Source organism: Ammospiza caudacuta, chromosome 2, assembly GCF_027887145.1.
Source record: "Ammospiza caudacuta isolate bAmmCau1 chromosome 2, bAmmCau1.pri, whole genome shotgun sequence".
Taxonomy (NCBI): Eukaryota; Metazoa; Chordata; class Aves; order Passeriformes; family Passerellidae; genus Ammospiza; species Ammospiza caudacuta.
The window spans coordinates 27,042,157-27,186,335 of record NC_080594.1 but is presented as its reverse complement, the minus strand read 5'-3'; the positions used below and the strand labels follow the sequence as shown (position 1 = coordinate 27,186,335).

The following is a 144,179-nucleotide window of genomic DNA, read 5'->3' as shown; positions in this document are numbered from 1 at the left end:
ATATTTTCAAAAATGGACTATAAGTCATTTAAGAACTGTGTTGAACAGGATATTTTTCTGTCCCTTAGCATCATAGGTCTAGCAAAATGCATTGTATGTCTAAATAAAGTATTTTCAAAAGTTCATTATATGTTTTTAGTAATAGTTAGCTCAGAAATTCCATCAGCATTTTTAAAGTTTGAAGAAGATTCAGAGTGCAAATATGCAAGATTTCCCGGAAGAAAATGCCTGTTGCCTTTGTTGTTCCCTCCCAAACTGGCATGGTTAAAGGATTAGTTACTCAGCAATGTTCTGGGTAAAAGATCAGGCTGGTTTGCATTTTTTTTGTAAGGCAGTTCACCCTTCCCCATGACAGAAAAGGACAGTTGTATTTATATGAACAAGAGCTGTAAATCAGAATTGGAATAGTTGCTGGCACTGGCTTTTAATCATTCCTTGGAGTTGGGATCAGGTATGGCTTGCATTTGTACCGTAACTCTGAAAGGCCCCAGAGCATTTTCCAAAAACTGAACAATGCCCATGTCCATTTTCTGTGGGTTCAGCTACAGCAGGCTGCAGCCCACTGCTCAAACATCTGTTGAAGGAATAGGCCCATTAAAAGAACACAGTGTTGCTGTAGTGTGGTGGTGCGTTTTAATTGTCTCCTACTGCACTTTTTCATGCTTTTTCAGCCCTGTGGAAAACCAAGTTCTCCTCCAACTGGTCAGAAGTGTTCACACAAACTTACTTGCCATGGGACTCACTATGGGTCACCCCGATTTCAGAGAAAACTGCCCAAGTGTTCTTGTTTCTTAGCAGTTTGTTTTAAACAGGTCTTGCATAATCTCGGTTTTCTCTAGGGTGCAGGAATGTGGGGAGTTTGGAGTTTGGCAGGTTCTTGGAGGGTGGAGGGCTTAAAAGACTCAGCACTGACCTATCAGGCTAGTGGTGTCAGGTAGCTGGGGCAAGCTAACAGCTCTGGAGTAGCCATTGATAACAGGACTGGTGAAATTTTGTGGTAATTCTGCAAGGCTTCACCAGTCCCTGGACCATCCTTCCTTCTCTACTTCCTTTTAAGGAGATGGTTGTAAGTAAAGGCTTGCACATTCTATTGCAAGCCATCATGTTTTCAGAAGCATTTACAGATTTGAGTCACAGCTTTCCCATATCTGGCAGTAAATACCGATATGAGAAAGGCAAAGATATCACTCCCTTGATCAGATCTTATTTTTTTTTCTATTTTTACATTACCCCAGCTGGAAATTACTCATTTTCCTAACACAGCCTTGGTTTTCTACCTAGAAAGACACTTCTACACATGCAGAAAAGGTGAGGGAGCTGTAGTTTTGGTTTATTATTATTATTTCATTTATTTAAAAATTGACAATTTATTTTTCTTCCTAAATTTGGAAGATCTGAATATGCATTATGCTTTCCATATCATTATGATAAGATGCTGAGCACTCACAACTTTCTTGGAAGCTGGTAAATACCAAAAGCATTAGGACCTTCTAAAATCAGTCATCTAAGACCTTTTAAACAAAAGTCATTCTCTACTCACACAACATAGAAAATTTCATACAACTATACAACTGGAAGTGTAAACGAAGATGTATTTCAGTCTCTTGTCTTGCTGATATTTTGTTGCATAATGTAGGTCAAATGTCCATCTTCTTTTGCTATTGAACAAATCCCAGAGGCGCTTAATCTGAAGCACAGTGTTTATAGGTTAGGGAAGTAAATAAGGAAGTTTAGGTAAGGGAAGTTTCCTGCTGTGGAAGACCATGAGAATATGTTGATTTAGCATGGATATTTTCTTTCACTGCCACTTGCCTTAGGGGTTCCCAGTCGGTTTTAAAGGTTTGGTCATCATCCCTTTGTGGATGATGATGAAGGCATATCACAGGGTCATTAAGGTTGGGAAAGACCTCCAAGATCATCAATTCCAACCATAATATCATTTGGTAATTCCTAGGTTAAAGCTATGGGCACAAAGCAATACTGAAACTCCGATTAGACTTTCCTCAGTCTGAGCTGGCGGCCACTTACTGTTGGGACCTTCCAAGAAACTCTTGATCCAGCCTTTTCTTTTGGGAAAATGAGACTGAAACCACTATGTCCTTTGCATGCACTTGGCAGCAAGTGGCAGTGGTTCTGTGCCATTGGGAAAGAAAGGCTCCCTGGAACCCAGATCTTCAGTGCCTCACATGAAGGGACCTCAATCCAAACCAGGAATCTAAAGAAGAGTACTGCATGTGCCTGTATAAACAGTCTGCAAATCCCATTGTAGTGAGACATTCCTGAGGTGATTTCTGAGCTCCTTTGTCCCAGTCAGGTGAATTCTCCCTAGGTCTCACCCATGCTCTTCACAGAAGGCAGTGGAGTAGAGAATGCGCCACTGATAGTGTGTTTCTTAGGCCTTGTGGTTGCAGAAGCGTGACGAGAAGAAACATCTGTGGATGTCTGGTTGTAGAGGAGTTAATAGAGAGAGTGATTTAGACCACCAAATGTGGATATTTTATTGTGGCCCTATTGTAACATCATATATTTTATATCTTCTAGTGACTGCACAATCCTGGGACTTGCCTTCTGGCTATGATTTATTTTTCCTGTTAAGTCATTGTTCATCATTATGAGCTGAGATTATTTTTCTGTGTAAATTTAACATAGAAGCATTCTTGAACTTGAACACATTTTTAATTTTTAAAAAGCAGCAGAACTCCCTTTGCTCTCCTATGATTATGATACTAAGCAATTATAACTCTTTACCCTTTGGTCTTCGCAGCATTCTTGTCAGATTAGTACAGAGAGAGGCTAAAATCAGGACACTGCCCCTGAACCCCTCATGAGCTGTGAGCTTTGAAGGGGTTTTTAAGCCCGGATCCAGACACAATCTTGTCTGAACACCGGAAAGCAAGCGCAGAAACGTGCCAGGGAAGCAAGGCTGTGCCGTCATCGATGCAGATGTAATTTTGTTGTTATTGCTAACGCTGAAATCTGAAAGGAACAAAACTTAGTTGGGGAATCTGTTGAAGGGGAAAGAAAGATGCCTGCTAGTAGTTGACCTTGGCAGATGTCAGGTGAAGGAATGCAGACGACCCCCAGGAAGACTTGGAAGGTCACTTGGGCAGTCCGAGAGAGGGTAAGCAGGCCTTCCTGGCCACCCAGAATTTGGCATGAACAGAGAGGCAGGTGCACCTCTGAGTAGATCAGAGGGTATTCACTTGGCCTTTGGAGAATTTCAAATGGACAGGTCCAAGGCAGGTCTCACATCTCGATTCTTCACAAAGTGAAGGTCACAGAAGATGTGTAAGTGTTGTTGCATGAGGTTGGAGTATCAGGATAGTTTTGCCTTTTCAGTTGCTACACAAGAGGCTGAGTAATGCTTTCTCTTACTATTTATATTTTCTTATACTTGCCTAGAAGAATACAATGATAGCCTCTTCATTAAAGCAAAACCTGGTATTTCTTAGGTAAAAAGAACTATCCAAAAGATGGATTAGATATACAAGTATTTAATTGTCATTTACATTTTTCTGTTCATGTTACTTAACAGTGTTTTGCTTACCACTCAGTTCATTTCTGTCCTGGTTTACAGTCTACATTTTTCTGCCAACCCCAAAAGCTCCCTAACCTTTGTTACTTCTTGTTTGACCTCTTTGTGGATTTGTATTTTACTTTTCATTCACTCATCTCTTTCCCTTTTCTCTCCCTTTGCTATCTACATGTAAGTTCATAATTTTTATTATGGGTGAGGAAGCTTGTTTGTATTTGTCCAAAATGTTGCGATCTACTGAAAGGGGGCAGGGAGGGAAACTAAATTGGAGTGAGTCAGCATTCTTGGCTCCTTGGAAGCTGGAACCAGCTTCAAAGGGAGCCTCAACCTGGGGGCAGTTGCACAGATGAATCCCAAACCTTTTTACGTCCTTCTCTTTCTTTCCTCCTCCTCTCTCCTCATGTAGTCCGAACAGATTTGGCAATTTCAGTTGAGCACGTCTGTGCAGATTTTAAAAATCCATTACATAAGTTTGTTAGTTTAAGACTCTCTTCTTCGACATATGAGCCTAAAATGGCTTTGATTTAAAAATGGAACTTGGCAGGGAATTTGTTCATATGGTAAGATATGTTTTTTTCTTAGTTTGGTTTCATTTATAATATGTTTTAATCATTTTTGGTGTTTTCAAAACAAATGGTGAAATATGGGGCTTTTTTCTATTTCTGGCTACCCTCCTCTGAAAGGCCTTACTTCTCTCTCTGTGTTTAATTTGGTGCTTGAAAAAGCCTTTTTAGACAGAGGCTGCAAAATGTAGACTTAGCATGCCTGTGAGGAGGGAAAATTCAGACATGGATCATACTGACCAGAACTGTGAATCTCACAGATCTTCTCTAATAGCAAGCAGAAGGGTCACTAAGTGGGTCTCAGAGTATGTACACATACAGACATATTTGTAAGAAAATAAGTGGAATACAAGGAAATCTAAGTAGGGAAACCAGGTGGGACAACACCGTTTCTACATTTATGATCAGTGCATCATGATTATCTGAGCAATTATAATTTTAAGGAATTTTTTTTTCACAGTCTGAGGTGCAGCAAAGCAGATTGCCACCATGCAAAATTCTTTCTTCTAGTTCCTAGAACAGGGGGGATTTGCATTTCCTGGATGGCCCAAATATCCTGGATTTTATGTATTTTCTTACAGAAGTTTTTCTTTGTGATCTTCTTAGTACATACAGTAACCCATAGAAGAGACTTATGCCCTTTAAGCAAGGTGGTTCAGACCATGCATCCTGTTAAAATCTGCACAATAGAATTGGGTCCTAATTTTTCAAGTGATCTTGTCTTTGTGTGCACAGATCTCAACTTTACTAGGGTTGGGAAAGCAGGTTACAAGGTAAAGTTGTGTTCAGTCTTGGAACTTCAGCGCTAGTGGTTTTGAAAGAAATGCAAGGCTGACCACCTGGTCTGCCTGTTGCACCTAGCTATGTAGGAAACCCCAGCTTGTCTTTATGCCCAGACTGGCTGAAACAAAATACATGTTGCTTTTGCAAAGGACAGCAGCAGAGAACAGCATCATCAACCCAAAGAGCAGCCCCTTTCTTGAAAACAGAGGGGCCCTAGGAAAAAAAAAAACTCCTCTACTCATCCTCTGTGGGAAACCCAGCTGCCATTGCTGACAATTTAGGATGAGAAAGAGGTAAACTCTGCATGACCAAAGCAAAGGGTGGGAGGATCCACTACAGAAAACTGTGGTAACGGGCAAAACTTTGCAACTACACTTCATCCTAGTTAAGACTGATGTATGAGGTAGAGGGAAGAATCTTTCAGGCTCGGAGATGGGCTTTAGAAGACCAGCCAGAAAAAAGCACACACAAAAATAAGAAAGCAGAAGGCGTGGGTGGTTATGGGGATTAGTACTGACATATGGAGCCTATCAGCTTGAAGTTACATGTTTAAATCTGACCTAGGTCAATCATGCCCCAAAGTCATTACTGTCGAGCAGCTGTTGGGTGGCCTCTGTGAAATGACTTAGGGGTTTGAGCCCAGTTTCTAGTGGCAGGTGTCCACATTACACAAACCCATCTGTATTAATTGCCTCCCTATATCTGGGAATCTCACCAGAAAGACTAAGTACTGAGGGTTCATCATAGAGACTGAGCTGTCCTGTTTTGTCTTGGGTGGCCCTTCAAGGAAGGGGTTGAAGAACTTTGGAAAAGTATCACAGGAGATTCCTTTCTCTGTTGTTTGAGTCAGACCACCAATTTTCAAACGCCCAGGACCTGCAGATTTCACTGGTGCTGCATTTACTCTTGAAGTCAGCAGAAAGTATTTCATAACTGGCTGCTTGCACGATGTTGAATATACATCATTTGGTTTCTACTTTCAGATCATAATAATATAAACAGGAAAACTACATTTTGAATTCATTAAGTTCTTCCTCCGCTGTTTATAAAAGATAAAAACTTCTCGCTCCTTTTTTTTTCCTAAGGATTGATTGGTGTCATGTACGTATTCGTTCACTTCTGTTTATGCAAGATAATAAGAGTATTAACATGGAGGTGGAATAATGGTGTTTATAGTTCCATCACCACTGTTTATATAAGATAAAAACAGTTTAAAAACCAAAAAAAGGAAAAGTAGTGAGAGAACATTTTCTGTTACATACATATATTATTTTTTCCCACTTCTATTTCTAAAGAATTTAAAAGAAAAAAAAAAAAGTGCTGCAAGTTGAAGAGGAGTTGCTTCTGTTTATAATATTTCTGTGCTGTTTATCTAAGATAAATTAATTTAGAGTTGATGTAATGAGTAGCTTGGAAGAAGAGAATTGGGGTGAAAGAGGACCTGGTGGGGTTAAGTCTGATACACTTAGTACCTTGTAATCCTTTCCTTTATTAAGAAACATGAAGGATGCATACTGAGTCTCTCTGGTGGGAATATGATACCACCGGTGAGGCTGGGGACACACGGCGCTGTCACGGCAGCCTGTGCAGCGCTGCCAGAGGGCTCGTAGGCTTCCTCTGACAGGAGAGCTCTCAGAACAGAAAGGACACTACAATAGCCTGAAAAGATCTCATGGACGTTAAACCCCTTGGTATCATTGTCCATGGACTTAGTCCAGTAATTGTGTGCCTGTATGACTCTGTTTTGTTCTGCAGCTTTGAAGTCTAATCCTAATTCCTTCAGGGAGAAAGGCTTGTAAAATGTCTGCATTTCAGAGAGACAGGGAAATTCTACCTTTGATGCAAGCCCTATTGTCAGTCCTGCTCAGTCCTTCTGAGTCACCCCTGCTCCTACCCTGTGCACGGGCATATTGACAGACGAGGGAAGCTGGCGCATGTGCTAGATATTTCCTTGGGATGAGACTGATGCTCTGGTTCACAGTGTCAACCAGAAAGGCCTCTTATACCTAATAAAAGAACAACTGTGTGGACATTAATGCATATACAGGCAAAAAGTCCAGGAGTATTCGCTTACTTTTCCAAATTAGTTTGCTCCAGATCCAGTCACACTCTTTGTGTGTTTGCTTTGGCAAACATTCAAGTGGGCAGGCTTGAAAAATCAGGTTTTCCTACACTTTCAGGTAGGGAACTATCAGCAGCTCAGTTTCACCCTCTAAGTGGTAAGTGCTGTGAGAGATGGCTTTTTGCACATGCTTCTCACCCCCCTTGTGCAGGTAAAGGAATCAGCCCAGGAGTTGGCTTGACCTTCTCCAAGTGGTGATGCATTAGCTTAAAGAAAAATAGCGAGAGAAAATCTAACTGCATCCTTAACCAGGAAGCTATAGAGTATCAGTAAATCTAGACTTGCAACAAAAAAGCTTTTTGTCTTTTAAAAGGAGTCACCACCTTCTATAATTTCATAGTAGCATTTTTTTCCCTCTACTCCTGCTACTCCTGTGTGTACCTAACTTACAATGATGTCTTCATCTCTTCTTCCCAATTCTTACTTCAGCCCAATAAATGTCTTTACAAGGCAGACCATTTAAACACATGCATAAGTCCAATTCTGTTAAAAGGATTCTGAAGTAAAGGTTGAATTTTAATTATATCCCTGAATCCCATTTCATTCACACATTTGAATTTAAGCATAAGCTTGGGTACATGGTTTGAAGGTTTAACATTAATGCTGTCAGGATACAAAACAGTGCTGTACATCAGTTGTGTCATGTGGTCCATTGCACTGCTTGATGCCACCTATGCACTCCTGCTCCAAATGTCAAGTACTTGAAGCAGATTGGGTGTGCTTAGTGAGCAGCATTGCCCCAGGTAGATAAAAAATAGGTTTTATTGGAAAAAAATTGAAATCTACAGGTGTATCTTCCAAAGGCATATAGGGGTATGAACTTGCCAGGTAAATGAATCCTTGAAAATTTCTCTCTTCTTATTGCCAGCCCTTACTTCCCTTAGTGCTGACATAGATGCAAAGAGAAAGGATAGATCTGTCAGCAAGCTGAGAAGGAATTTAAAGGAACTCCAATCAGAAAGTTTTGTTTTTCAGATGAATATATATTGTCATGGGTACAAAATGACATTTCCTGAAGTGAAGGCCATTCTCATCCCTATCCAGAGCATTCCAACATACAGTAATGTGTGTCTTAATTATGGTGTTCCTGTGTCTAAAAGCGGCTCAGAAATTTCACTTTTCAGAGTTGTATAATCAAGTTGCTCCACCTTGCTATTAGGCATGAATGGCAGTCAGTGCTCCAGGGAAGCCTGAAATTGAAAGAGCAGCAGGTGGGGAGCAGTGGGTCAGGATGGGTATGCATTTAGGAGAGCTGTGTGGGGAGTCCAGAAGTAGAATAGCGGGAAGTGCTGTAAATTGGATTGAACACGTTGCTAGTGGACAGGGTGAAAGATTATACAGCATTTGTCTGTGTGACCGTAATGAGCTTTTTTCCCATAAAAGATTTGGGGAGAAAGTACTGTGTATGAATAGGGTCCCTTTAAGAAGCACTTTTAAACGAGCTCATTTTCGATTCCAATCATGTATATGCCCCAGCAAGACTGTAGCCAGATGCTTGTAGATCTGAGGAAAACAGCCCAACCCTTTTCTTATCATCTACCAGAGATGACAGACTTTAAAAACTCAATGGCACTTTCGATAACTTCTAACAAGAACTGGGACTTGCCTGGCTCCATTTGTCTGGTCAAGGCTCTATTTCTGCAATTTATCCCATGGAGATTTTCAGCAGAACCTTACAGTTAGTGTCTAAATTAATGATATTCCTTCCTTTTTGCCATGACAAAAACCACTCTGCACTATATACATTATGCTAAAGTTTTTGTCATGGACACAATCTGTAAAAGCTTTTTCAGCTTCATCATTTTGACAAGCTGATTCCATTAAGCCCTTCCCAGTGATCACGTTTGTGTGGTGCACATGGGAGAGATTGCTTGCTCACATGGTTTTCCCTTCTTTGAAGCTAGGAAACAGTGATCATCTCTCAGGTTACATATAATGTCCTTTTCCTGTCCCCAGGAAAACATATTTTGAGGGAACACAGTGTAGCTCTCTTAGTAAATGAATCTGCTCTGTGGTGTAGTCCTTGACTTTTCTTTAGGGCTCTTTTAGGACAGAGACATGGTCTTAGCTCTTTAAGTGTGTAGGTTGGTCTGTTGATAGGTTTGCACTAAAAAGCTCTGAACACAAGACATTTCTCAGTATTTTTTGCCATTCTACTTGCACTGAAATGGAAATAGTTGAGTGCTTTGAATAACAAAACTCTCTAGTTTTTCTCAAATACATGGTTTACTCAGAATCCTCCAGCGAAGGTCACCACAGTCTGGTGATACCTCTGCTGGATACCTTGCACTACTGGAGGTTTTAAAGGAGTCTGGAGAAACACAGGTAGTTCTGATCCTGCCATAATGGCAAGTTCTAGATGCTGGTGATCAAAACTGGAGCTGATAAATGATAGAGCTGAAAATGAAAGAAAAGGATGCTTTATTTTAAAATGCATTCTCTCACAGCTTACTTTCTAAGTGGGTTATTTTAATATCAGTTTTTGGCAATAAGGAAACTTAACATTTTGTGGCTAAAGCAGATAGGAGACTAGAGGGGAATAAGATCCCACAAAACCTGTGTTTGTCTTCAAGGAATGTTTTTTTATCTACCTTGGATAAAAATGAACATGGTCTAGAGCTACTTCTTTATTTCACACTCAGTAAAGCCAGTAGGATGTTTTATGCCAGCCTCAGTGATGGGCACAACCACCAAACTTTCTGGGATAATTGTCAGTGCAGAATAGCATTGCCTACAGCCTGCTTTAGCATAAACCCAAAATCTATCTCAGTAAGTTTCCAAGGGCATTGAAGCTTCTTAAATGCATTAATTCATAATTTTAAGTGCTGTTTGTTTGTTTCTTCTTTTGTTTGTTTGTTTGTTTGTTTTCCAACTGCTAATAATTTCACCTTCCTACCTTGTCTGGTGCATTTCCACAGATACTCATATTTCTCAGGCTGACAGATTTCTGATCCCCCAGACTGAATAGCTGTGTATCTCAGCTTCCCATCTTACATGAACTTTATCTCCCTCATTTAAAATAGCAAAAGCACTGTCTACATGAACAGACCATTATCCTGGTTAGGTTGTTAAAGTTACTGTAATGCTGACTTTATTTTCTTGTAACAGTTCTGAACAAAATGTTTCCTTTGAAAGGTCTCAGACCTCTATCCTCCCAACTCCTAATCACAGTAATATCCAACCTCAAGGAGTCATTAGTGAAGACTCAAACAATATCCTGTAACAAGTCAGCTACGAAGAAATTGGCATCGTTTATCTCTCTGATTCATGTTCATATGAAAATAATGGGTTGCAAAACAAAGGTAGCATTGCTCTCATGCTCTACAGTGTCCATTGGATCCCAGACTTTCCTCCCCCACCGACACATCTCCCAAACTAACTCTGAGTACAACTCTGCAGTCACTTATGAGACAGGGTCCATCTATAGAAGTGACATGTTCTTAAACTGCAAAGCCATTTCATTGTGCTCCTTCTCAAACTGGCTCACCTATAAACCTCTGTGTGGTCATGGTAAGCTGTTGCATTTTTGGATAACTGGGAAAATGGTATAATGATTCTATTTAAATACAACTCTCAAAGAGGGCTTTACTTTCTGGACCAAATGGATGCAGTGAACTGTGTAAACTGAGTGTAGATGAGTTCTTGGAGTTGTTTGGTTTTGGTTTCATCCTTGTGAAATGGACACTTAGCTTTGCAGAAAAGCTGATAAGTAGTGCAAACTATGTCTCACCCCTAAGAGACTTGGTAAAATCTTGGTGTCTGCTGTTTGATTTGGGCTTCAGCAATCAAAGGGATTTTCTTCACAGAAAGGAGCATGCATGTGGATTTTCAGGTTTCTGTGAGGATTTTTCTTCTCATTTGATGTGGTGCGGGTTCTAAACTGGGCACCAAAAGATGTGAGTTCATTTCATACTTCTGCCTTAGTATCGATCAGCTTCAAGATCAGTTTAGCTTTTCTTCTTCCCTTTTTTCATTCCATAAATTGGAATAAGGAGAATTACCCCCATAAAGCAAAAGGTGATGTTCAGCTCGTAGGGAGGATTTTTAGGTTTTTTTACAAATAAAGCTCCTGAAATTATCTATATTGAACTCCACAACTTTAGGTCACATTGGTTGCTCTCTGGATGAGCTGTATATATATGGATAAACTGTGCTGTGTTAGGGAAAACTAGGAAGCTTGGAAAATCTGAGAAAAAATTCAGTCTTTCATGAAACATATCCCACAATTCGTTATAAATATTGTTTCTATTTGTTGACTGGGTCAGCAAAGGAAATTACCAGGCTGAGATAGCCCAAGATGTTCAGGAGAGGAAGTTCAGGAATGGAAAAAGAGTGTCACTCCTAAGCTAATTCCTACTAGAGAAGGTGCTAGGTACTTGCAGTGTGGTTTCTTTTATATTACGTCTGACTTTTCCCTTCAATTATATCTTGCAATAATTTGATTAAATCGACAGCCCTGTCTCGTCATCTATCTATATTATCAAATGAATACTCCCGTTAAGATAGAAGAATTGGTGAAAAATTCCATCTAAGCTTCTCTGCTGTTGCACTACTTAAAACTCCCTGCAGCATCACCTTGGTGGTGAGGGTCAGGGAGGGAGGCAAATCAAGGTTAAACTGATATAACTGGGATTCAGGAGGGGAGGTGGTTTGAATATATTGGCAGTAAAACTTAGAATTAGGAACTGGTTCCTATAAAACAACATCATGTTTGATGATAAGAGGGATCAGATTCTGTGGTAAGAGACTGCATTCTTGACACTTCAGCCACTCATCCCCATATAAAACAGCAATGAAAAGTTTGGTTGCTCTGAAACTCAGTTTTCAGGGCATGCATCACAGAAGTAAGTGCATGCTACAGAATACACTCTTCTCATACCAAATATGAAATGGAGAGTATTTTTCCCAGAAGCCATTTTAGTAGAGCTTTATAAGGGAGTTTTGATTTATTTTAACAGGTATAAAGTGAGAAGAAACAGGTGAAAGAAATTCCAAAGTATTGATAATGGCCTTGTAGGAGAAAACAGTTGGTTCTCCTGGAAAACTCAGAAGAAACACATACTTAACCTGTCTTTGTAGATGCTGAGGGCTTAACACTGCTCACAGAGGTACAGCTGCATGACCCTGGTGACTTCAGTGTGTCTGCAGGTGTTTAAAGGCAAGTGAAATCTTTCTGTAATGCTTTTAGTCTTGTTCCAAGTGTTGTGTACTCTCCCAAGAACACAGGTCATGTTCTAAGCAGTAAAAATTTTTAAACATTGAGTACAAGTCACATGCTCTCTTATCTTTCAAGAATTTGCTGCTCTTGTCTATGGTTAGATATTCCATATATCTTGTCAGGTTAAGATATTCCTATAGGTCTTCATAGAGTCAGGTTGGGATTTCTTTAGGGATAGGCAGTCAAGAAAACATCCTGAGAATTTCTTTAAATTATCGTGGCAATGGATCTGACCTGCTCACACTTTTCCACAGTGATATTGCTGCCACTTTGCTTCTGATTTAACAAACACCCTCACAGTCAAGTCCTAAACCATGCAGCTCTCAGCAAAGAGAGCAAGCCGGATTTTTGAAGTCCAATGTAACTCCAGCCTAGGGCTTGCCAGAACTCTGCTGATACCCTTTGTGGCCCACCAGCCATGGGTGATGCAGAGCCCCAAATCCCTGCAGAGCCCTCCAGTCAGGCTTTGCAGCGTTCCCAATCCAACTTAGCACTCAAGCCCAGCCTGTTCTCCAGATTCTGCAGTACTCACACACTCAGCCAGTGCCCTTTAGTTCTGCTCTGCAGTGCCATCAGGGGAAAATTATATATCAGAGTACTTATGTCCCAAATTGAATGTTAGTCAGATGTTAAAATGAAAGAAATATTATGGAGAGTCAGCACGTCTCACTGTGGAAATAAATTACATACAGTGGAGTGTCATGCCTCTTGGGACCACATATGATCCAAAGACACCATTTAGACTAGTGATCACAACACCACTGGATTTATCAATTCATGATAAAGGAACATTAATATCCAGAAAGCAAATAATAATTAGCAGTAGAAAGCTCCCAACCAGTAACTTAAACTCATTTTTCAGGGTCACTTCCTCACATTAGTAGCCTATTTGTATGTATCACTAGATTTTATAGCAATTATCTCCTTATTAATAGCAACTTCACTAATTGCTATTATTAATAAAGATGCATTTAGTTCCTAGAACCTTGCTTTCTCAGTTTAACATTTTGGTTACTCAAGTGTCATATGTCTAAATAATTTAGTATTATTTGATTGTATTTTCTCATACTGTGCAGTCCAGTTTTGGAACTGCAGAATGCAGGACAGGTACTTGAGAGGGTGTAGGGAACAGGGACCATGCGCTAGGACTGCAAACCTCCAAGCAGGGAAGCAAAGATGCTTCATTGCTTATCCACCTTGCAGTAAGGAGAGCATGAATTGATGTGGCTGTGGTGTAACACAACAGATCCAACTTGTGAGCTGCCACTTCAACCACACTCCATCAGAATAGAAAATTCACCTACAGCTGTGATCAGAGCCAAGATATAATTTTGAAGGTCTGATCCTGAAAGGCAGACAGAACTTTTAGGTTTGTATCCTTGTATAGTTTGGTAGATTTTTCTATTTTCTTGTGTTTAGGGTTTCAAAGCTGAATTCTAAGTGCCAAGAGAAACCAACACAAACTATTTTATGAAATGAAAATGCCCAAATTGCTTCTGGACCACAAAGAGAACTCATCTGGTCAACAGCAGACTTATGACTTATCTTTTCTCTCTTTTGCAAGAGTGAACAGGGAGCTGGCTGTATGCTGGGTGGGAACAACCCAGTCTCAATGCAACCATTATTTTTCCAGTGCCGTCTTTGCTCCTTCATGGTCTCTTGATGGGAGCACACACAGGCACACGGTGATGGAGAAGGGGCTCAGGAGCCTGGGAAGGATTACAGACAGGAGCAGGCAGCAGCTGCCACCAGAGCTGTGAAGCTGGCTGACAGCACAGCCCCCTCAGGCAGTCAGAAAGGGGCACTGGGAGTGATGTTGGCAGTGGCCATCCCTTCCCAGGTATTCTGTTCCCAGAATTAGTCCCCAGCAGTGCCCTCCTTGTCCAGGGTGGTGGTGGGCAGCAGGAGCAGGGCATGCTGTGGCTCTGGGAGGTGGTGCGGGGCAGCCTCCTCCTGCCAGCCCTGGCCAAGCACCTGCCAACAAAATGCCCTGGTTTCACTCATTGCAACACATCCCTCAAAGAGGTAGTCAGTCCTTAGAGTTACAGAAAGATAAAAGAAGTACTATTCCAGGCCATCTTTTAAGTCAAGATGCATGCTCAAAATGCTACATTTACATTATAAAACAAGAATATATTTAACCTTCCTTCTTCCTCACCTTTTTGCTGGCTTTGCCCTCACCCTGAGCCCCTTAAAGCAACTGCTGCTGAAGCTGTAATGTGCTGTTGCTTCCAGAGAACTCTCCTGCTCTTCTTTTAAAGATGTTTTCCTCTGAGGTGCTTTGTATAGAGGGTTTTCTTGACTGAAGTTCTTCTTAGGGAGCAAGAGACCTCCAATGGATGTTAATTAGAGTTCAGTTTGCAGATGCAAGAGATTACTGTTCTTATTTCATCTGTCTCATTGTTTTCACTGAGAACAGCTGTTAGGACTTATTTTGGGCTGAGTTACCTGTGGAATGAGTCAGCTTGATGTCTTTTGTAATTAGGTTACATATACATGAAAGTCCAAATTTGGGTTGGATTAATTTCTTTTGTCTTATCAAAACATATTATCCAGCCTTCCTGGCAGGCAGAGTGTGCTGAAAAATCTATTCTATAAAGATTTTTCGTTTGTGTTATCTAGTTGTGCGTCTGTGGAGTTTTCTGGTTTATAAAAGCATTTTTGTGTGTGTGCATTTGTAATGCTCATTTGAAGTCTGTTTTTCCAAGTACATATTGGTAATGTGAAAAAGACAAGGCTAAAATTATAGGCATTCTTAATTATAAAGGAAAATTTTAAAGTCTCCTTTTACTACCCTTAACAGCCCAAATTTAACAATTATTTAAAATACACTACTGACATTAAATACACTAGTGAAAGAAAATGTAAGCTTGAGCTGTGTCATAGTTGCTTTACAACATTCTGTCTTCAAATTTGGGAGAGGAAACAGGAGAAGAAACCTTTTCTATTATCTTTGGTGGACTATAGCTTCTAACAAACTATGTCTTTGGAAAATGAGTGATGGAAATATGAATAAATTTTGATTCAAAATTGTTGTCAAGTCATCACTGCATTCTTCACAGAACCACAGTTTGGCTGTTTATTTAATTTAAAAAAGCATATGCAGCGGTAGTTGAGTAGATTTTTTTTTTTCAAATTCTTTCATGATGCGTAACAAAAATACATGTGTGTGTGGCAATGCATACAGACATGTTCATTCTAATGTGTATAGAAAAACTTCTTGTCCTTTCCTAAAGATCATTTTATTTTGATTCTCCAGTATTGCAGACTAAGGGTTTATACATGGCCATGTAACTGGCTCTCAAGCTGTGTTTGCAGCATCCTCTCCCATATGAGCTTTCTGCTTCCCTGCAATAAGCTGTCAGATGTAAAACCATCTCCTCAGTTCAAACCTTTCCAAGCACTAGCTCCACTGAGTGATGTTCATTTCTTGTCTTCTTAAACAGCGTGGCCAGCCCTTCCCCTCAGCAGTGTGTGAATGAAGGAGTGCGTGAGGACAAGGGCTGGACTGTGGAGCTTCCTCTTTTGGTGGGCACGCACAGATGAAGATGCCGAGCAACAAAGGAATGTGCCCTGTTAGCCCTCTGCAAAGACTTGCTGGATTTCAAAAGGAGCAGGATGGGGCCCGTGCATGGGTCAGGTCCGGCTGAACTGCTTTTTCTCAGTGTGCCTTTTGGACCACATCTGTGCTGTGACACACTGCTAGTGTCACTGTCAGTCCCCAGGCAGACACCAATGTGCAGTGAAGCCTGTTAATACAGGTCACTGAAATTCCAGATATTTTGACTGCTACAGAAGGTGGTCACTTCAAGTAGCATGAGCGCAGGGAGAAAAAAACAAGGGGGAACTTGAAGGTCATTTTCCTCTCTACGTTGCCGCATTGCTTCTCCTGATGTGGCCCCTTACCTGGCGTGTGACATTTGTGGCTAAGGTGTTGTCATATTTCTGGTATGCTAACATAACATTTGACTGCCTTCCTCTGCATTCTTGTAATTAACTCCTAATATTAAAGCAGTTTCCATCTCTGGATTCCTCAGCAAGCTGATTGAAAGGCGATTTAATTGCACAGCATTGCCAAGAAACATGTTAGGTGATTGCTGGCTGTAGTAACAAGTAATGTGAAGGTAATAGAAGGTATCACAGCCACTAAGATTTTGCTGGCCATTAGCAGAGGTGACTTCAAAAAGCAGATGATAATTAGTATAGATTTCACTGAGCCAAGTTTCCATCTGTTGCTAGTCCCTGGATTTTGAGCTGCTCTCCTATTAAATATTTGCATGTGTGTTCCTGGATTCCCGATGGAAAGGACACTTAGGGGGAAAGGGTATAAATCAACAAATAACTGTGTAACCTGCAGAAATATAAATCTATGTAGATTAATCCATGGTTCCTAAATTGCGTACTAGATTGTAATTCAATCAAAGGGTAGGGGTCGTGTGACGTTTATGAACATTTATGGATGGTATAAGCTCTCAGATTAAATGTCAAACCTGGTATTCAGTTTAGAATCATGTATTATTGTTATTCATTAATATATAAAAACAACAATTATATCCACTAAAATCCTCAATTTAATTTTGCAGTAATCTGTCTCTGCTGTGTCAGAGATGCAGTGCAGTCTCTTTGCCCCCTCAGATAATTTAAAGGGCTCCACTGAATTTCAGCCCAGTCTGCTCATTTCTCCCAGAATGGCAGTGGCTCCCTTTGAACTGAGGAATTCTCTAGTAAATTATTTTCTTTATCTTCCACTGGGATTAAATTTTAGTTTTCATACTGAGCAGGTGTAGTGCACCCAGAAGGGGAGGAGAGGCAAAACTCTGGATCTTAGATCCAGTTTACTGAGTATATTACACATGATAAAGCTGTACCCCTCACTGGCTCTGTATCAGTAAAGGGTGAAAATGTTTTGAGGCTAAACAGTCATTTTAGGATTATCTAAATTTGTTGTCAGTTCTTCAAGCCTACTTCTTCCCAGTCTGGGGCTAAAGGACTAGCATTGCTCACCTTGGTGTGCTGCATTGCATCAGAGAGATCCTAAATCACTTTGCAAAAATGGAGCAGAATCGCTGTCCCAATTTACTGCTAAGAAGGCACTTGAAGCAGGTTAACTCAAGCCACTTAATGAATAAAGTGTAAGAAGCAACTGAATGCCAATTGCAGAAATTACTTTGGCACCTAAGATGTTAGTGTTGTTGACAGGAAGCAATGCTTAAGCTAACAAAGGTAATATATTTCATCTCAGTTTACAGCCAAAATTTTGCTGACTTTCAGTGGACTTCAACATGAATGCCTCAGTCACTTTTTAAAATTGTAGTTAGCATCATAAATCTATTATCTGCTTATATAATGTAACTCATGCCTCTGGTTTTCACCATCTTAACTTCCCATAAATAGAAATTCTTCCGTGTTTAGGAACGTTGTTCTCATTAAGCATGGGGGTACTAGAGTCCTAAATAGCCGTAACATGTAGACCTTGCTTGTCTCTTAGTCTTTGTGATTTAATGGAATTTATTTATATAGCAAAGAAAGAGAAAAGGAGAAAAATCTGACCACAGTGAAGCAAGGAGAGGTTTAAGATTAGCCCTTGGCTGTTCTGTTCAATGGCCAAAACATCTTCCAAGTAATAATGATTAATTAACACTAGGAATTCAATATAAAAAAAAAAGTTCAGTGGATTCCATTTGTCCCTTCCACCAAACAGGGCCATAGTGGGTTGAAAGCAAGAGACATAAATAGAGACAGGTAACTATTCTGTTTATAACATAGAGATGTGGGGGGAAATGGTCTGCTTTCTTCAACTTCATTTTCTTATGTTGTTATATAATATATGTCTTGAAGAAATCTACTGTGTTAATCTAATGTAATTAGGTTAAATGTCTCTAGTGACCAACAGTGCCATATGATAAGAATTTTCACCCCAGCATTTTAATGGTTCAGGTTCTGCTCATGGTTTCAATTAAGTCAGCATAATTGCACAAGGCAGTGAGAACAGGATTTGGCCCATTTCTCTCCCACATACATGTTCTGCAGTTATCTAACCTGGAATGAATCATAGACACATCTTGTTTTTCCAGTATTTTACAGGGAAAGTTTTGGTTTCATATATTTTCTTTTGAACAAAACTGATAATCAAGTGTCCAGACCAGTTGCAATAATTTTTAAAAGTACAGTGTTTCAGTTCTGGTGATTTTGCCGGATTCTAATGTGCAGCTTCTAGTATTATGCCTGTCTATAATTACCCTACAGTTTTAATTAGGCAGGACAATCTTGTTCATTCCTTTGAGCAAATTTTTTGGTAATGTTTGTGTAAGTCATTACTCAGCACCTCCATAATCTCAGGCCATAATTTGTAGAATTCTTTGGCATCCATGTTGTCAAAATTGCATGATGCTTTCCCTTAAGAGACCTTGTTTTATGTTGCTTATAACAGAGCCAAACTCTAACCTCAGCCTAAAATTTTCCATTCTGGTTTGGTTTTTTTCTCCATGTTGGATGCCTCCCACTTTTTTTTCCTTTTTTTTTCAACTCTGGGACTCTAAGGCACATTCTTTGGCTCAGGCCTCTTGTCTCAGGTTCTTCCCTAGTTTGTGACTCACTGTCCTATCTGCCCAAAACTCTGAAAGAAATACTACCCAACTACCAGCCTCTAACAGTACTTCACTATCATCTACTACAGATGAGTCCATGGACTTCCATGGTTAAGTCTTCAGGAGAAATGCAAGAGGGAAACAAGGGATATGTGCTTAGGAAAGGAAATTTTTCTCCACCAGGAGAATTTCCCTGTTACAGTTCATTAGAATAATGGATTCTTGGAAGCAAGATAGTGACCTTCTCTTCACCAGCTTGATCTTGCCCTTCCTTTCATTTTATGTCATTTCAGCTTTTCAGTCTGTGCAGAATCCATCCTGTCTTCTGTCTCATGCAAATCTTCCTTACATGTGGGAGCAGTGTGCTCCTTTACAGAGAAATTTGCTGTTAAAAGAGCCTCTCTGGGTGGCCTGTCCAAAAGATGCTATAGGCATCTTGTTTCCTGCCCTGCAGTTTTTAGGATTGTCTCTGCTCTTTGCTGTATTTTCTCCACCTCCCTTGCAAACCAAGCGCTGGATTTGTACACATGCTTTCTTTCCCACCCTCCTCTACCAGGACCGTAATTCCCACAAATAGTAGCTACAACTCTGAAAAGATTTTCTGCCTGCCTTCCCTCTCTCTCTCTCCTGTGACAGCTCCTCTCTTTCCCTTCACTCTCTTAATTCAGGTTTATATCTCTCTGAGTTTTTTTAATTCCTCTGAGGAATGACAGAGCTAATCTCCCCCTGTAACTAGACAGGAAGCAGAAGTTGAGGGCCATGTCTTAAGTACTAGAGTACCCCACATGGATCCCATGGTCGTTTTCCACTGTGCTCCTGGTCCCCTGATAACAGTCTTCTGGAGAGCACTGTCTGGCCTGACTACCCACATTTTTTTCAGCTTGGCAAAGGGAAGGGGAGACAGGACTGATTTGTAGCTTTGAGCATTTGGGGAGCATCTGCCTTTGTTTTCTGTGTCCAACAGGAGTGTGTCTTCTTGTTACAATTCAGAGCATCAGGCTTTGATTAATTTTGTTTATTGCTTCATCCCAGGTTATTATGTTTTGGAAATAAATATGGAAATAAATATGTTGGCAGTAAAGCTTAGATACTCCATAGTAGACCTGTAGTCTACCAGAAGTTTGCAAACCTTTAGCCATTCCACTTTCATGCACTCATTTTTTTCTTAGGGGTCTCAGGGTAACAAATCAATCAAGTCCAAGATACTGTGTTGACAGAAGGAACTAAGACAACACAATTTTTCTGTGCAGCTATCAGCTGTAATGTAAGCATTCTCAGCCCTAATAATAAGTCTAACCCCTCTTCTGTGGAGGTCAGGATCAAGAAGGCGAGTTCTGTTTCAGAGTCCTGTATCATCTGGCATGACTGCTAAGAAGGATGCCTTTCAAATCTGGCAGTGTTTTTGTGATAAGAGCATTTGTCCATAGGAGCCACAAGCCTATTTCACGGAGACTGTTGAACAGCCACCAGAGGATATTTAGTCTCTGCTGGCCTGGAATTATCCCAGGACTGAAAAGCTCCTCAGCCATTACCAGTTTTCTCAGTTACATGGTTCTGGGGTCAGGTAGTTTCAAAACTTCCAAGATCTATGTTTGTGAATTTAAAACTCTTTTTTTCCTCTCCTGTGGGAATTGCCACCATCTGTAAATCTCCTTGATCCCTCTTTTCTATTGTTACATTGGTATCATTTCGCGTGTTTATAACAATTTGATTTCCTTTTTTCTTTCTCTCTTCTCAGATCACTCACAATCAGTTTGTGGCCTTTCTCTTGAGGAACCTTTCCTTGTCTCTTGTGTAAGTATTTATAACATTTTATACTTTTCATTGATATAAGTTGTGCCTTTTCTTCAAGTTCCATCAAAGTCACCCCAGGGCCTCTGTTGCTTCCCATAGTCACAGGACTCAATACTGAATTTTTATTTCAATGCAGTCCAAGATTTTAATGCAGTGTCACCTTATGGGACTCAGATTTTAGTTCAGTGACATTGTGTGATTGATTTATCTGGAATTTATATGTGCATTTCTGGATGACAGTATGGAAGATTGCTGTTTGTGTGTGGGGATATACATGTTCTGATGGACATTGTGCTGTTGTGTTCTAGTTCAGAATGAAATATAAAGTATTCCATGCTGTGCAAGTGCAAAACAAGTACAGAAAACAGTCAACTAGCATTGCAACCTATCCATGCTGAAGTTTGACCCTGTGGTGAGGGACCCTTCCTTATCCAGTCCTGGCTGCGCTCTGAGCTGCTCTTCTTATCTGAGCAGATTAAATGTGCTGTATTCTTATTGACATCCAGCAGTATCAGGATTAAAGATCTGTCAGCGATTTCTTGGGAAGGTGTTATGCAGGGTTCTTTACTCACCTAGTCACATTCACTTGAGTTTGGCTGCTGCTCTGTAGGTTGGTGATTTGCTGACCTTTTTAACTGAAGAAAATACTATGTTTATCCAGATAATTGTGTTTTCAAGACCCAGAACAGGAAGAATTAATCTTTTCAGGATTTGAGTTTTGTTTTTTTCCTTTTTGGGGGAAATAAGGGATAGAGCCTTTGGGAGTGTTTGTTTGTTATCATTTGAGTTTTAATTTTGTCAGGTTCTGACACACGATGGTTTTGCGCATTTGGAACAAAAACTCACATTTTTCTGGGATTCCTTCATACATATTGGCAGTGAAATCTAGTGCTTTTGAAACAATGACTCTTCTTGTTGAAATATAAGGGGAAATATAGCACTACCACTTCATAATATTTACTATAGTTAAGTAAAGACAGACCAAGGTTTTCCAAATGTTCACCAGCATTTTAAGCCACTGTTTTGGGATGTCCAAGCTGCTGAAGCTATGTAGTGAATGCCAAAAATAATAAGGGCTTTTAAATTTAGGTTTAGAACTCCACGTCCAAATATACCTGGACTTTGTGTTACTTCAGATCTCTACTTTGCAATTTAAATTCATGTCTCCTACCTGTTCAGAGAGAAAAGTAGATGACTTTTAAAATGGTGCCTGGAATTAAAAAAAAAAACAACAGCACAGTAAGAGAAATGGCTCTTTCATATTTGGGGGGGGGGGGGGGGGCATTAACCTGCAAATCTGTAAATTTATGGTCAAATTGTGTTTTGATTGTTGGGATTTCTTTAAAGGGATGTGAATGTGCAAATGGACATTTATAATTTTTTCAAGGTGCTTGCTGAAACCACAAAAAAGCTTTCTTTTCCCAATACTAGACCTAAAATATGTGGCTTTAACATTTAAAGTTGACCCACTACTTTTGCAGTGCAGAAGGAAATGGCATGCTGCCTTCTCCCCCGCCCCGATGGCAAAAAGAGGAGATTTGCTGCAGTGGCTGCAAAAGGTGGTATGACAATGCCAGCTCCCAAGGAGACGTATTTGAGTTGACCTATCATGCCTATGGTGTCCCCATATTTCTTTCCCTTCTCCTTTGCCTTTCATTATAAGGTGTCCCAAATCTGTAATTTACAGCATGCTGCTCCAGGTTTGCTCTGATATATTTGCTACAAATAAGTAGGAGCCTATGCGTGTCCATAGCTGCCCGTGGCGGTGTCAGGCCTGCGAGATGAGGGGAGCAGAGGCCCCCACAGAATGCAACACGGCTTATGTCTAATGTGACATTTATTTGACTCAGAAAGGCAATTGATTAAAGGCCCATCGGACCTTTGCCATCATGTATTATGTATTTATCCAGCAGGGGCAGTTTATAACGGCCCCTGACAAATCCTATTACTTTTGTTGCAGTACTTCATAATATCAATAAAAAGCATTAATGATACTCAGGAACGGGAAGCGTTAACACAGCTTGTGTTAACACTTCCCACAGCAGTGGCAAAACCAGTTATGTCTGTGGCAGACACCATGTGCCTTCAACATTTGCACAATGGCACCAGTTTAACATGGTTCTACCTCTGCAGGGCAAGGCAGTTAGGTGGAAGCAGCAAGCTGGCTTCATGATAGGAAGGCATGTGGAAACCTGGAGCTGAAATCCCTCTTCAACAGTGCTTTGCTGTGTGACCATGCATTTGCTGTTTCCTGCCTGGCTGCCTTTGTTTCTTGACATGTAGGATTAGAATCACATGCTCTCTTGCTTCTTTGGGTCTGGCTTATTGCACAGCCAAGAAGGTCTTCTTGGTGCTCTTCTATTCCTAAATTAGCAAGCTCCATAGGAGCCCTACCATGTCTCAGGCATGTCTTTTCCTGTACTGGCCTTCCCCATTCTTTCTGGAGGGCAGGTCTTTCAGGCCATTGATAGTCTGGGTTCTTTTTGGTAGCAGAACTTCCCACAACTTGCTGCTGATTCAGTATTCATCCTTCTCCCAGATGTTACATATACATCTGCCTAATTATATGGCATCAGGGTTTTGGAGGTGGAAGGATTTCATAGATCTCCCCCTCAAACTGTATTCCCACTTTAGAGGAATACAGTTGATCTCTGCTCCTCTTGAATGTCCTCAGGACTTCAAGAGACTCAGGTATATTCTTTGTCAAAATCATTCTTTTAATGGAAGAAGTCTTCCAAGCAGCCTGTAGCAGTATGGACATTACTGAGGTGCTTTACAGTAGGAGAGATAGCTACAGAGGATAAATAGCAACAGCAGGACAATTCTTCAACTTGCAGAGCACTCCCTGTTCAGATGGAACCCATACAAAATTGAAAAGTTACCTGCTGTTAGCATTGGTAAATGCAAATCAAAAGTGTGCCAAAGTCATCCAGATACAAGGAAGTTGCAGGACATGTTAACACAATTCCATGGATATCTATCTGTCCATTTTGTTTAAATAGATTTCTGATGTAACTAGGTTGTACTGAGCTCCAGCATCATTCCTATCAGAGTGAGCACTGATTCTAATTCTTGTTACTTGACATCCTGGTTTAAAAAAGAAAAAAAAAAAGAAAAAGAAAAAGAAAAGAAGGGAAAAAGTGCAAAAAAGTGCAATTTATTCCCCAGCTTCATGAAGACGTATTTGGTCAAGTAATGATGACCTAAGGGAAGCTGAGAGGCATCTTACTGATCTCATCATAGTTATGAGAACCATCCATCATATGGTCAGTGATATTTGTATGTCAAAAGACACCCAGCAGTATTCCAGCCTGCCAGTAGCCAGTTTCTGAGAATCCTTATTGACTTTATCAGACGTGATGATGCTCAAATAGTCTTTGATATCTATGTATATGTCCCTGCTTTGGTACTTGTTCACCACCAAACTGTCATCTGTTACCACTCTGAGCCATTATCATCAAATAGCAGCTAATTAGGCCCCTCTGAATCCCATTTTCTGGTTCTGTGCTTAGTATTGCTTTGCAGATAAGGAACAACAACAGTGATTGCTACATCAGGAACAGGGAGGAGGCATCTTTTTCTCTTCTCAGGTTTGTTAAGAAGCTCTCCCTTACTTGAGAAGAGGATAATAACCTCCACGTCAAGCTTATTCATGAATCAGAAACGAACATTTGCAAAATGCCAAAAAAGTCTACATGTAATAAGCCTTATGTTTACAACAGCTTTCAAGAGTTAGCATTTTTCAAGAATTATCATAATTAATGTAATAAATAGGCATGTAAATTATCCAGAAGAATCAGTTGATCTGCTTATGAAAATTAGGAGGTTTAGGAAGGGAATGGTCACCTAAACAGCAATCTGAGACAGGAAAGGAATATTTTTTCCCCAGCTATTACGTGTCTCCTGAAGGGAAGGGAATGTTCCAAAAAAGAAAACAACATGGGCAGAGGCAAATGAGAGAAATGGTGAAACAATCTCAAAGTGGCAGCAGAGCTGAAATTATACTCTGGTGTATTTATAGACATGAAACCGTACAACCAAGTCTACACCTTGGGATAAATGTCTTTGAGCAGTGCCACAATTTTAAGCTTTACTCTTTATCTGAAGATGTAGCCATCAAATAAACTTAAGCAATAGATGTGCATGGGAAAAAACCCTCATTATTTAAAACAAATCTGTCAAAGTTCACAGGTTTGTTTTAAAACATCTGTCATGAAAATAGACCAAATATCCAGAAAACTCAAGACATAGCCAGATTTACAAAAAGGGGCAAAATTTGGTCCCGGTTTTTCATTCAGGCATTAGTTTAAGTGTTGGTGTTCAAATTGTTTAGCAAGTAATCAAGACTGCACATAGCTGTGAAGTTGATGTGTGGATTACAGTAGAGGCATGTGTGCAAACTGCCTTCTAATTGCAATACCTACAATATATCCACTGGTGCTGGGTGAGATTGAACTCAAGATTGGACAGCATGACAGCTGAAAATGTCACACCTTTCTGCCATTATGCATACTAGCAATCTCTTTGTTCTGAGTTATTTTTCATTTACTTAGTGTGATATAACGCGTTGTCTGTTAACTATTTTTGAAATACTACACAGTACAGCGGTAAAAACAATGGACTTTACCTAGACAGTTGTAGACATAATATTTTTTGTTTAACTAAAAAAAAGAAGGGGGCAGAGAGGAAATTGAGTTGTTCAATGCACTTTTACCCCACACTGGCATAATTTAATATATTTGGACGGAAAAGACCACCTTTCTGAAGCAGCAGCAGCATTTCCTACAGCAGTTTTAATGTTGGCCATCAAAATATTAAGACAGAACAGTTTGTTAGGTCAAAATCACTGTGCAAAATGGAAACAACTAGAGTGCAGCAGAGTTTCTCAGAATATTCCCTTTGTAGTTATGGTAAATTATCTTCCAACTTTGGCAAGCCCATTGCTCTTTTACAGCTGTATCACCAAATGTCTTTTTCTTGTCTGAGCTTTCTTTTAAGTCCTTCTCCTAGTGCAGAAATCCTCTCTGCACCCTGCTTTATCATCATGTTGTGCATCTGCCTCCATCCAGTGCACACCCCACATATTGGGTAAAAATGGCACCAAGAACAAGTTGGGCAGGAGGAGTAGTTGTTACAAAACAACATCCAGAAATAGGATGTTTCCCAAAATTCACCTTCTGATCAAGACATTGTAGATTTGTCTGTTGAAGCTGGCAGTGAGATATGAATACTCAGGGAGGTCCAAATGTCTGCCTGTGTGCCCATGTTCATGCTGAATGTCCTATGTGTGAGACGCCACAATGGAAAATGAGCTCGTAAGAGGATTTCCTCCATCTTCTTTTCCTCTCTACCACTCCCACTTAAAAAAAGAAGCAAATCATCTGCTTCAGGTAGCTCATTTGTGTGCCATTACACAGGTGCACATGTCAAAACACATGTGAGTAATCTTCAGGCTGTCCTTTGTGAAGGCTGTTTTGCTTCTTGGTGTGAACGTGAACTCTTAGACATTAAAGATCACAGTGTATTGAAAAATAATGATTCCTTCCTCAGAAGTTCTTGTTCAGCTTGAAGCTTTCCATCATTTTGGATAATATCGTGCTACATATGGTTCACAAATTCAGGCCCCCAGCTAATACTTTCATTTCATGTGTTTGCATGCCCAAAATATTAGATTTTTGTGCACCACCGAAAGCAAAAGCTTTTGGATCTGAATAGATCTTGCTCTCTCCCATTCCATCGTACTGAGTTTTAATTTTAATAGAATAGCTTTATCAGTTTTCTGAATTATGTTTTCTAATGTTTTAGCTTCTTAAGCATACTCTAAACAGCTTGAATTTTCAAGGACGAAATTGAAATCCCAACTTCAAATAGCATGCAATTTAGAAGCATTCGTGCTTCACCCAATCACCAAAGTAAGGATCAGTTGCAACATTTGGATCTGGGTGTGTATTTAAATTTCATATTTGTCCGTGTTCACTTATCCTGGATGTCTGTAAAGAGATTAATTGCTTTTCAATTTTTGCAGTAAATCCACTTCTACATAAAAGACCAAAAATAATTTGCAGCATTCTGGATGCTCTGCAATATGCACTGGAGGTTGTAAAGGAGAACTACTTTGTGTGATCAGCATATAACCAGCTCTGAAGAATGAAGCTTTTCCAACAGTTTTTCAATTTTTGCATGTAAAAAATCTTTTACATTTTGGGGTTTAGGGCAAATTTCTTAAGTGAATGTCTGGCATCCTTAACGTGGTCCAGTCATGACATTAAATACTTAAATTCTGCCACAGAAGGCTAAAACAAAAATGCAGCTTCTCTTCCAGTGAACTTTAATGGAAAGGTAGCAATTTTAGTCACTCAAATACCTGCAGACTGAAAAATGCCTCAGGGAAGAGTGTCAAAAATGCTGTTTTTTCTTAACTTGTTGAAAATAGTTGGGCAAATCTTTTATTGTGGAGCCTGCAATTTAATCTCATGTTGATATTGTGACTTCTGTGGCAATGTCTTCACCTTCTATCCTGCCTTGTGCCAGTGCAGCATTGCCACTCTGCTAGTGGACAGCCCAGCTTTTCCTACTGCAGCTATTTCCAAAGTGTCATAGCCTAACTGGATTTAGAAAAGTGCATAGTGTGTTCAGGGAGAAGCAATGCTTTTGTAAGCACTTCTGATCACCAAATATTTCTCCTCCATATCTTACTCCAGCAGCATTTTCTTGGGAGGCAGGGTCCAGAATTCAAAGGCATTCAGCAAGATTTTATAGATGAATGGGCATCCTGTTCTGGGAATAAGAATATTTAAAAGCACTAAACTGAACTAGATATTTAATTAAAATGTACAAGTAAACTGCTGAGAGAGGTGCAGCATCTTGGAACATCCCAAAGAATTGAGACAGAAAAATAACACTTGAACATTACAGGTGAATGAGAGCTAAATATTGTTAATGAGCAATTTATTGGTATTGATTGATCCTTTTATAGCTGTTAAGCATGCCCCCACTTTTTCCTAATCTGTGCTCCCTACCTCTGAGGGGCCATGTAAAGAAATGCTACCTGCTCCACCAAAATATTATTAAATAGAAAAAGCTATTTTATTTACCTAAACAATTGTGGAAGTACAGCCTTCACCTTGCCCAATAATTCTTTCTTCACCACTGCTCAATCTCCCCTTCAGGTAAGCAGTGGCTCACCTTCCAGTTCTTTTGCAGATCTTGATCTAAACTCATAATTTCCCTTGTGATACTGTATCAAATGCTCTACTGATAAATTAAATTTACTGCATTTCCTTTGTCTGGATAATCAGTTACCTTATCAAAGAAAGTTATCAGGTTTGTCTACTACGAACTACCTTTGGCAAACTCATGTTTCGTTTCATCCTATTTTCCATTTACCTACATGTCTTTTCCATTATTTTTTCCTTCAACATTTTTTGCACTCATGCTGTTGAAGCTCCTGATGTTACATCAACATCAAACAGTTGTAAGTGAGATCAGAATCAGTTTCAATACACTGTAGTACAGCCTTGCAAAAGCCTATTCATTCTCATGACTGCAAAAAGCTATGTTCTCATCTGGCAGACCAGTAAAACATCAATTTTATTTTTCATTGTCATTATAGCAAAGGGCAGGTGGGCTGATTTTGAGCCTTGGCTGGGGAATGTTTGCAATGATGTGCAAAAGGGTTTCTAGAGATAGGATCAGAGACATCTACCTGCACATTAGAGTGCTTGGACACTTGCATTAGAAAAATCCTAATGTATGTATCAGTAATGAAAATCTTAATTAAGAACACTGCATCATTGTCCATGAACACTCTTTCTTTCTCTGTGTGTGAAGCTCTTTGTGTATTGCAGCATCTACCTGGTCCAGACAGACAGAGCGCTCAAAGAGTGTGTCTGGCAGATCTCTTGATTATTAACAGCTAGCGAATGGCAAACTCTTACTCTTCTTTTGTCTCAACACTGAAACTCAGAATAGGAGAGCATACAGCGTAACTTGGGACTTTGTTTGGACTTTTTCTATGGCTTTTCCCACTTTTGTTATACTGGCGAGTTTCGAAATCCAGTAGCATTGATTAGAACTGCATGATGTAACTTAGAGCTACCAGAATGTGCACAGACTATTTACCCAATAGTACATTTTTTCCTTTAGGGCCATGTTCTGTGTGCACAAAAAAGCACACTAATGGATGTGACGACTGCAATGTTAATCTCCCTAAACTCAGAAAATTTAGAGTGAAAGCTCCCAGAGCAACCTTGCCTCTGCCCCTTGCTTATGATAAGGTCTCTTACTGATCCCTTGGCTTTCCAAGGCAGACAGTACAGAGAGAAGACAGGGAGAACAGGGAGAACTGCATGAGGTTTTTTCTCTGTAGCTGTATTCCAGTGGCATTTGTTTGTTGAGCACCGCTTGTATGTTTGATGTGGTTTGAAACCAATCCAGAAAACCTCTCTAAGTAGTGGACATACAACTGATTTATAGGTGTACTGATAGCAGCACAAATAGTGTAAGGTAAGGAAGAGTGTATGCACATACACACACTTTTGCCAGAGTTGCCTCTTTTGCTTCCAGATGAGAATGAGTCAGGCTGTCCTCTCGGATTCACTGCCATGTCACTGACATTGGTGGCTTCTGTGGACTCACACCTGCATGGTAGGAGGATGTGTCCCAGGAAAGGCAGGAACAGGAGATGCTGCTATTTACTTTGAATAAGAAACAACTGTGGAGTCTCTTGTTGTCTATACAAATCATCACTGTAGAGACCCATATAAAAACCTACACATGCAGTGATTTTATTTTTTCATCCTTAGAAAGAATTCCTCCAGTCTGACAGAAGAGTTCATGCTGAGGCCAGTAGTTCATGCAAGGCACAAAAGCTGCATATGCCTTTATATTCTCATATATAAAAAACAGTTCTGAGAGTGAAACCCATGTAATCCAATAATCCCTCAGACTACAGCTGCTGTTTCAGCCATCATTAATATTCTCAAAATCAACACTTACTTCCCTAAGACATTAGAACCTGAAATATTCCAGATTAAATAAAGTGGGATAGAAAGATGATTAGGGGACTGGAGGATCCCTCTTATGTGGAAAGGTTGTGGGAGCTGGGTCTGTTCAGCCTTGGGAAGAGATGACTGAGAGGGAATCTTATAAAGGTATATAAGAACAGCAGAGTGTCCTTGTGGCCAAGAAGGCCAATGGGATCTGAGGATGCATTAGGAAGAGAGCTGCCAGCAGGTCAAGGGAGGTGATCCTGCCCCTCTGTCAGCCATGGTGAGGCACATCTGTGGTGCTGTGTCCGGTTCTGGGCTCCTCAGGACAGGAGGGATATGGAGCTCCTGGAGCCAGGGCAGCAGAATGACAAAGATGATTAAGGGACTGGAGCATCCCTCTTAGGAAAGGCTGAGGGAGCTGGGCCCGTTCAGCCTCCAGGAGAGATGACTGAGAGGGGATCTCATCAATGTCTGTCAGTGTCTGAAGGGAGGTGCCAGGGGGATGGAGCCAGGCTCTGTCCAGTGGTGCTGAGCCATGGGACAAGAGACAACGGGCAGAAACTGATGCACAGGAAGCTCCACCTGAACATGAGGAACAACTTCTTTACTGTGCAGGTGACCAAGCTCTGGAACAGGTTGCCCAGAGATGCTGCGGAGTCTCCCTCACTGGAGATATTCCAAACCCATCTGGAAACAATCCTATGCCATGTTCTCTGGAATGACCCTGCTTGAGCAGGGAGGTTGGAGCAGATGACCCACTGTGGTTCCTTGCAACCAAACCAGTCTGTGATTCTGTGAAATTGCTGATTCTTCACTGCTTGGTATCAGGTCAGTGCATTTCTATCTAGGCAGAATACAAGGGAGGAATTGACTCCAGTCTGATTTGATGCCATTCTATACCAAAATGCAAATATGCAGTAATTAAAACTGTCCCCTGGTCTTCCTGCTACAGTTCAGTCACAGATTGCAAGAATAGTATCTTTTTTTTATCCTTTTTCTTTTTTTTTTCTTTTTTTACTGGTCATTTACACAATTGTCTACAGTTAGAAATGTGTAGTCCAGTGTCTGGAAGAATTTTTAAGAAAATAAAGATATTTTAATATGGTAAAAACCTTGTTATTCCAAAACCAAATGGTTTCAAACATGTCGGTGCTGCCACTTCTCTTTCAGGACTATGTACGTGTCAAGTTTGATGTTTTAAAACAAAGCTCTGTTATAATTATACAAGCATGTTTGAGAAAAAAAGGCTTATGGAAAACTTAACAGCTGGAAACTGTTTTTTACATACTTGGATGACTCAAAAGCAGCTGAATGGGTTTTTGCAAAACTTTACCAAAAATGACATTTTTGGATTGAGACAAGGCATGAGAAATAGCAGCTGAAAAGGTAACAGTTTCACAAAGGTATGAGCAAATATAGACAGAGATTATTTAATTCATCAACTTCCACTGTACAGTTGTTAATGTAATGCTACAAAAATAAAAAGATTCATATTTATATAGTTTTTCAAGGATTTCAAAGATCTATACTAGACTTTAAGGAATTAAGCTTAAGTAGCTGAGCACTAATCAAATATTAATATTTATATTTCATTGGAATATCTCATATTCAAACAGGAAAACAAAGACATAGAGAAAGGTGGAGGGTTTGCCAGAGTCTGCACAGAAAGAGAAGACCACATTTAGCACCCGTGCCTTTGGATTGCTCAGCTTGGCAGTGTGGGACCGTGCTTGGCACCAGGGAGCTCCTGGCTTCTCTCTCCCTCTGACTCCCGCTTCAGGCACGCCCAGCTTGTGGGTGAACAGCCTCTCTCACACACATGGGCTGGGCTCAGGTACCCTGCTCCCTTCTCTCTGTCCCCACACTTCATTCCCAAAGGCAAAGTCTGCCAAATTCTGGCTGCTGTGATCGTGAAACTGGACTGCATTCAAGTATCACCCCCATTTCAAGTGTGCATACACTCCTCCTTCTCCCCCTGTTCTTGAGGACTGTCAAGGTGAGAGACCTGTCACCAGAAACCTCTTCTGGGGTCTTTTTCAGTGCATGGTTCAGTCTATAACTCTCTAACAAAAACTTTACTGTTTGAAACCTCAGTCACTGAATAAATATGATTTTACTGCTGCTTAGTTTGGATGTTGCACTGTATTGGAGGAAACTGCTCTACTTTCATACTGAATTTTTTTTCAGGGTGGTGTGTGTGAAAAATAACACAAATAGGAGTGGTTTTGGATGGTCACACTGAGCAGTCAGCAAGAAGAAAAGTACAGTATGGTGAAGGGAAATCTGTATAAAAGCAATATAAGCTTGTGGTTTGCTAACAGGAGCAAGAACATTAATTTTTCCCTTTAACCCCAGCTGTAAAGCTCCCTCCCCATGGTGGGGAAATGACTTGATATCCTGCTGTTGCACCTCATTTCATCTTCATGGTGTGAACCATGACCCAGCTCACCAGAATACCACTCCTCTTGAAGTTTGGATATTAGCAGAGGTTTTGTAGAGATACTTTTCTAACTTTTTCAACAAACCCACTCCTTGTCATTGTCTTACTTTCCCAATTAAAAAGGCTTTTTATGGCTTTCACTTTTTTCACTTGGCAAAGTCACCAGTTCTGGGAGCGAAGATTCAGTGCTGCCTTGTGCATTATGCAGATTTCCAGTAGCAACCTCAGATTAAGGGTTTGGTTTTGATATTTTCAGTAGGACATAATTTCATTTTCTTACCACAGTTGATCTGAGCTTCTTGAGAAATGGTATTCATGAGGCATTGCCATCTCTGCAGGTACATTTGCAGTAGCCTTGGATTTGGTTAGATTTAATCTCTGTACCTAAACTATTAATTTACATGAGGAAAAACTTGAATTTAGCCAGGTAGGAGCACCTAATTCCACAGATTTCCCTTGGCAAAACCAGTTGTCATCAGTCTTTTCTCAGCTTTTCAAAAGTTTTGGCAGTGTGCCCTATATATTGACCATTTTGCTCACGAAGGGCCTCAGTTTTGTTTTCCCTTTATCATTTCCACTTTGAGCTGTCTAGTATTGCAGTGGTTCTCACAAGAAGCTGTCCCTGTATTACTGCCAAAACCAGAATCACAGCCTAAGCCAGCCTTTAACTGGTCATTAAAAGGAAATTACACTCTTCTCATTTTGCTAGCAGTATCACTTCCTCAGCTTCACAAATATATTATCTGATCCAAAACTTCTCCACTACTGTGTTTAAGTGTTTTGTGAGTCTTATACCTAAAACAATTCAAAGGCTGAGCAGTGTTGTTATGTGTATCTCTTCTTCTTGTATGTGAATATCCTAAGCACCAGGAAGTGCCAGGTTCATGGATCTTTTTGTTAGAACTCATCAGTTCTTGCTTTCTGAGTCATCTTTTAGATTATATGAATTTTAAATATTTGTTGTCTAGAGGATGATCTGTTAAGATGATTGCATCGAGAAAAGAGGAGAAGAACTACCAAAAGGCAGAAGCCAGTGAGTTGGGTAGTCTGTTGAAGATACCCTTTCCTAGAGAAAAGGTTGCATCCTGTAATGCCCAGGTCAGTTGGATATAACAGCATTGCAGGCTGACAAATTCTCTGCTTTCCTGCTAACTATTATGAACAGAACTTCCAAAAAAAAAAAAAAAAAAAAAAAAAAAAAAAAAAAAAAACCAAAAAACAAACAAACAAAAAAAAAAAAAAACAACAAACCCTAACAAACAGAAGATTTATTACAATTACATTTCAACTATGATTGAAGTAGGAGAAACAAATCTAGTAAACAGTGTTAGAATTTCCCATTATAGTCCATACAAGAACTGGCATAATTTAAATAGCATGGGTGCATATGGGATGCATTTAGGAAGCAGCAGACACTTCACAGAATCCTCTTTGCTCCCACTCCACTCCAACAGGTTTATGTTCTTCAGCTCAGCTGCCTTTGCAGGACTGCATCTTAAGGTGTTACCAGTTTGGGCTGAAAGTTTTCAGACTGAAAACTTTGCTGAAAAAAAAGGAGACAGAAAAGGCAAGTAAAAGTTTCATTTCTCTTGCCTAATTGAAACAGCAAAATTAGTTTGGCTGTTTTGGTATAAGAGCAAAGCAGAAAGCGCAGTGCTTCCATTTAAAATAAAATTACTATTTTACAGCCCACTTTGCACAAGTGAGCCAGGAAGGCAGGCAGGATGGGTTGTGACAGAAAGAGTCTGCAAGGAGAAGCAATGCAATCTCTTGCACATCTTAAGCAACAGGATGACCTTTTGATACTACATATATGCACAAAGCTTTGTTGAGCTGGCACAGCAAGGTTGTGCTACTTTGTTTGCACAGTCCACCTGTATGTATGTGCTGTTTGTGAATTTGTGAACCTTCCCCTCAGCCCACTTACAATTTGCCCAGGAATTTAGCAGAGTTTTGAAATCTCACAGAGGTCTGGCTCGTCAGATGTAACATTAAATGAAATTGGTTTGTATTGCAACAGGATTGGTGGGAGGATCAAAGGCTTGGTGTAAAATAAAAGAAGGTTTTTGGTTTCTGTGTGCTGAAATGCTTCTATTTCCCTTATTTTTTTATTAGTGTATATTAAGCAATTGAATTCTCCAATAGTAAGCAAAAAAACTCTACTAAAGCAGTTATTAAAGAAAGCTTCTTCAGTTACTGTGACAAGGGCTGAGTGTTACTGCTATAAAGGGTCTCAGAAACTGTGTTCTTTTAAGGCTGATCAAAATTTAGTTTTAAAATTAGAGGCACGTAACTGGACAACACAATATATCTGATAATGTTGGTTTAGTCTGTAGAGCCTAGGGTCAGCTAGAAATTTGGCAGATTGTCTCTCAGGTCAGGAAGTAGTTTTCGTTTACAAATTTAAAAGCCAAATTCTGTTTTAGTATTTCTTAAATGTCAAAACCACCCTCTGACCTTGAAAATTACTTTCTCTGTATACTTTTGGGGCTCTCAAGTAAAAACCAGGCCTTTTTCATAGTGAAATGTGGTAGCCTGTTAGTCATCAAATCTGAGAACTTAGAGAAGGGAAGGTGACATTAACTCATCTTTTCTTTCCCTTTGCCAGTGCAAGAATGGGCTTCATTCATATCAATGGCAACTGGAGGTAAAAAGATGTGCTAACCTTTAACTGGGTTTCCAGTTTATTTCCATAATGTACACCGTGACTTCTCCAAGGATGAGTGCTCTGTCTGTAACCTTTCACACCTCATAACAATAATAATAATAAGAGGGAGGACAAGTTTCTCTGCTTTCAGAACTTAATCTCCAATGCCTTGATTTCAGTTTGTGCCCACCTAAGCACTGCTGGAGGGTAAAGGCCATATTTAGGGCAGCTGGCCAATTGCACACTTCTGATCATTCCTGGCCCTTAATAATATGATTGGTTGAACTTAAATATGGCATTTGAGCACCCCATTTAGTTTATGTATCTCCAGTATTCTCCTTTTCTGGAAAGTAATTTTGCCACTTATTGAAGAGAAGGGAGACGACCCGTCTTTGTTGATCAGCATCGAACTCCGTTTTATTGATCCAAAATGCAGGGTTTTATAACCGTGTTAATTAGGCTCATGCATATTGCAAACCCGAGCTCACCATAGGTCACAGATTAACATTAACCCCTCCTTTTGTTTTCAATACCTGTGGTTTGTTATTGAATCCAAGATTTATTTTCTCACCCTGTTATGAAAGTTCTCAAGGCCTCCATGTTTGTCAACTTTTGCTTTCCCAAAACTTATCCAAGGACAAGATATTTACTTGTTATTAAAAACAACCTGAGAACTTCTGCTGTTTACATAAACATGCCTGAGAACTTTTGTTGTTTACAGAAACAGGCTGTGAGAATTTGCTCCTCACAGCTGCCTTTTACTTTTCCATTAGCTGTATATGATTATGGCATGTCTGAACAAAACTCTATAAGCCATTTCTGAGCAAAATTCTCCAACAGCCACTTTTGAAATTATGATGAAAACTGAAAATCTGCCTTTCCTTCATCCCTTCTCCATCTATTTCTTCTTCTCACTCTTGCATTTCCTTTTGGAAAGGAGGTATCTGTATGGTGCCCCTGCTTACAGCAGAGAGAAGCAGCCTGCCCTTCTCACTGTGAGTGAGAAATTGAATGGGAGGGAGCAGCCTGAAGCCCTTCTCCCTCCCCTGAAAGTGGAGCATAACTCATCCTCATGGCTCCCAGATGCTCTGTGCAAAACTGACTTCAGATCTTTTTGGTTCTGACGTGATGAACCCCAAAACTTCCTATGATGAGAGCTCTGAGCCTCTTCTGCCTCAATTATCCATAGTATCTAATATTAAGGCATTCTCCAAGACTTTCTGCCCAAGGATTTGCAGTTACTAATGACGTAGCTTTCCCTGGATTTCTGTGAAGTAGGAAGGTCATGTATTCAGCACTTACCTGTAGGGGAAACTGAGACATAGAATGAATCTGGATTTAACAGAATACCTGAGCACATAGTTCTTTGAATTTAAGGGTCATTTCATGAGATTTTCTGAGAAGTCATTTGAAATATCTGGTTCAAGTTGTTTGCTGAAAAGCATCTTATAAATAACTGCATGGTGTTTATAGCAATCAATTAATTAGGTACCACTGTTACATAGAGATGGAGAAACTGAGGCACTGCAATTTTTTTAAGGTCAAGCAACCTGAGAGATTTTTCTCACAGAGTTAAGCAGCTTTCTTTTCTTAGTCTTTATGGTTACATTCCTTCCTTTCTCCATGTAGCTGACCATGCAAAAGATTGAACAAGGCTTTTTGGAGAAGAGATTAAATTTGGAGGTGTTGGCTGTTGTGTTCCAAGGTGATGGTTATTCAGCCAGCTTACAATGTAGTATTATAAATTATTAAGTGTATTGAAACCTTAAAAAGTAATACCTGCTCAATGATTTGCCAACTTAATGTAGAATAAACACCTACTACTGATCTGTAGTTAAATTATTTAATCTAGAACTAATCTACTGTTCAAACCAGTTTTGAAAATTGAATAGTTCTATCGCTGAAAATAATTAATTGTTCAAACCCATAGGGCTAAATCCAGCAGTGACCTAAATGACAGGAGAGAATTACACATTGGACATCAGTGTGTGGGAAAGCAAGTAACAAAATAATAGATGTTGCCCTGGTTCTCTGTTATCCTGGCCAGTATCGCACACTTTTGTTGGTAGGGTTTTTTGGTGGTGCTGGCTTTGTCCAATTCCTCCCTCCAGCATTTGAGTTCCAGCACTTTTATGATTATTTCACAGGGAAAGTTGGTAGAGGTTTATGTTTTCTTTGCCCTGCATGCATTTACACCCATTCAGTGACCTGGCACGGGGCGAGTGCCCTGGCTGGTCCTGTGGAAGGGTTTTGGCTCGGCATCCGGCAAGGGGAGCTGCCTGCCAGAGCACTCCTGGTGACCTCACTGGAATTGCTACTGATTCATCCTGATGTGAAGAGGAGCAGATCTCAAGCCAGTAGCCCTCAGTGATTAAGTGTTTTCAGCATCCCATTTCAGGAAAAATACCAAGCTCCTTTGTTGAGGAAGAAAAAAAAAAAATGTTGGGCTTTTTTTTCTCTATCTCCAAACCCCTCCACAGAAAAACTTGGGGGAAAGAAGAATAGCAAATATTCAATGGGAAATTTTGTCTTTATTTTTTTCTTCTCAAGAAAAAAATTCCACACACAAATCAAAACAAGATGGAGCCCTGGAGCCCCACCTGCTGACTTGAGGGAACAGAGAGAGGGAAGGGAAGATGCCTGGTCGTGTGCCAAGCATTCAGCACTGGGCTTGTAGCACTGTGATGTGGCACTTGAAGCTCTAGGGGCCTGGAGCCAGCGATACAAATGCAACAAGAACTCTTATGAAAACGAGCCTCTTAACAGCGTGTGGAGCTGGTCTGTGATGGCCTCAGGAAATCCCCCTGGCTAGACAGGGCCTTTTTATCCACTACATTGCTCTGACTCAAAGAGAAATCTCACGTAGCTTCCTCCACCAGAAACTGAGCATACACATAGTCTGCAGCATGGGGCTTTGGAATTTCCTTATTTTCAGGTAGTCATTCCCCTCCTCCTGCTCTGGAGAAATCTGCCCTACCTTTCTTTGTTGTCTCATTGCACATAGAGTCCGGTGCTGCAAGCCCATGGCACATCCTCAGCCACAGGGCTTTGTGCTGCCCTTCTTTGTGGTCCTCAGCTGATGGACACTGGCCTAGGGCTGCTGGTTGGAGTTGGGATTTTCACTCCTTCTACATTTGGCCCTTTAAAGCCCTGAAAACTACTTTTAATAGCATCACAACTGGCAACACTTGTTTTCAGGCTCAGGACCATCTACGAGCAAATGCTTGCGTATTAATTACAACAAAGAGCAAATCTACTTGACATTTGATTTTGTTTTTCTTGTTTCCTTGCAAGCTTGAAAATGAGCTGCTTTTGCCAAAGGAAAAAAAAATCAAAATGCATTTCACGCCTTTTTTTTTTTTAACTTGAAATAGGCCCCTTGAAAAAACTGACATGTTAAACACCAGCAAGAAAATTATTATTTGGACATATGGCTCCTCTTCCTGAACTTTGCAGAGAGGTTAGATAACGCTCTTTCGCATCTTAAAAGACTAGACTGCTGCTACATTACTAACATATTCTTATGTAATAATCTGGCACTGATGATACTTCATCCAGTCCCAGTAATGTAAGACTCATTTATGGTTCGGTCAGTTATGAGGGATTTTGTTTTTTCAAAGATTGTCTTCTAATTTATTTGTTTTTTCATTACACTGTCCAGAAGCAGAATATAACATAGCATAGCATAGCATAGCAAGAATAGAATAGAATAGAATAGAATGGAATAGATTAGAATAGAATCATGAACAGAAACATATTGTGGCTCTGTCTTTCAGGAGGGCTTTGCATTGTATAGATTGCTTCTATTAAACACTGAATGATTAATACAAAAGTAAAACTAAATTTTAAAATCTAGCTCTTAGATTAGGACAAACTCATCTGAACCCATCCATTTACTTTTAAGATAAGGCTGTTTCATAAAGTGAAAAATCAGTAAGAATTAAAATAAAGTTGTCAAACCATCTAAGACAGTGAAATATCACAGAAAGATTGTCATTGCCCTTGACCCAACAGATGTTGGCAGTGAGGTAAGGTCTGGAGATACTTGCAGAATGCAGTTACATAGGTGAGCTGGCCAGAAGACAGTGAAAATATTTGCAGTTTTGGAGTATGAAAATGAAACCTTATGAAACTTTTCCATAAAGAAACTAGCTTTTAAAAGACTAAGACTAGGACCCCGCCAGTGGGTGAGGGAGCATGGCAGCCTCTTAACTTTGAATTAGTTTCTGTCCTCAACCCAAGAAACTTCCCTGATAATATTTGCCTTGAAAATTATGTTTATCACAATTTGTTTCATGTTCAATGACAGAGCTCTGCCATGGAAAATTGTGGGTTCACAGAATCCTGGAATAATAAAAATCAGAAAGAACCTTCTTAAGTCATCTGGGTCCAACCTTGGCCCTGCACAAAGCAGAGCCTGTGAGGATGAGGTTACTTTTTTAACCAGCTTGTTCATCTATGCATGTATGTATACATCTTTATACCAATTTTAGAAGTACTTATATACTACTGTCCAATTTTTCAATAACTCTTTCTGAAACTTGAGATATTTAGAATAATTTAGAATAATTTTAGGTTCTCTCACTGATAAGCAGGAACTCTTGTTCAGAAACTGGCCTGCACAGAAATGCATGTGCAGATGTGCAGCCACTGTACCTGACTCTTGATGAGCCTGGTTCCTTCCTTTTCATTGCAAGACAACTATTTTTTAGTGACAATCAGTTGTAGGGGCTTAAAAATCTCACCTAAGTGATAAAATAATGCTGTTACCAAGGACTACCATTGACTATTCTTAGACTGAGCCCTTTTCCTGCACAGAGGGGGGACCTCAGATCTGCTACCCTGCATTAATTGCTGCTGTTTGTTGCACATGGGATGTTCTACTAGAAGGAGCACTGGTCTAATCTGATGTGGCAGCTCCTACATTTTTATCTTGTAAGTGCTTTACTTACATGAATTAATTCTGAAAACACTCTTGTGACGTTAGTCATTGTTATGATTCCCATTTTAGAGACCCTGAGTCTAATTCTTAATTATACTAATTCTTCCTTATGCTAGTGAGGTTCTGGATCTGTGAAAGGGTCTCCCAACTGAGGGAGATGGATTGCAGAAATGTCAATGGCAAAATGAGAGTTCATTGCCCTCTAGCAATTCTCTGGTTCTCTGAGGTTGGAGAGAAATATTGGAAGACAAGTATAAAAGTCGTTCTGTTGATTTGTACTAAGGGGTACACAGGAGCTGCATAGCTCAAGCCTGTAAGAGGTGTTGTATTAGACAAAATTAAATTATGGAGATTGTTGACATTTCTTTCAGTGTGGCCACAGTCATCAAAAGAAAGGGAAAGCCACCTCTGCTGGCCCTTCTTTTCCTTTAATCAGGATACATTACCAGAGAATTGACATCCTACCTCTCCCCAAAAAAACTCAAAACCAAAACAATAACCCCAGAAGAAGAGGCAGTGAGCTTGAGGCAGGGAGAAAGAGACTCAGGTTTTCCCAGGAATGAATAGAAAGCCATTTTAAAAGTATTCATTATGTGCTGTAACCAGAAGAAAGACCTTCTGTCTTTCTGTATGATAAAACTACCAGTGAGATGTATTGCAAGATAATTAGGAGCAAACAGGCAGGAAAAATGCGTGATGTGCTACTCTTCATTTCCTGAGCCGGTCGTGTTCCAGTCACTGTGCAAGCTGCAGCTCTGTCTGTGGAGAGACTGGAGATGGAAATCAACCCTATGTGTGTCCTCTTCCCCTATGGCTTCACCTATGTGAAGAATGTGATGGACGGTTATTTCTGCTGCAGAGAAGAGTCAGAACTCTACACCCTCCTCTGGGTTTTTGTCTTCCCACTCTATTTATATCCAAGTCTGAGAGATGGAGTGGTATGTGCAGATAGAGACCCTTCTGCAGCTGTCCCTGAGACAAAACTAATGGTTGGACAGAGAAGAGAAAAGGCCTCAGTGGGGTTATTTTGGTGGCAATCTCATGTTTTTGGCATGCTGTGGCTGTACAGCTCCCCACATTGCAAGCGATGTTGTTGTTCTTACAAAGGTTTTGTCTAGAATGAGGAATATGAAAATAATTACAATTTTTCCTCACTGTTGAGCCCATGGAAAAGCCTCCTGAAACAAGGCATCTTTAGATAAGAAAGGCTGGAAGCAGAGGCACAATACCTGTCACCTCCAAATGCAGGAAATAAGATTTGTGACTATGTGACAGCACCAAAGTTAGCAAGAGGGATATGCAGCATGTTTCCCGTCAGCGTTTAGAACAGAAGTGGGGCAGGCGTCCGCTTTATAGTTCTTCAAATCAGAATTATAATTGTCTACCCATGAAGGTATGAGAGAAAATTAAACCTCCTGACATCCTGAGATACTTATGCTTCTTTCAAAAATCATAGAATAAAATATAATAGAACAGAGCAGAATAGGCTGAATATAACACAAGATGCTGCTTTGATAATTTTAATTTTGGAGCAGAGATGCAATTGGTAACAATAGTATGGATCATGATAGAGGGTAGAGAGTTAATGTTTTCAAGCATTTAAAAATCTTTGTGAGCCTTCAATAAACTTCCTTATAAATGTACAGAAGACGTTACCTGCAAAAATCATGTCCTCATTGATCTGCTTTTTAACCAGTGATCAGATTTCCTTAACTTTTTGTAAAATCACATTTTCAAGATATTACTTTTTGACCCAATGCAAAAAGTATGCATTTCTCCCTCTGAGGAGGGAGAAGAGTCCTGCTCTTCTCATGTCTTCTCAACCAGATGTTTTATGGAGCTTTCCTAGGTTGCGCTGTTGCTTTTCCAGTGAAGACAAGGGGATTGCACTGGTGCCCAGGAGGGTATGGCTCACTTTTCAGCACATCTTACTGCAGTGGTAGTGCACTAAAACAAAAGAAGAAGCATGTCTCTCATAGACCAGTTTGCAGTATTTTCTCCTTTTTTAAAAAGAGAAGCTCTTCCACAAATTAGGCCATTATATTTGGATTGTCTGAGAGAGTAAAAATACAGAGACCCTCTGATGTTTCCCTTTACATTTCCCTGTTGTGAACAAATCTCTGAATGGAATTGCCTTGGGAACTGAGAGCTGTACATTGTAGGTAAAAGGTGCTTTAGGAAACAATCCTGGACATTCCATATAGTTGGGGCAGGAGGAGGGTGGGGAGAAGTGAGGGCTGGGGAGGGCTGATTCTAGTAATCAGTGCAGGAAGGAACAAGCTTGTTTGTTTTGCCCCAGAAAATCAAATGCCATATATGACAGAAATGACCCAGATGCAAGGCATGGTACCTTTCTCCCTTTAGCATGCAGAGGTATCTACTGAGCACAGTGGTGCAAGTTAGGAAGGATGTTTTCCCAAAAGATAAGTAAGGAGTTGATTTCTGTAACAAGTGGACTTCCCAGTCTCTTTCTCTAATTTCTTACATACTGAATAATAACTGTGTATTCACCCTCTCCAACATGCTGTGCTGGTTTACATCTCTGAACAAAAAGCACAGACTCACAGCTGTTTATGAAGACAAGCCAATAAATCTAGAGGAATATATTTATACAACTCATCCTGAGATTACATAGTTAAATTCCATTTTTCCAAATAGACAGAGCCCCTTAATAGACAAGAGCTCCTTCTCTGCAAAGGAACCAAGCTCCTCTCCGTGCCACCCAGATCTGTTGATTGCCATTAATGTCAGCTCTTGTCAGCTGTTCTGAGTGCTACAAGTTGCATTGTAGAACACTTTATATACATTAAAGCAGTAAGTACTCTGCCATTTCCCTGTCCTGCTTTTGGCTGCCCTTAAGTAATACATGTATGTCAGAAAGCGAGGAGCAGTTCTGGAAGCTTTTCCTTTCATAAATCCTGCCATTTGCCAATGGCAAATCCAGGTACAGTTCTCATAAAGATCTCTCCCAATTCTGTAGCAACATACAGAAAGGTTGCCATACATATGAGTCTGAAAACTTGTTGCAGCACTGATTGCCTTTTCCATAGCAAACAGTAAACTTTTTTCAACTGATCAGACAGACTAAGCTTTCAGTTGTTGATCCTTTGGCTAAATCTCCCTGATACATGGAATAATTTATATGAAAGAAGAGCAAGCAAGAGGGTACCATGCAAAGCTAGAAATCATCATCATGTATCTGAGTTAAATCTGTGATAATAATCTCAGGAGAGGAAGGTGATGTACATTTTCTGGAGCTCCTCCTGGCCTTTTGCATTTATTTAGACTACAAATCAGCTCTTGGATGATATTCATGTAGATAGCAGGAGGTCCTTTACTTCTGTAGCTTCCAGTAGAAGGGGACCAGCTAAGAGCAGGACTTAACAGTAGTGTTTTCTACATTAGGTGCTATAGGAGATTTGAGGATCTCCGCATCAGGAACACATGCTAATAAAATATGTGCCACATAGTAAAAACTCACCTGGGTGAAATGCTGCTCCTTCTGATATCAATGGAAATTTCCTTTTGACCAGGGGTTGCTATGGCAGCAAGCAGTGGAAATGAGAACAAGGACATTTTGATATGTCTACACTGTGGATTGCAAATTATGATACCCGAGTTAGTTTTAAACAGTCTTGCAAGGAGTGGTCTAGTTAAGGTAGCCTGAAACACCACGTGGCCTAATTTACCATGCTAAGCAGTTTGCTTTCTTCTGTGCTCAGGGTATATTCATGCCTGGGGTAGAGCAGAGGGGAAGAGTTATTTGAGAAAATGCCTCTTTTAGGGCAATGGGATAATGAACAGACTGTGACAAGAAGTAGTCTGGGGAGGGAGAAATAACATGAGAGAAAGTAAGCTACAAAGCAAAAGGAGCAGCAGTCCGTGGAATCAACTGAACGGAAGCAAATCCGACAGCAGCAGAAGGTGTGCGGGTTTGGGGAGCCAGGGTCCAAAGAGTCTCTTCCCGTGGCAGTGTACTTTGCTCTCCTCCTTGAGGGTCAGCTTGGGGCTCCTGTTTCTCAGAACTTTCCTCATCAGGAAGACACTGTCAAGTCACTGAATGAAGTGTCCCCACAGTCCTCCGTGGTTGATGCCCTCGTCAGCGGCGTTTCAGTGGAGCTGCTGCTGGCGCTGCCGGCCAGAGTGGTGGAGTCCTGTATTACAGCTCCACAGGTGCCAGCCCGCCCCAGCCTCCGCAGCAGCCTGCAACAGCTTCTAGGTTGACTTTTAAAGAAAACGCTGAGAAATTATACTGAAAATGCATTACTGTAATGCTAATGTTACTAAGTCAAACACTTAAAAGTTAGGAAATGCCACAGCTAATGTTGTCTGTGCAACCTTAGGGAGGGCCCCGTGTACCATTACCATAGCTTGTAATTACATGACAGCACTGTTTCTTCAGTGAATCCCTGCATAAGGTGGTCAGGTCCTCTGCATATTTTATTAGAAACGTAGCCCAGAGCTGTTTTTCACTCTGTTGGATTATTACTTTGGTACTGACCCAGGGAAGAGACTTGTCTGTGTCACTGTGCTCTGCAAAATCTCATCTGAAAAGGAGTCGAGGCTTTTGATGGTGCTGTATTTCTCTGAAATCTCCTTTTCTGTTCCTTGGGACGTCTACCTTCCTTAATATTCGTGAAAAATGCATATTTTGGGGAGGCTGAGGGGAGAACTCCTGCATAACCTCATTAAGCCTAATGTCCCAATTGTTTCTGCAATGCATCCCTCTCCTATTGACTGTTTGGGTCTTCTGTAAACTGTGCTGAGTCAATGGGCCCCAGTGGGGCTGGTGGGCAGATGGGACGCAGCCAACCAGCATGTAACATTTAAAAAGGTGAAAAAGGGCAGGAGCCCACCTTTTCCTATAGCAGAAGTTGATAGAAGGAATGAATAATAGTGACATCTCCCATCAGCTCTCCATTAAAAGCAAAACACATAAAAGCTGGTGCCAGATTTGCCTGGAGACCTATGTCAAAAAAATGATGAAATTAATATAGAGACATTGATAGAACTTCTGTCTTTTGTTTCTTCCTTCCTTAAGCATTTATACCTAAAATACAGAGTGAGGCGAGAATCCCAGCACTCCCTCTGAAAGGCCAGCAGTCAGCTGCATTGATAGTCCTTTCTCTACTTTCTTCCCATGCATTTGAGTGGCACTGGCAGGTTAGTCATGCCCATTTAAAAGTTTATATACAGCAGATGTTCACGGAGCTGACCAGGAATTATGGATTTGCTGTTGTAGCTGCAGCCCTGTATGAAATACAGAAAATGTATTTGGAACACAGAGAATATACCTGCCTTGCACAATAAATTCAAACACCTCTCTTGGTGCTATTTGCTCAGGAGGGGACATCTGAGCCCCTGATGAGGGGACATTCAGTGTCCTGAGACCCAAAGCAGTTCCCTTCCATCTGACAAGGGAAAGTTCTGGCAGGGCAGGGGTGTGATGTCCAGGGGCTGAACATGCTGACAGCTCCCTCCCAGAGCAGGGTGTTATCTGCTACCTTCCTTCTCAGAGGGAGAGGCCGACTGGCCCACACCTTTTAAGAAGCAGACTTCGCACAAGTGTCATAAATCTCTGCCTTGCCTGCTGCACAGAGCTGCCACTGCGCTGGGTATCCCCAGGAACCATCCATTTGAACTGTACTTCATTTTGCAGCCCAGGGTATAAGAAATAGATTACTTTGCCACCTATTTGGGGGGATAATTTCTCCACCCCCTTGGTGCCTGAGACTTGTCTTACCCCAATACCTAGCACTGCCTTTTCACAACATCCCCGTCTGTACCCTGTCGGTGCTCGATTTGTCTGTGTTTGTGCAGACATGCATGGCAAGGATGTGCTCCCGGAGCTTGTGCAGTTCCAGAATCATAACATTCCGGTGATCCATCAGGAAAATTTGACTGAAGGGCAGCATGGTCTTGCCTCAAGCGAGCCAAGGTAGCAGGCAAACCTGCACTCCCTTCCCCACCCCGCAGGACAGGTAGTCTTTGAAGACTGTGAGAAGGTGCAGGTGTTTATTTCAGCAAAAGCTGCAGTGATGTGTAAAAAAAGAGAGGGACGGGATCTCCCAGCTTTTTGGAGATGGCCTCTGTATAATGCCATTTGAATCTTACTTTTTGTTTGGTGCTAAGTTTTAATACTTATCCTTTGAGGATTTTCCCTGCGAGCTTATCTGAATACACCAACAGTCTTTTTTGTAATATTCACATTTCCCCTTTGGTTCAGCCGAGCCCACTGACAGATCATTCAAATTCAATTGTTTTATGTCTAAGCCGAACAGCTAATTAAAGTAGGGATGATTAACCTGACTGGCAGTGTCGCTCTCTCTCCCTCGCTCTCTCGCTCTCTCGCTCCCTCCCTCCCTCCCTCCCTCCTGTTCCAATCAGTCTTTTTCTCACACTCTCCCTCTCTCTCCCTCTCTCTCTCTCTCTCTCTCTCTCTCTGTCTTTTGCTCTACTGTGTGTGTGTGTGTGTGTGTGTGTGTGTTTTTTTTTTTCCTCTCTCCTAAACGTGGTCTGCTTGCTGATGGCAGAATGGCACTCGGAGATTTGTGCATTGTGTCTGGTTTCCTACGGGCAGGCTGACCCAGTGCCTCTAGGGACTTATCAATAGACCACTCAGAAGAGACAGAGACAGGAGAAAGGAGGAGGGGTGGGGGGGGGAGAGAAAGAGAGAGGGAGAAAGAGAGAGAGAGAGAGAGAGAGGGAGAGAGAGAGAGAGAGAATCAATATCAAGAATAGAAGGAGCTCCGAAGCCATTTTTTTTTTTTTTTAAAGAAGTATCAGGACTTGGGAAGAGGGTGACAAAGAAGGTTTTTCAAAGAGGCAGTGGAGGAGGTTCTAATAAATTTGGAAGGAAACAGTTCCCTGTCTTGGGAAAAAAGGAGAACTCCTGGCTGATTAGCATTCACACCAGGTATGAGATGTTCCCTACCCCTTATCACTGTCGCAACCGAGATGGAAAAAGCGCTTTACCCCCCCTCCTTTTTTTTTTTTTGGTTGTTTGTTTTTTTTTTTCTTCCCTTCTTTCCCCCCACCCCCTCAGCCGTCTCTGCTCTTTAAGTAGATGATGGAGCGAGCGTTTATTTTGGTTCGGTGGTTGGTGGTGGCAGGGGGAGTGCGAGCTGTGGGCATTTGTGTGCTGGGAGCAGGAGAATGGAAGCAGGGCAGCGGGGAGGGGGCGGCTGGGAGAAGAGCCGGGAGTGTGTTACTGTGTCTCCTCTTTGTGCACCCCTGGGGGGTTACCCAAGTTCATTTCCAGCAGGTGGATTTAGACAGGGAGTTACTTAACGCTTGACCGCCAGTTTTGAAAAAAAGGAAAAAAAAGGGGGAAAAAAAAAAAAGGACCTGCTTCCTATGTCTATTAAAGGAAGCTCCAATTTTTTCCCTCTCTCTCCTCTCTCTCTCTTTCCTCTCTTCCTAACCAGACAGCGGGAGGGTTTCTGGCTCCTCGCCAGCCCAAAAGCCTCTAAGTGTTTTGCACTTGTTTCAGGGAGCCCGGGGATTTTTTTCAGCATTTTCACTAGAGAACAAAGAGTTCTTTACAAAGGAAGGGGGAGAGCGAGCTTAACGCCTGAGATATGTTTTTCTATTTTTATTAGGGATTTTTTTCCCCCCTCCTAAAAAGAATGAGAGAGAAGCAAAGCACAGAATGTGTGGCAGCAACAAAATAGATTGAAAGGAAATGCAGTTCCCTTACCTCCAAATTATAATTTGGAAATAATAAGAACAGGAATGGAAGGGGGACAAGAAGAAGTGAGTTTGGTATGTCATTTTTTTCTTCCTTTTTTAAACTCTCTCTTTAAATTCCAATTGCTGTTTTGCCAACTTACCTAGCATCTTTTTTTTTCTTTTTTTTTGGCATAGAAGTTATACTGCAAACAGTTTCTGATTACTTAAAAAAATCAACCAACAAATTTTTACTGGGATAAAAAAAAAAGATGGAAGTAGGGTGGTTTCGGTAAAAAAGAAGCAAATTAGCGGGAACAGAAATCTTTCACTTTCTGTCACTTAGAAAAAAAGTTGGTAATGGCTTGTTGAAGCTAGGATCCTAAAATACAGATGGGGCACTAACGTCTGTGTCCACGGACCCAGCTTTCCCCTGACCATCTGTCTAAAAGTCACCTCTCATTGGCAGCTCAAATGATTAGTGGGAGCTCAGGGATTTTTTGTTGTTGCTGTTTATTTGTTTGTTTCCTCGTTCCTCTTGTTAGGTGGGACCTTCTTTAAATGGCTCCATTTCACCTTCTGAGTTTACTTCTTCAGCCAAGCCCCAGATTGAGGGTTTCAGGATAGACTTTCTTGCACTGTAGATTTTTTGTTCTTCTGCATGTGTTTCTTATAGATACACTCTTTGTCTATTTGTACATGAAAAAGGCACATGTCATTTACAAGGAAATAGCGCATCACGTGTAAGGAGATGTTTGATTTGAATTTTGTTGCATATAATGTATAGCACACAGAATCTTCTCTACAGCATCTCCTGTGCAGTGCTTAGAATGTTTGAGAATATATACTGTTGCAAATCCAGTAGCATAAGGAAGTGCCTTCTTCAGCCAAATTCTGCCTTCCTTCCTATATTGATTTGTATTTTCCTGGCTTTGACAAATTGACAATCTAAGAACAGCATCATATAGCAGAGGTACAGAAAACAAGAGAGGAAACTGCATGTTATATCCCCCCTAAAAATCCTCAGCACACAAAACACAAAACTAGATAAAATAATTAGAGAGTTACGATGCTCTTTCTGGCTGCAGTACTACTACAATATCTTGATTTTTATTTTCATGCTGCAGGCTTTCCTCAGAAGAGGTTGTCTGTTACAGCTTCGTAGGCATCGCATATCTGTTGTAACACTGCTTTTAAGCAACACCTATGCATTGTGTAAGTGTACATAGGGAATTAGTCCATTTACATTTCCTCATATGATGAGGGGGAGAAAAATATCCATCCTTGGGCTCTGCTTGCACCGCTTTAGAAATCCCAGCACCCTACAGTGCCTAAACATCCTGCAGGATACAGCATGTCCCGTGCAGAAACTGGGGAACAGGGAAACTGTCCATGACAAGTGAAACTGCCAGTTAAACACAGTTTTGTTTTCATACCAGTATCTAGACTGAGGGCTTGCACCCCCACAGCTTCATTCGCTGGGACTCTTCCCTCTCCAAAGCTGCGGTGGGCACAGCTCTCCCACCAGAAGTTGGGGACTCATCACAGGCTGAAGTCCCCCACTCCGAGTACAGGTTCCTGTGCTGCAGGTAACCCAGCTGTTCTGCCTTTCCATGGGCAGCAGCAATAGTGATGCCAAGCTAAAAGTACTTAGCGGGCTCCCCAGTTTCATGTGGAATGTTTGGCCGAGAGGGATGGACTACCATAACAAATAGAAAAACTTCTGGCAAATTCCAAATGCCTTTCTTTTACTTAAAATCCTTGCTTTCTTCATTCATCCAGAGAGTTTTCCCAACTCCTGATGTTTTTCATGGTCTGAATATTTTCTGTGACTTTTCTTTCTTGCTCTCTCCAAAAAAGAAAAAAAAAGAAATCACAGGAAAAGTAAGCAAAAGAGAGCAGAAATGGGACTTGCCCTTTGAAGTTTTCCATAGGATAAGCAGTCTCGAGTTTTTTCTGCCTGAATATTTTTTTCTTCTCCCCCCATCCGACCTCTCCATCCCCTCTTTTTTTTTTTTTTTTTAATCTAACAATTTTTTGGTGAGAATTTTGTATCTGCAACCCTGGAAATGGTAATATACGTGAGAGGTCAGAACAGAGCTGAAACCTAGATTTAGCCCCCCCAGTCTCAACTAGAAGGCATCTTCCAGTGACTATCACTGCATCCAGAAGTAGGGAGAATGATAGCTGTCTTTTGGGGACTCCGTGGACCTGACCTGAGACTAACACATTCACAGCACAGGAGAAAAGAGAGAGAGGGGGAAAAAAATTTAGAAAATGGGGAAAGAAAAGCTCTTTGAGCAGTAACACACTGGCTCTTTCTTCCTGCAGGCAATCCGCTCCAGCTCCTGGCGACGTGTCCTGCACTATCAGATATCATATGACTCTTTATTTGGACTCCCGTTAGCAGTATGGGCCTGTTAGGAGGCTGTTTGTTTTCTTTCCCTTTCATTTCCTTCTCCTTAGTTCCCCCCTATTTTATGTGTGCCCGTGTGAGCGTATCCCCTTTATAATCTCTCTTTTTGTGCTGAAGCTTTATAGAAAAGAAAAAAAAAAAAACCTTAATCATTTCCCAGGGCTGTTTTTAATCCTCTGCCAAAATTGAAGTTCATTGTCGAGTTGTAAAAATAAATAACACCTTTCGGCTTTATTTCTCTCTTTTGCTTCTTCCTGTGCCCTTTCTGGCACTTCTCGGTGTGTCCATATGTACCTGTACGTGTCTCCCATGTCTCCTGCCTGCGTGGGTGAAGTTGGGATACACCTGTGTCAGTCTAAGGAGGAGTACAGAGCTGCCTGCTGCTGCTCCGTGCCGTTCCTTTCACTTTCATAAACTTCCCTCTGTTTGTTTATTTATTTCATCTGGGCACCTTCTCCACACCGAGTTTGAAAAGCCGTCAGGCAGCGATCCCTGTACTGGGGTTTTCTGCATTTAGGTGAGCAAATGGGGAAGTTAGGGCTGTGAGAAAATGAAACGTTGTGCTGGAGGAAGAGAGGATGAAGCGCGAGTTAGAAATTAGACACGCTTTGTGTTCGCCGCCCGTAAAAGTTTCCTGCATCAGAACTCTGGTGCCTAATAATAGGATGGGGGGAGCCAGACAGCAGCCAACAATTGAAGGTGTGTAGCAAAGTAGCCTTGTGGCAGCAGCATTTCTGATACCGAGTCACATTTAGTTAAGATGATATTTTTCCCTGTTTGTGCTGTCTTTAGTACAGCATTATTTAGAAAAACACCGCTGCAAAACTTTTTTGTCTGAAAATGATAAGTCATGTCAACAGAAGCACTGAATTGAAATCAAATTTACTAAATCGTCGCAAGGAGAAAGGTCTGTCTTTCCAAAAGAGAGGTAATGTTTTGTTTTGATACTTTCCTATGCTATGTTTTAATTTCTCTTTGTGAACTAATTGTTGAGAATTGTTAAGAATTGGTTTTTAAAGCTGTGGGGGAAGGAAAATCCTTAAAATATTCCAGAGTGAGAGGTTTTGAAGGAAGGAGATTTAAGTTTTATCGGAGGAATTTATAGCGTTCGGGTTTTTGTTCATTTCCTTCAGTTTTTTGCAACCTGAATCATAATGTACTTTGTCAAGCAAACCAGTAAATGAGCTTTTTTCACAACTTTGCTCCCTCTGTAATTATTGCTGTATTTTTATGGAACTTGGTGCTTTATTTGTCTGAATTTGGTAAGATCAGCAAAGCCGAAATCCTGTTTGCTCTGTAGAGACACAAAGGAGTTACTGATACTTTCTGCCAGAGGTAGGTGCTTTGGCCAGCCAGTCCTTCTACCAAGTTGCGCTGTTCAGCGGTGGCTGTGTGCGGGCCAATCGCCACGCTCCGGGGAAAAGTATGGACAGATTTTGGGGTGTGATTTATATGCATTTTGGGCTGATATTCCTATTAACGCAGCTGAAGAACTTTAAGTTTTAGCCCTTCCTCTCCAGTGTATACTTAGGCCAGTGTACAAAAGCAATCTTGTAAGTGAGGCAAATACAGACCAGAGGGTTTTTTGTTAAGAATCCAGAAACAACTGCATTTCAGCTGTACTGTAGGTGTGTAAATTGAAGTTGCCTGGCTAGTTGGTGATGTTTCTTACTTCTCAGCTAAGACACCTTCCCACTGAAGTCAGTGCAGGTTTTCCTGAGAAAAGTAATGAAAAACAGAGCTAGAAGGTCAGGATTTAGGGTGGTCCCCTTGAATCAGTGCTGGAAACCAGAAACCTCAGTGTGTGCTTGCACAGCACAGCATCCCTCTGGAGCCTGCAGGGTGCACTCACTTCAGTGGAGGTGCTAGAGCTGAGTTGAGATGACTGCTGCAGGCTGAAACTTTATTTGTATATGCCTCCAGTTCCTCCAGATAAATACCAGTGTCTGCTTTGCTCTCAACAGTACACCGTTTCTTTTTATTTAGTTTTCGCCAGTTGTCCCAGTGAGGAATAAGAGACTCTTTGACAAGAGGCAACATTTTCAGGCTTCTTTCCTTTTCTCTCTTCCTTGACCAACTTAAAACCAGCTTCACTGTAACGTTTCATGCTTAGGCACGTTCATGCTCCTGAGGAAGCAATTACAGACTTTGTTGGAAGAAATCTGGTTTTGAAGTAAGTGTTACGAATGTTTAAGAATTGTGTGCCCTGCGTGCACGGTACGTGATGTTCCCTGGTACTCTGCGCGTGCTCCAGCCCTCTGAGCAGTCCTTGCTGTGGGTATTGTATTTATTTGTCAGCTCATTCTGGTAGCCGCCCATGAATTTAGTTGACTTGACAATCAGTAAACAGCTCCACGATAAGGCTGAAGTTTGAGAGCAATGTAAGTGGGAATTAAAAGGCTTCTTTCAAGTTTTTGGCCATTTCAATGGATTGTTGCTCAGCATCTTTATTTATAGGAAAAAAAAAACCCACGCTCTTCAGACTTCTTCAACATCATCTCTGCAGAGTAGATTCTTTCATTTCAAAAATGTTACAAGCTTAAATAATTACAAAAGACGTATTTAGCTACCTCAGAAAATAAATATAGCAAAGAGGTGCAGAGAGCTGAAAGCCAAGTGCTGCAGCTAATGCCTGAAAGTGCTCTGGGCTGGGCAGAGGAGGACAGGCTCTCCGCTGCTGAAGTTTTGTTAGCATAACTTGGACTTGGTGGAATTGCACCAGAGTTGTGTTTTGACTTGGCTTAACTTCACTGCTTTCATCTGACATTTTTTCTAAGCCAGTCCAATCCAGATCTGTTCAGCGCTCGGGAGGGTGATAGCCAAGGGACAAAACAGCTTGTCTAACACATGTCTCTTTAGTGCACCAGTGTGTGGCTTGTGAGGCCTCAGACTGGACCACCACTGTCAAGAGAAATGTGTTTTCCTACAGCGTAATAAGTTGTCCTGCTGCTTTCAGATGTCAGAGATCCCCAGTTCAGCACTTGGTGAAAAGGTCTGCTCTTAGAAGAGGTTTCCTTTCCATTTAACATTTCATTAGTGCATGCAAGTAATGTAAATGTGATGTGGCCAGTAGGAGCAACAAATTCTGGCTTATTTTTTGCCAGGACATATGTATTTGCTCTATGTCTGTATTAATGTTATGGTGAGATGGTATTTCAACCTAAACACCAATTTTAGTGGCTTACCGCTAGAAAATGAGCTGAGTTGAAATGTCAAGTAGTTGTTCCAAGCTCAGAGGTGAAGCTTATACTGTTTTGGAAAGTATGAGGAAAGTCATGGTTACTTTTTTTTCTCTTTTTTTTCTTTTTTAATGTGTTGGGCAGCCACACTAAGACAGGAGCATTTTCTGATTAACTAATTACTGAAACCCATTAATTTTTCCATTCTCTTTCTATTTTTAATTTTTCTTACTTCTTCAATACAAAATGAAAATTATAAAGAGCTAATTTCCTTAAACTAATTAGACTCACAATTTTAATCTCACAAAACCCAGGAAATTCCAAGCGATGTTTTTTTGTAACTCTGCCATGTTGCACATGCCTCTCTCCTCTTTGAAACCCTTGTCTTGGCCTTCAAAAAATCCTGGGAAAACACTCAACACTTGCCTGAGCCAGCCTTCTTGGTCCAAACTCTCCTGAACTTCTGGCACTGCTAGGCATCCAGATCCAGATTTTGTGATTTGAGCTCATCATTTTTGAAAATAACAACATGGAATTTCCAGATATTTCTTTGTAAGAAATTAAGGGTATAAAATAAACAAAAAAAAAATTAATATTTAGAGTGAGTCCGTTTTCATTGAAGCCAGCCCAAGCACAATCCACATCCTCTGGCTGAAATTTCTCATGGCACTTTCCAAAACTTGATTTTTGCTCAGATGGCCTTTTCAGTTTTGACCATCTGGAGAGCATTTAAGTTAGTTACATGGAATATTCTTTAGGCAGTCCTCTGAATAGGACTCCTATAACTCTTTGACCTGTTAATCTCAACTACATATCCCATCAAGCCAGTGTGATAAATAATTTTTGTTCCGTGCTCCCAGAGAAAAGGATTTAGTAATAATTTCTTTGGATGGAGAATCAGGAAATACCAGTGAAAGCTCTTTGAAATGAAGATGCCAGAGTCTTCTTCAGTGAGATCAACTGTGATGGATAGATAGATAGATAGATAGATAGATAGATAGATATGGATAGATAATATTTTTTTTCTTGTTGAAATATATCCCCACAATTTTCAGAAGGCACAGAAAATCATCAGTGCCACAATAGCCTTGTACAGCTTGAGAGTGCTAAGCAGGGTGGATCTGAGGCAGACATCCTTGCTAATGAGAGAAGCCACCAAGCTGGTTCCAGGCTTTACTTTGTGCCATTGCCTGCACACTGCTGAAGCACCTGGGTGTACCCTACAAGGAACCTTCCTCTCTGTAATCATTTTTAACATCCTGATCCAATTCTTTAACTTCTATTTTCATTAAATTCTCAGCAAAAATGGACCCTCTCTAAGTAAGCTCTATTTCTCATGCAGTTAAAACTTCCTCGAAAACAACAAAAATAACACCAACAACTACTACATCAAAGGAACAAATATAGTAAAAAGTTAAGGGGAGCATTGATTTTCAGCGTATTCATTTTGTATTATGCTCATGTCAGACACCATAAGACTTTTCTGGTCCTTGCTTTGGAGAACCTTTGAGAAACTCTGTAGAACTGCACCAAGCAAAGTCAGTGAGAAGCAATCTTGTTTCTGATCAAAAGGAAGTAATCTGCCAACTAGTAATGACAGAAACCTGGAGAGATTAAGGTGCTCCTTTTTATCAGAGATATAAAAATAGAGTTTCAGATTGCTGCTAAAGATTACATAATGTCCTGGCTAAATTTCAGTGAAGGCAATTGTATTTGGCCTCCTTGGATTCCCTCTGAAGTGTCGGTTGTGCAGAGCAATGTTCAGTTCCAGACCTCAACCACACCACAGGGGTATGGAGCACAGTTAGGCAGCTGCCACCTCCCACTCTTGTGATGGCTGTATTAGCTCAGCTCAAAGTAATCACTTTGCAATTTGATCAATGACAATGACAACAGTCAACACCTCTCTTCCATACTTTCATTTGTCTAAAATGCTTGTTATAAAATCTGACAGCTTGGATCTCTTCCCCTCAATGGTCCGGTGATGTCTGTAAGAACTATCTCTATTTTGCAGATGAGGAAACTGAGGCACAGAAATGTTTAAGTGACTTTTCTAAATGCACACAGCAAATCAATGGCAGAGCCAGAAGAATAATTTGGGAATCCTGGTTCTCAGTTTCATGCTCTGAGCACTAGGAAACACTACCCCTCTGAATGTAAGTTATTGTTATTAAGATGTGGTTTATCTTTCATGTGAGTCGCCATCTGTTATATTGCCTACTTGCTATTAGTTACGAAAGCTATTCAAATTTTAAACTGTTTTGCATTCTTACAGCTACTTAAGCCCACAGTAGACTTTTTGACAACAGTAACAGCGCTTCTCATGTGAAAGAACTGGACAAATATTAACTCATGTTTTTTCAGTAAATTTTTGCAATGCCGTAAACCCACAGCTTACACTGAATTTAAACAGACCTTGAAAAATCCATGTATTCGATGCTGATTGGTTCCATGTCTGTCAGTTGTACTTCAGTTAAGATATGACTGTATATTCTCATTGATATGATTAAGAACATAAATATCCAAATGGTAATTTAAAGTAAATTGATTGCTTGATAACTTTATGTATCTTGGGCCTAATAGCTCTGTGGCTGCTATGGTCTTTTGAACATGTAGTTGGAAAAATGTACTAATCTTGGACTTTTAGTGATGCTTCTGGGGACCTCAGTGAGCCAAGGAGAACTAGGCAGGTGTACTGGAGGCAGTCTGAAAAAGCCCTGAGCAGGAGCTGGGGTGGGGACTGGAGTTTGAAAATGAGAAAAGGCTTTTGAAAAGTAGAAGTAGCTTTTTCTCTCAGTGTACAGGTGGCTGCTAGGGGAATACATCCATTCAGATCCTCTCAGTCACCCTTTTTAAAAGAGCTGTGATGCCCAGGCTCAAGAAGGGGTAACCCCTGCAAACAGGGGGAAATAGCCTTGTAGCTGAGGAGGGAAAGAATTGTCCCAAACTATCCAGTGGCTGCTAGCAGGTGGAAAAGCAGGGACACTGCCAGGGAGAGTCTGAGACAGACTGGACACTGATGCCTTTTCATCTCTGAAGATGGTCAGGTGGGAAGGGCACTTCCAATAGTCATAACCAGTTACTTTTACGAGATGAAGCCTACTGAATTTCTGGAAGCATTTTTGTTCTGCTGAGCTAGAACATATCTTTCAGAGACTGAAAGAAATAATCCTAAAGTTTTTAACTAATCAGGACATGTGGTTATCAGGAATGACCACATATTTAAGACAATTATTCTGAAGATTTTAAAGTCTGTTCTACTTGTTTTGAGTCTGAATTTGACTTAGCTTCAGCTATGCCTTTGTCTGATGTATTAAGGAGCCCTCTACTGTCAGAAATCTTCTCCCCATGCTTGGATTAATAAACTTTGCTGGTCTGGCTAACAGGTGGTAAATTTTTGACATCCCGAATAGAGTTAGAGGGAATGGGGACGTGAGTAATGGAATGTGAAGTGAGAGGTGAGGAGGTACTGGTGGCAGAAGTGGGTGAATAGAGAAGAGAAACAGTATGCAGAGTGGGTTTCTGCTTGTACTTGAATATATAGGTAGAAATGAAAGAAATATGTGGCTAAAGTCAAAGATTCAGTCATAAAGAGGGAAAGAGATGGGAACAAAAGAGAAAAGGTCTTGAGAATACACACAGAAAGTAATGTGAAAAGAGGAGTATCATAAAGCTATTAAAGACAGGAAAAAGAAACAAATTTAGTCTGCAGTGGTCAATAAGGTCAAAACAAATGGTAAAATATCAGAGTATGTTAAGAATGTAACAAAAAGTAGCAATAATTCACCTTGGATTAGGGCTTCTCAAGCAGCGGGTACTTTCCTCTCACAGGAGGCCAGCAGGCTTAGCTCATTATGGCATTGAAAATGTACTACTTAATCTGAAGGTTAGAGAGGGGTTGGTACAGTTTTGAAAGGTCTGAACACATTCAAACTTTGTGAAAAAGACTGGCCAAATTTTCTGCCCAAGGCCGCTCTGTGCTCAGGATTAAAACTCCAATGTTCAGGGCATAACGAAAGGGAGGCCTAATTAGGCAAGAGAAAGCTCTTCTCTCACACATAGCTTTTGCTTCTTTTTTTTTTCCCTACCAACAAAGGAACAAATAATAGGGTAACACTTTATTACGGTAAGTGTACTGTTCGTTTTCTCCAGTTGTTTCTCTTCCAGCCCTCTCCAGAGCAGCACCTCCCTTTGCTCTGGTGGCTGGAACACCACGGAATGGAATCATTCCTCACCCGCTGCCCACTCATGGTGCAGCCTGGAACAGGTCACTTAGCCCCTGGCTTCAGATTACTCCAGCCAACTCTAAAACCAGCTGGTGGTTTCCTTTCTCAGGGGCAGCTGAGAAGATGGCACCAGCATGGCCTGTGAAATGCTTACAAAATAATTAGGTGCAATTAGCAAGGCTGTCTCTGGATTTCACACAGTTCAGTATGAAGAATTCTTGCATCTTCAAATATTGTAGCATTTCTCTCCTGTCCTCCTTCACCTGTGAAATATCTCTGGTAATGCTTATTATTGAGTGTGAGTGTAATGAGGGGTTCATGCTTGGAAGATATTAATGTTTTCCTCTTAAAACTTGATAAAATCCTCTGGCCAAGGTAAAAGTCTGGTTAGTTTTTATTAAAAAAGAAAAAATATTTTTCTCAAGGACATTGGTTTGCTTGTGAAAATGCATGACTGGTCCTAACCAATCTGGCAAAATAGAGTAAGAGAAATGATGATTTCAAAACTGGCCATTGTAGGCCAAGCACTGAAATGGGGCCAGTCTGGATCATTCAGACTCACTTGTAGAACAATAACATCCTTTTTAAAATATCTAAAAAAAACCCCATCCTTTCAAACTGGTTTTGTGAGTTTGACTTGTCTCTGATGTGAACAAAGTGCATGGAAGGAAATGCCATGACACTCACTGCTTGAAAGAAACATATATCTGGATATTCTTGTTGATGGATGGATTACTGAGTGTCGTATCCCAAATTCTTTTTTTAAAAGTCTATCCTGTTGCATTTGTGCAAGCAAAGAAAAAATATTCAAAAGGACAAAAACCCAAAAACTGTTAGAAACATGAAAGTCCTTTCTAAAACTATTTCTCCCTGTCACTGGTATGAGAAGAATTTTCATTCTCTTTAAGGCTATTTAAAATATACTTTGGGGCTAAAATAACAGAGAAGGCAATCCAATGCATTCTCAGCCCTGAAACCACAATCAGTTACAGATCCTTGTTGCCACATCGCATCCAGTGAGATAGCTTACTGGAAGAACTGGTCAAAAAACCTCAATATTGATTGAGGGGAAGAAAAATAAAAGAAAAGCAACAAAATTTTGAATGTTCTGTTTCTCCTTCCTCTCATTCTTTTTTGAAAGGAGAAAAAAAAATGCAAAACACTGGTTTTTATTGTTTAATTAAATTGAATCCCCATTTTCAGTGATTTTGCTTTCTGTGAATTTCAATTCTTGTTTTTCACATGAGATGAAATACCAGGAAACTGGGCAGGCCGTTAAAATTTTCATTGATTGTTTTGTTTTGTTTTTAATTTGGTATGAAAGATTATTCTCTCAGTTTCTGCTGCCCTCCTGTCTCTCTTTTCCATAGTCATACACACTCCTGGCTGACTCTGAATGGCACTTAACTGTTCACTTATTAGAGAGAACAAGTGGTGGTTCCATAACTTCGTTGATTTAAGTTGAGATCATGGTAGAGATGACTCTAGATTCTGGAAATTATACCAATCCTTGAAGATATTCTTTGTAAAGCCAGTAAGGAATATTATAGCATCTCTTCTAACCAGGATGAATATCACTGCAGTCAGCAGTAGGTGTCACAAGCTGTATGGGTACATCAGGGATCTGACACGAGAACACTTGTGTTCATAATGTTTCTGTCACTTACCCAATGAGCAATTTCTGACTTATCTATTTTGGCTTGTTTTCCATGTCAGGATAACTTGGCACAGGTGATAAACCTAAATTTCTAACATTTTTCTGACAGACTACTTGAGGAATTATCTATATGTATGGCACCAGTATTTGAGGTCATTCCTGTTGGAAGGCCAACACACCACTGATTTTTTTCAGTGCTAATATTTATCTCCATGTTGAAAGCATGATTTTTTTTTTCAAAGCATTGAATAATGCTGAAATTAGTATCCTCTGTAATGATGGAATTAAACCCCATAATTTTAGAATAGATGTTGATACAGCATTCTTGTCCACCTGTAGCATCTTCCCTATGAAGCCAAGTGAAATGGCAGTAGCTTTAAGGAGGAAAACTTAAGCGGGTGTTATTGACCAGATGGATGCAGCTGTTCTGTTGCATTCCCACCATTTTGCATTTGAGCTGTTTATTTTCACTCTCTGGCTGTCAGTCATCACATGAATTACCACTGAGAGACTCTGTCTCTACTGCAAGATCCATAGCCATGGGTCCACAAGTCTGCAGGAGTGTCTGTGCTCTTTAGTTCTGTCTTCTGTGGTGTTTCGCCTCTCCAGGTAGGGCTCTGCAGATTGGCATCACAGTTTACTCTACTTCCAAGAAGTGCCAGACAAAAGTGAAGCAGAAATTTGTCCCAGTAGAATTAGAGGAAGCATTGAGTGATTTGACCCAGTCAACAACTGTCAGGAAGCATTGCCACTTGAGGAAAAGTAAATGCCTCATTATTGCTGCTAGACAGATGCACCTCCATAAAACACCTGGAAGTGGTCCACAGACCACAGACAGAACGTCACTGAGGTTGATTTTTTTTTTTCCTTTTAAATGGGGAGAGATAGCAGACCTTGTATTTTTAGACATAAATTGTTCATCAGCAGGGGTGAGGAAGTAATCTATTGCAGTTGAGTCTCATGCAGAAACCAAGTGTGTTATAAGGTTGTGTCCCTTTCATCAGATGTGGACCGCGGTGGGGGGAAGGACATCAGACTGCCTGGGCCATCACTTTGAGCTCGCAGGGCGCATGTCACTTGTGGCAAGGCTGAAAGTGAGTGAGGTAACCACAGAGTAAGCTGCAAATGATGTGGATTGTGGGAAGCACTGCTGATAGGAAGCAGACAGTTGGATTGATTAGGGCAGCCCTAGGGACTAGTTGTTTTTCTTTCACCATCCTGGGGTGAAGTTAAACCTGCCACTGGTAGTAATGAAGAACAGCTAATACAGATCAGACTCTGCCAAAATAACAACAGTGGCATCAGGAGCAGAAACTTTTGCAGATTTGTCTGTGTGTGCACTTGCTACTGGTGTTCCTGGTGGGTGGCTGAATCATCCTGATGGCATTCAACAGGAACCAGCTGCTGAGAATATTAAAATGCAAGCACTTATTCCTCTAGAGAGACAGTAGCATCTGCAAAGTTTTCCTGTCTTGATAGTACAGATAATCCCATGGAGTATTCTCTAGTAGTTTTTAACTCTCAATTCATTTATACATGTATTTTAAAGCTGTAAGTGCTTTATGTCTGCACAGAAAGGAGACCCTGGTCTTAGATCTGAGACCACAACTGTCCTAGGCAGGTATTTTGCAGCCCTATGCTCAGGCTGAGGTACCTTACATGGGAAAAAAGAAGCTGGGCTTTGCCTCCTCCCCCTCCCACCTTTTTTCTTCACTCTCATCTTGTCAGGAAGAACTGCCTTGGGGGCTGGTAATTCACAGAGAAAGAATCCTTGGCTATGATTCCATAACTTCCATATCAGGGTAAGCTCTGTCTTGAAATTTGTATTAGGAACAATTGTAAGAAATGATGAAAAATGTGAAAAAGCAATTAAAAAATGCCCTGATAGAGTAGGATGTTCAACACACCCATTATTGTTTGTCTTCATTGTTCCCAGAGAGGAACATGTCACTTGTCAAGCCTGTAAGCAACACTCCCCAGGCTGAAACTGCTTAGGGATACCTGTGGAAAGGAAACTGGGCCCTAGAAGCTTTGAGTAACCCATCAAAACCAGGGAGCACTCAGCACCCATCAGAGACTGGCCCTTAGTCTGACATGGTCCTAACAACAAAGGTCATAACCATCACAGGCGAGGGAAGAGAAAAAGCAGATAGTAGCAACAGTGGGGGGGAAATGGCAATTTCTTCTTTTTAGTCTTTGCTTAGATCTGCATATCTCTTCTGCTTTCCTTAGAATATGTTCTCATGCAAATAGTGTGTGATTTCACATACTAACAGTGTTTACAGGACAGGAGAGGCAGAGATTCTGCACATGGCATATGATGTGAGTAAAGGGGCAGGATTTTTTTATGGAGAAAGATAAACCGAGTTCTTTTGCAGTGTGGCTGTAATGTTGGCACAGAGAGAAGAAACAAGCTGTAGGCAGCCAGAGCTGTGTAGCAAAATAAAGGGTCAGGTTGATGATGTAATTTTAAAAGGAGCATAACTTGGTGCACTGATCACGGTAGCATTTTATTAAGGTATTTTATCCATATCTAAATAGCCTTGTTTAAAATGTCTGCCTAATACCTCATGGCTGTGAATAGTTTGCCTGTTTTTTCTAAGCCTGAATATTAGTACATGGTGTTAAAAGAACAAACTCGCCCAAGGCAGCAAACCTCCATTCCTGCTTCCACCTTTTGTCATTTCTAGTCATCCTCAGAGCCTGTCAGGGTGCGTCAGCAAGTCAGGGTTTTGACAGGAACTTACAGACACAAGAGGGACCACAAACACCACTCTACAAAGTTTATTGATAGCCTCTCTCATGATGTGACAGGCCAAGGAAAGCTGTTACAGGAGAGGTGACAGCAACGGCAGCACTTTATAGCCCTTCCTGATTTCAGCTTCTCCTTGGAAAGAGCTGTTGAAACCTCTTAGCGGTGTTAGACGTATAGTTTAATCTCAGTAAGACATCACAGTGATGATGCATACATCAAAGACTCTGTTGTGTTTTCCCCTTTTTATGTGAGTTATGTTTGCTCATTTGTTAAAAAAAAAATAGCATAATGATTTCAATTTTAAGAGGCTTAAGCCCAAAGCTTTGGAAAGTCTTAACAAAGAATGATTTAATGAACTGGCTATTGTGTTTATTGTTGTGCTCAGCTACTTAAGTATGTCATAGGCTCTGCAATACAAACAATTAATGGTCAAGCTTCTGAGCTCAAGTGCTATGGTCTTCTGCCTTCAGAAAAGGAGTAGCAGCATTTGAGGTCTGTTCCCACTTAAGCAGTAGTGCAGTAAAAATCCAGTGGATTAAGACTAAATGCCTTGGGGTTGGATTTGTTGTTTGTTTGTTGGTACAACACAATAAAGTAGAACTTAATCCTGAATAAGAGCAGCACTGGAAAATTTCAGGAATGTACTGAATAATACTTAAACATTTTCATCCCAACATTTCCTCTAAGGACATATCTCTGTTTAAAAAGTCATAGGGAAGAAAAGACTCTTAAGCTTTGTCTTGGATAATGCTGTGGGTGTGAGTGAGCTTTGCCCTGAGAAGATAATGCCCACCAAATTTAGGAATGGTTGATCTGCATTGCATACCCTGCTGTTAGACCACAGGGCATCATATGGCTCCTAATGCAGCTCAGCTGACAGTGTGATGTTGGTACCCATCCTGAAAGCCACACAGGATGTATCCTAACAAATCCTGGGGACTTTGGTTCTCCAGTGAAGTACAGCTATGAATAATCTTTAAAAATTATCAAATCGCCCTTTTTTGCTGAAAAGACTTTTGCTTTTCAGTTTTATGATTTCTGTCATGTCAGCTAACTGCTGTTCCAAGTAAAGGCAGAGGAAGTGTCATTTTAATGCTCCTGTATTTTGTCATGGGTATTTCACATCTTCTATTTTCACTGCTTATCTGCAGTTTGTATTTATCACTGCAAAATGATAATGAGAAGGTGGGGGTTAAAGAAAGTAATGAATTTTTAGAGCTGTTTATTGTCAGCATGATCCTCTAGGGCAATACCTCCCCCACCTAGTCTAAGCAGTCAGAAAAGAGGCATTTGGACACAAATTCAGACACTAAGAATGAAGTCAAGCTCAGAGCTATCATAAAAAAATTCCATCCTGAGAAGAAAGGAAAGGCTGAGGCCGCCAGTGGAGCAACTGAGTATCTACAGAGCTATGACTTGGTTTTCCCTTTGCCATCCCATGGCTGAAATCAAGCTATGTCTCTGAGTTATTTACCTCTCTGGCCACAGGAAAATGGCAAACTTAAAAATCCCATCACTGCTGTCCATGTAGCAAGAACTGCCCCTTTTTCACCTCTTAATATTGTCACATCTGAGTAGCAAACTACACTAACTCTGTAATAACTATTATAAGAATGGTTTCTGCTGCATTATATTTTACTAGCAATGCTTTTCCTAATAAATTTGGATCAGGCCCTCTATCATTCTCCAGCCCAGTCCCATGAGTGAAAGCTTCCCCTGACAGCTGCCTGTTCAGTCAGCCCTGTACTGTGGAAAATACACATTTTATCAGCATAAGTTAGTGTCCCACTAACTCCCCTCTTCATCTGTAGTCTGTTTACATTCAGAGTAATTCTTTGACTCAAACCATCTCACTCACAAAACTCCATCTCTTGGCCTTTTGTTATTCAGTTCTCACTCTGTGGGTGAAAGGAATAAACAGCAGTTGCTGGAACCCAGTGGCTGAAACAGTTGAGAGTTCATATTTCTTTAGAGGCAGAATCTCTGAGGATTTTTGCTCCAAACTTTTTTTTTTCTCCTCTTGAAGATTTGGAAAGAGCTTCACACATGTGTGCCTGGGCATGGTAACTCTTTGCCACCTGGAACAGTAGTTGTTCATACTGAGAACTAAGAGAAAACATGAATTCAGCAAATATACCAGGGCCACCAAAGAAGGGCTGCTGTAGCTCACAGACTTTCTTGCAGCCAGTTGATATTACCTGGATTTTCTTAAAATTCCTGGATAGTTTAAGCCCTGAGACAACTATTCACATAGCACTGGTTTTACAGCATTTTTCCAAAGAACATCAATAAGGTATCCTCTGCTTCCATTGTATTTACTGGGAGAAAAAGACAAAGATGTGGCTGGAAGAAGAGTATAGCTCTTTAGTTTATGGAGGTACATTGTCTTTATGACTTAGAAAAATATAACATTTTCTTGCATTTTAAGAGGGGTGAAAATAAAGTGTGAAGATAAACACTTTATACCCCTAAGCTTATATTTCAGAAGTGACTTCTAAAATTGTGGGTAGTATGTTTAGAAATGTGGAATTCTGGAGCAAGTGAAATTTTATTCTAGGCTCATGTGGAGTTTTATTTCAAATCAATTTCTTTGTCCAAAACCTGGTTGTGAGAAAGTATGTGAAATTTAGCATATCAGATTGTGAAAGTCTGGCAAGACTACACAAGGCAAATAGGGCTGGATAAGATACCAGGACACAATACTGTGTTCTTCATTAGAGATGTTGGTAAAATCTGAGTGAGCCTCCCCCAAGGTTTAGTAGAGAGTTAAAGAATCCAAGGGACACAGAATATCTTTTGGCTTCTTGAGGTCTGTGATGTTGAAATACACACAACACTGTGAAGAATGAAGAACAAGTCAAAAGGAACATTTCTGCTCCCATAATTTCTCTAAAAAGGCCACTTTTGTACAGTAATTTCTCCATTAGCTCTCGGTTCCAGCTATAAGCTACAGGGATAGACATTCATTCAAAGATGATGAAGCCTTCATTATTTTTAGAAAGTTCATCATAGCACATTTACTTGTACACTGCAAAGTATTTTCACAATTTAAACCTAAGGAGTTGTCAAAATAAATGAACAAAGTATGCTCTGTGACACTTTATTAATTTATTTATATTTTGAATTGTCTGTTGAACTGCTTGTTAATTTGAAAAATTCAGTTATTTGTGATAGGTCAGCATCCTCGCTGTTCCCCTTGAATTAGCAAGATCATGTTCTTTTCCCACTAGCTGTGCTCCTAACAGCAAACACATTCACTGAGACAGTTCTGTTTGGGCTGGGAGATCCATGGCCACCTCAGTTAATCCAAAGGATTTTTCCATGACAGATTATCCTTAAGGAAGGTTTCCCAAAGCGCCTGCTTTCTGAAAGGTCACATCACTTGTGTGCAGCTCAGAGCCAAGCCGCATTTCAGCGCTCGCAGGAGGAGGAGTTCCAGAGAGAAGGGACGGAGGTGGCAGAACTGGGTGCCATGTGGTAGGCATGTCAGCGCGGGGAACGGCATGCCACACACCTGCTTGGGGCTCTGCCGTGCCACAAGTTAACATTTTGATGAGCAATTTCCATTCTGTTGTTTTCTCTCAACACATGGGGTTCAAAAAACAGTTAAAAGAAAACTGTACGCATTTGCTCATCTCAGAAGCCTGTGATTTCAGAAGAGTCTGCCAGATTAATTTTCACATATACAGTATTTCAGAGTTGAAACACACAGAGGAATACAGTTTATCTTTTGAAATTGTAGTGTGATGGCCAGAGAAGAATAGGTGTGTATTGGTCAAACTTTATGGAACGACACTGACTGATGGCTTATAATTGTTAAAAAAAAATTCTATTGTGTAATCACAACCTTCAGAGATTTTTCAAGTCTATGTTAATAATCATGAATACTTGCCTCTCTAGGAAGGGGGTTTTAGTGGCTATATAAAAAAAACTAAAGACATGCAACAATCATTTTTCTGGCTGCACATCTGTGAAGAACCTGCTTTCTATAATAACTGTACTTGAACTAGTTTTCCTTTAAACTTGCACTTGGATGATAGAATAAAATCTGTTAGTCTGCTACATTAAAACCCTTCATTTTTGTCCATATTATCTCCATAAAACGCTATTGGGTGTGGGCAGGCAGGAGAGCAGGGAGGGAAAATATCTGCAGAATTCCATTGGCATTGCTGCAGAAAGGATGCAGGTCTCACAGAGCACTGTTACTCAGACTTTATATTTTAGTCAGAAATAGGCTAGTCCTTTGCTGATTTACCCTGAGCAGTAGCTGTCATGCAGTTGAGGAAAGAATTAGACATGGTTAAACCTCTAATCTGATATTCATATAGCAAATTTGGCTGTAAATTTTGGCTACTGAAAATTTTCTGACTTGCAGTAGGCCTGTGTCTGTGTAATTGGAAGACAAAAGAGATTCTCTCACTTCAATCTGATGCTTATCTCCATCTTCCTTAAGGCAGGAGAACAGCCAAGGGATTTAGCATCTTCCTTGTTTTCTTGCGACCTACTGAGATTAACTATGGTTAGAAGCTCTTCTTGATGCATTTTGTAGCAGGATGTCCATGCTGCTAGATACCTTTTGTTGCTGAAGTCTGAAGCATTAAATTATTCAATAACGCCTTGTTGTCTTCCAGGAGAGTATAAGCTTGTAAAAAGCAACATGATCAACACAAAAGTCATCCTCTGACAGGCCCTTGCACCCACAGATCATGTTCATGCACTTGCTTGTAGAGCAGTTTTATAGGTTTCTCAATAACCTTTTACAGAGTTAATTTCACTGGTCCCTTTCAAGGGGTCCACTTGATTATATACCAGTAAAAAGAGATGGCATTTGAGAATGGTTGATACGCCCACAATTTTTGTAAGCAGAGACCTTGATGAGTTCCTCCACAGTCAGTCTCCTTGGGCTAAAATTTCAACCTATTACATGGGGATTTAGCCACTCATTTCCCATAAACATCAATGGGAGTCATGTGGCTAAATCCCTGTGCAACACATTGAGAATGTATTCCCTTATGTTTAAACTCATTTTGATGCAGATGCTTTCTTCTGCAGGAAACAAGCGTAACATAGAAGCCATTTATTTCTTTCATTTGTCTGCCCCAGTTCTCCAAACTCCCAAATTACCTTCTCTTCTGGCTAGGTACCACAACATCTCACAGGATTTGCTGAATCTGTGTGTGACACCAAGTTGGAGGCCAAGCTTCAAGACATTAGGACAATGGATGCTAATTGGTATTTATTACCTACTCATGTGTGGGGAAAATTGGACAGATGACAGGCTGTCCCTTCACCCATAAGAATGAGATTTTTCATTTCTCTCAGCCCTCCATCACCTGCTGTATCACATATTAAAGGAGGGCCCACATGCTGTTTTTAACTAGTGGTCTCTGACGATGAGCTGCAGTGTAGGATCATTGCTTGGCTCTCGTGGGCTTTGTGATACTCTCCCACAAGGTTCAGGGATCTGCTGTGAACACTATATGGAGACTCTACTAACTTCCTTAGTCAGGAAGAGGGTCTTTTAGACTAATTATTGGAGGGAGGGGAAATGAAAGGCTATCAGGATGTAGGCACAAATGTGAATATAGTATTTCAAAATCACTGGGCATGATTTTCAGTAATGGCATATGTGTGTTAAGATGCAATTTTGTGCCTGGAAAGAATTGTGTTCATTATAAATGGCAGGTGCTTTTAAAGCATTTAAATATTGCATTTTCTATTTCCACCTGCACACCAGGTAACTGGGTATTAATATGCTACTAGTTGAGCCCATGATTCATTGCAGGTGCAGTGCTTGGGAAATCAAGGATTGCATTGAGGTCCTGATGAAAATCATGCCCTCAGGCACATCTGAGCTCCATTTTGATCAACAAGCCAAAAATAAGACTTTTATTTCAATTACAGTTCGTCTGATTTTGAACTTAATGATGCAACTTGAAGTCTATTGGCTTAGCTCCTGAGACCCAGGAAGGAGGATGTCTGGGACCTTGCCTATTCAGTGGAATAGAGGTTCCCATTAAATTCACTCTGATCTCATTACATGTCTTTTATTTGGTCAGAAGCTCTATTTTTGCTCTTCCTGGCCTTATTGAATCTGTTGTTGATTCATTGTGCAGACTTGGTATTAATGAAAAAGACTGCCTCACTCAGGTCTCTCTGGAGGGTGAGATTTTCCATAGCCCTGTGTCTGTAGCACGCGTTGGAAGCACAGACTCTGATGGGTTGCCTTGTGAAACTAGATTCGAGCAGAGCTTTATTAATAGGCTGATGAGATGTATCAGCCTGGCGAGGCTGCCTGCCTCCATAATGAGCGAGGGCTGTATTTTACTTCACTTAACGAAGAGAAAAATCCTCAGCAATGCCTTTTCTGTACCCCTGCTATCCCCGCTCCACATTCCACTTTCAAAGATCTCTTTAAAGGTCTCTATTATTCCAGCCGCCTTTAGGTGTCACTCGAAGCTTTGGGTTCCTCCTGTTCATCCGTGCCTTTGTGCGCTGAGCCCTGCCCTGCCGTTCAGCTGCCCCAGCAGCTTGGGGGTCCCCTGGTCACCCCCCAGCGACTGCTTCCCTCGCTTTGTGGTTTCATTGCTTGTCCACACGAGTTGCACAACATTAGGTTGAATGAAAATGAAAGTAATTCATTTTGGTAGCTTTTCTCATTTCCAGCAAAACTGGATGTCAGAGGCTGCCCCTGCATTATTGAATTGGAAACTCTGCCACAGGAGAGGATGGTCGTCCTACAGTACGTTGTAGGCTGAAGAGCTGCATTTTCAGCTTGCATAAGAGTGGAAGGGCTGACTTCTGTCCTGCTTTTGTCAGCCATTGTCAAGATGTCCTAGCTTCTTCTGCTACTAAATTTCAGGAACTGTTAATCTGGTCTTTTCTGTTTCAAGATGGATATGAAAATTTTTGAGTGGGCCAAATACTTTCTTGGCCTTCTGACGAAGCTTAGGTCGCTCATATGGTAAATCATTAATTTGGAGACTATATTCCGCCTTTGCTGGGAGTTAAGAGTGGTGTTCTAATAGCTTCCTTCCATCTGGAACAGTCATAAACCAGATGGATAAGGGATTGGCACCACTTATTTTGAGTCTTTACCCAATTCACCCTGTGTAAAGGGACCTTGCAATATTTCCCAGACAATTGTTGCATGTATCCAGAATCACAAGTGAAAATATCAGGATCGGATGTGTGGGTTGCATCTTGGGAAAAGGTTTGAAGCGAGAGCAATAAAAGTTATAGCTTTCTTTGGTGTGTTATATTGGAGTCCATGATTAGGAACCATACGTAAGATTTTTTTGTATCTTAAGTATTATTTGAAAAAGTAGTAATCTAGTTTCAATTCCAAAGCTTATAGCACCTTGGGTTAAGCCATTTCAATGCAGAATTTGTATATGATACAGAATGAGAAGAGATAGGTTTTCAAGGACGTTGTGTATAAAGAGGCTGGCATCTTCTCCTACCAGATTCAATGTCCTCATCCGTGTTTTCATGAAAATGAATTCATCACACTGCATTTCAATACATTCCTTGAAGATGATTTAGTAAGAATGGAAATATCACCAGAAACTAGAAGTTGCACCTATATTTATTTATTTATTTTGTTAAATTAGAAATATTATTGTTTTCATTAGTGAATGGCTGGAAGGAAGAAGTCAAGTGGTTGTGCAAATAGCATTTATTATGGAGAGGGTTTTCATTTATGATATGCCTTTTAAGAACTGCTCTTTGGCCCTGGCCACTCTGCAGTGTTTAAGAATTGCTTCAAGAATACTTCTGATGTTTCTGAATACCAGCACAGATTCGTAGTGGCTTAAAGAAAAGCCACTTTTTATTTTGGCTTAAAGAAAAGAAAAGAAAAGAAGGAAAGAAAGATAATACAAGAAAGATCATAAAATTCAGGTGACAAAATTGAAAGATTCACAAAGACTTCTTACACATACCAGAGACATGGTATTGCAAAGTGCAAGAAGGAAAGCAGAGAGGTGAGTGTGCTTAAATGGGCAAAAGTGGAAGAGGTTGTTTAAGTCAAAAAAGCACTTTTCACTGAGCTCAAGTCTAGGACAAGGAGATCCTTAAGAAAGGTTTATAAATCTCTGATAAAAGTTATAGAGAAAAGGGTACAGTGTTTGGAAAAGCAAAAAGCAATCCCATAAAAAGAAAAGATTCTGTTCTTTAACTTGAGTTTTCAGGGGAATAGATGGGGACATTATCAAAGAAAAGAAGGATATAAGAACAGGAATACTAAAGCATTGTAAAGAATTTATTTTCGTTTGTCGTCATTGTTTATATTGAAGACCTTTATGATTTTCAGCCAATTAAGAGTCTTTGTAGACACCTTCCACAGAGGGTGTAGTGGCATATTGTCTAGGATCATGTTGTGTATGAATCCTAGAGCACGCAGGAAGCTGGGATGAGTGGTGTTGGTGCTGCTAACAAAAAAAAAAAAAAAAAAAAAAAAAAAAACACTCCAAACAAACAAACCAAATAACACAATCTGTTCTGAAAGTTAGACAGAGAAACAAGGAGATTCAAAAATTGCTCAATTACTTTGAAAAACCAAGCAGTTGTCTTATGAATTAATTCGGCAGATCCTGTTTCAGTGGTTTATAAATTGTTTACCATTACAGTTAAAGCCATAAACAATTTTTTGTAGGCTGGTTAGTCTTTAATGACTCTTTCCACTTGGCTGGAAGGATCTGTCCATGCCTGAGTGCCTCAATGCCTATGCCTCCTGTGCTGAGCAGCCCCTCCCTCTGGTCCCAGGTGCCATCTCTGTGCCTGGGCACCTTTTGAAGCAGTAAAATGCCAGGAGGTTCTGCCGCTTCCTGCTACCAGCTCGATGATGGTCTGTGAAGCAGTAATTGGCAGCCAATGTTGTGTGTTGCATCCAGGATCCATTTCCCAGGATATCCATGAGGATAGAAGAGATGGGGCAAATGTTATCACTACAGAAGTTAAAAATTCATTCCAGACTGTCTTTGTGGTTTCACGATAAGGAGTGTATTAGAAGAGCCAGTTCCTTTTAGCAGTTTCTCCCTAAAATGTGCTGGAATGAGAAGTGTTCAGATGAAATCCTTTGTGCTAGCACCTCTCTCTCTTCATCTTCTGCCATTCCCAAATTGCAAATTTGTCTCAAGAAAGATGCTAAATTGAGGTAGTGGGTCAAGAAATGTGTTTCTTGGAGCAACTTGTTAGAAAACACTATACAGGTGTGCCTCTTGTTATAAAATCAAATCAAACTGAACTATAACAAAAACTCTAAGAGAACAAAAGCACCAAAGTAATAAGCAGAAATATATTGGCATTCAACATTAGCTCACGTGACCCTCATAATATGGAAATACTCAAATTAACCAGGTATTTGAAAACTGAAGACAAGAGCACAACCTGTTAACAGCAGTAGTCCAGTTGCCCTATTGCCATGTTTGTAACATGTACCAGTACAAACCAGGGAGTAAAATTTAGACTTGCATCTAGGTTTTGCTGCTAACTCCTTAAATTTGTGCTGGATGAATGCCAAAAACTCTGTTCAAACATGGGACCAATGGGAAATTAAAATATTTTCTCTCTTAAAATGCCAGAGATCTAGAAGTTACACATCCAGTACTGTGGTTCTCAACTTCCTGAAGGTATATAGGCTGGTTTTCCATTATTTATTCCAATCAGTATCAAAGTTACAGTCGTCTGGTGACAGTCTTGCATTTTGCCATTTTGTTTCAATTTATCTCTAAGTCATCTCTTGTTAGAAACTAGAAAAATTGTTAACAAAAGGCCAGTTTCACTGATGTCAGTGAGAGTACCAAAATAATAGAATCTTGTGAGGATTAGGCTTCAGTGTTCACACCAGCTGGAAATAGGATGGGATCCCATTCAAATGTCAGATGGTGGTGGCAGCTATTGCTGCTTGATTTTGAAACCCGACATCTTCTGCCCTGCCTGTGTTAGAGGCAATTCTGTGGCCCCAGAGCACAGCTTTCAGGGCTAGTGTCTCATTCCAGAACCAGTTCCAGATGATGATGCACGAAAAACGGGCAGTTTTCTGTCTGCAGTGCAAAGAAACAGCACAGAAACACAGTCTTGCAGAATGACATCTTTAGTTAAGAGGAACAAAAGGCTGAGCTGGGAAGGTCATTGTTTTGTCTTTTCTTGCTTATGCTTGCCTGATTTCTAACTTTAGAATTAATATGAAACGTATCTCCTTTGGCTCATCTGTTTTCTTTGACTATTTGTATTATCTGTAAAGAATTGTTAATGCCTTACAAAATGCTTTCATAGCTCACCATGATGATGGAGTATGTTGGAAGTAGGGATCTTAAAATATGAATTACTGATGTGATCATTTGCCCCAGATGCAACCTTTCTAGATAATCTCTAATTTAACAGGCTTTTAAAAATAGACAATGTGATAACAGGAGCTGCTTATTTGCTCCCTAGCAGAGCTATGAAGAGCTCTGTATTTTCACTTTGCAAACCTTGGCAAAGATATAATACTATATATGCCAATTTTTGTTAAATTGTGGAATTTTGCTTTCATGCCTGGGATTAAAACTGCCTAAGGTACCACCAATAGAAAACTTGACAGTGGGGGAATACCACAGGATCCTTGTATGCTATTTTTTGATAGACAGATAGACTTTAGACATTAACAGATATTATTACATTAGGAAAAGAGTTTTCTGGACTTTTTGCTCTGAGAACTACAAAAAGAAGTATCTGACATTAAATAGAACAATAAAATACCTTCCCGAAGTGTATTGTGATTTGACAAATCTCACCTGAAAGTAAATGAGATAGATCATGCCAACACCCTGACAAAAAATGGAGATGTTAGAATTAAAAAATGTATAACCTAGGTTAGTAATTGCTCTTTCTGCTTTTAAAAAAAATTGAAAAGACAATTTAGCAAACCCTGCATCATTCAGTGATAGCTTACTTAATAGATTGACACAGAAGTTTTCCAAAATTCTCTCAATTTTACAAAACTCCAGTTCATTGCTGCAACCTGGAATGAAACTGTTTACAGCTCTGTGCTAAGTAGAAAGTTCAAATCAATTCTTGTCCATTAGAGTTAGGCATAACTGATGAAATATCCCCAGAGGAGTATTGTAAATGTATCAAGATGTCCTCCCCCATTACAGAAATGGGGAGGCATGGTGAATTACTTACCTTCTCTCTTACACTTAATGTCTCTGAAATGCTGCCAGGCAGAAAAGGCTTATCTTGTCTCACTGGGTTTAAGAGAGGTCTATGCTGTAGTCTGGGATACAGGGGAGGAAAAAAAGGTAGTAGTGCTGAGGGCAGACCCATATTAGGCTTTATTCCCAGACAGGACTGAAAGAAAAAAATATAGAGAGAAAAGCTGCTCAATAACCAAGAGTGGATTCAAAATACATGCAGGAAATATCTGATCCAAAAATCAGTACTAGGGAGTTTTTAATAATGTAACTGGAATTTTTGTGCAGTGAGCTATATAATAAATTCACTCATTAAAATATACACTGAAATAGCATTGGGGCAGAACATATAAACAATAGAAACCAAGAAAAACCATGCTTAAAGATGTCTCCAAATGCCAAGGCACAGTGTGCATGGTATTGAAAGTAGCTAACATTCACAATTTCTTTCCATGAGGAAAAGATCCTTCAACCTACTTTTCACTTGCTATGAATTTGGCTCTAGGATTGTACTTGAAGTTGTAAAGAAATTTGGGAAGTCTAGGTTCTTGCATCAGGAGGCCTTTTGTATAAGGCCTTTGCTAGGGGTACAACGAAGTTTGGGGCTGCCAGACACACTTTACAATACCTGACTGAGATGTTCCCAGTCTACTCTTGCTGCTGACAAACAAGAGTGCTCAGTTATGGGGTCAGAGTGATCTCAGCTGCATGAGACAGTCTGCCACCAAGCAGAAGACAGTAGAGCAGAGGGGAAAACACAACATAGTGAGACCTCTTGAAGACTGAATGGCAGAGAAGGGGGGAAAGGAGACGCAGAACTAGGAACAGTCATGTTCCAAACTGGTCTGTGATCTTGATGTAGCCAAAAGAGTTCAGGTTTATGAAAGACTCAGTAAATATCCTGTTCCCTCTAAGCATTCAGAAGCAAATCAGAAATACACAATTCAATAGCAAGAAGTCTGCATCTCCCCTTGAGAGCCCCAGAAAATGCTGCCATAACAAACTATAGTCTATGCTGCCTACAGAGAAACTAGACTTGCTTTTCATGTTGCATGAAATTTTAAGCAACTTTGCAAAGAAGCAAAGGGAGAAGATAGGGCCGGAAGTTTAAAAATCTCGTGTGTAGATGTGTAGTTTTTCTGGCTCCTGGGACTTGTAACACAGCACCTTCTACCAATCTCAGTTGCAACAAGTGGATGCAAAAGGAAAAGCAAAGGCAGAACAGGAATAATGGAAGTGGCTGGAAGGAAAAAAAAAAGTAGTATTCAAAGCAAAATATTTGTTAAGTAAAAGCACAGGACAAAATCTAATGAGAAATGGAAAAGCTTCAAGGTCCAATTTAATTATGTGGGAGGGCAGGAGGAAAAGGGTCTTCAGGGCCTTCAATCACAAAGTGGACAGTGAAACTATTCCAAGAGTTAAATCATTGGCTTGGAATTGTAAAGCCTGATTTTCAGATTTTTGCTTATTGCTTTCTTCTGTGAGCCTGGCAAGTAACATCATCTCCAAGCCTTAGTTTCTAGCCTGGAAGTTAGGAATATCTCTACTTCAGTAACCTACAAGGACTTTATGAGACAAAATATTTGAAGGTCATGCCTCAAAAAAGGTCTTTGTGAAGGTGAAGATGAGGCTTCAGCTGTATGGCTCACATAAGTATGTGAACCTTTCTTCTTCTAGAGAAGAAAGAAATATTGAAAATTCACATCACAAGTGAGACCTAACTTGAGAGCAATGGAATGTAGATTTAGTTGTACAAAATGCTCTTCCATCATAAGAGAATGTTGATAAGGTGTAAGGTGATGTCCAGCTCTCCTCCCAATCTCAGGCATTGTTTTCAAAGGATTTGACTCATATCAGAATGCATTAAACACACAATTGAATGTTGGAATCTAATGGATATTGAGGCATAAGTAAAATTCCCCTGATGTCTAGCATATAATCTTAGCACTGCTCATAAACAGAGGAAATCATTGTTGACAGGCTGGACTTTATGTTCTGTATTTTTCTCCCTAATTTTCCTTCCAAGCCAGTGTCTAAGCCTCTGTTGAGAATACCCACTGATGCATTAGCAGCACAAGGAAATGGTCTGATCACTCTACATAACTATAAAGAAACAGGTTTCATTTATGATGGATGTAGTGGTGTTGCTTCTCCCCAGCAGAAACCCTCCTGACTCCTCTGTCCAAAGCACCAGAGCCAGCTGCCTCTGCCCACCCCTCCCATACCCACTCTGGGCAGTGTTTTCCCCACAAACTGCTCTTTTTCATCCTGCTGAGGTCTTTGAGGGAAAACAGCTCTTTGAAATGCTCAGGGAGCATAGCACAAATGGGCCCCAAGGCTGCTTCTTACAAGGCCAAGGAATAATCATTTAAACTCCCTGCACTCCAAGATGTATTTCCCTGCTGACACTACTGTCACATACTGCTGTACACATCTTTGCTCTGGGAAGAGAGAGCTGTATATTGCTTTCAACCGATCTCCAGTTCTCTCCCACTCCTTCTGGATTGAGAAGGCTCAAGGACCTGAAGTGGGATGGCCAGAAAACAACAAAGTGCAGCCACAGGTTACACTGAGTGATTCGTTGGAAGGCTTCTGTTCTCACTGCTGTGATGTAGCTAGAGAATGTTTGACTCCGGGCATAACACATTTAATTTTAGGGAAATTGTCCTGGAAAGTAAGGTCTCTGATCAGTTAGCATTAGAAGTCTGCCCATGTTAGTGTCAGAAAGCCTTAATCCCACCCTATTCACTCCCTAACTCATGACATGCAATTCTTTGTGAAGTAAAACCATTTGCAAAAATATTAAGAGTTCCTTATTTCACCTTTTTATATTTTGAGTCTTTAATCTTAGGCCTGGAAAGACACCACAAAATGGCATCCATGCATACTTGTCCAGATTCTATTTTATTCTGCCATATTTCTCTCCTAATGAACATTTCCAAAATGTTCAGGTAAAGATTTTTGTGATTCTGAGTACTTGTGCATCATTTGGAATCTGTCCTTCTGCTTGAAAAGTTTGTCATTCATTTAAAAACAGGAAGCATATGACTTAGATGACCAGACTCATCATAAAAATAACAAATGGTAAAAAAAGAATCTTTCGTATATTGCCAAAGGGATATATACCATTTATCCAGGCTGCTGAGCTCATGCAACTGAACAAAAACATCACTAGAAAAATAAAGACTCTGCTACCAAAAATAAAAAGGGGGTAAATTTTTCCATTCTGAATCAGTTGTACAGTCAACTCTACTAATCCTTCTTGACCAGCCTTGGAGATAGGGAACAGCTGTAAACACATGTCAGAATAATGGAATAATTGCATATATGGCTTTTCTGTACATAGCATTGCTATAAATAGCATTGCTGACCTCTCAGGACCTTACAAGCCACCTTTAACCCTATTCTGCATATCCTCATTGAAAATCAAAGGAATTGTATTGCTTCGGTACAGAATTCTTTTCTTTCTTTTCATCATGAATTGCAAAATTCACACCTTGTATTTGTCATTGCTCCAGGAATCAAAATTGCCACTAAGGCACTCTGGACCATTTTAGTTTATGGCCTGTGATATTGGTAAGATGTAAATAAGGAAAGAAAGAAGAAAAATTAATTAGGGAGCAGGAGAAGAGGTTGTTTTCTTTGTAAGCATTAAAAACTTGAGATATTAGAAATTGTACTGTGGAAGAGAAGCTTGTGAGCAAAAGCAGAGGAATCACTACCTCCTGTAGCTCTGTTTTGGGAGAGTGCTGTGGTAGGAATGGCAGACATACTCAAGATAGAGATGGTTTTGCTGATATGAGCTTGGGATACACATAATCTCCATTTCCAAGTGGTGTTGCTCAGCCCACATAAAAGAGGATGCAGGGAGAAGTTTTGGAGTCCTGTAATGGAGTATACATACATACATACATACATACATACATATATAACAGAAAAGTGCTTTAGGTAAGCTTTGAGCATAATGGGTCTCTCTTCTGTACTTACAAGAGTAATTGACCTTATCCCTTCATCTTCAACCACATTCTTCAGATATCACAAAAGAGACATCACAAAGCTCAGGGAGTGCTCAATGACTGTCAGATGCTTCCAAGTTGCATATGTCAGTGTAAATGTCATGTGTAAATATGTATACAAACATGCCTGTAAATATATATATGTAAAAATTAAATAGTTGCTTGCATATATGCATGCATGAATATGTATAACTGTTGAGGTTTGGTGGGTGTATGTGCAGACATATATATGTTATATATGTTAAATATGTGAGATATATTCATATAGTCACTAATTTCAGTCTAGTAACAGGGTCAAAAATAAGCTTGGCATGTCTGATTAAGAAACCTACTCTCTTTTCCAAAGCAGTGACGTTGACCTTCTTCTAATGCAAAATAGAAATTGCACATGAGACAGAATTTTGGATAAAGACTGGTCCTTAGGTTTCTGTGGTTCTAATGAAGAATATTATATCTGTAGCAGAGGAAAAACCTGTTTCCTTGTCTGGGAAGAAGCAGTTGTTTGAAGGTGCATGGGTTGGAGAATTCTTTATCTAATTCTTAGGGGGAAGCCTTAGCCAGCAGGAGATGCTAATGTAGGACACTCAGATTACTCCTGGGAAAAATTAATTTAGAATACATGTATATGATTCATTACAGAGCTATTTCTTTTACATACATGACATATGGTGCTTTCTGAAACTTGGTCTGGTGAAGAGCTGAAAGTATCTGATTGAGAAAGGTGGTGGCTTTATAGACTCCATTCTAGGAGTTTTGAGCATTGGAAGCCATTAAAAAAATCCTGAAATCTGAAGATCATCTTGGAGTGGCTGTGCATAACTTCTTTTGGGGAAAACAGTAATAATGGATGCCATAGTCCACAGGTATTCAGGGACACCTGTCCTCCATCCTTTGGTCCTTGTATCATCTTGAAGCAGATGGATTCTTACTGAGATCATGATGCAACAGACATTCTTGCTCATGTATTTCATCTAAACGTGCTCTAATCCACTGTGCTCCCTGTAGCCCTTGGAGATCATCTTCACTGGAAGGAGGACTTGAGGGAGCTATAGTATTTGGGGCTTTGTGGTGAGTGTGAAAAGTCCCTTTCTGGGTGTTTGGGGGATAGACTTGGTGTATCCGTGGGTCATCTCTGTGCTGTTATAAATAGGCTGCTGTAAACAAGAGGACAAATTACTCTGACTTGTTCCAGACAGACATCCAGTACGTGCAGCTCAGCAGGCAGCTTTCTGAGTCACTGTATGCAAATGAAGCTTCCCGTGAGACTTTGCAATAAAATAGAAGAAAGCTTCTTGTTATTTCAGTAATCATGAGCCACTGAGCCAAATAAACTAAGGCTGCCCATAGAGCCATCCTTAACCTGGGGGAAAGACTGTCTGTGGCTCCTGCTTTCTCTTCCATCACCAAAAGCACTGGAATTCTTAGGAGTCACTGGGTCATCTTGACTTAGCCAACTTTTGTGTTTGTTTGACAAGAAAATGACCTTTTTAAAATGAGCCCTATCCTGTGCAGTCAAAGAAAAACTTGACCACTTTTGAGTCAGAGTCATGGTCCAGACTGGCTGCTGCTGTGCTTTTCTTTCTGGATTCCTTAGCTACCAGAGCCCACCTGATGCTTAAACAGCCATTGAAAACAGTGCATGATGTCTTGACTCTGAGCAAAGAACAGTCAGAAGAATCTGAATAGACTGATCAGTACAAATAAAGAGTTCCAATCTGACTGAGTAGATATAGGAATAAGCTTTTTCTATAAATCCAAGATACAGCCACCCAGGATAGATGTGCTCATGGAGGGAGCTTGATATGTGAAATTGCAGGAATCATTTGAGAAAATGTTTGCACAGATAAATGTAATGAATTTCCTTTTCTCTCCTTTTGCTTTGTCATATTCCCATCCATACAAAGCCACAGTTTATCTTTCTGTCCTCAGGAACAAGGAAGCTGCCAGGCACAAATTGAAGAGCCCACACTAGCACAGAATGGAGCGAAACATTCTCCATCATCTGTACAGATCTGACCAGCCTGTATTTAAGCTTTCTCTCTGTGCAGGCACAAATGCAATTAGGAAACCTGTGATTTCTCCTGTGCCTTGCCAGTCTGACAGCTTGGGAGAAAGAAGTGAGGAGAATGCAGGGAGTTACTGGACTAACAGTGATCAGCAGCCGCACTCAAAATGTCTGTTCAGTCAAGGAGGGTGTTCCGGGCACCGAGGTCTCATTTCACCCCACAAACTGCAACATCTTAGCACTTGGAGGCACCGTGCTCATTGTCAATCAGTCTGTGACAGCCAGCACTGCCTCCGCAAGAACTTCATTCCCCTTCCCGCCTTTTCTGGAGTGGCAGGAACTGAAGATGATAGGAAACCAGAGTTAATGAAAGGTGAGGGTGTCAGACAAGAGAGTTATCCTCCTAAATGTACATCCTACTATCCTACAAAAGTAAGCACACAAATTAAAGCCCAGGTACTGTGATGGCATGGAACATTGATGGTGCCAGGAGAAGTAAGTAGGAGAAACAGAAAAAATATGTGTACTACAGAGTATTACAAACTAAATATGTGGAAGTGAAGAACAAGTGGCAGGCTATGGGGCTGACTAGAAATGAGTAAAGAGAGAACCAAAAAGGCAGATAAAGGGACAGGCAGAAAGGAAAGTGTGGAAAAGGAAGAAACACTATAGAATGAATGGGTATCATTTATACTGCATCCTCTCATGAGATTCTGTAAGCAAAAAAATAGAGGTGATAGGATCTTTGAAACCTTCAAAAGAGATTAAACACACAATTTGCATTAAAATAAAATGAGGGTTGTGAGTGTAACACAACAAGATGGTCTTAAAAATTCTTCTCTGTATTCATAGCAGCATTCAGTAACATCAGCATGAGCTGGATGACTTAGAGCCCTACAAATCAAAGCTAGCATGGGCCCCAAACACTTCATTAAACTCCTATGCATCTACTATGCAATGTCAGTGTATTCAATAGGTTGGGTATTTTTTCTCAAAAGCATATATGTGTTTGTTCCCTACAAGCTATAGATAACTTCACATAGATGAAATTGCCACAAATTACTCATTCTAAGATTTTGGATGAGTTGCCACTTACTTTACAGTCTTCATACCACGGAAAGACTGTTCTGAACACATACATGCTGCATTCCTGTCCTGAATTTCACCACAGTTTTGCTTGCAAAGTTGCATCTATGCCATTCCTTGAGACTTAAACCAGAAAGACGTTCTGACGCATTTCTTAAAGAAATTGTGATATAGATGTCTTTTTTGGAGGAAGCAAAGGGCTGCATGTAAGAAAACAGGCCCATAATTTCTGTAAGTGAAATTCTTACAAGAGAAGTGGCAAATGGAGTCAGCTCAGCTCCCACTTAGCAAGGAGTTTCATTAGAACTGAAAAGCAGCATCTGATAAGACACTTCTCTTGAGCCCCCTAACCTGTAAACAAGAATAGGAAAATCTTTAAAGCAACTCTAAAGAGTTTTACTCAATATACAGCGCATAGCAAGTACCACAGCCATGTAAAAATACTGAACTTGTATGGCTTTGCCTCTTGTAGATGAATCCCAAGCCAAGTGATCATTTGAGGCTTTCCATAGTAGGATATATTCCTTTCATTTACACAGGTATCTACAATTGCACATTATAGTAAGTGGCAAAGAATATGGGGGTTTTAATGTCCTAAAGACTGCAGTGGCCCCTCAGGCTGAAGCCTCCTGCTCGAAGTTTCAAAGGACAAGAGAATACAATGACAATTATACTCTTCTGAAATAGAAGGTTTATTGTGTACAGCCAGGGCAGATGCTCACTTAGCTGTAACTGAGCTGCTAAAACAAAAGCTGTGTTTACCTGCTGCTGCTCAGTAGATTTGAAGTCTGACAGATCTGTTTGCTGCAATGCGAGAGGAGCCATGAGCATGCTTTAGGTTTAATGGCACACCTCTTGATGAGCCCTGAAATACTGCTCTGGGAGGTGAAGAGGAGGTGAAAATACTCTTGCCTCAGTCAGAAACCATCCCCAGACCATGAAATACACTTTGGCTGGGAAAAGGTGCATCACAAGGCTGTCAAAAAAGTACAAGGGTCAATAAAGAACCATGGACAAAATCTGTCAGATTTAACAGAACATTAATTCAATCTGCTAGGCTTTAAAACCAAGCTTTTCTTTAATTGATTTTGTGGGAATGTAAACTGAAGCCCAGCTGATGAATCCTGGCAACTGTCATATGATTTGTTTGTGTAAATGTAAATAATAAAAGTGTGTTCACTAAAAGACAACCTTTAAGTTAACCCTATTTAGAACCAGTTGTTTTTCTAATATATAGCACATGGATTTCCATTAGCATTGTTGAGATGACTTCATACATACCCTGGGGCAAGTTTTGGCCCCAAATGTTCTATAATTAAGTGCTAGTGGCTCACACGGTAAACTCGAGATTTCTGCATACTTACTTAAAGCTGCTAGCATTTAAATGGCCACGACTGCTGCGGCCTTGATGTTAATGCCCCATTAATCCCTCTACTCTGGGAGTCAGGTTTGCCTGCTTTAACATCTGTTACACCAGCAGTAGGTGCACCTACCCTGGCAATATGCAGACAGTCAGGTACACAGGGGAGGGTCTGCAGATCTCTGCTGAAGGGACTGTTGTAGCCGAACCACAGCTTGTGTTGGGTGGAGCCACGCTCATTGCTTCTGCCTCAAAAATCATCTTTATGTATCATGTCCAGCCAAGCCCAGTAAGGGCTAACATTTTTTTAAAATGTCCTAGACTCCCATTTGAGTCCACCAGCATTTCTTATTTTAGCAGGAGCTGAGTCAGACATAAAATAGAGATTAGGTTTCTAGTACCTAATACATTCTGAGCCAGAAAAAAAAAATTCTTTGCACCTTTTGGATGTCAAGATACCTGTATTTTGAAATTAAGATCTACTTGCATTTGACTGTCTCTTATTGCTCTGGTCTGAGAAATCTTAAACTTGTCAGAGATGTAGATGCTTTCTGAATATAGAAGCATGGTGTTGTTTGCATTAGTATTTGGGAGGTATCATAATGAGATCGTTCTTATTGTGGATCCTACTATGATTATCCCTGTGGGGGATGGTTTGAAAACTTCAGCTCATATATAAAGCAAGTGCTTGCTTGCATAGAATTTAATATTTTTGTGCTCTTTGGATAATACTGACTTCTAGGTCATTCTCAGGCATAATCTCAGAGATGCTTTTTGACCTTTGAGGGACTTTATGGGGTTTGGTTGCCTTCTTAACATCTGAATTAGTCTGATTAGCTCTGCCATTGATTCTCTTCCATGCCTTGTCTCACTGGTTATAGTGGTGCACCCTTCCTTGGGGAAAGTCCAATATTGTTTTCCTGGGCGGCAGAGCCCTATCTATTTTCCCAGGCTTGGGTGGAAGGCTATGTAAACTGAGGAGAGGAGAGCCAAGATTGTTTCTGTGAGCTGAGAGGCTTTTTTTTAATGTTGGTATGAGGCAAAGTCAGACTGTTCCTAGTATATGATTTTAGGCAACATTTGCATACACACATGAAACCTCTAGGTAGGCTTATTTTATAAATCTTAGTAAACTTTAACAATCCCTATACACTTAAAGAAAGTTGTCATAAGTATTGTCAAAGTGATAAAAATCACACCACTCTGGCAGTTTGAGTCGCTAGTGACTGCAGTGTTATGCTTGGTGTTTAGAAAAGCTCTCAACTGTCAGTCATACCAGCATACACATAGGGGTAGGAATGCTGGTTTGGACAGGCTGAAGGTAATTAAAACATCCCCTCGATAAGGACTCACACGATGAACTCTAAAATTAGCTTGCACTTAGGGGAGTGAGCAACACTGTATTTCATCCTCATATTTAAGTGTTTTCCTAGCCAGAATGATGTTGGAAGTGTCTGTCAGCTGCTTGGAAGGTCCTCTGTGACATACATGGGGCTTCAGGATGGTGGCCCTTTGGAAGCTGGGGTAGGTCATGAATTACTACAGGAATCTTGTAAGTGTAGAGGTCAGGTTATCCGTGCACATCAGCCGGAAAATAAACACCCAGCCCGCAGCCACCTTTGTCACAAGACTCCTCAGCGCTAGGCAGATGCATGGTGGGTTTGTCTTCTTTCAGGCTCAGCAGGAATTCCTTCTGTTCTTTAAAAGAACCTATATTTGGCTCTGCAGATGGACAGGTTACTATTATCCTCTTATCAGGGACCTGCAGAAAGCTAATAAGAGCATAGGCTGTGGTTGGTCAATACATGGGCTTCAGAGTTGAATAAATTTCCCTCTTTGGCTGCTCAGATTTGCCAACATATTGTACAACTCTCCCATTCAGCACAGATGTTTGTAGAGTCAAGCTAGAAACCGTGATCACCGATCTTTCTTTAAATCGTGAATTTTTGGAGGGATCGGGGAGTAATTTTTTAGTCATTTTTTACCCAAGCAATGGCCTGGATAGTAATGAGAATACCTTATCTGATATTGCTTCTGAATCACTGTTTCATTGGACCTTCAGCCTTGGGGTATGATTTGCAATGCAATCAGTACTGCATTTATGTTTACCATTTTGTGCAGGAAGCACCATTGCTGGTACAACCAGCTTAACTTCATCATAAATGTATCCTAGTGTTGAATTTGGATTTGGGCCCCTGAAAGTAGAGCAAAGGGAAAGTTTTCTGGATGTCTTGACCAGTGAGGAGAGTTAGCAGAAGTTTAACTCAGATGCCAATGTGATCTTTGTATAGTGTCACCTGAAACTTTGTGAGATGCTCTCCCTTCACACCATGGGAGGAACCAACAGTCAGCAGCGCTGTACTCGTGAGACCTTGGGCTGAGTGAAGTGTCAGGAAGATGCTGCAGTGTCAGGAAGGTGCTGCCTTGTCAGGACTACATGGCAGCATAAAATCTGAAGTAGGCCCTCCTATGTAAGGCCAGAGAGGAGTTAAATCACTTAGTGTCTCTGGCTCAAAGAAGGTTGTCTTTTTTCCCCTTGCTTCCAGAAAATATAAAACCAGACGCCACTCAAATGAAGATATCACTAACCTAATTTTCTTTTTGATAACAGGACTGCCGCAAAGACAGACTGTTCTTCTTGCTGAAAACTGTCAATAAAAAGTTTATTTCTTTGTCTCTACTTTCCCCTTGCTTCTCACCCATAAGGTCTTTACTTTCCAGTTTAAAAAAACCTAAGGATTATTTCCAACGCAGGGAAAAATCAGTCAGGATCTGATTTATTTGATGTAGTAACTTTGATGTCTTGGGTTTAGCTGGTGGTTTTCCTGTCTGCACTCCTTGCTGCTGGGGAGGTTACGGATAGTAAGCAACAGCAATGTTACATCTCTCTGTGTCCAGACACTTGCACTCCCTTCACTGCCATCCCCTGCATGTCTCTGTCATACTTTCTGTTTGTGTGTGCAGCTTTTTGCAGTGTTTCAATACTCAGGTAAGTGGAGTGTTATTTTTTTCTTTTATAGGCTTATATCCATGGGTCAATAGTATGAAGGAGTGCAAAGTTCACTCTGTCTGTTGTTTACTTTCTTAGGATACTTTCTTGAGACACAAGCTCCTTTTTTGCACACTCAGGTTTCTGGATTTTTGACACAAGCATTTAGCCTTTCCGCAGACTAGCCAACTCATACTTCAGGAGGTCACATATGCTTTAAAGTAATTTCCCCAGCTCCATTATCACATCTTGTTACCTGATCCATATATAATGCTCTGTTTTTATGCATTGGATAATCCACCATGTGTGGCTATTCCTCTTTGGGAACCTGATGCTAAAAGCCATTTCCTCAGTGTGGTAGGTTTTACTCCTCGCTGTTTTACTTCTTTCTTCATATACAACTCTGCCTAATTCACAGGCTTATCCAATGAACATGAATTAAGTCTCCTTCTGGTTAATCATCTTCTAACCTACCAAAATGTGTTTCATGAGTTTCCATATTTTTATGGATGGTTTTTAGACCAGAAAAACAGTGTACCTTGGAGTCATCATCATCAAACTGGAAAAACAATCAAAACCTGCTCAGCCCATCTCCCCAGGGCCAATGAAGGATTTGTGCATTGCATGTCTAGTGTGTTTTGTCTAGGTCGGTTTTAAATACACAAACTTCAGTTCCTTCCCTAAGGAGACTATTTTTCAGATTTATAATATTTTTCTCCTTGGAATTTCAGCTTCATGTTACTAGTCTTAATTTTTTCCATATACCTTCTTTTTTTTTTTTTTTTTTTTTTTAGTTTGTCATTCACACCTTTCAATTATATGCAGCTTGTTTTCATCCCTTTGCCCTCATCTGATAGTCACTGGCATGTAACCAGGCTATTGGAGATGTAGCTCTTAATTTCTTTCCCTAATAGCTCAGTTTTTCCACACACTGGTTGCTTATGAGGCTCTTCTCTGAACTGTCTCCAATCACACTGATGAGGAGGTGCCCAGAAACAAATGTCACATTCCAGGTGCTTTCACCTCAGAGCAGAGACAGAGAGACTATTGCTGTATCTTGCTGTTATGTAATGTGATTACTTAGCTTTTAATGGTGATGATTTGTCTTGACTTTTCTCTGTGTTCAGTCTAGACTGTGGCCATTGTCTGTGGTTCTTTAAAAGATTCTCTTTAGAAGCCTCCAGGCCTGTTCCACTGATCTGAATTGTTCATTTTCCTTTCAGGCTCCTTCAGCCCCTTTCCTCCCTCTTTTTCCTCAAGTGTAGCTGTCAAAAAGCTCAGTATAATCCTCTCAGGGCTGGTGTGTTTCAAATACTTCAGTTAACAGTTCGGTTCCACCTGATTTTGGAGCCAGTCCTGTGGGGCCAGGATTTCTGAGGCTGCTTGCTCCAATGTGTAGGAAATGCTGGCAGTTACCTTTAGCTAGCTAAGTCTATCCAAGCCTTCTCTGAAAATTTTCATGCCAGTAAAAAATCTTCATGAGACTAGGTTTTAAAGTAACATGCACACTCAGTGTGAGCACTTCCCAGTCTTTGGGTGACTTGAGCCTAAATATTTCACTTCTGATGTTTATATATACAACTATATAGAAAGAACCAAAAAGAAATGCCATGTTGAGATACTCTGGAATTTTGAAGGTGTTTGTATTCCAGTACAAATTTTGCTTTGGCACTTCCTGTTAAAAGAGTGGATGTCAGGTTAAAGTAAACAAATAATCTGATCAGCTTCTTAAAATGTGTAAAATGTAAAAGGCAAGGCTTCATTTCTCTCCAGTGCTCTCCACCAGGTAAACCTACTTTGTCCACCTGTCAGTTGCATATTTTGATCTTTGTTATGCTTACAGATGTAGGGGTGTTTCTTTGTTATCATGTTGCTCATTCCTTAAATATTTACCCCTGACATGCATATATGCACATATAAAAAAAACTTTAGCACTTTCATATACCCAGAGTGCTTTGGGTTCATGTTTAGCTCTGGGCAGCAGCACTACTTGTGACCTTTGTGCTCACTGCAGTGTCCTGACCTCTGTGCTAATTGTAGCTTGGTATTGAAAAGACAGAATTTATGTCCTTGCTAGTGAATCCTGTTCAGGATAAGATAAGAAAAAGATGCATACCTCTCCACTGTCTGGTAACTTTGATAGTGCAAGATAAGAAAAATATGCAGAATACAGTGGAAGGCACCATGAGCTGTAAACAAGCTGCTATAAATACATTTGTGTTGAAATGCATATTGAGTTCTCTCTGTCCTGTAGCTGAGCATGGCTGTGCTAGTCTTTTTGGGTTGGTAACACATCACTGCTTAGGGGTTTTCGTAGATATATTCCTAGTCAGTCAATTGGTTTTAGCTGTTCTGTTTTCTGAGTTCTCTTAACTTTTACTAGAGACAGAAGTTGCAGCAAACACTGATGGTTATATCTGATTCTGCAGGTCTGATTTGTGGCATCTTAGTATTTTCTATTTGTCATTTATGTCTAAATAAAAGTTTGGAAAAGTTGTATCAAAGTTGTATCAAAGTTATATCAAATCAGAATAATTGTTTTGCCTCTATAATTGTCTTCATTTTAGTGTTCTTATTTTGTATCTCTCTTTCTTTCTAATGCCTAGTTCACTCCATCAAGGCCTATTCTACCATATCTGCTATCACAAAACTCAAAATTTTTAGAAAGCCAGGCCTATTTTAAACACAAGCAAAACAGGTTGGTGCCTGAGGCTGTGGATTGGTGGAACAGAGAGACCAAATGGTTGGTGCCCAAAGTCTTAGAGCAATGTGGTTTCTTGCCTGAACTGTGTGTCAAGAGTCTGTGTGAATAAACAACTCTACAAGTAGTCGTAACTCCTCATCTCCCTTCCCATCAGGCCAGCAGTGTGGTGTTATCTCGCAGGGAATGTACACAGCATTGTAAGGCTGCAGCCAGCCAGGGCTCCCTCTCACCATTTAGATTATTATGTTTGCAAGGGCAAGTTCTGTGCCCATTTGGCTGGGAAGCTTAACTCTTCCTTTGGAAATAAAATGCTAAAAAGGACCTTATTTGTTCTCTTCCTGTGATTTGAGGAGGTGACTGAGTTGCGGAATTTCTTTTTCGAATGTTCCCCAAATCTTCACATTCCTTTTTGTCTTTCCTGCCATTTAATGGTTTCTACATAAAAAACTTAAAGTGTTTGCTCAACACCCATAAATTAAGATGCATGAGAAGTTGATCTATTATTATCTTGATTGGTCTTAGAAACTGAAGCACAGAGCACAGAAATATCTTTCTCAAGGCCAAGCATAGATTCCCCAGAAGAGGTGTGAGTAGGACCCAGATTTTTTGATTCCTAATGCTGTTCTTTAAAATAAATAGAATTCCCTTTTAACTTGTGAGGATGTTCTTTGATGGTGATGGCATCTGTGTTCATATATATAAAATTTTTCTTTTACTTTTTGATCTCACATTCTATTATTATTATTATCATTATTATTGTTGTTGTTGTTATTACTACTACTACTATTATTATTATTAGTGGTAGTGGTGATGATGGTGGTGGTTGTTGTTGTTGACAGCTCTAAACAATTTCTATTTTCATTTTGGCAGTCACGAGTTTTCCATCAAATTGGTGGAACTGTCACTTGCTAAACTTCTTCATAGCATTACAATTAATGAGATTGAGTTGAGGCTGCTTTGACTCTTCTTTTTTAACTTTATTATTTCTCTTTTAATAAATGAAAATCAAACTGATACGTTCCACATTTACACCTATACCTTCTTTTACTTGATATGATTGATGGCTCTGTTCCTTGCTACTCCTTTTCTATTATCACGTGTATCCATTTGCAGTGAAATACCCATCTATCTTCACTGTTGTATTTTCACACTGCAGTCAAAAATCTCATTGCCTCTCAGGCACCAATTGCAAACCCTTTTCTTTTCCGTCCTTTCCTGGAGATTTGTGTGGCAGCTCAGTGCTGCTGCAGATTAAAACCTTTGCCTCTTTTTTCCTTACTCATGCCATGAAGTCATAGCTGTCTGTGATATCACAGTGGGCTACCCTGGGAAGTCTTGTGATATCTGAAAGAGAGGATTATAGCTAGGTTAACAAAGCAGTGGCAGGACTGGAATGATAAAGGTGTTTATCATACCATAAAGCATCTTGGTAATTAGAAATTTAAGCACAGACGTTTCCTGTTTTTTGAGGGAGAGCTGGAATTTTATCTGCTTTTCTCTCATGCTTCATCAAGGAAGTTCACATTTATAAAGCAAGAGGAATTGAAGCTGCACTTTGTTTTTCTCACTGTAAGAGGGAAGAGAAAAATGTGCAGGCAGGCTAGGTCTATAACATTGATTTGTAACCAACAAAGGAAATGTCTACTTATAGGACACAAATCAATGTGACCAGACTGTGAAAGTGCAAACAGAGATGTGAGAAAATTATTTGATCGTTAGTCTTCCTTTTGAAAAGACAGAGGGCCAAATTCTGCTCTCATTTATGAGGATGTAACTTCCATGAAAACCAGAGGAGACTTGCCGATGTAATTATGAACAAAATTTTATATGCTGTCCTTCTGATGGATGGAGGTGTAAGGCATTAGAGTCAGGAAGGGGGCTAGGCAGGAAGGAAAGAATGCTGTAGTAAAGAGGATATGCAGGTTTTGCTGTTAATGAACAGCAGACACAGAAAACATATTGATGTTCCCTCCCATGCAGAGGTGACTAGTATGAACTGTGCATCTCCTTAATTCAGTTGAAATCATGGAAGTTTTCATAAACCTGAGAATTTGTTGCCACAGGCTGAGATATTTTCTTGGAGACAGACTAGTCTCCTGAGAATTATCTAATCTTGCAGATTCTAGACTACAGTGTTCATTATCTAGGGAAACCATATATTAACAATAAAACCACTGCATTTTGAAGGCAGGAAGAAAATTTGGTGGTCTAAGTCCTCTTGGCCCAGGAAAAGCAATAGATACTGATTTGGAAGTGAAGTCCTTTATTCTTCCATGGCTAGTCTTTACACAGACAACGTGCTTCCTAGTTGGGGGATTTTGTCTCCCCTGAAGCTGTTTGCATCCCCAGATTTGCCCTGTAGATTGATAGATTTGGTTGTTTCTATGCAAAATCAGTTTCTGAAGCTGTAGGTTGACTGCATAGTGGAACTCGGTCATAAAACCATATCAAAACCACTATAGTTGTGTAACAGAAAATGTTGGTCTAGGATAAATTCACACACTGATTTGAATGTTTTCAGAATAAATGGATTATCTTTATGTGGCAGGCTGGATGTCAGATCAAGTGTCACCTGTCTGCGCCACTGTGACTTCAGGCTGGATTAGGTATCGTCTGCTCTCCTGCAGCAACACAAACTCAGGCTAATTCAACAGTAACGTGATCATGTGTCCATGCCCAAACCAGGTCAGATCTACACTGACGACTGAGCTGAGTCTGTTCATTGGTGAGGAAACTCATCTTGACTTCAGTTTCAGAAACACCCCCAAGTGGAGGCAAACTACCTCCTTTAGCTGCACACCCTGCTTCAGTCAAGGCTAGAGCCCCTCTTCAGCAGTTCACTGCATTAGCGCAGATACTGGGATTTCCCCATATGTCTCCATCCAATTCCATTAGTGCAGTCACTGGAAAGAGAAAGGCCAACACATACATACATGCACAGTTTTAAAAGCTTGGGACTCATTTGGAGAGGTAGATATTTTTATTCTGATTAAACTGCTCTTAATTCCTGGGGATATTGTTTTATTTATGCCACAATACAAGATTAAATCAGGCCGTGGCTTCCCAACAGACAAACAAAGTGAGTCTAAACAAATTATGTTTTTGAAAGCTTTTGGAATAAGAATAATTTTGAATCTAAAATGCATTAAAGTGACATTAAATAACAAAAAAATCCATTCATTACAAGTTAAACTCCCCTTTACAGAAAGAGGCCCAACAAGTTCTGTCATTTTACTTTGTAAACTGAAAAATGTCTGCTTTTTGATTTTTCTGAACTACTCTTGGCCTTTTGAGATGGAGGCAAAACTCTCCCTGGCTCTTGCCCCCAATTCTCACATGTAGTGAATATCTCCCCTTGGGTGCTCTTTGTGTTGCAATATCTTGAAATAAGTGTCTTTCTGTCAGGCATTGCTCTTATATAATACATCTTGTCATCTGGAGTGAGGAACAGTTGTGCATATTTAGCTGGTTTGCTTTGTACTGCGTCATTACAAGTGACCGAAAACATGGTACAGGAAGTTGTTTGTGTGCTTTTTTTTCATTGCTTATGCAACTCCCAAGCAGAAAATGTTCTTGAGAGCAGATGGTAAGAAAAGTCAATTGCAAGTTCCATTTTCCAGATGCATAGATGTTTCATGTCTTCTTGAAGCCAGTTCAGATGGAACTTTGGAAACCTGAGTCTAACTTTTGCTTAACCCTTTACTGGGTAAGCAGTTAAATTGTTTCCTACTGGAGTTTCAGTCCTAATAAAAATAGCCTGACTGCACAAGATCCATTGTGTTCTCAAATGCTTAGCTGGAATCTGGGACATGGTGTTATAATCACCAATTAAAATATTAATACTGCTCTTCTAGCAAGAATGCTGCAAGTTCAGCATCTGATGCATGTTCTACGGTTTCCATTCATTTCTCTCTTTCAACTTTCCAAAGAATGCACTGTAACACAGAGGGGCCAATATCTGAATTTCTTACTGCTTGACAAAGGGATTACTAGATAGTGAAGGCAAATTAATTTGACTTCCTACAGAGAAGGTAAGAACTTCTTACCCTAGGGCAGTAACACAGTCAGCTCATGACTGCATGATACTGATAAACTACAGTTTACAACTCAGTAGGTTTCTTGTTTGATTTAGTTTTTTTTCACTTGCTCAGGTCTTTGGACTTTTCACTACAGTCTTATTGCTACTGAACTGTAGGCTTTTATTTGATAATAAATACAAGTATCAGTCCAATTTTTTTCCCCATTGCACCCACAGAAATCTGTGGGAGATCAGATGAGTATTGTAGACTAACTTAGTGGGAGGGCAGCCATGAAAGTCGATCTGCAGTTGTTGGCCAGAGCAGTCACTTTGTGAGTTCAAACACAGTCGAGGTTTAGTTTAGGTCTGACTTTACTACAAGGTGATTTGTAGACACAGGGATTCATAAGAAATAAGACACTTGATCCTATAATAACAATACCAAATTGTCAGTTGTTGTCCATAGATCCCGAGAAAACAGAAAGTAGGATTTCTCCAAAGATACTGCCGGGCATGCAGTATGACATGCCTTGGTCAGAGGTAGGCATAGAACCAGAGTCTGAACATCTGATCACTGAGTTTTGATGTTTTCAAGTACTCTCAACAAACTTTCAAGAAAGATTATCTGAACTAAGAAAGATAATAGATTTATCAATAAAAGCCAAAGAACATTTTTTATTATGTCACCTACGTTTTTTGCTGTTTCTTCACACATGTGCTCTATTCACACAGTGTAAAAAGATGAACCTAAACTGAACTCTCAAAGCTGAACAAATTCAGAAGTGAACTGACTTTCTAAATCCCTGGCTCCAAGACATCTCTTAAAATGAGCGAATACAGGAGTTTGGGATGACTGAAATCTCGCTCTTACGTTGGTAATAGCATATAATTCAGGTTTAGATGCCCAGAAATGGTGACTGATGATAAGAGAGGTCAGAAGGAACTGGTTTCTTTGGCAAACCTTGTGAAATAGTCCAGAACCACTCAATTTGCAAAGGGGCTCCCGAGGGAAGTGGTCCGACACCAATCCCGTCAGAGTTCAGGAAATGTCTGGACAGTGCTCAGTTATATGATTTAGTTGTAGATAGTCATGCAAGGATGACCTCCTACTGAATGACAGTTCAGAACCTTGTGACACCAGAGTAATCTTCAGAAACTCCTTCTGTCTCTAGACCACTCACGGATTATGAAAAGAATAGTATTTTCAATTCATAGAGAAGTTTTATCTGAAGACCTCATTATTGATTTGCAGCATTATCTATTAGCCTTCAAGTAATGAGGGAGTTGCATATTGTCATTTACTTTTCCAAGGGGGAAACCAAGAGGTGTAAAAACAAGGGTTTCTGAGAACTATGAGAAGTACTTTATTAAAATTTGGGCCTTCCCTAAGAGACAGAAGGAGAGTTAACACCTAGAAAGGCTCAAGCTTTTAGGACAGGATCCAATCATAGCCTTCACCATTCAATGTTCTCTCAAAACCAAACAGAACTGTTGGGCTTTTTTTTTCACTCCTTCTTGCTGCTTGGCCTGAGAAGCAAATTGCACATACCAGACTGGCTTCTCAAGGCAGTAAGTGAAAATGGCATTTTAAAATAATAGCTGCCATGTCCTGCAGCTCAGAACTGTCATACTGCATGTGAAAAACTCACTCCTTACCAGAAACAAGGCACAGAAAGTAATAGGAGTATGTGTGTGTGCGCATGTGGATGTGTCTGGGTCTGGGACACAGAATCCCTACCTGGGAATGGCTTGCTATTATTAGACATGCAGTTACCAGAGGTTATGTAAGACAATTGGAGCTCTGTTTTTTAACAGAGACGTGATTCGTGCTACTTGTAGTAACAGTAGCCACCTCCAAAGGAGACAGAAAGCAGACACAGACAAAAGGCCAAAGAAATCAATGCTGGCTGAACACAGCCATCCTCCTGATACCTTCTGCTTGCAAACAGACTTTAGGTTATCAGCTGTGGAGGCTGATGCTAATTCCAAAGAGTTCTGGAGTTACTGAGCCAGTACATCTGTATTGATGGTGTTTGCAGGGCGTGGTTGAGGCGGCAGGAGCTGTGAGGGGTGACAGCATTGGGCACACTTTGCCGTGTTCCCCGCAATGTCTCTGGTGTTCTGCAGGAGGCTGAGGGAGCTGTGAGCAGAACTAGCACTCCTACTCTATTTTCTCAGTTACTCCTGCTGGGAAAGACTGGAACCAAAACAACTTTTGGCTCCTCTGCAGTTAACACTTCTACAGACATTTTTATAGTAATGTGGAGGGAGAGTCGAGACCTGGAGTAGCTTTGAACTTCTGCCAGCACTCTTCATTAGAGCAAATTGTGAAATCTGATTGAACTAGAATAGCTCTAAGCTCCCCTACAGCTAAGATTCCTGATCCATCTCCTGTGGTACTTCTTGCCGATCATGGCAGAAATCAGAATATCTGCAAGAGCCCTGATAATTTTGTTCATCTGGGCCATTTTCTTATAAGATTTTCTGTCACAAAATAGCAGGAGTAAGGTAGCTGCCAGATTGTCTACAGTCAAAAACTCAAATCACCTCCTCACAGAATTTCTTTCCTGATAAGAAAAAGTATTGAGTTCAGACACTGGTGCGGTGCTTATTACAGAGTCACTTTCCAGAAATAAAAGGTGGGAAAGTTGCTATCAGGTCCCCTCAAGTCACTGCCATTCCCTACAATGCCTCCTCTTGGAATATTGTGGATCTCCTATAAAATTTCATTTCAGCATCATCTAAACCATTCTGCATAGTAACTTTTGCTGTCAAGGAAGAGATGCTGAAGATTTGCAAATGGTCTTTTTAGCACTCAGGAGACAGCCCTCCTACGTTAGCAGAACTTATCCAACAACAGAGCCAACTGCCTTCAGTTTCATTCAAAGAAGTTTTGAAATGACCAGAGAAGAGGCCTCTAAAAGCCACAGAAGAGAGCTGAATACTGAATTAAGATAAATCCCAAAAGTATCATTTGCTAATACTGAAGTAAGAATAACAATTATTGCTAAGTTATTTTCCTTAATGCATCATGCTGCATATACTGCATGGAAGTCACTTCAGCTACTATTAATGTTAGTAATCATTCTCCATCAGCCACACCACATACAGTTTTAAGGGAATAGTGAAAAATAACTCAGAATAGCTTAAAAATGGCATTGTAGTCATATAATGACTCTGTGTTTTCCTGGCACAGGGTGTTTAAAACCCAGATCTGAATAACACAACTGGCACTGACATCTCTACATTTCAGGCACACTTAAGAAAAATCCTGGTTTGATGCAGATGATGCATAACTTTAAAAAGCAAATAATTATCACAAATATATATCACACCTCAGGACACTGCTGTCAGTGACTTGACATTTCCAATGATGAGTTTCTCAAATGCACATAACCATCAGATTTGATTGAGCAATGTTTTAGAATAATTCACATGCTCATCTAGAACTTTTTTCATTGTGTTTTGGCAGTGAAGCATGAAACAGGAAATCTACAGTGGTTTTCTCTTTGCTTGTGAGGAAGCAAGTGCTTTGATCAGTTCTATGTACTCCAAGGCTGTAGTCAGTTATTCCTCAATGGATATTGAAACTAAAGCCCAGAGTGACTCGGTTTCTCTGTGGATCCCGTGTGATATTTTATATATAGTTTTTGACATAAATCAAACAAGCTTTCATTTGTACAGTTTGAGGCCAGAGGCAGCAAACACACAGGAAGAATGGTATGGGAAAAGACGTTCGTGATGCTTTTTACCTTGTCTTTTCACTGTGTTGGTTACAGACTCTTTAATGAATGACTGGCAAGGGAAATCTTCAGAGATGGGGACAGTCATCCAAAACAAAACAAAAAAAAATTTAAAATAATTTAAATTTTTTCGTAAGTGACAGTAACACAGTTGTTTAGCTCAGCATCCAGGCAGTGGTGGTAAAAATGATAAAACTTAAGGAAAAGATTGCTTGCTTAAGACTTCACCCCTCAGAATCCATGCAATTGTGATTTTTAATATAAATTTTCCTCTAGTAAAGGCATATAAAAATCATGCAAGTATTTTCATCTCCTTATAAAACAAGTCACATAATGAAAGCTCAAGGAGAGGAAGTTTTTTTGCTAAAGTTTTTTTGGGAGGAAGGAGGGTGCTCAGTTTTTCTGTTTATCTGTTTGATAACCTGGTTCTTGGTGCTTGAGAAAACCAGATGTATCAGAGAAACTTTTATTTCTTACTTTGAAGGGGATAGTCCCGTGACAAAGGGGGCAAATCTATTGAAATTTATAGCTGAAATTTCCACTGTCCTACATGGAATTCTACCTTTAATTAATGTAAACAGTATGTCATAGTTTCTGCAAGCAACAAGCCATGAAAAAAATTTAATTACTTTTATCACTTACCATTTTGTATCATGTTCCATATTCATCAAAGGGTACTTCCAACTTATGATTGAGATAATTTTTCAGCATAAGAACCACAAGCTCAGTGGCCAGACACTGATGCATCAAGCACTGTACAACTGTGACCAAGAAGGATGGGGGTATGGCAGAACCAGTGTCAATGGTGTAAATCTTGATTAAATTGTTATGTGCTGAGATTACACAGTCCCTGCACCTCAGTGAAAATACATTGTCTGTTTGAAAATCTGGTTACTGAAACAGGGAGATCTATTCTTTGAGGACATTCAATACTTTCTACAATTCACCAGTATCTATGGGACTAAAGGGTTTCAGGGTTTGTGCCCAACTATTTGCAAGGACAGCATTTCCTGAAACCAAAGCAACATGTAGGGGAAGAAACTCAGCTCATTTTCTTCGTATGCTTTCATTGTTTTTGTTCTTCCTGAAAAATAATGTCCTTTCAGATTTCGTTTGACATCTCCATGATGTTGAACAGATTCAGAGAAATCACCAATATTTTGACAGGGTTCCTTGGCAATGAAATGTTCATGAAGCTCATCTGTCATGAGCTAATCTGGCTCATCTAGCCAAAGCAGTAGCTTAGGCGGATATATTACTGTTACAATTTAATTTCTACACATTTTCTTCGTCTCTGGTGATTGCAGTGATGGCAATTCATATTTCAGCTTCAGAAACATTGGTATTAATTGCAGCACAACTATACCTTTAGTTTTGTGAGAATCTTGCTTAAGACAGCAAGGCGATGTTATGTTGTTTGAGTGCTGCCTTCTTGTTAACAAGACAATATTCTGATTGCACTGGCCATCCTGAGTGTCCATGGCTTCAAAACCTGAACCTCTTACTTGTTCCCCTCCCATGAACCTTTTGAGTTTCATGCCATAATGCTGGTGCCTTATGAACCTACAGCATCAGCATATAAATGCCTGAGGCTGTTTATACCCTCAAACTGCTTCTATTAATACTAAGTATGTGTAGAAAAGTAGCACTCAAAATTCAACAACACTCGCAGTATACAAGCACTACCCACAAATCAGTCTGTTCCTGAGAAAGGTTATGTAGGTGCAGTTCCACTGAGCACAGATGATTTACTCCATATTGCACACCAACATCAAAAAAATTAGGACTTATCTGTTTGCCTCAGTCACACCCCACTTTAATGAATTGCTTTGAAAATTACGTGGTTTCACTCAGCATTCAGATACAACTGTGAAGGCTGCAAAGTAGGAACACACAGAATTCCATGTTTTATACCCAGCAATGTTCTGCCAGAATAAGATAATTTTAAAATAATGATAATGCATATAACTCTACATACATATATAAATATATGGTTACTTATATGTATATATCTATGTATGTGTACAATACTGCTTCTTCATGTTCCCACATGTGAAAAGTGCTCTGACACACTGCTATGGTTCAGTCTGGCATCACAGATTTTTATATTCATTTAAACCATTAGCTGAATCTTACCGCAGGGTGACCTGCTCCTGCTCTGATTAGGCCTACCAACTACTTACATTTAGTTTCCTCTTCCAAGTAGAAGTTATCTTCATTTCAAATCAGGTGTGCAAAGTCCAAACAGTTGCTTAACATTGCCAAGTATGGTTTTATCCTGCTCTGCCCCCTGCAAGGAGCAGCCAAGAGGGCAGCACACGTTCTGCGTGGGCACCTGCCACACCCGCAGGTGTGGAATTTACACACTCAACACACTGAGTGTGTAGAGGTCTTCATTAGTGGAAAATAGGTTGCACTCAGAGTTAGATCTTAAATGAGAGAGAATGTTCTGGACTGAGGCCTTGTACCACTGCCCCAGGTAGGAGGGGATTTGGCATGGGAAGTGGAAAGGAAAGTCAGAAGGAGAAGAGTCATCCTTTTCAACCTGAACTCTTAGGCATGGTTAGCTGTTACACTGAGAGTACTGCTTGCAAATAGAAAGAAATATCAGAAGAATCAACAGAACAAAAGTGAGACCTCAAAAATGCCTACTCCAAGTGCCAAAATCAAACTTAAGAATTGCAGCTTAGGATCAGTGAAATTCTATAGTATCAGATAAAAGGCCCTGAAAGAAGGGAAAAATAAACAGATGCAGACAGGTATTAGAGGGCCTCTGAGTGAAATATTAGGAACGTAATGGAGACTTTCCTACAATGTAGACTTTCCTGCTATTCTGGATTTCAGTAAGTACCTCTGGGACTTCAGGGAGAGATTTTTTTCTCAAGTGCTATTGCAAACATGTCCCTGTGGGAAATTGGCCTTTACCAGGCTAGAGCAGTCCAGCCTCTTTAAACAGTCTTTCTGTAAATGTCTAATCCATTAACAAATTAATTTCTGCCTTTTAGGCTGTACTGATAGTGGACATACAGCATTCCCAGTGGAATACAGAAATTAGCCATTTCCTCTTGGAAATAAAGCCCTGACTACTGTGAAAAATCCATGCTTATGGCCTTCTCATAACATGTCTTGTATTGCTAAATTTTGTCATTTTTTTTAGCAGAAGTTCTGGCTTCTGCTGAACAGTGGCTTTTATAAGTTGTTGATCTTGGTCTCTAAGACATTGGGGTTGGGTATCTATCTATAGATAGCCAATGGCCTAACCTTGTTCATACAATGTAAATGCCATAGTCAGTCCTAGTCTGACAATGTACTTTCTCCTTATAAACAGTAAAATATATCTGGAATAACCCACTTTATGTAGAAAGTTCATTCTTGAATTGTGCTTGCTGATGTTTTCATCTCCTCCTTCTTGCTATGGCCTTAAGAATTTAATCCAAAATCCTACTCCCAGAGAGAAAAAGTGACCAAAAAGAATTGAATTTAGCCTAGACAGCCCAGTCTGAAAATGTATCATGACTGTGAAAACATCAATTAAAACTCAACCCACATGACTCAAGAGAGCTGTACAATATGTGCATTAAGATCAGACATGCTAACTTCCGAGTCACTAGCGAGTTACTTTCTATTGCCTCATGACAGACAGCACTGTTCCAGCACAGTAAATAAGAGTAATCAGAATTAAGCTCACAAGAAGCTCATCTTTTAATTTTTTCATTACTAGGGATCAGTGGAAAGGCAGAAGGAAGCATTCTGATGATATTAGGGAAAAGACTCTTGCAAGAATAAAATAAATAGCAATTAAATAAAAACTTGAGTCTACTTGATTGGGAATCACTAAAGAACAGTAAGAGAAGATTGTGGTACCAGGTATCAAGCAAAGAGAAGGACCTATTTTGTTGATTGTCCCTTGCTGGTCAGACATAGTAGTGTTCCTAACAAGCAGGGAATACTGAATGTGTTTGATGGTGTCTCTGAGCAGACAGAAGTACATCCAGGGGAAGAGAGAGAAATATCCTGCAGGGAACTAATCTAGAAAAAGCCAGTTTCAGGACCAAGCAACAGCAGTAAGTTGATGCTTATAATATTTAAGTCATCTGTAAAGGAAATATGATGGTGTGTTGTGTAAAGAGCAGAGTCAGGCCAGTGCTTGCTTCTGTGTGTTTTAGGTAATACAATATGACAGACCACATCAGATCAATGGTGCTGATTAATGAACAGCCCTGGAAAGGTAGCTAACAAGAGATGAAAGGGTCAAGACACAAATTTCAGGAGGGATAAGGAGGATCAGTGCCTCAGAATACAGAGTTATGGTCCAGGAGCCCATTAATCATCAGCATTATTATGTAAAGCATCACATTTTCTCCTGACTTAATGCCCATTGCAACTGCACTGAAGTCAGTATAAAAGTGACCTAAAGTGTACATCTTAAATCACAATCTGTAGTACATCACTACTCTCATAAAATGGACCTTCCTTAATAAAAACACTGATACAATTAATGTTCCTCACACCCTCTAAATTACCAGATAAAACTTGGAAAGAGCAAGGTGGAATAGAAGTGAGCTTATATAAAATGCCCAAGTTACTATCATTAGTGGGAATATTTAAGTAATAAAGTCTCCATTTCTGGAATGCATTCATGCAGAACATTTATCCTCCAAAATCTTAATTAAGCACACAGTACCCCATGGAACAGAAATATAATGCTTTCCTTCTCTGGATAGAAGAGCCCAGGTATGCAGAGGAGAAGTTACTCAATCCAGTGTCACACATCCCATTCCTTTGTTGTCCTGCTTGTCTCTTTTTTTGCCCAATCTTCTTATGGTCAAAGATCCTTTTCCTCTCATTTTTCCAAAGTTAAATTAAGTCTTTTACAAAATTTGGAGTATTTCATTCTCTGTTGCAATACTAGGGTCTTAAGAAGTACCATCAGCTTTGCTGATTTTATGTATTTAAAAAGTGCCTAAAAACTGCTGAGGATCTCAGTGCTTTGTGCTCATCACACTGGAACAAAGATATCTTCCCAGGCCACAGCAAAAAACATGGAGAAAAATGAAGATATTTTAAGTATTGCCTTTCACAGAGATTTCTGAGCCCAGATTTTGTAGAAGACTTCCAACAGCCCATCTCTAATAACTTGTCTGCCTGACCCTTGTTGGGAAGCCAGATTGAGTGCTAGGCAGTGCTACAAGAGAGAGCCACTTGGATTGGGATCCCAGAGATTGGAAGAGCAATAATGACACAAAAAGAGAGGTGACAAAATATGCAGGATTAGTACATGCAGTTCTTAGTCTTCTCTCGTGTGAAATTAGGAGTGAAGTGAGCAGGAGTTCTGCCGAAGTAAAGACTAAAGATCCGATCCCGTGATTTTTCTGCTTCTAGTACAAGTTTAAAATGTTATCTGAAGTACTAGGCAGTCTCTAAGGCATGTGGGATTCATGCCTTAAAAAGGTGAGTAATAGCCAGATAAAAGACAGACTGATGTGTGCAAAGTGGATGTAAGAAGCCAAGGTCAGCGTTAACAGAACAGATGGAGCATACATGGAGGTGGGAAGGAGAGTCTGAAAGTAAGTCATGCTGAGTGTTAGCAAGGACTTAAATCTACAGAATCCTTGGGCGTTACTGCACCTTTGAAATTCAATCCTTAGTTCTGGTCAAAAGTGTCACTATTTTATGTAATTCTTTCGAACTAACCTGATGCATGTGGTTCCTCTTCCAAGCCCTGGTGAAAGTCAGAGGTTCAGACTAAGTTGTAAATTTTGTGCATGTTTGCATTTACTTAATTTGCAATTCAAAGCAGACTCCAAGAGGGGAGAACCTAAAAAAACTGGAATCAAAGAAAATGTTTGCTTGAACCCCTATAAAATGTAGCTGCCAGGTTTCATGTAGCCTGTTGAAATGAGAATTTAGTATATATCCCAGTCACTAAGAAACATCAGCATTACAAAATGTGTGAATTGAACATAAAACTGAATGTATATTTTGTGAAGTACATTATTACAGTGTCATCTAAAATTGCTCATTGTGTCTGTTGGTGCTTATTGAAGTGTTCCTGCTGCACAAACAGTGGGGTTTTTTGTGTTGCTTTTTCAGACATAAATTCCACCTTGCACAGTGACATTAGCTACCTGTGAAATAACAATTACATCTCTTACCATTTTTCATTCACCTTCTTGATTTCTTTGATAAAACAACTATTTGCTTTTCTGGTCTGCTCAGAGTAGGCAAGATCATTTTTCATGGAAGGTGCACCAGTGGCTTTTCTGTGGACAGGACTGAATATGCTGATGTCTCAAGAGTTCTTTGCATAAGTGAAGTGAGCAGGATTTAATTCTGTCCCTGGATGTCAACTTCAGACATACTCCCAACATACCCTCAGTGACCCACCAAAGGATAATAAGAAGCTAGCAAAGGAGGAGTTCTCTTAGTCTGGAGAGGGATTCAAGTCCCCCAAAAATGTAAATACTCCCAAAAACTTAGATCTGGATGGGGAAATCACCATCTAATAAATATTGGAGTGGAGGTTTTTCTGTGGATCCCTTCCCATCTCAGTCCATTGGTTCCAACTATCTGTTTATCTCAGAAGATTTCAGCGATAAAACTGCTGCTGAGCTGAATCTTTCCTGCAAGGCTGGCAATAAGTTACTTCCCTGGTGTCACTGCAGTAGACCAGGTGGCTGAGAGAAAAGTGGGGTTTCTGCTTTGATACAAGCCATGCTTTTTGTGATGTAAAGACAGCAAAAGACACAAAGTAGGACTCTTCCCTTCCTTTTCCTGCCTTTCAGTCCTGAAGAAGTGTTTGTTGCTGCTCAGAACAGGACTGGCCTTGTTGTTCTGATGAGATGCACTTGAATGCCAAGTTTGTGCTAGCTCTCTGTCAGTGCTCCGTGCTCATGTCATTGGAGTGAGAGACTTCTGAGGAGGAATCCTGCTGGTAGCCCTTTGGAGGAGTCCTACTGGTAGCCCAATCCTCCCTCTCCTCCTTGCTTCACTGGATTAAGTTGCCTGGGCAGACTGGGGTAACTGGGGACTGTTTGTGGTCGTTTGCAGCCAGGGCTGGAGGGATTGAAGTGAGAATTCAGCACTACCAGGCTGCAGCCAGCTGTACTCACAGCACAGAATGCCAGTTAGAGTTGTAGCAAGTTTTCTTGCTCTCAGTAAATAATTATTATTTCCCCCTGACCTTTCCTTCTGATTCTTCCTGGTACAGACACAGCCTCTCTCTGTTCCCTGCCCCAATGAACGTCTGCACTAGGTCCAAGGCTTGGAGTAATTTACCTGAAGAGTGATACCATTTGGAAACCACTGTAAGTATATTTTATCTCTTATAAAAGACTTCTTGTTCAGCAAAATAAGACATCCTACAAAAACAAAAACAAACTGCAGCACCTGTGAGCCTTACTGATGAGGGTAAACTAAGTTTTGCTTTTGAAATTTGCAAGGAAATATGTGGGCAAAAAGTATGTCAGTAAAAAACTGTTAAATATTTAAGTCATACCCTCACAGCATAGTTCAGCAATGGCTGGTTTGATCTGCTTGTATTTTTTACTTTGGCAGGTTCTCCATACTTACTGCTCTAGTTCGTGCTGTTCTAGTTGGTTCATCCATGTTTATCTTTGCAGTGTTAATCTTCTTTTTTATTCTTGTTACTTTTTAATGAGACACCTTATCTCTCATTGGTGTTTCAGGCAATACAGATGGAATCTACTGCAACTTCTTAAAGGTTAACAATGTTCTTTCTGGGCCCTGAGACATTTATGACTTAAGGCCATTACAATTTGGTAGATTTGGCTGGATTACATAGGTAAAGTTGCCTGAGAGAATTCTGACTTTGCATTGTGGTTTCATTATGCTCTGAAATGACCATTTGCCTGATATTTGTACTTTCTCCCCCATAAATATAATAGTTTTTAATTCTTTTGATCAATTCTCAGTAATTGTCAGTACTGTCCCAGTGTTTAGCATAGCTGACATGCCCTGATGTTACAAATCAGGCAAGCTCTGTAGTCAGGACCCAGCTCTCATGAGACTTGTGGTTTAGATGGAATAAATTGACAAATTTGGGGCCATATAAACCCTACCTCAGGCCTGAAAAGGACCCAGAAAATTTCAATCTTACTTTAACTTAATCTCTGAGTTTAATTTAATTATGTTAATCAGTCTCCTGTAAGGGATTTTGGAGTTTATTTTACTTTTCTGTGTTGATTAAATTTTCCAGGCTTTTATTGCACTAGAACATTGGGTCTCTCTTGTCAGTTTTCTGTGCCTCCCATTCTTGCTTTGCAGTGTTCTGCTGGGATTTCTCTTTCATATTACATTTTATGGTGATTTTTTCAGGAGTTTGTGTTTTCCATTGTATGACAAAAACTTGCAATCAGAGATTTTAAACAAACTGCCAGTCATGTAGCTGCAACAGCATGAAGATCAATGTGGCTGCAAAATCATCAGAGGAAGCTGTGTGAATATTCAGGCAGTCAGCCTGTGCAGGACTTTTAACTACTGAAGCAACACTTCTGGCAGGAAAACAGGGATGGATCAGGTGATTTAAAGGGAGCTTGTTTTGGGAAGCTTCACCCTCAGCTCTGGCACTCAGTGTGCCCTGAATTTTGGGTGAGGTCTCTGGGCAGATTTTAGTGGGTTTTTGTTGTTCTTTCAGTCCTATTTTTTTATATTCACTGATTGTACTCATCTCTCTCTCTTTACTTTGTCAGTTTCTAAATATGTATTGTCAATGTCATGTCTGGAAGAGACACAACACTGGCAGTGATAAGCACTGATATCAGGAGCTGTGTTAGTCGCACACAGGCAGATAAAGAATGTGCAGCAGAACACTCAGGGAAAATATTGCTTAAAATCAGACGTGAACCATTTTCACACTCTTATTTTTAGGATTTGAAAAGCTGGAGGTTTTGGTTTTTGTTGGGTTTTTTTCAGGGTTTTTTTTTTTCAATTCTACTCAGCCCCTGTGAATTACTAAGGTTACAAACTAACTGTGCACCAGTAAGTTAAGTGCAGTGCTTGGACACTACAGGCATCTCTGACCTGAGGGCACTTAGTATAAGGTGATGCCATAGCTGTGAAGAGGCGAAATAATGCCTGGAACATGGGTGGGCAGACTCAGCCAGCAGCAGCACTTACAACAACATCAGCAGCCCTGTGGCATGTTCCCTCTGTGCTGCTTAATATGCAACGAACAAAGGTCTGGTTGGTAACCCAGCCCTCCCTGTATTCAGAGGCTGAAAACTGCCTCATTATTGTTCATTATGTAGTATTATTCTCATGCAGTCACATTATCATAGCTTCCCCTGAGAGCCAGGATGCTGCTGTGGGCTCTGCACAGCTACACTGGTTCCTATACCTGAGCTAATTTGTTCAGTGCTAACCTGATGTCTCTGCAGGACAGAGAGCTATTCCCCTTGTAAGGGAAGGTTCAAGCATTAGTTATAGCTGCTGTGTGAGAAGTACAACATATACTATTTTTGTCTATTTTTGACAGGAACCAGGTTTGCTGGCCCCACTGTGAGAACGTGTTAACTCATCCAGGGGAAATTCATTCCAAACTCAAGTAATGGTTGCAAAGGAGTACATGCAAAGAAATCAACTGTGGAGAGCGAGTGGAGGGTTGAGGGACAGAAAGTTGTATGCAAGAGTGGCAGCAAGAAAGGGGAAGTGTGGCAGGGGTTTTAAAGGCATTCCAAAGCTCAGAGGTAGTAATTAGTTTCTAGATAGCTTTGAGGTTAGGACATCCAAAATATTACCCATTCTGCCTTCAGATGAAACAGAAATGAGCCAATTCTAGTTTACAGCCAGTGCCCAGATCATTGCAGCCGCTGCATCATTGTGAGTTGGCCACCATTTGAGATCTCGCTCTGTGACAGTGCGGTGTTAAGGTACACAGAAAGGAGCAAATTCCTCAGTGCAGTGAGGATGCTGACAGAAAACAGAAATAATATGATGGCAGTGATTGTATACATTTTGCTTTACACATGAGCTGACAACTACTGATACACACAGTTCAGTTCAGGAAAGACAGGGGAGGCAGTTAGCCTACTGTTAGGTACTGGAGAGCATACAGTGAAGAAAAAAGATAATATATATTAAGTGGTGTAAATTAACATCACAAAAAAACCCACAATAAATATAAGGGAAGGCTAAAAGAGAATACCAACAAATGGAAAGTACATGGACATAGGACAGAAAATTTAAAGTGATAGAGTAGGTAGGATGTTTAGAAATAAAGTGGATAAATCTCCTGTAAATCAATAGCAAATATAAATTCTGCATGGGCCCTCTAAATTTTCAAAGTCAGTATCTTTTCTGCTCCCAGCTTGTGGGATTCAATGCATCAAGTCCATGTACCAAAGTGCCATCTCTTTGCTGTATTGCCCTTCTGCCATTCTTCACAAGGAGCAAGGATGGTGATGGCCCTTTGATAATGCTAAGAATGAGTTCAGTATTGGAAAGGACTTGTATTGCACCCCAGGTATGTATAGAGAAGGAGATAACCAGAGATCAGAACAGAGCCCCTTACTCCAACAGCACATTCCTAAGTCTCTTGCATTCCAAACATGGCCATTGCTGCCCTTACTAACAAGCAAATAGCAAACGGCTCTTTTCCAAGATTAGTATATAGAGAAGAACGTAGTCACAGGAACTAAAGCAGCAAGGTAGATTAGCCCTTACTACTGAAATAAGCACATAGTATTGCAAATCAATGAAGTCCAGAGATGGGACATACATAGGAGTAATTTGGGAAGGTTCCACCAACACTTTTTATTACTTGTTTCATTCTTGCTCCTACCCTTGTTCTTTCAGGGTTTTTGATGTTGCTGTAACAATTCACAGTTTTCTAAAGTTTGTGTGTCATTTTTACCTTCTGGACCATGGAGATATATTAGAGAGCTTGCTGATGGAAGTGTTCATAGAAGTAGTGTGCAATCAGAAAAAAAATTAGGTTGGAAGGGTCCTCTGGAGGTCTGTAGTCCAATTCCCTGCTCAGAGCGGAGCTGACTTCCAAGCTGGATTAGGTTATTCAGGGCCTTGTTCAATTAAGTTTGGAAAATCTCCAAGGATGGAGATGCCATAACCTGATTGAGTACTTAACAATTCTCCCTGTGAAGACTTATAGGAAAAAGATAGCAATAGAAGTAGACCATATAAGAGAATGTAAGAGTATTTAATTAGAATATATAGGTGAAAATCATGGCAATAGGAGCTTTCTGTTGGGGTGATAAGGTAGAACAAAAGAACAGCAATATACTTACAGTAACAGCAGGATTTCTGTGACTTTGCCTTTGCTGGCAACAGTAGCTGGACATTGCAGACTGGAGAACTTTGTTTGGGTTTCTTCATAGGTAGTTTTGATCACAGTATCCCCAGGATTTTTCTTTTCTGGAAAGCTTTCTTTAGATGCTTAGCTGACTTTGCTGATTCCTTAGCTTCCCTCCTGTGGAAGCCTGCATCCCTTTCAGGTGGTAGTGACATACAGCCCATGTCTGAACAGTGAGAGAAATGAGATCCTGAGGAGAGGTGTCATCTCCAGCGCCAGTCAGCACCACTACTATATTCTTACCATCCTAGTGAGCAAAAGTCATCGAGCTGCAGGACTGCAATGTGGAAAAATGATGACACAAGAGCTTCTTGATAACACAGTGTCAGCCTTAGGAGCAAAGTAGAAAAAATATGGGTTTGAATAGAAAGAAGCAGGGGATGCTTTGCACAACCTTCTTGGTGTCACTACCTGTTGCTATAGTGTTTTTAACCTGTCCCTCTAATGAGTTTTGAAGGCCTGGGAGGCACAGGATCAGCCACAGGATGAAACATCAATCAGTATTTGATTTAACAACAGAACTATAGCTGTGCTAGTTGACTGACAAGTCTTATTTACTCAGACTTAGCCCCCACTCTGCAAAAAACAGCAGTCTCCTGCCCAGGCCAGGCAGCATTGTGTGTGAATAGACCTGGAGTCAGAGGCTGTATTCCAAGCATATAACTTGGCTTAACTCTGAGCTGAAAACAGACTTTAAATACAGCAGTTCAGCTCCTGGGTACAAGGAACTTCATTGCCTTGTGCATCTAGAGTCCAAGCCTACATACAGCCTTTGTTCCCAGGCCAGAAAGGTGTGCTATCTGAAAGCTGCTTGGGTAGCAATGCTGTAAAAACCCACTGGTTTATGCACAGATTTCCTGCAATCCCCACTGCATGCGGGCTGCGCATGGGAATATCCTGGGCTCTGGAAATGAGGTGTGTGAAGGTGTGCCAGAGTTTGGATCATGCCAAAGATCCATACAAACTGTTACAAACACAACAGTCCATGTACTTTAAAATATACGTGCCCACGTACAAGCTATAGTTTACAGCAGCAATAGCATCAGCCCATCCCGTGGTGTGGAGACTGCAGTCCCGGTAACCCAGAACGCACCAGGGCTGCCAGAAGCTGCGGGGTGATCAGTGTGGCCCTCTCGCTGGCCGTGGTTCACCCGCACAGCCCAGCTCAGCTCCCGGCCGCACCCCGAGGCCCAGCCAGCTGCCACCGGGCCCCTCTTGCTGCCCCTCGGCCGACCCAAGGCATCCCTTCCGCGCCCACCGCCTCCTGGAGGGGCTTTGCGGGACGAAGGCTGGGGAAAGGATTTGTTTTATTTCTTTACTTCTGGCCCGTTTAACTTATTTTTTTACTCTTTCTTCCTCGCTCTGCTCCTCGGGCCGGGCCGTGCGGGTGCTGCCTCCCGGCGGCGGCCGCAGGCTCTGGCGGCAGGCCGGGCCCTGCCCCCGGCCGGGCGTGCCGCCCTTATATAAGGCCTTTATGTAAGCGGCCGGCCCGCTCTGCCCTTCCTCGCCCGCTGCGGGATCGGCGCTCTCCGCGCTGGACACTCGCTTTAAGAATGGAGAGGCCAGTGCAGCCCTCAAACCCTGTCCCGGGTGGGACGCAGGAGGGCAAAGGCACGCGGGGAAAAGGGGCTCCCGCCCTGGCCCTCCGTGAGGAGAGTCCCGGCCTGTGGAAAGGACTCTGCCGGCAGGCAGGACGTGCGCCCGGGGTGCCCCGGCACTGTTCGAGGGTCGGCAGGAGATAACGGGTTCCAGCGGCAGGGCTCCAGCCTGCCCGGCTCCTGCTGTGTGCCCAGGGTTCTGCCCCCGGCATGCGGCGGCAGTAGCCGATGCTTGCCCCGTGCCCAGCCGCCTCCCGGGCCCGGGGCAGCAGTGTCCCCTCCAGAGGCTGGCGGCGCAGCTCCCTGGCGCGGGGAGCACCGAGGGAGCGCCTGCACTTGTGTAGCGGAGGGAGGAAGTGAGGCAGGTGTTCGCTGTGTGATTCAAAGCCTGCCGCTTCGCCCGGTGCCTCGGCTTCTCCAGCCGTGAAGCTAAGGTGGTGACTCACTACCTGCTTGATGTTCCACTGAGGCTTAATTCCTTGGAGGTTCTGGATGGAGGGAGGTGTTGAGAGCTCGTGTGCTCAGTGCTCATAGACAGCTGTTTCAGGTTCCAAGTCTTAATGCTTTACTTAGATGAACTCTGCATCTCAGAATTGCCTCAGTGCTCTTCCCCACAATCAAGTCTCTGCACTGATTAGTTTTGAACTTGCATATTTGTTTGCTTTTCAGACAATTCTATTATATTTCTGTATAACTCTCTCTATTCAGAATGCTACAGCCTTGGTTAATATTTGTCAAATGGTGCTTTGACTGTCTAAACTACTGGGACGAGTTTCATTTTATATGTCATCAGTAGGGGCAGAATAAGGAGCTTCATGCTTGGCCTATTTGCTGTAATACAGTCTCAGGGCCATTGCATCAGAGTCAAAACAAGGAGCAGCTTGTTTCCAAACAAGAAGTATGGAGGAAAGTCTTCTCTGCCTCCTTCCCTGTAAGGGAAAAGAGAGGCGAGAGGGAGGTGGTGGTGGGGGAAGAAAGTTATCTTTAACAGATTCTAAAAATGCCTTTTCCCAAATATGCAGTCAGTCCCTTCAAAGGTCTCTTTGTTTATTTTCAGGAAGAAACCCAAGACAGCTGAAAACCAGAAGGCGTCTGAGGAGAATGAGATTACTCAGACGGGTGCATGCAGCGCCAAGCCGGGCCTTCCCTGCCTGAACCTTGAAGCTGTTCCTTCTCTGAGCCCAGCCCTCATCCACTCTCCACATTCACCAACAAACCTGCACGCACACACAGGGTCATCTGATTGTGAGTACACCAACATGCTGCTGGGGTTCCTGAAAACACCTCCCTTACTGTGCACCAGGTTTTCCAGTTGGATGCTCTTCCCATAACGTCATAAAGAGGATCTTCTCAGGGCTTACCTTCTCCCTTCTTTGGGAATTACATCTAAAGCAGAACATTTTTGTGGTAAGATTGTGATAATGCAATCAGCCAGGAAAAACTGAGAGCATGTTGTTAGGTCAGGTTGCTGCTTATTGCAAATTAAAAAGGAGAGACCCCTCAAGCATGTCCCTGTCCAACTAGAACTGTTGCTCTGCTCCAGGTAGTCACAAGCTTCTCATTACCCAACCGTATCTCCTGACTGGAGGGGTTTCAGTCTGTGCTGAAAACATGGGCCTGGCTCCGCAGCCCAGGACTGTAAAGTTTCCATGAAGAAAGGGGAGCGTTTTGTAGAGAGGATCAGTCTGTGAGAGGCTGGAAAATCTTTGTAGACCTGTGTGGTTGTACCAGCCTTAAGGCCCTTGTTTTGAGGGCATTTACTTCCAGATTACTCAGCATGGGTTAATTGCCCTTTAGAAAATGTTCTTCTCCATTTTGCCAAAAAATACAAAAAATAAGGGAGGAGATTATTAAAACTGGATTTTGGAAAGTCACCTGACCTTGCCAGCTCTTCAAAACATTGTCATTTCACAGAGGTCCTTGCCTGGAAGTCTCTTGAGCAAGAATGTGCAGGGTAATGTGAATTTCATCACTCACTAGTTTTAGAATATATAGTTTACCTCTTCTGCAGTGGTTTATAATGTAAATTTACAAGGTGGGGGGGAAGAGAAGAAGATGATGACACCAGGTTTCAACAGCTCAGAAGCCAACCAGACTTTGCAATAGCCTGTAAAAAAGAAAAATCAGGGCATGACAATAAAAAATCAGATTAAAAAGTATGTGTATCCTTTTCTTTCTTTAATTTAAAAATCCTGCCTCAGGGCCAAGCTTGGAAGCAGTCAGGTTATAGGGATCATCACTATCAAAATCACTTTAGCTGCAATTCATTCCTGTTGGCTTCTGACTTTATTCATTATGAGCTTCTGCTAGAAATTTTGATTTTAATAGAGCTGGTAAACATTGGGGAGACTTTCCTAAATCTCACCTGGTGATTTGGGGAGAAGAAAGAGCTGTGAAACAATTGAACAGCAGGCAGTATGCAATTTAGTATATACAAGAATTCTTTTCAAATTGGAGATGTCAGACTCTTTGTTAAAACTGGGGTGCAGTTTTGTCTTGTAATGTTTTCTGAAAACAAAAAGCTTGTGAAAAGATGCAAAAAATGAGCAGAACAACAAGAAAAAAATAATCCTTATTTTCAAACAAAGAATCCCTTTATCCCATTCACAAAGATGAAAGAGTTCATTAGTAAATGGGATTTGAAACCTCACACTGATTTTTTTGACAGTACAAATGGAAACCCATGAAAGCAACCTTAGGACAGAGGCCAGCAGGGATTGTTGGGAAGTTGGAGAATGAGCTCCTGCTTTTGCTTTCTGAGGTGGCCAAGTTCAGGGTGAGGAATATTGGCAGAGGGCAGCAGGGGAAGGTGGAGCCTGCAGCTCTTCATGCTCTACCTGTTCTGTGCACAGTGTCTTTTAGACTCCTAAGTTTTTAGGAGACACTGTCCCCAAGTCACCTTCCAGATGATGTCAAAGGCCTTTTCCAACCTGAACAATTGTATTATTCTGTAAATAGGAGTAAACTGCCAGCCCAGGTTAGATGTTCCTTTCACACTGCAAGTGTGGGGGATTTTTTCAGAAAATGGGTTTAATAGCAATTCCAGCATTAACATTGCCCTGTCTTGTGAATTGTTGAAATTTAGTTCCCAAAATATAGCTAAATTCCTGCAAAGATTCAGGAAATAGTAAGACCTCTGGTGGTATTATCTCTGTTAGCTGAAAGCAATAGAAAATCTGACAATTATTTATTATGGGTTATGACCTTTATCAGGCTGTATTTGTTAGGGGTGGTATGCATATAATTAGTGTTTGGCATGCCCTTGCAAAACAGCAAGAACCCACATGAACTGAAATGAGGCGTGATGAATATTTACTGCATATTTACTGTAGCTCTCTACCATGTTTTATGGTATTTTGCTATGGCCTCAATCCTTCGATTGCTGGAATATGTTTGTGGACACAAAAGATTGATTTTTGTGGCACCCAACTTTAGAAACGGTCTCCCTGCAGTTACAAATGCTTTCTCCGTACCTCTGATGTGCCCTGTCTTTTGGGTCAATTCTTTCCCCTCACTCTACAATCTCTTTCGTTGTCCGTCTCTTCCTCTCCCCTCAGAGCTACATTGCCGCATCTTTCTTCCTCTCAACTTTTGGACCCAGGTGATGCTGTTCTTCTTTGGGCCAGCAAGACTTTCTGTCCTTCCCTCTACCTTCAGACAGCACAACATTGTTTTTCTTCCCTTGCCCAGACCATCCTACTGCCTGGGCAGTACCCCCACAGCTGGGCAGATACCTCATTTTGAAAGGACATTCTTCATTCTGCTGGGGGGTTTTCTAGTGCATGGCAAATAGTACAGAAATACTATAGAACTAAAGTTAGACTGAAAGTTTGGGAGGAATTTTCTCTGAAAATACCAGAAGCACCCAGAAAGAGTCAGTATGGTAGGGTGTATCAATTCTTGGAAAAATGCACAGATGTACAGATGGTTTCATAAGGCCTCTTTTATGTATCTGGGGGGAAAAAAAGGCTCGGATTTTATGGGCCACCTATTGAAATCAGTTTAAAATCTTCACTGACCATTTTGCATGCACAGTCACTAGTGCTTGGCAGAAAACAACACCACATATTTATTATTATGAGAAATGTTCAGAAGCCAATCTACTTTAAAATATCAGGGTGCTTTTGGAATGATTCAGATAATTTTTTTTTCCAAGCAAAGGAAATAAAAACTCTGTGATAGCCATCTGCTCCTCAGCTGTAAAAGGCAGAGGTGAAGAAAGCCTAAAGCAATAGTCTGAAAGCCAGTCTTACTGATATGAATACTTAGGAAAAAAAAAAAAACCTTGGGTAAAGTCATATGTGATGCACAACATAATTTAAGGTTTCATTCTGTAGCATATATTCTACATGCTGCTTCTGGTGCCACTTATTCAAAATGAAATTGCATTATTCCTCAGATTTGTAGGACTAGGTCCTAGATTTCTGGGTTTGAACACTACTTCCAGCACTGATGAATCCCTGAAGCTAAATCCAGAGCACAGAATGCACTGTGTCCAGTCCCATCTCTTTTAGTCTTGGGAAATGCAATACAGTTGGAGAAACAAGTTAGAGGAAGAGGTGCTTCCTGAGGTAACTGTTTTCATGGAGGGCTTGGCAGCCCTCATGGTTCAAAACCACCACTAATAATTGAATTAATTTGGAGTTAAATGATAAGAGTGAGCTGATAGAACTCCAGCTGAGTTATGCATCGAGCTTTTCAGCTGTCACAAACAGATCTGTCTGCTTACCCAGAAGAAAGGTGCTCGTGCAAGGACGAGTACAAGTTGTGGAAAGGTTATAAAAAAGCAAAGGAAAGCAATGATATTTGTTCTATTCACATTTTTTTCACATATTTCCTTGCTTATGGATAGAGAATGCATAAAGTGCATAATAAGGCTGTAGTTCAAAGGCTGAACAGCCTCAGGTAAAGTTTCTAAGGATTTCAGTGAGAAGAAGAAGGTCATCAGGAGCTGGCTGTATTTAAACTGGTTTGGTCTGCATAGGCCACTTATTTCAGGAGCTTTTCAGAAAGCATCTATAACTGTATATATTTTGTAAGCATGCCAAGAGATAAGATCATTTTGGCAGAAACTTTCACGAGTTCTCAAAGATACAATCAGACAAAAACTTCATTCAGGCTCTGATGTATGCATCTTAACAGATGTGTCCAAACTCAAAGGAATCCCACGGGAACAGTGCAACTGAATCTCTTTGTCTCTATTGATAGTTAAAAGAGTTATTCTTAGACATTGGATGGTCCATCTGTGAAGGAATTTGTTCCAGACAAGACAAAAGCAACATCTTTGCAGAGAGTTTCCATGGGACGGAGAGGCAGGTTGGACAATGACTGAAAAACTTCTGAAGCAGTATTTATGATTTTAGAGAACACAGAATTCTTGCAGAGACCTGAGACTCTGGTAAGGAATGAGCTGAGAAGAAAAGTAAGCCATGAATATTTTTTTTTAATCTGTTAAACAATCATTGGCAGGTTGTCGAAATAAGGGAGGACTTTCTAAAGTTATGTTTTAGCCAGGGATGGGGGTGGTTTTTTGCATTAAATAGAATGCACATTGTAAACAGTGTCAGTGATAGACCACATCTGAGCTCTTTGCCCCTACATGCTCAAGTACCATGGCTGACTTGGTCCAATTCCAGCATTTTTCAGCTTTCACAGGACAGGAACTTGAAGCAGAGTATATGCTTTTTTCTCTTCTAAGTACTGATTTTTGTAGCTTCTTAGCCTTCCAGCATGACAGGGAAAGACAGGGTGGGAACCTCACAAGATTCCTGAACTCCGCAGAGCATTGAGAGTGGATATGGAAACTCTGGGGTTTTGTTTTCTTGAGCAGCTAGAGGGACTCACCATTCCCTTCCCATGAATCTGCCAGTTCAGTTTGCCTGGGGCTAGTGTAGAGGCTGGGTAGCTCTGAAGATGGTTTGGCCTCATCTTTACCTTTTAGGTTTCCTGTGTTTCTCTTAGAGGTTCTGTGGCAGGAAGGGAATGGTTACATGCACTGATGGTCTTTTTCTTCTCCCTGGAAATTTGTGGCTGTGATTCCCTAGGAGCTGCTCTGGAGCTTTCAAATAGTCTTCACCCTCAGTGAAGACAGGAGGCCCCCTGATTCTACCAGCTTCCTTGTTTAGACAGTCAGGCAGTATGAAATAGTAATTTCAGCTGTATTTTTGCGAATCTATGTATGGCATGTCTTAGCTAGTGCTGAATATTTTTAGGTTGTTTTTGGTGACCTAAGAAATTTTGTATGTTTAGATATCTATTTTAGATGATATAATAATAATGATACAGGCCTTTTCTGTAGAAAGCTAAACTGAAAGCAAGGATATCCATAGTTCTCAAATACTGATGTTACAACACTAATTATACTTTCATCTTTCACAACATTTGAAATTTTGTTTGGTAACTGCTTCTCTTTTTAGTAGTTATAAGTGATTTCTATGTCCCGTGCACTTTTATTTTTGTTTGTAAAATTATCAAAGGAGTATGAGTCAGGAATTACTTGTGTTTTCATAGAAGCAGATATGTGTTGCTTGAATTGTGTAAAGACAAAAGTAGGTACAAGTACAGGTATGCAAAACTATAAGCTGAGTTCACCCTGCCTTTTGAAAAAGCCATCATAATACATTGAAGAACTGGCAGTGAAAAATGTGCTAATGGTAGGAACTGGTCTCTGTATTCTAATCAGTGCACTAAGTGAGTTTTGTCAGGTTGGTCTCTTGGGCTTTTTGTCTCTTGAGAAATGACTAATAGCGTATGGTACTTCAGTTACAAAGTCAGTGAGTATGTTTTCAGAAGCAACTGTGGAGCCCAACTTTAACTGATGCATAAACCACTTATATTTGTAACACATAGATGCCTTTGAAAATTTGTCTAATTAGGTTCTGTTATTTGATGCCCCTGTAATACTGTGTTGGTGTTAGGTTGTGGTGTTCAGTGCTTTTCTTACTGCTCTCTGTTTAAAGAAATGTCAGTGATAACATGCATAGTCTTGGCTTTGGTTTAAAACTGCCATGCATGCTCCTAACTCCCACGATTTCAGGGTACATCTTGAAGACATTTCTACAGTGTATCTATCCTTTCTAAGTACCAGGGAAAAGGATGAGACGTACTGCTCTTTACAGGTCCATATCTTCCATTCTTGAGGTGACTGAGTTGGTAATGCTGTAGTGTTTCTCTTTATAAGTCATGCTGCAGCCAGTGAGGGACACTCTCACTGTTCATTAAGATGTCTGCAGTCAGCTTCTGAGTTTACTTTGTTGTGTCTTCAGAGTCAGCCCCCTCCGAGATTTTAATTCATGTTCTTTATGTTCATAAATCTTCAGTAAATCCTTCTTCTGTATGTATTTCAGCTGCTTCACTTGTGAAGTGAGAAACTGATGGATACGTACAAATATCCATCACTGTTCAATGTATCAAGATGTTCTAGTACTTTTTTTTAACATTTGGGATTTTGTTTGTGTGGTTTTATGTGTGGGGTTTGTGTTTGGTTCAGTTTAGGGTTGTTTTTCTAAGTCTCCAGAGCAGTGCTTTCCTCTTCTCCCCTAGAGCTGGCTTACCTTCTTCCATCGTGCTCCATCCTGAAAATGAACCAATAATGTAAATTCTGCAGTAGAGTTACTGTGATGTCCTAGCTTACCTTTACTGCTTTCTTAGACAGTAGTCTTGTTAACACACTGACACGACTACTTGCCTACCTGATCTCTCAATCCACATAGTCTGCAACACTTCATAGATACCAGTCATTGTTCTAACTTCCTCTGTCTGATATGTTTAAATAATGTTTTATTATAGTATTTCTCTTTATGCTTTTAGTGAGTTTTTCTTTAAATTTCCTCTTCACCCTACCTAATCTTTGTTTTACATCTAGTCTGCTATAGTTTATGCTCAGTTCTATTAATGTCACTTGGGCATGATTTCCATGTTTGGAAGAAAAAAATTTCAGCTTTAATGAACTCTTATACCTTGTTATTTAACCATTATAGCATTTTCTACTTCCTCATTTTTCTTTTGTTGTCCTTGGATATGCATATGAACTCTATTAAAGTGTTGTTAAGGCCACCTCCCTGCTGTTCTTAGGGATTTTATATCCTTATCTTTTCCTTTCAGACCCTTTCTGACTAACTTCCTCTTCTTTTTTTCCTTTCAATAGTTGTTCTTCTTGAAGTTGCACATACCAAAACTGTCACTCTGAGATCTGCTTGAAGCATGTCAAACGTAATCATGCCAGTCATTGTTATTTCATGTCTTAACCATACATGCTACTGCTGTCATCTCCTCTATCTTAGTTGGTTGAGAAGACTAAACCAAATGTGCCATTTCCCTAATATGGTCTTTAGAGGAATACTTCAGTGTTTGACAGGTGATTCTTGCTTGAAGGAAACTAAAGCAGCTGCATCTCCATCTCCTTTTGTCCTAGTGTGGGTTGTTACAATCCTGTGCAGCTCAGTGCTTGCATCTCTCACAGTTAGTTCCTTGTGTGCTGTAGGGAGACACCTTCCATGCACTGAGAAACATTGACTGGTGTTGTAGTGGCCTGGTTTGTTGCAGCTACACAACTCCAAAATTACAGGTGTAAAAACATACTTGGTCACCTCCTGCTCTTTTTCACCACTATGAGCTGTTTAGCATTGGAGCTTTTTGATCTTTTCCTCTTAAGTTTCCATAGTCACTTTCTCCTCCTTTGTTTACCTGTGGTAGAGTAGCCATGTAATCTTTGTGCTATGATCCCCCTCAGTAACTTTAGAACAAGGTATGGCCAAACCAGTATTCAAATTAGAGAAATCCCAAACAATTCTTGCATTGTTCTCCACTGAATGACTGAACAAAGGGAGCTCTCTAATTTGAACCTTTTTTTGAACTGAAGCCTTAACATGGTAGTGGGAGAGAACCTGAAACATAAAACCAAGGATTTTTAAACCTACTTATGTTCATAAAGAGTGCTAGGAGGTGTTGTGGAGTAAAATCATGTTCACAACAAGTGTGGTGTTTGATCTACTCCATGGGTGAGAGTCAGTTGAAAGCCATCAGAATGTCACTGAGCTTCATTTGCATCAGGCTGCTTGCCTGGCATCCAGCACATGGAGACCACAGCAGCAGGTTCTGGCTGGCACTGTGCATTTGAATTCCCAAGGACACCAAGTGCTGTTGTTCCTAGAGGGGATGCCATTGTGCCACCCATTCATATTTTCTGTGGCTGTTTTCATTGTCCATGGAGTCATTCTCGAGGCTAAAATAACATGAGTCTTATGTATCTCCCACTCAGGAAATAGTGTACAATGAGAATTGAAGAATCTGTCAGCACAAATACCTCCTTGAGGAATTAATTGCACCTATGAAAAAGAGATAAACAAATCCTAGCACCCCTACTCATCCCAGCTTTGTTGTGTTGAGCACTGAAAGGATCTCTGCCCGGCTGGGATGTGCAGTATATACTCTGTATCCATCTGTGACATGTGGTGAAATGCTTCTTCTTGAAAGCCCACGAGAGGGAAGTAGTATAAATTAAGAGTAATCTCACAGCAGCTATTTTTACGTCCTTAACCAGGGAAAATGTAAGTGTAGCAATATTGTGCATCTATTAAAAATCTTGAAAGGCTCTTTATAACTAGATGATAGGAGTGGTAACATGTAATTTATTGATGTTACACAGATAGAGGAAGAAACTCACAAAGTAGCAATTTTTGTGTGAAAAGGGGTATGATACAGGAAATAAAAACAGAGAAAGGGACTTCTCGTAGTTTCCTGCCTGTTTGGGCAACTATGTCAATTTCAACAAAAATACCTTGTGCTTTGATCCTATGCTACATTTCAAAGCAGGGCATGTTCCCTGTATTCAAAAGTAAAACTCCCAGATGCCATCTCTAGTGGTTTTGGATGAGTAGAGGGCAGAATGTGCCTAAGGCAGACCTGAGAAATAACTCCCATGCACTGTATTAGTATCACCTGTTGGTGTCTGGTGCTTGCATATACATGTAATTCCAGGGCCTTTTCCCCAGGGAATGGGGGGATGCATTGGAACTGACAATGTGCATTTAATACTAGAGTTCCCTCTGATGGTATGAAGCCATCCAGGAATGTTGCTTATTGCCTTGATTTATTTGTTTAAAGTGTTCTGCCATACATTTCTGTTTCTGTCAAAGCTAAGTTGGGGGTTTTGGAAATAAGTCTGGTCCCAGAGATTACAGAGGTCTGACTGAGGACAGAAACATTTCCTGTGGCCTTCAGTATTGTAGACGTGAGTGTGTTCAGTTTCCCACTGATATTTAAATCTGAATTATAGAGAGGCCTGACCACTTGTCCCATAAACTCAAAATAAAGAAACCACAGTCCAAAACATTATGAATATGTGTCTCATGATATTTCCAAGTTGAAATATTCACCCAGTTGTACTAGTTAAAAAGCACCCAATTGTACTAGTTAACAATTTCCCTTTCACTAGTACATAAAAAAGACAAATGGAAAAAATAACCAAATAGGATCTAGCATTTTCATGTGATAGCTTTCCTCTACTCAGGGCTGAGACAGAGGCACTGGACAAGATAAGAATCTTTTTCAGCCCTGAGGACTGGCATTTACAGTTTTTCATCCATCCCTTGTTTCTCCCATCAGCCATAGTTCTGGGACCAGAACAAAATCTCTTTCCAGAGAAATGCCTTTCAGTGTATCGTGGAGGAAATAAGCAGTGCTCTTCCACAGGCTCTCCCACAAAATTCAACCATAACTGCACCCTCTCCCTAACAGACTGCTACAAACACTCCCTGTACAGGATTCTAGCTTGAATGGAAACCTTCTGAAGAGGTAATTATCTTAAGAGATTTTAATCTATATTTTGCTTTTAACCAAAGCCCACAAGCTCTCAGGCTTACTGTATTTAACCACACTCATGTTGATAAGCTTCTTCTCCTGGTCTTTCTGCCTGGGGGAACACCTAACACTGCTGGGAGAACATGAAGGAGTTCATGGAATAGCAGGTGTTTCTTTTGGAGACAAATTTTAATATATTTGCACCTGTTAGCCTTTTAATTCATTTTATCTCCAGACACAGCTCCCACCTCCAACCCCAGCCTCTTCTCTTCCCTAAACAAGGTTTCTGTGAGAGGATAAAAGTTTTACAGTCTCCCACAGCAAGACAATCAAAAGCAATCCTTATCCACTTTCCTTATGGGGATTCAGTCTGAAATACACTATTAAGATTTAAACAGAAGTCTGTAAAGCAGGTGAAGGTATTCTTAAGGACTAATCTTTTAATCAGGACCATAGAATAGCAAAACAAATCACCTTATTTATCTGTGTTTTCCAAAGAGTTATTTTTTTCCAAGAAGCATCCCCCTAATCTTTTTTTGAGTAGGGAGTGCTCACACCAGCATTTCTGGCCCATCTCCCCCTGTCCCTGCTCAGTGACTCTCTTGCTGTGGGTCCACCAGTGAAACATGCACTCCAAGTTACAGCACCTGGCACTGGGAAGGGAAACGAGCAATAGATGCACCTAGATTTTTAAAGAGCCAAGAGCAATAGATGCACCTAGATTTTTAAAGAGCCAAGCTGCCTCACACTTATAGCCAGTTAAAACAGTTGGACCACGCTGGGGCTTGGCAGGATCATGCATGAGCTCTCTGGGAACAAGAGAGTGTAGATGAAACAGATTTCGTGTAGAACATGAAAATGTTCCCTACTGAAGAAGGGATGAGCACAGCGTTGTTTTTCTTCCTAGGAAATGGTGCCATCATGTGGAGACATTGTTTACTCTGTTTCTTGTTTTAAGAGGGCAGTTGTGAGGTTTTCTCCCTCTACATTTTAAAGAAGTGCATTAAAATGCCATTTGGCAAACTTATATTTCACTAGCACAAATAAATTACAACTGATTGGGGCACAGGAATTAACACACTTGAAGTGATATGGCCACATCCTATTGAAATCCCTGTTAATGCAGCTGTGATGACACCTCCAGGGCTTCTTCTGTAATGATATATATGTTGCTTGGAGGTGGTGTAGATACCCATAGAAGCATCCCCCATCGATGTAGTTCATTTCTGTGCTATGGAGATAACAATGGCATGGCTGTAGATAGTCTGCAGACAAGGTCTGAGAGAGGAACTGAGATAATGGGAGTGTGTGTATATGTGTGACACTGTTTTGCGTGGAGGTATATTTGACTGGACCCCAAATATGTGCCTGGGAATAGAAAATGGCTTTTGTCTATGCACTCTTCAAAGTGTCTTTGGAATTTGTAAAATAGCTAATATACAAATTGGATTAAAAGTTGGAAAGTAAATATCCTGGCTCAAAATGTAATACTTCCCTAACTTAAAAAATAGCTGAACATGCTGTAACACTGGCTTTGGTCACTGCACTGCTGTCAACTGGAGCCAGTTTTTACCTGGTGTTTTACAATTTTAAGTACGGTGCTGACCATAAAGAGGGAATGGAAGAATTAAGGCACTAGAGTGCTTGGAGAAGAAGACTAGGTTTTTTGTAAGCCTGGAGAATAAAATTTGAAGAAACTTCAATTATTTCTTGATATTTCTTTAATATTCTTTATCCAAGGATGCAAAACAATTCCTTGAGGCAGGCAGTCCTGCAGGGATGGATGCACAATGCTGTCCCTGTTCTAGGTGTGGAGCAAGCTGAGGCACAGACATTGCCACCTGTGGTTTCAGAGCAAACAGGATTAATGCCAACGGACACCTCCTGAGGTGTGTCAGGCAAAGCACAGGAAGGGAACTCTCTGCCTGTCCCCCCCAGGCCTGAAGGCTGAAATAGAGGCTTTTGTGCTTGACACTAGGAATTTATATCCACTGGGTATAGAAGCCAATTTATGTACAGAACAGCCATGGTTTAGTCTTCAGTTTTATGTTAAATGGATATCTCATCTTTCAGTAAATGCTAAAAAGGACAGAGCAATTAACTAAATAAATCATCTTTAGGAGTGTGCTGAGCATTTTCTAGTCTGCAGAAAAAGTCTTCTGAAAAAAAGTTTAGGCAAACTCTTATTTGCCATCTCCTTGGTGTGTTTTCTCCTTGGAGAATAAGGTTGTGTTTGTGTGTGCACACATTTCTGTCTTTCAAACAAATGTAGTTATTAGCTACAAAATTTAGAGAAGTTTGACAGCTTTCAGAACACAGTGATTTTTTTTCTTCCATAGAGTGTATTACTGACACATTAATAGATGTTGTGCTGGTAAAAATACAGTACTTCCTGTTAAATGTAGACTGCTACATATTTTGATTCTAACAACAATCTGGTAGGGTTAGGGCAATTTGTGTAGTGTCATCTGGTGTTTGTTTTGGATAGATATTATAGAAGGAGATACTGATTTTCAAGATGTTCAAGCAGATGATTGGATGAAAACTCCAGCAAACCTTTAAAGCAACAGAAAGCAAGGGCTACTCCTGGTCAGATCTCCTGCTGAGGATACAAATGTTCTTCTGTGTTCCTGAAACTCCATAGAAGTTTTTCCTCTTGCAGGCCCCTGTTTAGAATGAGGCCAGATATTCAGAAGAATCAGCCTGAGCAGGCGTGGCTGAATTGCTCTCTGCCCATCTTCGAGATGCACTGAGAAGTCACACATTGCCACATTTTCAGCATTTGAATTCTGGTCACTTCCTTGAGTGGAAGAAATGCTACTCCAATAAAATGGTCTCAGATAATTGGAAGCTGATGCAGGACTAATGTGGTGTATGGAAACACTAGATAGGAATTTTTGCTCTGTTAATCCAGTTTTATAGTAACTAACTTGATAACAACAGAAAATAAAGCTTTATCAATTGGGATAAATCGGTAATTGAAGTTGACAACAACCCATAGTCATTGCGGTGCAAAGTTTGGAGTACGAGGCACTAATGTATGGAAATGAGAACTTCCTATAGAAATTGTGGGGCTATAGCAGCTTTCACATTGTGATGGACATGCTGCATTCTGAGTGAACTGTTGTGTTTATGAAAGAGTTGAGATCTTCATTCCAACATAAGGATTCTTTACTCACATACATGTTTCTTAAGGAAGATCTGTTTTTATAACAGGGCTTTGTTTGCTTGGGATTATTTATTCTGTAAGGTCTTTAAAGAGTATCATAGACAATTATATATATAGACAACTCCTTCATTGACCTCCTTCAGCTAGAATACTTTATCTGTGTTTGGGCTGCAGTTTAACTGAAAGAAGATAAGGAGGAGAATACCTATAAACAATGAGGATGATTTGGAGACCTGAGTTTGTATTTTCTAGAAAAGACAGGTGTAAAGAAGAAAAGTGAGGCACCTTCTGGTATATAAGGGAGTGCTGTAAAGAGGAAAATGGTCAATAGCTCTCCCTATGTGTTAGGGGAAGGGGTTGAGTGATCAGTTTCAAATTTAAATACTAAGAAATCTCTCTTGCTAGAAATATAATAGACTGTCTGTTTGGGGAGGGAGTGGAAATCCACAGTGTTGTTTTTGCAAACATGGTAGACAAATTTCTGAAGAACTAGTGTAGGTAAATTATTCCCACAATAGGAGAAATAATAGACTAGATGACTGAAGAACCTAATGTGTCCATTTGATACAAACAGGAGGCTGTCCAGCAGTTGGTGTGGAAACCAAGGATTAAAGATTTCCAAAACCACACATGGTAGAGGAAGAGAGTAAGGACTAGATGATACTGCTTGCCTCCAGCAGCAGGAGGTTATTAGGTTTGTTGTGCTCCCAGGAACTAGTGGCTGGATTACTGATGCACAGAAAAGCAGTTCCAGAAGTAGGAAGGCCACCTACCAAGCCTAACTTCTGCATCTTTGTCCTAGCCCAGGGTGTTCTCCCAACTAGGGAAACACTTGTCATTTTGATAATAAAAACATAAAGAAACCATATTCTGTATGAGATACAATGTCTCCAACTTTTCCACCGTCTCTCAAGTGTGCATGCTTCTCAATGCAAGGCTTAGGAAGGTTGTCAGAAAGAGAAACTAGGCAAAAATACCAAGCTAGTTGATCTTGTGTAAGTGAGACATCAGTGAGATGTTTGCCGGACAATCCTCTAAATTCTCCTATGGAAGATTGAGGCAAAAGCTAAATCTATATCTGTCTCAGCAAGCCCACCAGTTCTCAAGGATATAGAACAATTATTCTGTATTCCCCATAAGTATGAAAGCAAGATATAGTATTGGAATAATTACCAATATAGCCGGACGAGATGTGCCTGAGCTTGTCTGGCCCTTGCTGCTTGACAAAAGGCAGCAGCTGTGGCGTTTTCACCTCAGAGACACCTTTGGCTAGCTGGATGTTGCAGCTGGGCACATGGAGACAAGTCCAGACATGCAGGAGCTCAGGTTTACCTTGGTGGAGAAGCTTTAAGGTGATGGTGAAGGAGAAGGAGTCAGTTTTGATGGAGGGTTTTCGATCCAGAGCTTTATTCATGGCCCACAGGCCTCTGAACCCAGCAGCAGCTCCGACAGAACTCCCCAAACTGCGTGGTTGCTCGCCCTTTTACCCGGGGGGAGGGAAGGAACACGATGGGGGGGGAGACAGCAGGGGGAATCTCAAGTGACAAATGACACCTGGATGACCCAATGTCCTCTAGGGGTGGAGGGCATCTTTTGAATTCTGCCAATCACTCGACGCCCTTCTGGAATGCCAGGATTGACAGGCAGTGCTCAGCAGGAGGCAAGGGAAGGGGGAGGGAGAGGTGGCTGATACACCTGGGGAAGAAATCTTCAGGGAGAAACCCGGGGTATCTGAGGCAAACCATGACATCACACCACAACAATACAGCCTTTGGGTTCCACTCTGCTAGTCATTCCTGTGAATGAGCACATGGTAAGTTTCCAAAAAAGCTTGGATTCCAGCATCCTAGGCAGTTTTGCTTCAGGTGAATGCTGTGCTGAGGTGCTGAGCTACTGCTGAGTTGCTGTAACTGTGATGGGTTCATTGCTACTGTGTTTCCAGAAATGGTAGTCATTACTGTGCAATGGGCTTTGAGATACCATGGTTTTAAAAGACATTAGAGAAGATCAAATTCTCTGATATCCTTCAGTTATGGGCATTAAGACTTTCAGCAATTGGCTTTGCAGAAAGGGACATCTAGTGGCTATACAGAAAAAAAACCTTGCAAAACACGTTTTCAAATGCACAACGTAGCCATTTGTGTATGGCCTGTAGTGTTCAATATTCTGTTCATTTTTTTTTGTTCTACAAATCGTGTGTTTTCTGGGGGCAATTTTTTATGGTTTTGACAAACAAACAAAAAAATCACCATTTTGAGCCATTACTTTCTAGCTTCATGTAGGTCTGTATATGGTAACTCTGGCAAAAAGAGAACTGCCTCAAGCCGTGCTTGATGTACCTCACTGCTGCACTTCCAGTTTTCTATGGCATCTTCCAGGAGTCCACTGCCTGCTGTTTCCTTCTGCCTTTGGTACTGTACTTGGAGAGCTTGTCATTGTTATTGTCATGGTAAAACCTACTTTATTTTGAATGCCCATAGCATAAAAGTCAGCGGGAGGGGTGGATGAGATTCAGGGAAACACTAATCTAAGCATTCAGTCATGTATTACACAACAAAAGTTTTTTTCCTTTCCCATCCACGTTATGCTCCTTCTTACTAGTTGAGGATGAATTCCACGCATGTTTCTGTGAATAGCCTGACAGTTTAATCGGTACATTTGCATACGGGCAAATGAAGCTTTTTTCAAAGTTGCACAGTAATATGTTTCACCTTTATACCATGCCAGCTTCAAATTGTATCCCAGGAGGATTTCAAATGTGCATAATCTGTGCAGTTGTCTGGGCTTTTTTTCCTTTCTTTTTCTTCTGCCTTTTTTTTTTTTTTTAACTGGCAAATGCCTATTCATTGCCCATCTGGGTAAGAATGGCCTTTGCATTTTCACACCCATTCTTTCCTATATGGTTTGTGAATACTCCTCCAATCAGAACTTGCTTCACAGAAAGGGGACAAAACCATTTTACAGGAGTTTCTCAGAATAAGTCCATTGGGATCTCTACATCATGTTTACTGGACAAAAAAAAAGAGCGAGAACTTAACAAAGACCACTTGAATTTCACAGAAAGTTTCCCACTGTCTTGAGTTTAAAAGAGTGGCAGGCCTGAGGAGAGCCCTAGACAGGAGTCTTTTTCCTGAGCTGGGCATTCTGTGCAGTGACGAGTAGGTGAGTGTGTGTGTGTGCAGCTGGGCCTTGCGAGGAGCTGACACACTTTCTGGCTTGTCCAAGGCTCTAGGAGTCTTTGTCAGAATGTGGCATTTACTTAGAATCAAACCTGCATTGGCAAGTTCATGTTTTGTGGGCAACATCACCTTTGGACTTTCAGCTTAGAACAACATGAAATAGGGGTTGACCACAAAACTTGGATCTGGACCCAGCTTCATGCAAAGAGGGAAAGGATCTGCCTTGAACAGCAGGTTTTGCTACAGACCAATCCCTGGAATTTGTTAAAACTGCTCTTTATACTGATGTGGCTTGTGTAGTAGTGGTTCTGACACTTATGCAAATTATTTCTTTGCCTGGACTTGGGATAAATATAGTTTACAGTGTTGAATGTCAAGGAAGGTGGCCTAGAAAAATCATCCTCAAAATCTGTATTAGCTTTTTTTTACTATTTATTGTGTATCTCTTCCAACCACACCTCTTCTTTCTACTCAAGGAGTACATTTCAGTTGCTTCTCAGTTGAAGAAGTGGTAGATGTTCCAACAATGAGAGGATCTTTTTAGGGCAAACTCTAATATCAGTAAAAAATAATGCCATTTATGAAGTGGCTCAGTTGGCTTTCAGACCAGCTCCTACACCACAAGGAGCATCCTAGTTCAGTTCCTGTAGGAGAGCTATTCACATCACTCTTGGAAATGCATGTAAATCTTTTTTTTTTGTAGCCAGGATCAATTTCAACTGCCTGTTTTCATTAAGTTTGCTAAGGATTTCCCTAAATTCATCCCATGTTAAACTATGACAGGACCAAATACTCTGTGGCTATACTACTCTTGATTCCCACAGCCAGGACCTGAGAAGGGCTGTTGAAACTTATAGATGAACCTTGCCCTTCCTCCTTTCTGTACATGATTTGTGGGTAAATGGCAGAATTCACATTCCCAGGAAGTCATTCAGTCTCATGATGCATGTCACACCTTTCTGGAAAGGAGTTGTCCTAAGCGTGAGAAACAACTGCTCACTTTGAAAATTTAAAAAGGTTTATTAAACGTTAACAAAAATACAACAAAGGACTACAGAAGGAAAAAGCTGCAGCACTGGGAACTGCCATCATAGACACCACATGGCCAGCACATCTTCAAGATGGCTGCTCAGTGTTTTATACCCCTGGGGGTTGCATCAGCCAGCCCTGGCCCCTCCCAAAGTCTGTCAGTCAGTTCTTCTTTGCCATTTATCGGTGGAGACTGCTGTCTTGTGACTCGATTGGAGGTGAGGTGTTGCCATGCTGCCCCCTAAGCGCCAAGCTTTTCCATTCCCAGCTGCCCATGCAAGGGGCACATGGCACAGCTTCTGTCCTAGACAGCCCTGGCTGTCTGATGGTCACAACACGGGGGGGGCGGGGGAAAGGGAACCGTGCGGAGAACAGAGGACATCTAAACTATAAAAACATAACTGTACATCACTAAAGCTTTTCTTAATATTCACACAATAGTTATCCCTTAATTGTGGCAGCCAGTCATCTCATTACCATCTATAACACTAAGGATGCATTTTTCAGAGTTCTGCTCACAAAATTAATTTTATCTGCCAAGGAGCATAGTAACAAAGTAGATTTCTTTTCTCAAATCAAGTGACCTGTCTGTAGCATCTCTGGTGTGTGTAGAACAGTCCACATTGTGCGTATTCAAGATAGGATTTTGGGTTATTGGGTTAGACTGCTGCGTATTTCTTCTTATTATCAAATACCTCCTTTGACAGACCTGAACACAGAGATGTCTTTCTGTGAAAGTGAGTCCCAGGAGCAAACCAGGTAGTCACTGGTACTACTCAAAGATAGTGGGTAGCTGTACAGTCACTTGCTATGGCCTGTAGTAAGTCTTGAAAAGAGGTGTCACCTATTTATCAATAATTTTCCACCCTTCTGTTGCCCCACATCTATGAAGTTTTTGCCAAGGATTCTGACTTTGTGTCTAAATACATGCTGGATTTTGGATTCTTGTATGGTCTGACATGTTTGACAAGGAAGCATCTGGAACTGCCCTGGAGGCCTCTGGAGAATTACTGTATCAGGAAGGAGGAGGAAATACGTCTCTTCTCTACATTATTTTGTGTGATAATAGTTACAATGCCCTTGAAGGAAGGTCTCCCAGTTCCTACGACATTTTTCTAGTCCTATGGTCAGTCCCATTAGAGAAAGAAGTTCAGGTTTCCTGGCTAAGCTTATGAACAAGACAGATGTATTTCACAACCTCCATCGTGGTGTTAGTGATTTCCTCCTTGTTTCTTCTATGTGAGCATACCCTCAGCATGCTAATCACATGTGGAAATTAGTAACCTTCTGGTACATGTTGGTTTACATCTGTTAACATGGGACTTCTTCAGATAACTTGGCCCCTTTGTGGTTTCCAGTTCCTGACCTTTGTGCTTCCCTTTAATCATCAGCTACTTCAGAGAATTAAAATGACCGCTTGTGTCCCTGGTGGTTTCTCTTGGAACCACCAGAAGAGAGGGTGCTTGAGATGTTGAGATGTTGGTAGTGAATAAATGGGGAAAAAAAGGCAGAGCAGGGAACATGCCATATTTGCCTGCAAATTGCAGTGAGAAGTGTTCAACTGCTTGTGGGTGAGATGTAAAGCATTCCTTCAGGTGGGGCAGAGAGACATTGCTGGGCTAAAAGGCCTGTGTATGCCTGTCAACTGCTTCCAGTGCTATTTATTTGCTCTTACATTTGTTAGACAGTGACAATAAGCTAGTTTAATTTACTCACACTTACCAACTTCTATTTTTGGATGCTCACACATTACCAAGTTATTGTGGCAATAGTGGTTAGATCTTTGGTGGGAATATGCATGACAAAATGCCTGTAATACCAGTGGTGATTTAGCATTACTTTCCCTAATTTTCTAGAAACCAAGGTGCCACATGTACTAGAAATGCTTAAAAGAATTATTAATAGTGTTTTATTTATTTACCATTCAAGGGACAATTGATACTTTATCATTAAAATGTGAAACCATAGTTTCTGCCTGTCAAAATCCAAATAGATAAAAATTTGGTAAAGAACAGGAAAGGAAATGGGAAAGCATTGAAACCAAAGCAAGCAAGATGAAGATGGATTGGGAAATTAGGAAATTTCTTTTTAGTCACTTGTAAATTTTGATTATGTTAGCTCTGTATCCAAATTGGTTAGATGCTTTTCTAAACTGTTCTCTATTTAGATTATTCAGTCAAACTAAGACAAAATCTTCCTTGGAGTAAATGTCTGTAATTTTCTAGTTTCTGTCAAGTAAATAACAGCAGGAGAACATTTGTTTTTATATGATGGCGGTCTGGTGCAAGTCAGAACTTGGGATATGCTAAAAATGAAGGGGACAGCTCATGTTAAATTCTTGCCTTGGGTTCTTTCAGAGAACTGTTTGTCACTATTGGGTAGCAAATGTTCTAAACCACAACCCCAGACAAAACTCTGCGTGGGATTTTAGGAACATTTACAGCTTAAATCTTGAACCAGACTTGGATTTTACAAAGTGACTGCCAGTTTTTTTGATACAAGTAACTATACTCTGAAACACATGATCTAAATTCCTTAAAATACCAATCTAGACTGAAATCATTGCATTGAATCTTTGCATTAACAACTTAGGGTCGTTACAGATTCTGATCTCTTCTGGCATAAATCCAATCCACAGCCTAAAATCCAGCTTTAATCCGTGTGCTCAGTGTTTACAATTGGCTGGCTCTAAGCTTTTTAAAGCCAGATAAACTGATAGAAGTCCAAAACTCAGGAGTATGGTTGGAATTCAGGTCCAGCTACACCTGTCTTCATTTGGTTTTGTCCAAAGATTCAGGACTTGAGCTTCTGGAAATGAGTAGGGAAGTTTATTTGTAGCCTTACAAAATGATGTGTTCTTGCCGATGCCTCTGTGTGTGGTTTTTCCAGTGCGATCAGTTTTGTTTACACAGTGGGAAGTTACCTTTGCCAGCGCTCTCACTCTGGCCCTGCAGAGGACAAGACTCATTCTGTTCTTTTTTTTTGTTTGCTTTTGTCACCTGCTTTGCTCCAGGTAACATCAGTTGCAAGGGGATGACAGAGCGCATTCATAGCATCAACCTTCACAACTTCAGCAATTCTGTGCTCGAGACCCTCAACGAGCAGCGCAACCGTGGCCACTTCTGTGACGTGACGGTCCGCATCCACGGGAGCATGCTGCGCGCCCACCGCTGTGTGCTGGCGGCTGGCAGCCCCTTCTTCCAGGACAAGCTGCTGCTGGGCTACAGCGACATCGAGATCCCCTCAGTGGTGTCGGTCCAGTCTGTGCAAAAGCTCATTGACTTCATGTACAGCGGGGTGCTGCGGGTCTCCCAGTCAGAGGCCCTCCAAATCCTCACAGCCGCCAGCATCCTGCAGATCAAGACTGTGATTGATGAGTGCACAAGGATTGTCTCACAAAATGTGGGAGATGTCTACCCAGTGATTCAGGATTCTGGCCAAGAGACACCCAGGGGGACACCTGAATCAGGCACCTCGGGGCAGAGCACTGACACAGAGTCTGGCTACCTGCAGAGCCATTCACAGCACAGTGTGGACAGGATCTATTCAGCCCTCTATGCCTGTTCCATGCAAAATGGCAGCGGGGAGCGCTCATTTTACAGTGGAGCTGTGGTCAGCCACCATGAGACAGCCCTGGGACTCCCCAGGGACCATCACATAGAAGACCCCAGCTGGATTACCCGGATCCATGAACGGTCGCAGCAGATGGAGCGGTACCTCTCCACCACTCCAGAGACCACACACTGCCGGAAGCAACCCCGCCCTGTCCGAATCCAAACCCTGATGGGCAACATCCATATTAAACAGGAGATGGAGGATGACTATGACTACTACGGCCAACAGAGGGTGCAGATCCTTGAGCGCAATGAGTCTGAGGAATGCACTGAGGACACTGACCAAGCAGAAGGCACTGAGAGCGAGCCCAAAGGGGAGAGTTTTGACTCGGGTGTCAGTTCCTCCATTGGCACTGAGCCTGATTCCATGGAGCAGCAGTTTATAGCTGGTCTGGGCCGGGATGGGCAGCAAGAACCTACTCAAGCAGATCAAAATGATGTTCCTGCTGATGGCACTCAGCCGCAGCAGCAGCAGCAACATGTAGATGCCAACTCTTCCTCACCAGAGAGAAGCAATGACGTTGAAATGGACAGCAAAGTGCTCACAGTCAATAACAGCACCGAAAAGGGGGCTTTGCAGCCTTCTGTCAACACATCTGTTGCCCAACCATTGCCAACCACACAGATCTACTTACGCCAGACAGAAACCCTCACCAGCAATCTGAGGATGCCACTGACTCTGACCAGCAACACTCAGGTCATTGGCACAGCTGGCAACACCTACCTGCCTGCCCTTTTCACCACGCAGTCTGCTGGCAGTGGCCCTAAGCCTTTTCTCTTCAGCCTGCCCCAGCCTTTAGCTGGCCAACAGACACAGTTTGTGACAGTGTCCCAGCCCGGCCTGTCAACCTTTACTGCCCAGCTGCCAGCCCCGCAGCCCTTGGCCCCATCTGCGGGCCACAGCACTGCGGGTGGGCAAGGCGAAAAAAAGCCTTATGAGTGCACTCTCTGTAACAAGACTTTCACCGCCAAACAGAACTACGTCAAGCACATGTTTGTACACACAGGTAAGAGTGCTTCCCTTTGGCTTGCGTGTGGAGACACAGAAAGCCCTTCACAACCATGTACTTAGATTTTGTTTACCAGCCTGCCAGGCCCCAGGATAAACAGGAAGGAAGGCTTATCCAGGGAGCTGGTGTCACTGAACACTTCCTAGCCTTACTGCACTGAAGTTGAGTCCCTGCAGAAAAATATAGATCCCAAATAGGGGCCTAACTGTGCAGGGTGCAGAAACAAGTTCATTTCTCTTGGAGTAAAAGGCATCTTGCATCCATCCAAGGAAATGGTGAGCATTCATTGTACCCTGCAAGCTGACCAGGCAACATTAAGTGTAAGAGAGGAAACTAATTGGTCATAAGAAAAACTATATCTACTAAGAAAGGGCATCCCCCTGTAGGTTTTACAGATATGGGGTTTACAGATTAAGCTAAAGTAATGGTGAGGTTAGGGCAAATTCACTACTGGTGGAGCAGCACCAGTAGGTCCAGGCCCGGACATTACACACACTGCCACAGATTTTCTAGATCTCACATACTACTATAAGAAATTAAATCTGGGGTTTTGTCAGAAAGTCTTTCTGTACTTCACTGAGGCTAATTGCTGTAATCCCTTGTCTCTTGGTAAATCAGAGGCATCACTAGCTGTGCATACAGAAACATAGGGTTCAGTGAGAAAATGTTTAAAGAATATATGTGGAGCACAATGGAACACAATATCAACATCTTTCTGTTTAAAAATACAGCTGCTTTAATACACGGTTTATGGTCTGTTGAGATAACATAGGTAACCATATTTGCCACTGAGCCAAAACTGCCTTTTCTAGCTTTGCCAAGTTATGAGACTTCAAAGCAAGGATATGTATGTTACATGGAGTTGTCATGGGTTCAGGAGTGCTTTGCTTGCTTTAGCCCTTGGCTTTTCCTGCTGTTGGAGAAACATTCTAGTTTAGAGAAAGAGTAAATATTTCTTTTACCAAGCAGTGCCTTTGTTAACATCAGATCTTAAAATAAATGATGGGTTTGTGATACATTGAGGAGAACCTGGAAACATTGCCCAACATTCCTCTGTTGGATGCAATAGATTTCAATTCCATGTGTATATGTAAACTTTTAACTTCAATTTACCTGTATTTATCACTTAAATGAAAAACTCCTCTAGACATCTACAGCAGACATGTACATATACAAAAAGATCAACTTCTCAGGACTGGTACAAAATGTATAATTGCAAGGATCAAGAGTCCTGAATCCCAGTATTACCTTTGTGTCTGTTTATGTTCTCCATCTCTCTGTTGTGGATGAGGAACTAAAATGCAACATAGATAGTGTTGGTATTCAGAAAAATTTTCCCTTCATAACACAGTCAAATATGTCTGCTTGCATTCTTGTTCTAAAAGCTAAAAAGACTGTTTTACAAATAACTTCACAGAGATTAGGTACTTTATTTCCCCTACCACTGCACTTTGGTTTTGGAGTCAGATAAAGAATAATACTAGAAGTATTTTTCTGATCTAAAACATTCTTAGCTACTACAAGTAATACCAACTGAGGAAATAGATAGGCATCTTGAATCATGAATTAATATTTTATTTGTATGGGTCTGAGAATGCCCTAAAAAATGAACTGTAGTGGCAAGGAAAGATTTGGATAGATAAATCATTTCAAAATTAATTTAGGAGCTAACTGGCTACTGAGAGAATAATTTCACCTTAACCTACAGAGAGCAAGGCTTCAAAAAACCCTCATGAAAATAATTATGGGTGCTGCTCCAGAGAAAGTCTGTCTGCTACCTTGTCTAGTGCTGGACAGGATCATTACAAAAATAGAGGGGAGACACCTGTTCCCACTGTCAGAGTGACTTTTACTTAGGCCTGTTGAAAGAAGCCCGGCAAAGTGGCCCTGGAAAAGATCCACAGAAAAAATGAGAGGTTTGGGAGATGCAAATGTTTGAATTAATCTTTCTGTTTGGAGGGCTCACGAGAGAAGTCATGGAAGAGCCTAATCATAAACCTGAATTCAGTAACTTAAAGGCCTTTATATCTCTATATGTTTTTATGCTTCCAAAAACTAGTCTGATTAACTTTCCATGCAACAGAAACCTACATCCTTTTCTTCTTTCACATGGCTGCAAGCATATTAGAGATCGCTATTTTTCCATGTTCCATGTAGACTCACTTTAATATATCCCACAATATTGTGGAAATACAGTGCTAGAGTGTATGCAGTGTCTGCACTTTATAAGGCACCATTGCCTTTCCCACCTATCACACTGTGATTAGTACTGGATTAAAGGCTGCAAAAGAGGATCACATGCCAAGGGGATCACAGCAGAGCACCAACATTGCTGCCTCCACACCTTTCTAATTTGGTGATAGGATGGTGATGGGATGGGGGCAAGTCATTTGAGGAGTGGCTGAGGTCACTTGGCTTCAGCCTGGAGGAGATTGAGGGGAAACCTCATTGTCACCTACAGCGTCCTCGTGAGGGGAAGTGCAGGGGCAGGAACTGACCTCTTCTCTCTTGTCCAGTGATAGGACAGAAGGGAATGGCATGAACCTGTCTCAGGGTAGGTTTACATTAGATATTAGGAAAAGGTTCTTCACTCTTTGGTTGGGGTTGGTGGGCACCAGAACAGGTTCCCCAGGGAAGTGGCCACAGCACCAAACCTGGCAGAGTTTGAGAAGCTCTTGGACAATGGTCTCGGGCTCATGGTGTGATTCTTGAGGTGGTGCTGTGCAAGACCAGGAGGTGGAATTTGATGATCCTTGGGAGTCCCTTCCAGCTCAGGATTCTATGATTCCATGACCTCAGTGTCAGCACTAAGTATCCATTACGATTGCGGTTCAGAGAGCCGCAGAGCCTACATCACCAGGAGCACAGGGGCTAGAAAAGGGAACCATAGCCAGGTGCTGATGTTGCTTCTTCCTCATTCCAACTCAGGATATGCTCTGATCCTATTCTTCTAATCATCCCATATTGCAGTTTAATACCAGCCAAATACAAAATAAAGAAGCAAAAGGAAGAACATGCACATTTTAATTCACTGAGCAAAGTTTTCTCTGACTTGAAAATGAAGAATCACGGGAATAAAGAATCTACAGTGCTCACTTAGGAAGCACAAAAATTTGCATACAAAAAAGAAAAACTGAAGTTTTGCAATTCTTTGGAGAGGAGAAATCCCAGGAAGACTTTGAAGCTGAGATTAAAAAGCCACAACCCAGTGTATCTTAGAAACATAAGCAGGCCAAAATTAACATGTTTTTATAGCACAATCTTCAACAGGGTCTAGAGTGGAGGAGACCAACTTAGTACAAACTTTGGGACATACATTGCCCAAGGGAAAAATGAGCTCTGTAAATACAATCAGCCTCTTGTAAGTTAATCAGACGTTATTCTAACTGACACGCTATCATTTTCCACATCACGTGTCATGCATGTTGACCTGTCTACTCACAACACAGTACTGTGTGTGGCAAAGCCATCAGGAAAGCAAGGACTTAGTGTTTTGAGCAAATATCTTTCACCAAGTAGGGACAAACTCCTCACGAGTGCAAGGAAGAGCAGCAAGTGGATTTCATTCATGGATGTCACCGTCATACATGCAAACCATGAAATAAAAAGAAACAGAGACTTGAGGGAGATAAAAAAGTAGGTCTTTCACATCTAATCCATTTTAATTATCTCCTCTTAAAATTGAGTTTAAGTAGCATATGGTAATCTCACTATACAATGAGTGAATTATATATTACCACAGGCATGTCTTGGTCCCTAAAGATTGACTCTTCAGGATTTAAAACAGTTCAAAACAGACTGTAAAAAGAAAGAAGCAGGATGTCTAGTAGAGAAAAAAAATATGAGAAATGGCAGAATAACCACAGGAAAATCATTTTCTCGATCAGTGAAAGGGAGGATCATTTTGATTCTTAGAGAGCTGTAGTACCATTTCTATCCCCGACAGCTTTGGGGATGATGGATTCCACACATGAAATATACCACAAGTGATTCAGAAAGCAAATTAAAAGTAGCTTTTGATGGGGCATTCAGGGTGTTAGTTGTTGGCTACATTATCAGTGCAGCAGCATATCATGAAAACATTGCTTGATATCACGAAAACATTGCTTGATACCATGAAACATGAGACCATGCCTTATCTTTCAGAACTCTGAGCATGAGGAGGATTTAAGTGTAGTCTGAAAAAAACAGTGTATGTGCTCAGCTAAGTATTATTCCCAGTTTATCCTTGTAGTCATTGTCTTGTCTGAATATGATCAGAGTTCAATTATACGAGTTTCTGTAATAAATTTTACAACAGTCCCGGGAACACAAGGCAATGTGGAAGATTACATACATGTTATACATACATACTGTCTCCCTAGTTTACCTCATAAGGTGTTTGATTTAACTGGCAGTCAAATCATTCAGGTTTCCTGTGTCTTACACTGGAAGTTTGTCTGTTAGGTTACCCTTTGCATGGTGCTGACTGGCCTAGGCAATTCTGTATCCTGAGGTTCCCTTTTCCAGTACTCCTTGTACACGCTTCAGCTGTGACATTTGACCAGAAAAGGGAGCAACAAATGTAAACCTCTTATAAAGTGTTGGATTCCTCTGACACTCTCTGTCTCTGCTCTCCTGAGAAATTGAAAGCAATTTGACTGAAATGAGTCTGGCCCAGGTCAGCTGTCTGGTAATCACTGATTTGTCCCTTTTTTATTGCATGCCGGTAAGGAAACAGAAGCACTGGAAGGTGAAGTAACATGACTGAGACCTTCCTGTCTAAAAATGAGCATGAGGGGCAAGACAGGAGCACAGACAGGAGAGGCTGTGCCATTGAACCTGGGTGCAGATGCCAGGACCTTTTAACTCTAGTCCTGTCTTTGTCAGTGTCTGCCTACTGTGTGAACTTGAAGAAATCACCTGAGCTCCTTTTTGCTGTATGTGGATAGGGAATTCCTGATGCCCTCTTTGTAAAGCATTTTGAAACATCTGGTTGCAAAAAATGCTGTGTGTCAAAACACACTGATTAACAGACTTACTCTTTGTTAGCCAGAGCACCTCTCCAAAGACCCCCATGAGGCTTACCATTAGTTTATTGCAAAGAGTTCTACTGAACTGGTTTAATTTTATGATTTTTTTTTTTTGTCTATCTCTCTGTCTCTCTCTCATTGGTACTGGGCAGGTGAGAAACCACACCAATGCAGCATCTGTTGGCGCTCCTTCTCTTTAAAGGATTACCTAATCAAACACATGGTGACACACACTGGCGTGAGGGCCTACCAGTGCAGTATCTGCAACAAGCGCTTCACCCAGAAGAGCTCCCTTAATGTGCACATGCGTCTCCACCGCGGGGAGAAGTCCTACGAGTGCTACATCTGCAAGAAGAAGTTCTCCCACAAGACCCTGCTGGAGAGGCATGTGGCTCTGCACAGTGCCACCAACGGCACGCCTGGAGCCACTGGCACCGGCGCGAGGGCTGTCCCCGCTGGTGTGGTGGCCTGCACGGAGGGGACCACGTACGTCTGCTCTGTCTGTCCAGCTAAGTTTGACCAAATCGAGCATTTCAACGACCACATGAGGATGCACGTGTCAGACGGATAAGTAGAATCTCTCTCTCTCTCTTTGTTATGAACAACAAAAATAGAAACAACAAAAAAAGCTATGGCACTAGAAATTAAGAAATTATTTTTGTTTCATTTTTACCTTTATTTTCCTCCTTTTTTTGGGTTCATTTCGTTTTGTTGTTTTTTGTACTACATGAAGAACTGTTTTTTGCCTGCTGGTACATTACATTTCCGGAGGCTGGGTGAATAATAATTTTCCCAGTCTCCCTTGGATGGTGGCCTTAAGGCCAGGTAGTGCTTCATGAGCTCCACTGGTTGGATCTCTAGCTACTGGCCTCTAAATACAACACTTCTTTACTACAAAAAGCAAACAACAAAAAAAAAAAAAAAAAAAACACAAAAAAATTTTAAAAAACAGACAAAAATAATTTAAAAAAATCTTTTTTTCTCACTTGTGAAGAGCACTACAAATAAAGAAACAAAACAAAATATATTACAAATCTACAAGGCCTACTGTCGTTACAAGTACACCGCTTGCAGTGTTTCAATGGACATGATTCACATTGCTGACCGCTTTTGGACTTCACAGTATCCAGTTAGAACTGTGGAATATTTTGCTTCTGGTTGAGCAGCAACCAGAGGAAACAAGGCCCTGCTGGTTTCCACCACGTGTCTGCTTTCGCACACACACACGCATCCACAAACACACAGAAAGGGCTGAGGGGAATGCGAGGCAGTGTGGCTTGGATAGTGTGGAGTCCCTGCAGGGTGAGGAAAAAGAATCAGAGGTTCCTCACCAGGATTCTGCTCCATCCCTCGCTGTCCGGCGCACCCTCCCCGCTGCTTTTCTTGTACCACCACCACCTTATAGCAGAAACCAAGAAGATTCAGACAACGAGCAACGGTGGCTTTTTTGTAATTTATTCAGTGTCTTTGCTGAGCACAGGGCCTCAGCACAATCAAGAGGGACTTTCACAGAAGGCAAAGAGAAACACAGAGGAAAATCAAAGATATCAGAGGTTGCAACCTATGGATCTAGGTACAAGAGAAGGGTTAGTTCCCACAATCTTTGCAAAAAAAAAAAAAAGTTGCATCAGGATTTATTCTTGTGGAAGAAAGAGGAATAGAGGGTGGGAGGGGAGGGGAATAATAATTAAAAAAAAAAAGAGTTGTTGGGACTTTTTTAATTCAAAATTTTATAGAGGGGCAAAAGTGACGTTTACCAGATAGAATGCTGATTTTTTTAATATATTTACAACAGTATTTGTGTAAAAAAACAAAAAAAGTGAGATTGTTAAAAGTAATTTTTCTTTGTTTTCTTTTTTGTTTTGCATACACTGCCACTAATATCTTCTCTTTTATTATATATATGAATATATATAAAAATATATATTTTATTTTAAATTGAGACTGTTAAGGTTAGCTAACCTGCTTCCAGATAGAGGGGGGGAGGGGAGATGATCTTGATTTTTATTTTAAAAAAGAGGAAGAATGTTTTCTTTATTTTCTTTTCTAGTATTATTCTCTCTGTTTTCTAATGGAATCAAGAATTACCTGGGTCGATGAGGGGCTCTGTGAAGTCATCTGTGAGATTATCTACTAGTTTTGTGCATCCTGCAGTATCTTTTGAACTGCTACTTTGTTTTTTTGAATTACATGGTTCTCTTTTTGGCTCTTACCAAGCTTCTGTTGTTTCTTTTTTGGTTCCATCTCAGAATTTATTTCTGCTGAAGGACGTTTCCTTTTGAGAAAGAGATTTTTCTAGCAATGTTCCCTTGTTTTTGGGGATGATATAAACTGTAGTCTTTCTTCTTTGAAAAAGTAATGAAAGTTTTGAAGTATGTAATAACTAGCATTTCCCTTCTTTTTGGTCACTGGACAAGAATTAATCTGCTGTATTGTTCTCTCATCCCTGCCTTGCTCACTAGAGAGCTTCCGTATTTGTGTGGGAATCGGATCCTGCCCCCAGTAATTTGTGCTGATGCCAAAACAACTTAAAACGTTACCATTGCAAATAATCTTCCCTTCATTTGCAAAAAGTCTGACTGAAGGGCCACATCCCACATTCTCTGCATAGACAAAGCTATGAAAGGAATGTAGGATCAGTGTGAAAGATTGATTCCTGATCTGCATATATATGTTGGTGTTTTGTATTTTGTTTTATTGTGTTTGGACTGATGTTCTCCCTAGTTGTCTTCTGTGTATCTGTGTACGAATTTTTCCCCCAAAGCCAACTCCCAAAGTACATGGGTCCTTAGTTCAGTTGGATCAGTGTTTGACACTATCTTTGTCTTGCTTGAAATCCATATGAGGACTTACACCAACTGCACTCTGGACTTCATATTTTAGGTAGAGAAGAAGCACCTAACAAAAATATGCAAAAAAGGAAAAAAAGAAAAATTGCTAGTTTAGCTTTTATTTGTGTCTATATTTAAATTAAGCTTTCTTAAGTTTACAAAACTTTTTGCTTGTGAAAACTGAGCATTTCACATGAGACATTCTTTTATGCTGGACAGCTTTCTGAGTATTGACTTGGTAGATCTCCATATACAATTTTGCATGTTCTTTACACCTGCGGCTTCTCTATCAGATGCCTGTGATTCAGTACAGGTAACTTCATCCATATGTTCTGTGCCTGTTCCATTACCATTTATTTGGGGGAAAAAGCCTGACAGGTGGTTCAGTCTCAGAATCTTTCTGTACCCTGCAAGGTACTGTTCAGCAGATCCTAAATGCTGAAGCTCAGATTCTTGGCTGCAATATGCAGCATAGAGAGACCTTGAGGTGAGTGCCAGAGCAATTCAGTCTTTTATAAGGTAACATCTTTCTTTGTTGCCAACTTATTTGGGTATTTCAAGGAGCTGGAGAAGGAGCACAAGTTCATTAACAAATATTGTTTTGATAACCACACTGGTAAAAGCAATGCTGGCATGTAAATCAAGACATGAAAAAACAAAGCCCAAGATACAGAGGGAGAACTGATATCTGCCATTTAGACACACTAAATCTACACAGAAAATAAGGTTCTGGAGACTAGAATGCAGAAGAAAATGAGGAAGATGAACCTAGACAAAAGGATTGAAGGTTTTTCTTTGGGGAAAGGAAGGTTTTTTCCTGAGATTGTTTGTATCAAAGAATATTCTCCCATATGAGGAACTAGTGAACAATTTTACCCAACTTACAAATATGTGGCTGCTTATTTGTCATCTGAGGTCTGGGGAAAAGCTGTTTAATTTGCCATTGTAAACCTGGTGAACTGTAGTCAAGATGTAGCATATTCTGGAATATACTTCTGATACCAGAAGAGATATGCCAGTAAACATGAAATAAGAATCAGGATCTAAATCCACCAAAATGCAAATACTATCCAAATTTTAATCCTTCAGTTTTCATCCTTCCCTAAATCAAAGCATTATCTTTGAAATGCCAATTTTTATAAGTTCTAATAAATTTGAAGTGAATTAAAGATAAGTTGTGAATGAATGAATGAATGACTGAATGAATGAATGAATGAATGATGCCAATTAAAAAAAAAACAATAAACATAGTTCTTAAAGTAAAGCAAAGGCATACTAACTAGATTGAATTCTGAAATGCTTGTCAAAGAATTTAGGCTTAGGTCTTTAGAAATGAGTGCCTGTAATACAAACTGATTTTGTTGGACTTACAGATTTGATCTTGTAAAACATGGAGCAACTTGCAGCATGACTGCAAATGTGGCTTAAAGTGCTTGTCAGGTCATTCTGAATTTAGAAGCTCAAACATAGCCCCCTTTATCTTTTAAAGTGTTAGATTCTCTTTGGCAGTTCTTCCTCCCATCTTTGAAATACTTATTTGCTACTTGGAAACAACTATAATATCAGAATGTTACAGCTATATTCAAGCTTCATATATTGCTACAATATGCCTTTGCAAAAGGAATAGCAGTCACCGTGATCTGGAAACTGCTGCTGACAATGTTTGAGCGAATCTCTCTCAGTATGCTTGAAAGGCTTCCTTCAAAACACCCGGTGAAATGATACAGATGAGAAAATGCAGACTGTAGCACACATCCTTTTGTTGAAGCATGCAATATCCTGCATTCCTTGAGCTTGATTTTCACTTTTGCTAAAGCTCTTTATATTGCTTTGGTGATGGAAAAGGCCATTAAATAGAACATAAATTCAAGCTTACAAGTCAAGGCCTCTCTGCAAGGCAAAAGTGCAATAAAGGAAGCCTTAGAGTGAATGAGAAGTGCCTTCTTGTACTGCTGCTGAGGCTGGTGAAGTGAATTGGAAATGTAGGACTGGCTAGAAGCAGATCTCCCCTGTGGTCCATCTCACCCAATACTGCATCTCTACCATGTGGCAAGTTAGAGATGATTTGAATGAAGATGAAAGACCAGTGTTGGATTATTACAAAGCAATAAGCCTAAGGGAGAAGATTTATTATATAATCCTCATTAGCTATTTCTACATATAAAATACATATAAATACAAATAAAACATGTATTTGCCTACAACCTAAAGGCATAAAAATTCATGGCTTTACCTTTTTATCCCATATAAAAATTATGTATTGTGGCAGATAATTCTCATTGTCCTTCAAAGATCTAGCTTATTCATTTTTAGATGGCCTCTGTCATGTCCTGTGAAAGTGACTTCCTCCTGTTAATTACCACACTGTTGAAATTATTGCCTTTCAATTTTTTTTGTTGTTGTTCATTAAAACACCCTTATTCTTGTATTATATGAAATCACAAATCAGAGAACCAAAATTTAACTTCTCTTGCCTATTTCGTTGAGATCTGCCTCTCTCTGGGAAGCTGAATCCACAAGCTCGGTGTCTGCTGAATAGCAAGGAGAGGACAGCTCCTGAGCATGTCCGTGTGTCTTTGGGGCATGTGCATTAGCAGGGTTCTCCTACAGTGATCTCTTGCAGGGTACTGGCAGGAACAACTCATAAATAATGGGAACCTAGCAGCACAGTAACTGGTCTGTAAATTGTAATATCATATTTCAGTCTGGTCCCTCCTCTTATAAAACCACATTAATGGTCTCTTTTAAGGGAATAGATGAAGGTGTTTTTCAGGAACTGCTCTGAGGACACTTTCTCAATATCCATCATGCTTCTACTAGGCCCACTTCTGGCCCATGCTGTTACCTTCAAAAACAGCTTAAGTTCCCAGTAAGGTAGCAGGGAAGAGTGGCATTTAATTGACTTTCTAAGTGAATGAGACTTCCCTTTGCTCGAAGACCAAAGAACCCAAGTGGAGCCTGTTTTTCTTCTTTTGATTTCTTTTTCATCCAAAGGAGAGCTGAGTGTTAACCCACATACCTTCAGCACCCCACTTCTTGTCAACCCCACTGACTGGTTTCAGTTGACCTTGAGGTACTTGATTAATGCTGCATGACTGACATGGTGGAGGAACTAGTCTCTTGCCTTTAGTGAGTATTATCCCAACATCTCCTGTCTCCCTTAGTAATGAAACAAGTCCCATAGGGAGAAGGTACAAGACATAGTCTTTGTAGGGATGCTGAGTCCAATCCAAAATCAGAAGCACCCAAATAATTTCAAACATAATCAGTATGTCATAGATCTATGACTCTCCTGACAGTCCTATGCTAAGGAAATCCTCTAGCTCTCACTCCTGAAAATTGTTTGCTGCTCAAAAGGAAAAAAATAGCACGAGCCTGGAAAAGAGAAGGGTCCAGGTAGACCGTCAAAAGCCTGACAAGACAGCTGGAGAGGGACCTTTCACAAGGGCATGTAGTGGTAGAACTGGGAGGAATGGCCCTAAGCTGGCAGAGTGTAGGTTTAGATTAGATATTGGGAAGAAATTCTTTATGATAAGGCTGGTGAGATACTGAAACAGGTTGCCTAGAGAAGGTGTGGGCTGTAGGTGTTCAAGATCAGGCTGGATGGGGCTTTGAGTAACATGGTCTAGTGGAAGGTCCCCTGCACATGGCAGGGAGCTTGGAACTGGATGATCTTTAAAGAGCCTTACAACCCAAACCACTCTATAATTCTATGATAATATCAAATTAGCACCTAGTGGTTGTTCTGCCAAGAAGGACTACGACTTGAGAATCAACCCTTTTAATTCAGCATCCAGGTCCTCTGAGCCATTGGAATAAACACAATAGTAAAGAGTCAGCAGGCAGCCTAGCTGAAGCAGTGTCTGATGGCCTGAAGCAAAATAGCTGCTTTTCACATTCCCTGATTTGTTCTTTTACTGGCTGTGAAAATTCATGAAGGAGATATAAAGTCATGAGAACCTGGCCCTGAGAGGTTTTGAGCCTCCTCTTCTCCCAGAAGGTTTGTCTTCAACTGACCACTAAATAATCAGAATTCTGCTGAAAAAAGACTTATGAGGGAAACTGCAGATAACACATTAAGTCTGGAATCTTGAGTTTGTAAATGCAATGAACACCTTTTCCAGCACTTGGCAGTCCTGCTGACAGAAACCAAATGCAGGTAGAAAGGCCTTGCAGAGGCAGGTGCTGAAAATGCCAAGGGTCTGCAGCATGGCAAGTAAGACAGGCAAGTGTATGGAGGTGGCCTGATGCTGGATACACATGCACAGGGGCTGGTTCTAGCCATGCCAAGTCAGTGTTCTTGCTGCTGTTCACCTTATTTTCATGCAAGAATTAATAAGCTCTCAGCTGGTTTCCTTTAAAGCTACTCAGTGATCCAGTTCATTTCAGCCAGAGCAAAAAAGCCCCCATATTTTCACAGATCACTAAGCTGGAAAATATAGAGACAGTTTTAGGTATATGCATATTCTTCAAACTGACAAAATAAAAATGTGGGTTATGCCTTCTCTTGCAAAGAACAGAGAAATTTGGTCCACGAGGGACACAGCCTGTTTGAAAGAGAGGAACACGTAACTCTCTTAGACCTATTGTTATAAGGCAACACAAGGGGGAATCTTTCTTTTGTTTTTCTAAGAACATATGTAAATGAGAAACAAGATGTGTTAGGTATTAGTGTGTATCTATCTAATTATTCCCAGTGCTGATAACTAATCAATTATACTAGTGCCTCTAAGAGTAGAGAAAATATGATGCTTTCATTGTTGTTATTTCTGCTCCCCCTCAGCTATAGATCAGGAGTACCTAAGGTGGAAAGAGCTACACAAATGAGAAATTTTGGTGAACAAAAGAATTATTTCCCTGTGTAGGTGTGCCAGTATCTGGACAAATATCCTCTCTGAGTTAGAAAGGATATCTAACTGTATATCTAACAGGATACTGTTAGATAATTTTAATTTTAAAATTATGCTTCTAGTGAAAAAAAATGCAAAGTTAAATATTAATCAATATTTTTTCATTATATATTTAGCAGTGTTGCTGATCTTTTTGTATTTTAGCCTCTGCAGTAGCATTTGACTCACAAGCATTAAGAGAGAGTTCAAGACAGGAGAAGCAGAGATTACTGATGTACTGTGAAGAAGATTGAAAAGTAAATTGAACCCGTGTGCTTTAATTCGCTATTCATGCTGCAACTAAACTCAACTAAAGAGTTTCCAGGTTTATTTTAAAATAAAAGGAGACAAATATAGTCTACACATCCTTCTAGCAAAGTCATATCAGGAGAAAAGTAAATCATGGTTTTTAAATGCCAATTTCCCCTAGAATTGTTCATTAATAGCTTTTAAAATAAAAGAGGCCAGTTCAAGATAAGCAGAACTCTGATGCTCTAACACAATTCTTCACGTTACACATGATCATAGTTTCCACTACCACTACCTACATGAACTTCACTGACTTTCCCCAAAGTCAGTGAACTGAGATTTTTGTGTGCAGCCACACATGCCCAAAGACACTCTTCATGTTTCCCATAGGAAAAGGAGAGTAGCACTGAGGTAAGCAAACCAATCACAGAATCATAGAATCATTCATGTTGGAAAAGGTCTCTGAGATCATCGAGTCTAATCATTAACCCAGCTCTGCTAAGCCCACACTCAACCATGTCCCCAAGTGCCAAATCCACCCTTGTTTTGAACGCTTCCAGGGCAGTGTTTCCACCACTTCCCTGGGCAGCCTGTCCCAATTTTGCCTCCCTTTTAGTCAAAAATTTTTTCCTAATATCTAATCTAATCTTCCCCTGGTACAACTTCTGGCCATATCCTCTCATCCTGTCACTTGTTAGATGGGAGAAGAGCCTGATTCCCACCAGGCTACAATCTCGTTTCAGGTAGTTTTAGAGAGTTCCCCTTTAACCCCCTTTTTCCCAGATCCCTCTGTAGAACTTCCTAAATACTTTCTTAACTGTATTTTAACACCCCAATTTACACATTTTTC

General features: G+C 40.7%; 1 protein-coding gene across 2 annotated transcripts; it reads left to right on the top strand.

Annotated features, from left to right (window-relative positions):
* Positions 1-101,703: 101,703 nt before the first annotated feature.
* On the top strand, positions 101,704-137,010 carry ZBTB20 (zinc finger and BTB domain containing 20). Of its 2 annotated transcripts, XM_058800560.1 has the most exons (4): positions 101,704-101,927; positions 108,605-108,792; positions 128,738-130,345; positions 135,513-137,010. In XM_058800560.1, exons 3-4 carry the CDS (start codon positions 128,758-128,760, stop codon positions 135,929-135,931), a joined length of 2,007 nt encoding a protein of 668 aa, XP_058656543.1. In that variant the 5' UTR covers positions 101,704-101,927; positions 108,605-108,792; positions 128,738-128,757; the 3' UTR covers positions 135,932-137,010. The 2 variants fall into 2 exon arrangements, with proteins under 2 accessions (XP_058656543.1, XP_058656541.1); XM_058800558.1 differs by lacking the exons at positions 101,704-101,927; positions 108,605-108,792 and adding an exon at positions 126,446-126,455.
* The last annotated feature ends 7,169 nt before the right edge of the window (positions 137,011-144,179 follow it).

Excerpts from the sequence above, each read along its gene's own strand:
- ZBTB20 (XM_058800558.1), top strand. Across the intron at positions 130,346-135,512 it reads GCACATGTTTGTACACACAG|GTGAGAAACCACACCAATGC; the intron begins GTAAGAGTGCTT and ends GGTACTGGGCAG.